We start from the raw sequence: 144,179 nt of genomic DNA, 5'->3' as shown, positions 1-144,179 counted from the left end.
TTCCCTCCTTCTCTCCCTTCTTTTCTCTCTCTCTCTCCTTACCTCCCTCTCTCCCTTCCTTCATTTCTTCCTTTTTTTCTCCCTTCCTCCTCTTTTAGCCTATCTCAGATAACTACACATTTTCTTGCTTTATCTTTCCTCAAACTCATCCCTATTTTTCCTTGGAGGCTTATGAAAAAAATCTGATGAATGTCTAACCCTTGATTGACATGAGCTTCCAGGTACCCCAATTAACACCAAGTTCATGGTACTTCCCTCAAGAAGTAGAGTACCAGTAAAATTTGTTACAACACCAATACTTTCAAAGGAAACAGATTTTTGGCCAGGATTTTTCTTAAACATGAAAAAAGTAATAATAGCAACAAAACTCCTGGTGAGTCCTCTTTCTACAGGAGCCTATGCAGAGCTCACACATGGGCAGGTAATGACTCCAGTTGATTTTTGAATACCATTGCATAATCTTCCATCACAATAGACTCACCATAATCTCAAATGGGTAAACTGTGCATTATAATTTTCTGCTTGAGAGAAAGCTTTAGCTTCTCAAGTGCCAGACATCTTGATCCATTTCCAGTATCACTTCCTGCTCAGGAGGCTGTGCAGGAGAACACAGGGAACTTGCGTGGAAGACTGAGGCCAAGATGAAACAGCTCACTGTGTGAGGCACTCTGCATCTTCATGTCCAGGCTTTTGTCTGCTGTGAGGATTTGTGTCAGAGGGAGCACTAGCTGGAGGAAACTTCACAGCTCTGCAAAGTTTGAAAAATGTTAAAATTATTATCACAGATGAGATTGTTTTGTCTTTGTACAAACTAGTTTTCATAATTCTCTTGTAAACAACCTGCCATTTAAATCCTAAACTGTTGTTCTCTATATATTTAGTAAAGGGGAGTCAGGCTGTTCTTGAACTCAGATACTGTAGACTTCTATTTCCCAGGGCAGAGATCACAGGCTGATTATGGCTAGGAGCCACCTTTCTCTCCATCCTACCACCCCTAATTTATAGACAGAACATTGACTGCCAGTTCCCTGGATACCTCAGAGAACCAGACATGGAATGTCTGCCTGCTTCCTGTGCTTCAGCCTTGGCTTTCTTGCCTTGTCATCTCTATGATGGGCTTTTTAATGTCAGTGAAATTTGGTTGGAAACCCTAACGCTGTTTTGAACAAGTTATTGCCCAGCACTGACTGTGTGACAGGTACGTCTACATAGAGATAGAATTCCCCATACTTTTATAGATGACACCGAAGCTAAGGACACATCTAAAACCACACAGCTAGCTGTAACTAATGAAGCTGAAGTTTGAACAAAGGTATCATGAGTCCAAATAAAATTATTTTTATACAACTATTTATTGTTTAAGAAAAGCCAAATATTTATAAAGGTAACAAAATAAAAAAAATCTGTAGGGTTAATCTTATATTTTATATATTCTCTCTTCTCTCTGCCACAATAAATGTATTTTCACCTTTTGCTATTTTTTTCATTCCTGCATTTTTTAACACAATAAAAACTTCATCTTTAAAATCATTATTGAATTGTGGCATAATGTATAATCTAACTTTTTCTACCACCTTAGCATGTTTGTGCTGTCTTTGTATGCATCTCATCATGAACAATAGATTTTTATTTTTATTTTTTAGTTTATTGGGGGCAGGGCACAAGCATTTGTGTACCACATGTATGCTTGTACCCTTGTAGGCCAGCAGAGAGCATCAGATACCCTGGAGCTGGAGTTTTGAGAATCAAATTTCCATCCTTTGAAACAGCAGGAAGCACACTAAACCACTGAGTCATCTCCCCTATCCCCAGTAAACATACTTTAAGATAAAACCTATGGAGTTAGTCTTTTGTCCAATGAAGGCATCTTTTACTCTGGAATTTTATTTCAGAGCTGTGGATCCTTCTGAACTTCAAATGAAAGATTTCAAGACTACCTGTGCCCAAAACAAAGTCAATCTCTCTCTCTCTCTCTCTCTCTCTCTCTCTCTCTCTCTCTCTCTCTCTCTCTCTCTCTCTCTCTCTCCCCCTCTCTCTCTCTCTCTCTCTCTCTCAAATAAAGACATTGTACACCTTAGGATTATAAAGATTCTAAGCCGTGAACTCATGTCTTAACAAAAATAGAATACCAGATACAGGTACATATTCTATGTTTACCAGAACTTCCTAAATTGTGTCTGTGCCTAGGAAACTTCAGAAAGACTACATCTTATCACACTGTCAAAAGCTGTATATACACATGAATCATGCTCACAGAAATGTGGTTTGCAGAACTATTTATCATCCCAGAGCTATTTTAGAAAATGCTTCCTATCTAGGGATTATTTTAAGGATGATAATTAGCATTCATGTGCCACCCCCAGAACTTCTCTATTAGCAACACTGTCTAACTCCTGCATTTATATATGTCACTCTTTATGAGTTCCAATAAATATGGAGACAAGAGCCAGTGTTGGCTGCCACCTCTACATAGCACCACCAAGTTGTCTGAGGAGAGTTTGCAGGGATTTAAGAGTAAGCTGTAAGTTTTGATTTGTTGACATAATTTACCTTTATATGAGGTCATGTAGGTCCGTTTTTTGGGGTGACTTCCTGTGAGCAGAAGAAAAGACAAGTTGCCAATACTGAGCTTTACTCAGTAGTCACCTCTAAAGTTGTGATATATTCAGAAACTTTTTACTTTTAAACAGAAAAATATCAGAATTATACTTTAAAATGTAAGGAAACATCACTTTGTGCACTCATGCCCAACTTAAAGGCAATTGGAGATTTTTGACTTATCTATAGTTTTGATCTTTGTTTTAAACCTCTGATATGACAATCATTAGAAATATTCTAAATGTCCATTCATTGGATGATACTTACAAAAGTGGTCATAATCTACAAGAGGGAATAACATGAAGCCATTCCTGTGGTTGCCTTTGAAGAATGTGTAAGTATGTATGAAGCTAAGCAGAATCCACAAATACTTTAAAGTGATTGTTAAGCCCTTGGAAAGTAAACCTGAAAGTGTGGGTAGGAAATAAATAAACTTAGTTATTATGTCATCTGAAATTTTTATTATAAGCACCCCCACCCCACCCAGTCCTGGGCACTCCAACACACCCGAAAAGACAGTCCCAGATTTAAAAGCATATCTCATGATGATGGTAGAGGACATCAAGAAGGACTTTAATAACTCACTTAAAGAAATACAGGAGAACACTGCTAAACAGGTAGAAGACCTTAAAGAGGAAGCACAAAAATCCCATAAAGAATTGCAGGAAAACACGACCAAACAGGTGATGGAATTGAATAAAACCATCCAAGACCTAAAAAGGGAAGTAGACACAATAAAAAAAACCCAAAGTGAGGCACCACTGCAGATAGAAACCCTAGGAAAGAAATCTGGAACTATAGATGCAAGCATCAGCAACAGAATACAAGAGGTGGAAGAGAGAATCTCAGGTGCAGAAGATTCCATAGAGAACATCGACACAACAATCAAAGAAAATACAAAATGCAAAAAGATCCTAACTCAAAACATCCAGGAAATCCAGGACACAATGAGAAGACCAAGCATACAGATAATAGGAGTAGATGAGAATGAAGATTTTCAATTTAAAGCTCCAGCAAATATCTTCAACAAGATTATAGAAGAAAACTTCCCAAACCTAAAGAAAGACATGCCCATGAACATACAAGAAGCCTACAGAACTCCAAATAGACTGGAACAGAAAAGAAATTCCTCCCTACACATAATAATCAGAACAACAAATGCACTAAATAAAGATAGAATATTAAAAGCAGTAAAGGAAAAAGGTCAATAAACATATAAAGGCAGGCCTATCAGAATTACACCAGACTTTTCACCAGCAGCTATGAAAGCCAGAAGATCTTGGACAGATGTTATACAGACACTAAGAGAGCACAAATGCCAGCCCAGGCTACTATACCAGGCCAAACTCTCAATTAACAGATGGAGAAACAAAAGTATTTCACTACAAAACCAAATTCACACATTATCTTTCCACGAATCTCGCCCTTCAAAGGATAATAACAGAAAAAAAAAATACAAGGACGGAAACCACGCCCTAGATAAAGCAAGAAAGTAATCCTTCAACAAACCAAAAAGAAGACAGCCACAAGAACAGAATGCCAACTTTAACAACAAAAATAATACGAAGCAACACTTACTTTTCTTTAATATCTCTTAATATCAATGGACTCAATTCCCCAATAAAAAGACATAGACTAACAGACTGGCTACACAAACAGGAACCAACATTTTGCTGCTTACAGGAAACCCATCTCAGAGAAAAAGACAGACACTACCTAGGAATGAAAGGTTGGAAAACAATTTTCCAAACAAATGGTCTGAAGAAACAAGCTAAAGTAGCCATTTAATATCTAATAAAAATCAACTTCCAACCCGAAGTTATCAAAAAAGACAAGGAGGGACACTTCATACTCATCAAAGGTAAAATCCTCCAAGAGGAACTCTCAGTTCTGAATATCTATGCTCCAAATGCAACGGCATCCACATTCATTAAAGACACTTTAGTAAATCTCAAAGCACACATTGCACCTCAAACAATAATAGTGGGAGACTTCAACATACCACTTTCATCAGTGGACAGATCATGGAAACAGAAACTAAACAGGGAAAGGGTGAAACTAAAAGAACTTATGAAACAAATGGTCTTAAAAGATATCTACAGAACATTTTATCCTAAAACAAAAGGATATACCTTCTTCTCAGCATCTCATGGTACCTTCTACAAAACTGACCATATAATTGGTCACAAAACAGGCCTCAACAGATACAAAAATTTTGAAATTGTCCCATGCATCCTATCAGACCACCATGGACTAAGGCTGATCTTCAATAACAACATAAATAAAGGAAAGCCAACATTTATGTGGAAACTGAACAACACTCTTCTCAATGATACCTTGGTCAAGGAAGGAATAAAGAAAGGAATTAAAGACTTTTTAGAGTTTAATGAAAATGAAGCCACAACATACCCAAACTTATGGGACACAATGAAAGCATTTCTAAGAGGGAAACTCATAGCTCTGAGTGCCTCCAAAAAGAAACTAGAGAGAGCACACGCTAGCAGCTTGACAACACACCTAAAATCTCTAGAACAAAAGGAAGCAAATTCACCCAAGAGGAGTAGAAGGCAGGAAATAATCAAACTCAGGGGTGAAATCAACCAAGTGGAAACAAGAAGAACTATTCAAAGAACCAGCTCCAATCAATGAAACGAAGAGCTGGTTCTTTGAGAAAATCAACAAGATAGATAAACCCTTACCCAGACTCCATAGAGGGCCAGTGACAGGATCCTAATTAACAAAATCAGAAATGAAAAGGGAGACATAACAGCAGATCCTGAAGAAATCCAAAACACCATCAGATCCTTCTACAAAAGGCTATACTCAACAAAACTGGAAAACCTGGACGAAATGGACAAATTTCTAGACAGATACCAGGTACCAAAGTTAAATCAAGATCAAGTTAACAATCTAAACAATCCCATATCCCCTAAAGAAGTAGAAGCAGTCATTAATAGTCTCCCAACCAAAAAAGCCCATGACCAGATGGGTTTAATGCAGATTTCTATCAGACCTTCAAAGATCTAATTCCAGTTCTGCACAAACTATTCCACAAAATAAAAGTAGAAGGTACTCTACCCAACACATTCTATGAAGCCACAATAACTCTGATACCTAAACCACAGAAAGATCCAACAAAGATAGAGAACTTCAGACCAATTTCCCTTATGAATGTCGATGCAAAAATAGTCAATAAAATTCTCGCTAACCGAATCCCAAAACACATTAAAACAATCATCCATCCTGACCAAATAGGTTTTATTCCAGGGATGCAGGGATGGTTTAATATACAGGAATCCATTAACATAATCCATTATATAAACAAACTCAAAGCCAAAAACCACATGATCATCTTGTTATATGTGGAGAAAGCATTTGACAAGGTCCAACACCCATTCGTGATAAAAGCCTTAGAAAGATCAGGAATTCAAGGCCCATACCTAAACATGATTAAAGCAATCTACAGCAAACCAGTAGCCAACATCAAAGTAAATGGTGAGAAGCTGGAAGCAATCCCTCTAAAATCAGGGAATAGACAAGGCTGTCTACTCTCTCCCTACCTATTCAAAATTGTAGTTGAAGTCCTAGCCAGAGCAATTCAACAACAAAAGGAAATCAAGAGGATACAAATTGGAGAGGAAGAAGTCAAAATATCGCTTTTTGCAGATGATAATATATATATATTATAATATTATATATATATGTGACCCTAAAAATTCCACCAGAGAACTACTAAACCTGATAAACAGCTTCGGTGAAGTAGCTGGATATAAAATTAACTCAAACAAGTCAATGGCATTTCTCTACACAAAGAATAAACAAGCTGAGAAAGAAATTAGGGAAACAACACCCTTCTCAATAGTCACAAATAATATAAAATACCTTGGCGTGACTCTTAACTAAGGAAGTGAAAGATCTGTATGATAAGAACTTCAAGTCTCTGAAGAAAGAAATTAAAGAAGATCTCAGAAGATGGAAAGATCTCCCATGCTCATGGATTGGCAGGATCAATATTGTAAAAATGGCTATCTTGCCAAAAGCAATCTACAGATTCAATGCATTCCCCATCAAAATTCCAACTCAATTCTTCAACAAATTAGAAAGAGCAATCTGCAAATTCATCTGGAATAACAAAAAACCTAGGATAGCAAAAACTCTTCTCAAGGATAAAAGAACCTCTGGTGGAAATACAATGCCTGACCTAAAGCTGTACTAGAGAGCAATTGTGATAAAACTGCATGATACTGGTATAGGGACAGACAAGTAAACAATGGAATAGAACTGAAGACCCAGAAATGAACCCACACACCTATGGTCACTTGATCTTTGACAAGGGAGCTAAAACCATCCAGTGAAGAAAAGACAGCATTTTCAACAAATGGTGCTGGCACAACTGGTGGTTATCATGTAGAGGAATGCGAATTTATCCATTCCTATCTCCTAGTACTAAGGTCAAATTAAGTGGATTAAGGAACTCCACATAAAACCAGAGACACTGAAACTTATAGAGGAGAAAGTGGGGAAAAGCCTCGAAAATATGGGCACAGGTGAAAAATTCCTGAATAGAACAGCGATGGCTTGTGCTGTAAGATTGAGAATTGACAAATGGAACCTCATAAAACTGCAAAGCTTCTGTAAGGCAAAAGACACCGTCAATAAGACAAAAAGCCACCAACAGATTGGGAAAGGATCTTTACCTATCCTAAATCAGATAGGGGACTAATATCCAATATATATAAAGAACTCAAGAAGGTGGACTCCAGAAAATCAAATAACACCATGAAAAAATGGGGCTCAGAGCTAAACAAAGAATTCTCACCTGAGGAATACCGAATGGCTGAGAAGCACCTGAAAAAATGTTCAGCATCCTTAATCATCAGGGAAATGCAAATCAAAACAACCCTGAGATTCCATCTCGCACCAGTCAGAATGGCTAAGATCAAAAATTCAGGTGACAGCAGATGCTGGCTAGGATGTGGAGAAAGAGGAACACTCCTCCATTGTTGGTGGGATTGCAAGCTTGTACAACCACTCTGGAAATCAGTCTGGCAGTTCCTCAGAAAATTGGACATAGTTCTACTGGAAGATCCCACAATACCTCTCCTGGGCATATATCCAGAAAATGTTCCAGCTGGTAAGAAAGACATATGCTCCACTATGTTCATAGCAGCCTTATTTATAATAGCCAGAAGCTGGAAAGAACCCAGATGCCCCTCAACAGAGGAATGGATACAAAAAAATGTTGTACATTTACACAATGGAATACTACTCAGCTATTTAAAAGAATGAATTTATGAAATTCCTAAGCAAATGGATGGACTTGGAGGGCATCATCCTGAGTGAGGTAACCCAATCACAAAAGAACTAAAATGATATGTTCTCACTGATAAGTGGATATTAGCCCAGAAACTTAGGATACCCAAGATATAAGATACAATTTGCTAAACACATGAAACTCAAGAAGAACGAAGACCAAAGTGTGGACACTTTGCCCCTTCCTAGAATTGGGAACAAAACACCCATGGAAGGAGTTACAGAGACAAAGTTTGGAGCTGTGATGAAAGGATGGGCCATCTAGAGATTGCCATATCCGGGGATCCACCCCATAATCAGCTTCCAAACGCTGACACCATTGCATACACTAGCAAGATTTTGCTGAAAGGACCCAGATAGAGCTCTCTCTTGTGAGACTATGCCGGGGCCTAGCAAACACAGAAGTGGATGCTCACAGTCAGCTATTGGATGGATCAGGGCCCCCAATGGAGGAGCTAGAGAAAGTACCCAAGGAGCTAAAGGGATCTGCAACACTATAGGTGGAACAACAATATGACCTAACCAGTACCACGGAGCTCTTGTCTCTAGCTGTATATGTATCAAAAGATGGCCTAGTTGGCCATCAATGGAAAGAGAGGCCCATTGGTCATGCAAACTTTATATGCCCCAGTTCAGGGGAATACCAGGACCAAAAAGTGGGAGTGGGTGGGTAGGGGAGTGGGGGGGGGGGGTTATGGGGGACTTTCGGGATAGCATTGGAAATGTAAATGAGGAAATACCTAATAAAAATATTTAAAAAGAAAAAAAAAAGAAAAATAGAAGCACAAAAGCCTGAATGGTCAAAACAATCTTGGACAATAAAAATATGGCTGGAGGCATCACCATTCCTGATTTCATGTAAAACTAAGAGTCATAGCAATAAATGCAGCGCGTGGTGGTAGCACAAAAAAAGACACATTATTCAGTGGAATAGAATTGAGAACCATAAGTCTAAATACCTACAGCCAGCTGATTTTTTTCAAAGATGCCAAAAACATACATTGATGAAAAGACAGCATCTTTAACAAGTCAGGAAGCTGGACAACTACTGGATATAGAACAATGAGACTTGGGGCTTCCCTCCTACCCTGCACACAAATCAATTCCAAATATTGGTAAGAGATATCACAGAGACTCCAAAAAATGATACAGACTGTTGCCATTGCTCAAGGTTGCCTACCAGACCTGGATGGTAAGATCCTACACAGGTAGCTGGGGCAAGCTATGAGCCATGTGAACTACAATAATGACAAGCATGGTAAGACATGTAGTAGTGGCACAGATGCTAAGGAGATAACCAATCACTTTCTTCCTGCTCCCTAGAACCTCACAAGACCAAGCTAATCAATAGCCCGACGTGGAATGGGAAGGGGTTCAAGAGCTACCTTCTAACTGAGGAACTATTGACAGTTGATAGCTTCTGTGGTAGGGCATGCCAATTGTCCTTAAAGGTGTGGGCCTTAGTAGGTCTACCATGTTCCAGTAGATGTCACCACACCTTGGAATATATGCTCAGCACAAACTAGACTTGGTGAATTGTTTTCTTTTAAAAGAGTACTAGAATTTCAGATGACATGGTGAATTATAGGTAGCTCTCAAAGCAATCAGGGGAAGGTGATTGCATGTGATAAAAATACACTATGGAATTCTCAAAGAATTAATAAAACATAAATAAATATATATTTTAAGTAATTATATATGACATAAAACTGCAACTAACATCTTTCAAACGTTCATATACTACATACATATCATTTCTGCTCTCCTGAAGAACACAATGCTCTCATTTGGACTCCTTCTGAAGACCTATTAATACACCAAGGAACTTGGAGATGGGAGAGCCTTGTTTAAAATACTACTATGTAGCAAATCGAATCTGGGGTGTTGCTGGCTATTTTAGGCTTATGCTTCTCTAAAACATACATCCTGTATCTGCCAGGCTCCGTTCACTAGTTTCCAGACTACCAGGTACTCTTCTCAGGAAGAGTGATTACTACATTGGTCGTTGCTAGAAGCAGCATCTAGGGCCCTAATTATTCACTGTCACGGTTTCCTTGTAATCAGATCAGTGGAACATTCTGAACCCAGACCAGTCCCCACAGGGTCATTCACACCACTGTCTATGAGCATGTGATCAGGAAAAAAGTCTGTACCAGGTGAGCACATAACACAAGCTTTCCAAATTATTTCAGCTTTCCCTGCCAAAGGGTCATCCTCACACAATGCCCCTTCTCCCCCTGAATCCAGTCATATGGAAGTGTTACGTTAAAGGACCTGGCAGTCATGCTACGCATACATGCTTGCTGGATAACCAAGGAAAATATCCAGGAAGGATAAAGGCATCTGTTGCCTCCCCAACTCCCCTAAAATTCAAATGTAACAAAGAAGATAGTTAAAGAGAGTGAAAAATGGTTAAACACTAGAAGCTATTGTCTACAAATCTGTTCTTCCTTGAATAACCTAAGAGTCCTCTATTTAAATCTCAGATGAAACAAGCAGAAATGTCCCAGACATTGGGATTTAAATATAGCCAAGACTCAGAGGAGCCAAATAAGGACAGCAGCCAGGTGTGGGCTGGATGCCCCATTTGGAATTCTGATGAATCTCCTGCATCTGCCCCTTCAAGCCTGTGCTGCTTGGTCCATACTGTGCCTGTGCATTCCTGACCTTTGTCACATTGTGAAGGTGTCTCACAATTGTAAATTGTCTCATCCAATCTGTCCTCGTGACCTTAGGTTTAGTTCTACTCTAGAAGCCTAACTTGAGGATGTGGTATTTGGGTAAAGACTCAACTTCTAATGGTGAAGGAAGGAAAATTCTCTCTGTACCCAGGCTAAGGCTACAGAAAGCTTCTCAGATAAAAGTATTCACCCTGGCTATGTTTGCAGAGTCTCACACCCTGAACTCATCATGGCCAGTAAATGAACCATCTTCTGCATGTGAGTGCTTCCAAGCAGATCCATCTACCATGTCACTTACTGGCTTCATTGAAAAGTCTGGAGGGTCCTTGTTGTATAATTGCACACCATGTATAAATGTGTGTTCCAGATAGTAATAGCACTGACTTCACCCATCAGATGTGTGTAAACAGGTTCCCAGCTGGCTTAGATTACTAGAAAATGAAAAGCATGAGAATAGTAATTACACTGTAAACACTTTTTTGGCACTTGCCAGGTACTATTCTAAGAATCACATCTGTCCTTTCTCTCTAGGCCTCACTTATACCAAATATAAAATGGGGCATAAAGTCAATTCTGAACCTTTGGGTTATTGTATCCATTCAATTAATTGTGAAAATGTATATACATTACATGACCAATATGTATTGAGAAGCCAAGCTTCATGCTTACATATTCTGATTCTAGAATACTTGTCTCTGGTATTCTCCACAGACTGTGCCTCTGTGTGAACTTGCTCTAACATGTGCATTGTATCCATATGTCAACTCTACCCTATTCTTTTTTGTTTGGTTGGGTTTTTCGGAAACTTGGAAACAATCTTAGTGTTTAAAGGAAAAACCCCAGGGTATACAAGTTGTCAATCTTTCCAGCTTCCCAGAAGAGGGAGAGAGAACGAGGGGAAATAAATAAGGCATGCCTTCTGAATTAGGCATGGAAGACCTACATTAGTCTAAGCAATTCAATATCTTAACCACCTTGTGTTATCTGCCCTTGTCACTCTCCATCCTCAGGAAGAGATCTCCTCCCAGAAGCACAGGCTTCAAAAGCAAACCAGCTAACCCAGAACGCACATCTCCAACCACTTTCCCTAAGACTGTCAGACTTCACTCCGGAACACTACACATCAGCCATTATTTATTTGTTTTTTTGTTTTATGTATCCACACTCTGCTGCATATGCACCTGAACACCAGAAAAGGGCATCAGATCCCTTTATAGATGGTCCTGAGCCACCATGTGGGTGCTGGGAATATGAACTCAGAATCTTTAGAAGAGCAGCCCGTGCTCTTAACCTCTGAGCCATCTCTCCAGACTGACACCAGCCATTATTACCCTCGAGGTCAAACACCATCCAGCACAAAGTTTCTCTCTACGCAATGAGATCAATGAATTTGTTTAAACTAGGTCATGTTCTCTGGCAGAAACTCCTCACCTACCTTGGACTACTAACTGGCATCTTTATGTGCCCCCTATGTCACAGCATGCCCATTCCCCTTCTGAACTGTGAGTGACAGACTACCTTTTCAGTGATAACTATCTCTTGACTTATTGACATTACTATATACCCAAGTTTTACAACAGCATGCATTTTAAAATGCCATTATGTTCAGGAAGCAAGTTCCTCTAATCAATAGTACTCGGTTCAACCTATCTCTTAAGGCTTTCTGCTCCTGACCATTACTGAGTGGACTCGCAAAGGGTAGCCCTGGAACATTTTTCTAAAGGGATCATGTGGTTTCTGTTTCCATCCTGTAATGGTGTTTCCTTCTCACAGGTGGGACACCTGTCCTTAAGCAAAGTGCTGCCAAGAACTTATAGATCATACAACATGCTATAATGCAAAGCATTATAGTGGTTTTCACAAAGAAAATTTTAACCCTTAACAATTATTTCCTGGTTGTATTTTCATTAGGAATTTTGCTTGCTTGATAATCACATGCATGAGTAAAAAAACAAATCTAATAATATTAATAATATAATAATAATAATAGAAAATATCCTTTGTTTACTCTCATGTGATAAAAGAAAGTTATAGATTGGAGTCTGTCAGGCTTAAGGGAGATACTGAGGTCAGAACACCTCCCCATCTTTTGCTGCAGTAGCTAGCTGACAGTTCCCAGAAGGTTGATGGCCTTTGCAAGAGGCTGCCGACAACACACTTCTGCCCTGTGTGTATGCTAATATGCTTGCCAGCTTGAAATCACAGAAGTGACTGAAGCAAGTTTGAATTCAGAGAAAATGTGGGAGGCTGCCTCTGACTCAGCAGATATTATCTGAAGGCAATGTGACAGAGATGTGATAGGAAACAAACGATAACTAAATCCTCTCTCCTGCTCTTTGACTCGAGATGTCTGCAAACAGGCTTCTCCCTATAATCAGAAGAATCAAAGTCAAGCCCAACGAAGGAAGACCTACCTAGGGTTGACACTCAGCCACCCTGCACAGCCTAGTGCAGGATGAGACCCGAGCACAATTCAAAACCATAGATTCTCTTCCAGGCAGTCTGCTGAAGTGAGACATTGCTAGTCTTCCATATTTAACTTAGCTCCTCATTTAAGTAAATGGCGTTTGTGAGAAAGTGGTTTATTTGCATCGATGGCATGCGCTTCGATGCCAGGTTTATCTCAATTCAGATATGCATTTTCAACGTTGCAAACATATGGCTAGAATTTCTGTAGAGCTGTTTGGGAAATTTTTATGGATCAAATCCTTAGTCCTGACATGCCAGCCAGGCTCAGAGATTTTTTTTTAAACTGCTGCAAAGCCCTTTCCTTCCTACAGGCTCATTTCTAGCATAAATTGGCTTGGGAAGTGTTTATAAGTTCTTCAGTGTTGTCTATAATTACTTTCTCAGCTGAAGGGATGGTAAGGAGGCAGATCTAGATGGAGAAGAGAGCTGGAAAAAGCCTGAATAAATAAATAAAGATGTCTTATGAGGGAATCACTTCCATCTCTCCGATCTGGGATTTTCTTCTCCACCCCACCCAACTATGATTGAAAAAGATTAGTGCCGGAGTTCTATCAGCGATATTAAAAAGAATCACCGCCAGGCTTTGTTATGTGGTTCCCAGAGGCTTGAGGTTCAAACAGCTGCTGTGTAAAGAGCAGTGTCCAGAGAGGAGACCAAGAGAAGAGATAACTGACTTTCATCTCTATGGTTATCCAGGCACACTTGAGGAAACCACTTTCATTTTACCTGGGAGAACATGAAAAAATATGCGAATGTTGTATGAGCAAGTACAGTGGAGGGCCCTTGAGAGCGAAATTGCTATTCAGATGCTTTCTGAGCTAATACTCCAAAGTCTGCACTGTGTCTCTTGCTCGTGGCCTCTTGATGGAATTTTGTGTAATCGGACTCCAGGCTATGCACTGCAGAGACGCTATATGTGAGATGTGCGTAAAGAACCAACAGCGTCACTGAGCACAGGCCGCAGAGCAGCGACAATCTTCCTTTCTCTCGGCCTTTCCTCAGATTTCATTTCATGGTGATCCACTCTGTCTGTTATTTGCCTTTTCTTTTGACCATGCCATGCTGTAAGAAACAGAGACCGTGAAGACCACTGACAGCAAATGGCAGACAGCATTGGCCTCTGGTGACCTGCAATACCAAATTGCATCAAAACACAGCTGCACTTAGATAGCAGTGACACAATGCCTTGCCATTCATGCCTCTGTGATGCTTATGAAAACATGATTAATACCCTTAATTAGGCAACTGTGCACTGAGCCAGCCTCTGTATTTGTGAGTTTCATATATATGGGTCAGTCAATGCAATGCAGATTGGATGTATTTGAGGAAAAAATAAATGCATTTGAACTGAACATGTACAGGGCCTTTTTCTCATCACTATTACCCAAACAATGCAATGTAACACCTGTCTAGGTAGCACTCACCATGCAGGATGTTATCAGTAACCTGCAATGAAGATTTAAAGCACCCAGGAGGATTGCAAGGGTTGTAAACACTGTACTGTTTTATGGAAGAGACTAGGACATTCTCAATTTGGACATCTGCAGGACATTGTGGAATCAATCTTTTGAGGATATCAAAGGACAACTCTACATATATGTATAAACTCATGTGTTATACAGAACCATTTTAAATATTAACAGTACTTCTGAACAATACACATACCACCCATCCCTTTGATGTCTATTTTTGACGAGGCATTGGTTATCCATACACACTTCCTTGTGTTCGCACAGGAAAAAGATCTAGAAAATTCATGATTGGAGATGAGAGCAAAACCCACTTCTCAGATGGTACCATTGTGGCTTTCCTTTATCCTAACCATATATATGTTTAAAAAACACAGGTTAACAAAACATAAACCTAAGAAAAACAATTTTTCATTCTACCTAATCTCAGAATAGTGTCATCCCCCAAAAAACATACATAAAACACAAAACACTTAAAGAGAGACTCGTGTTTTGTTCATATTTTTTAAATGTGTAGGAATAGCATCTGTGACTTTCTGTTCCATACTTACTCCAAACTCTCTCCTTTCTCTCCAAACTTAGAACTCCACTCCCACCTGGTTCCTGCCCCCTTTCCTTTTCTCGAGATTATTTATAACATAATAAAGAGCCTAGTTGTGGGTAGAGACTCAGAGTTTAGAGGAGAACAAACTCACTAGACCAGCCCATAAACCTCTGTAACAGAGCAGGGAGGGACAGTTGAGGCATCACTGTGTTGTTAGTTAGCCCTCATCTTCATTTCACAACATCTATTGACCTATCAACATAACTTAAGAATCTAAACTAGAACCAGAAAACCAGGATACAATATACTGCACCTTCCCTTAGAGACCAAAAGAGCCTTGTTTTGACCAATGACTTTAATTGCTGTAAGATGTGGTTGTATGGACAGACAGACAGATGACAGATAATGGTCAGGACCTTGGAACTCTCAGCCCAACCTCACCCTCTTGGAACAGGAGATGAGCTGGAGAATAGGTTAAGAACCCATCATGCCTATGTGATGAAGCCTCCATAAGAATTCCTAATGAGTAGGGTTCAGCAATGTCTTGATGCTTATCATCACCTGGGGCTCTACCATTGAGGTACATTCCCAGGCCCTACTTCTTGCATTGGCTGTCTCATCTTTCTAGACTGAGCTCTGAAGACCCCACAGGGAAGTGTCTTTTCATCTTGATTCCACAGTACCCTGAGGACTCAGCATAAGGTAGAGCCCTCCCTTAGAAGTAGTTGGGATGGCAGGGATGCCTAGTTGACTGTTCTACTCTTTCATCTTCTCCCATGTGTCAAGGGGAGAGCAAGCCTGTCTCCTACTTGCTATTGCTTTAGCATCTACAAAAAAATAAGGAGTGGAGCAAATCCTGAAAACTTTGTCTTTGCTATATTGTACCAATGGCTATCAGCTAGGAGGCCTGAAACCAGTACATTTATAGGCTAGAAAACACATAAGCTAGATGCAGCGACAGCTACCCATACTTCAGTCTCCACTACTCTCACAGGTGCTGAACCAGGACATCACTTGAGTGTGGGTTCAAGGACAACTTGAAAAATGCTCTAAAAGCTCATTCCTAACCACCAACCCCCAGAAAAGACATTTGTCTAACTTTTTTCTTGCAAGCACCTGGTTTTATGAAAATGTTCTGAAAAAATATTTTAAAGCCAGATGAAAGAGTAGGGTTCAAAGTGTTTCTGGGTAAGCCAGCAAGAACACAATCCAAATGTGCAGACGTTGGTGCCCTAATTCCATGGCAAAAGAAAGTCCTGCACTGAGGACTCTCAAGCTTCAACCTATGCGACTTATCACTAGACTGTCTGCTATGTTTATTATCATGCCCTTCATTAAATAATAAGCCAATAAATATGGGTCTCTCCATTCTGTTAACCATTACATCAAGTGGTTAAATGCACGGAAGGGGGTGTGGGACTTCTCATCCTATGGCCAGTCTGGGATGGGGCTTGTCATGTATATGTGGAGGAACTGACTATGGATGAAACCTCACACACATTTTAGCAAACAGAGTGTTAAATATAAGATCACAGTGGAGAAAATGATTTTTTTAATTCTTTTTCCAATATGTACACAGAGAGAGAGAGAGAGAGACAGAGACAGAGACAGAGACAGAGACAGAGACAGAGACAGAGACAGAGACAGAGACACAGAGAGAGTTAGAGTTACTGGTATAAAAAGGGGGGAAGTCTTGCAAAATCAATCTTTACAGATTTGGTAATATTTGCAGATCTGGCAAATATTGCAGATCTGCTTATATTTAGAACACATCACTGTTGGCTTCCCGTTCTCCCATGATGAGGTCCTAAGGTCTTGAGAAATTGGGCTGATACACTAAACATATATATATTCTAATTATCTCTGTCTCTCTCCATAGATAATTTTTATTCATTATTAAGCATATTGATAACTTAATTTCCTATAATGTATACATGCTTGCATGTTTCTGTGTATATGTATGTGTCTGTATGTCTTTGTGTCCATGTATACATGTATATTCAATCACATGTCTTTATATGTATGTGTATTTAGTTATTCAAAGCAAATCTTAACAACACTGTTCAACTTTAGTTCAGATAAGAAGACGCCTCTTATCAAGATGGCATGCCTATGTCTTGTGGCCCTGATTGCCTTATTTAATTAAAAATTTATGCCACAAACATTAAAACTTTATAATTAATGTTATTTTAATCTATGCTTATAATCCAATATTCTGTTTATTGTTTAGTTTCCCTTACAATGAGCTAAAGAGAAAAAAAAACTTGTCCAAAAGACACAAGTATCTACTTTTTTCTTCTGTTCTATTCTTTGCTTCAGATTAATTCATTGACATTCTGATTTTATGCATTGGTCTCTGTAAGGCTAGCTAATGGGAGTATGCCCATGAGAAATTATTTTACACTTAGTGAGGGGAAAAATATAAGACCAAAAAACTTGACTCTGGACTAATAAATTCTCACTTCTGAAACCTTTTGAAGAAAGCTATAAGCTACTTCTAAGTATATCATTTTCAGTAATACATGTTTTAGTCTTTTTAAAAAAATATACAACTTGCAAATGTAATATGTAAATGTAAATATGTAAATATATTCTGATATTAATCTGCTATCCAATAATAACTGTCAAAAATTCTCTCCCATTCTGTGGGCTTCCTCCTAACTGGATTGATTTATTTCTATAACTGTGCATGAACTTTTTGGTTTAATGAAGTCATCTTTGTTGATTCTTGCCCTTAATTCTTGGGCAAACAGAATCCTACTCAAAATGTTCTTATTGCACCTATTCCACATGGGTACTATGGTGGTCTGAATAAAAATAGCTCCCAAAGACCCATAGTAAATGGCACTGTTAGGAGGTATGTCCTTGTTGGGGTAGGTGTGGGTTTTTTGGAGAAAGTATGTCACTAGTAGCTGGGTCTTGATGACTTAAATGCTCAAGCCATACCACCAGTTAGACATTCACTTCCTGTTTGCCTACCCTTCTGGGTGTAGAACTTACAGCTCCTTTTACACTACCATGTCTGTCTCTGCGCTGCCATACTTCTCACCAAGATGATAATGAACTAAACCTCTGAAATTGTAAGACAGAACCAATTAAGTTTTTTCCTTTATAAGAGTTGCTAGGGTCATGATGTCTCTTCACAGCAATGAAACCATAAGACAAGTTTGCCTAGCAACTTCAGTGTTTCACATTTCACATTGAAATCTTTGATCTATTTGGAGTTAGTTATTGTGGAAGGTAACAGATACTGTTTGAATTTCATTCTGCTGTATGTAGACATGCAGTTTTCCCAAAACTACAGATGATATCTTTTTTTTCCAGTGTATAATTTTGGCTATATCAGACCCAAAAGCTTCTTCCCTGAGGACTGGCTTTCATGGTACCAGATAGCACCATGCATGCTTCTGAAGGAGGGGAACAACCAAGAGTCCTACCTACACATCAACAATCATCATGGCAAAATAACCCTAAGGGGCAGTGGTGGCACACATACTTTGGCAGTAACCAACTTTTTGGGAAGTCATGTGTACTTGACCTAAGAAAAGTTGCTCCAGAGGCTAGAATGCCACCTACACATTCAAAACCACCAAATATGCCAGCATAATTCATATAAGAAGGTAACAGTGGTTATGAGTAGGACTAAATGCCCATCTCAAAGCTAGCATCAGGACAGGATCAGCACAAAAATAGATCCTAGAAGGAAGAGCTAGCAATCCTGAGGATTGTGCCAGCAAAGGAAACCAGTCTCAGAGACAGAGAGAGCAAAGAGAACAAAGGGCAGACAAGAGGGGAGAGGCCATGCTCCCCTTAGGAACAGAAGCCCTACCAGATCGATGAGATCCAAAACCAACCTTTCATCTGTTCCTTGGAACTTTCTATTGCCATAGTGAAGCACCCCAGATTTGAACCTGAGAGAATACTCAAGTTCTGTGGTAGTTTTTCCCTATGGAACATCTTTCAGCATTTTTAAATTCTCGTTATTGAGGATGGGAGTTAACACTATTATCTAATCAGGAGAGAGGACGGATACAACTAAGTGTTCTACAGTGCTCCCTCCACAGGAACTATTTGCTACCCCTCACCCCAAAGTATACCTAACTGAGAAAGTATGGTTTAGAATACTCACTTTTTTTATACTTTCTTCTTTTGCACTTGGGCTGAGAAAGTGTTAAAAAAAAAGTACTGGCTCACATTACCCTCTATTACTATGATTTAATATTTATTATATATTTTATTATTCATAGAAATTTCTAGTAACAAGAAAGCCATGCTAATGATGAAGAAATCGGGAAAGTTACTAAATTTATAAAGCAGGTCACAGTGTCTTCATGATTATGATTAGCAAATAGCACAAGGGAATTTGGCAAAAATTTTCACACGGCACTTGATTAAATCCACTCTTCTGTGAAGGTGAACTGGAAAGCCTGGAAATATAGGTATTCCCGCTAGACAGTGAGGCAAATGCTGATAAATTCACCCAGCAACTGTATAAGTATATAGAACCCACTTACTACAACGTTGATAAACTACAGAATCTGCATGTGCTTGTTCAAAATTGGCAAACTGAGATGTGGTTGATAAGGTGGCACTCATGAAGTTGGAGTCAGTGTGTTGGTAATCCAGTTTATAGATATAGATGTGGACGATATATCCTCACCAGTGGAATCCTTAGGGCCAGAATAAGAGGATAATACCAAGAAAATACTCTGAAATTATTCTTTGAACAGGTAGAAGTAAGCTACATAAGTCTTGGCCATGATTGTTCTTTTCAGCTGGCCTTGTGATCAGAGATGCTGTGTCCTTTATTGCTGCCAGCATTGTGGGGTACATAAAGCTTTGTCAGATCTGTGAGGCAGATGGGTTCTCTCCTCATCTCACCATAAAGCCTCCATTCTACAGAACACAATAAGCATGATTAGGGAAGACAGATGGGGTGAGCCTGCCAATGTAAAATGTGCCCCTCTATTTCAAATTCTTCTCCCTGAGGACGGTTCTCATCTCAAAATGTCTTCTTATAAATTCCTGGGAGCATGTAACAAACAGCTCTTACCTAGCCCTCCTGCTAAGCCCTTCTCAGGGTCTCAGATTCCCTCTCTGAGCATACACTGAGTTGAAAATTAATTCATTCTGTCAGTGACCTAGCAAGGAGGAAAAAGAAGACATTTCTGCCCAGCTACTGTAGCTTCTATTCTTACTGCAATGCAAACTGCAAGTCAAGCATTTCCCTGGTATTTCAAACGGCAGCGTTCTGCTTGTCTGCGCTTGCCAACAAATTATCTTCATGACTCTTTTAAGGATTTCTATCTTTGGTCTCCTGCCCCTTGGACCTTCGTACTCTCAGGTCCCATCTTTTCTCCATGCATCCCTTACTTGAACATGATTCCTGTAAGCCTGAGTACACTTACTTCCCTAGAGTTTATAAGTTAAACTGTTGCACATAAACCCAGTTATGCACAAAACAGCCAAGAGAGGAAAAATGAATAACTTGGATGTAGAATGTCACTTTTATATAAAAACAGCAAAGATCAGTGCTGTGACTAGAAAAACATAAACAAAAAAAGAAGTAGGCAAATATGAATAAAGCATTCTCTGGGCCAATCTAGAAAACATGTGCTAAGCACACACCCATCCTTCAAACACTGAATAATTCACTGTGGGTAGATGGTCATCATTCAATGAGAGACGATGCTACCATATAGCCAAAGATTAGCAAGTGTTTTACAGAGAGGGTCCAAGCTATAAATGTCTTAAGATTTGCAGTTGATAAAGCCTATATTTTAGCTATTGAGTTACATGGGAGAAGAAAGAGCTTTAATTTAAAAAAAAAATAGAAATGGGTGAGTATATTAGTTAATTTTCTGTTGTAATAAAATATTAGGAATGAAAGCAAGTTATAGAATAAAGAGTTCATTCTGTCTTCAGGGTCTGGAGGGAGAGTCCATACTTGTGGGAAAGAAGGCAGCCATGGCAGCAGGAGCAGGAAGCTGGCTGATCACGTTTCATCTCCTTCCAGGAAGCAGAAAGAGCAGGAAATGGGTGGGGGAATAAACTCTCAAAGCCCACCCTACCCCATCCTTGTGATGTACCTCCTCCATCAGGGTTTCACCTCCTGAGAATTGCTTAACCTCTTAAAACTACACTTCCAACTGGGGACCAAGTATTCAAAACCATCAGCCACCACTTTAATCATGTTTATTGTGAAACACCACATGGATGGGCTTTAATAAACATTCATATGGATGCTGAAATTCAGATTTTAATTCATTTTTCACATTTCACAAAATATTCTTCTTTTGATTTTTTTTTCAGAAATTGAAACTCATTCCTTATTCTCAGCTCAGGGGTACAAAGGGCCAGAGGATGGACTCATATGCCACAGTTTGCTGGAGTTTAGGCATATTTTGCTTATAAAATGATTCTTAGAATATTTCTCTGAGAATCACAGCTTAGGAATCCCCAGTTTTCCTCATGTTGTTTGTTGAGCCACCACCCCCTGATCAGTCATCTAACAGTCTTTACGCACTGCTTCTTTCTAGTAAGGAAGAAAACAAAAGGATGCATTTGCAGAGCAGAGTTGGCTCTCGTGGTACATTAATTAGTTGATTTTCAGATATAAATGGGTCTTGTGTTTGTCCCTTACCTGTTCCCCCCTCCACCAAGTTCCTATAACCACTCAAATTTCTGCCATCTCAGAGCTAAAGTAACAAAGGTAACAGAGGTGATGGCAATCATTAAATTCCCAGGCCAGACAGAGTCAACCAAAATCATTACTGTAAGTTATAGCACATCACATCATTACCTGCTCAAAAGAAGTCTAAATTAAGACAGGATAGGAGCTGAATTAATCTATCTCTAGGCTCATCAATGGTCATAATAAGACATAAATTGAGACTATAAAACTTTAGAATTTTCCAAACTACACAGACGTACAGGGAAATGAAATGTGCTAAGGATGTAGGTGGGAGAAGGAATATGCCAATAATAGAAAGAGAAGAAATACCTAATAAACACATAGATGATGACAGAAATATGCAAGGGTGAGTCTTTCCAAGATAACTGAAGCTTAACTATTCCCAAAAGAAATACATAATAAATGAAAATGAACTTAGTCTTTGCCAAACTCTGAGAATGTTGGCCAGTCACTCATAGAATAATATGAAGGTCCTAATTTCCCAGACCACAGCAGGTAAATGATAAAGATGGGATTCATTACTTATTTTCTATCATTCTTGTCTTCCCAAAATGTTGGACCATATTTATATGAATCTTGTATTTTTAACATGAGTGAAGCTTTGGTTACTCTCCTTTAAATAAATTGCCAGTGTATCTGACCTCAAAGCACTTTAGATACAGCATTCTGAAACCCGGAATTAGAGTTGGGGAAGAGTGTAAATAAGTAAGTAAGTAAGTAAGTAAGTAAGTAAGTAAGTAAGTAAGTGAGTGAGTGAGTGAGTGAGTGAGTGAGTGAGTAAATAAATAAATAAATAAATAAATAAATAAATAAATAAATAAAATAAAATTCTAAATTTGGTGACAGAGCTGAAAGTAAAACCTAGACCACGGAATTCAATTAGATGTGGAATAAATTGTTTTACTTCCTTTGTCATGAGTCAAGGGAATAGCCAGAGCTTGTTAGCCTGGCAGGGATCAGGTCCCTCTCTAGCCAAAGAAACTTCTTTTAGAATGGGATTTAACACAGAATGCCAAAATGTGAAGGTGAAGGTAACTAACTACATCAGGAGCCCTTATCACACTGTCTCCCTGGGGCACCTCTAGGACACCCTGGGGCACCCTAACAGGGCTCTGTCCCAGAACTGTGAGACTCTGTCACAGAGAGCTGTGAAGCACTCTGCTCTTATAAATAAGGGAGTTGTAGTAAAAATGAATAAAGCCAAGCAAACAATGAACATAAATAATGACTATACACAGTACTCAAAGAAGACCACATGGCTGCACAGCTTGAAACAACACAAAGATAAAGTCTCAACGCAAGGGACTGAACTGGTATTTCTCTTCCAATTGCAGCTCCTTATGCATCAGCATTTTAGCAAAATTCATCAAGATAGATACCCAGGCACCAAACTTTTCTGCCCCTTGATATCATACAAGAAGTGGTTTCTGCTCTCCAAGCCCTGACAATCAACCAGAATAAACTTACCTAAAACCTCAAAGAGACCACTCCCTTAGCCTTTCCCAAGTGTGTTCTTAGTGGCCATTGCCTCCATCATTACATTATTAGCAGTCTCCGTGTTGTCCAAGAAAACCAGAGAAGCCCTCCAAAATAGGCTGAGAGAGACAGTAGCAAGTTCATACCATAAATTTACACAACATGAATAAATGGATGCTAATCCCAATGTCTATCTGACAAAATGCTACCACTCCTGGATGTTCAGCAGGGGCTATGTAGTGGGCATAAAATATCTTTAGTTGAAAACCCAGGGCTCATATCTGCCAGTGCCTCCCAGCTCTGTCTGGGTGCTCCCCACAACTTACATCATTTGGTACATCATCCAGTATATAGACAGAATTCCTTTGGGAATGTATAAGCAAAGAGAACAGCCAAGGAATCAGTCTTAGTTGAACTTAAGCACCAAACACACCTGATTGGCCACATGATACAGTCACAGAGGCTGCCATGATGGTTCTAGAGCAGAAAACCTAATTTCCCTTGATCCTTACATATAGAAAGAATTTAGCTTTCAATAAACAAGCAAAACAAACAAACAAAAGCAAGATCTTGCTATATTTTCAAGGCTGTCCTCAAACTCACTGTGTAGATCAGTCTGGCCTTGAACTTTATACCCACCTACCTCAACCTTCCAAATACTAGAATGACAAGCATATGCTACCATACCCAGCTCACAATTCGCAGGACCAAACCTTGAGTTTCATCAAGTGGAATCTTCCCTAAAGTGCACGGAAGAGCTCAGTCCAAGCTCGGGTTCCATGTGCAGTGTCCATAGATACAGATGGCAGGTTTGTCTCAACCTAGCTTTTACCACAACAAACTTGTGGATGCGCGGACACTGAAATTTGCTCTAACTCATTCCTATCTTCACAAGTTGAATCCTAATAAACATTGGAGGTGTGGGAGTGGAACTGATAGCAGTGATCACATTGGAAAAAGTCCTAGAAGTGAGAAGTGTTTCAAACTCCACCTAAGTCCACACCTCTCCAAACAGCTAACATATCTCTGAGGACTAAACCTCCTAAATGAGGCAACCTATCCAGATCCTATTCAGGTATGGTAGATCATGTGGTCCAGCCCCTCTGCCACCTCCCTTCTTCCCAGGACTACCATTTGTTCTGAGCCTCTGCTCCCCTTGCCCAGCTAGCTAGCACTACTACCAGGTCTCTCTGCAAGTACTCTGAAGGCTTCCTTATAGCATAGCCCACCAAGGAAGCAAAAGCTCTCTTATGCATTCATTGAACTGTGCATGCTAGTTTCTTAGGTCATCTCTAAGGGCAAAAATAACTCAAAGACAGCTGCATCACCAAAGTCCATGTCACCATGGGTGAAAGATCAGATAATCAAGAAATCTAGAACACACTGCACAGCCTGTAGCAACTTCACAGGTTAGAGGGTGTCCTTTCTAGGTAGCTCAGTTGGCTTATGTTTCTTACATTATCTGACCAGGCTGTTTTTCTTGACAGTGGGGTATGTGTCATCTTCATCTTTGATCTCCAGGGGCATAAGAAGGAATCTTTTAAAGATTCAGTGGGATGCAATGAACTGCCAAGCAATACTCATATGCTATTGCCCCAACCCTCAGGCTTGCTGCACTTGTACATGGCTGCTTCTCATAGCATCATCTCCTTCAGGACCCCAGCTCCATGGTCCAGATTGCTGACATGAAGTTTCCTCCAAAAGAGTATATTAACTCTCCTCTCCAAACAGCTTATCTGTTACCTCCAGAAGACCTTCCCAACTCCATCCTACCTTGGGCCAAGTCAGAGGCCCAGCGCTCCTCCCTCTTTCTTCTCTTCTCTTCTCTTCTCTTCTCTTCTCTTCTCTTCTCCTCTCCTCTCCTCTGCTCTCCTCTCCTCTCCCCTCCTCCTCCTCCTCCTCCTCCTCCTCTTCATCTTCTTCTTCTTCTTCTTCTTCTTCTTCTTCTTCTTCTTCTCCCTCTCTCTCTTTCTCTCTCTCTCTCATTCTATGCAAAGATGCTGCACTCTATGAAGCTAGTGGTGTATGATGGACTTTTCCTGTGGAGACAACACACACACACACACACACACACACACACACACACACACACCTACTTACTTACCTTAAATAGGGAGCCTACAACCAACCAAAGTACAAATAGCACCAAAGTCCAGCTTGGTAAACCAATGAGTTTTATTGGTGTTACTTATAAGAATATAGGTGAGGGATCAGTTAAAAGAACAAAAATGGGCACAAGTCCCTTCCGCTCGACTCGACCCCCGGGCTACCTTGCCAGCAGAGTCTTGCCCAACACCCGCAAGGGCCCACGCGGGACTCCCCACGGGACCCTAAGACCTCTGGTGAGTGGAACACAGCGCCTGCCCCAATCCAATCGCGCGGAACCTGAGACTGCAGTACATAGGGAAGCAGGCTACCCGGGCCTGATCTGGGGCACAAGTCCCTTCCGCTCGACTCGAGACTCGAGCCCCGGGCTACCTTGCCAGCAGAGTCTTGCCCAACACCCGCAAGGGCCCACACGGGACTCCCCACGGGACCCTAAGACCTCTGGTGAGTGGAACAAGCGCCTGCCCCAATCCAATCGCGCGGAACTTGAGACTGCAGTACATAGGGAAGCAGGCTACCCGGGCCTGATCTGGGGCACAAGTCCCTTCCGCTCGACTCGAGACTCGAGCCCCGGGCTACCTTGCCAGCTGAGTCACCTGACACCCGCAAGGGCCCACACAGGATTCCACACGTGATCCTAAGACCTCTAGTGAGTGGAACACAACTTCTGCCAGGAGTCTGGTTGGAACACCAGATATCTGGGTACCTGCCTTGCAAGAAGAGAGCTTGCCTGCAGAGAATACTCTGCCCACTGAAACTAAGGAGAGTGCTACCCTCCAGGTCTGCTCATAGAGGCTAACAGAGTCACCTGAAGAATAAGCTCTTAACAGTGACAACTAAAACAGCTAGCTTCAGAGATTACCAGATGGCGAAAGGCAAACGTAAGAATCCTACTAACAGAAATCAAGACCACTCACCATCATCAGAACGCAGCACTCCCACCCCACCTAGTCCTGGGCACCCCAACACAACTGAAAATCTAGACCCAGATTTAAAAACATTTCTCATGATGATGATAGAGGACATCAAGAAGGACTTTCATAAGTCACTTAAAGAATTACAGGAGAGCACTGCTAAAGAGTTACAGGCCCTTAAAGAAAAACAGGAAAACACAGCCAAACAGGTAGAAATCATTAAAGAAAAACAGGAAAACACATCCAAACAGGTGATGGAAATGAACAAAACCATACCAGAACTAAAAGGGGAAGTAGACACAATAAAGAAAACCCAAAGCGAGGCAACGCTGGAAATAGAAACCCTAGGAAAGAGATCTGGAACCATAGATGCGAGCATCAGCAACAGAATACAAGAAATGGAAGAGAGAATCTCAGGTGCAGAAGATTCCATAGAGAACATTGACACAACAGTCAAAGAAAATACAAAATGCAAAAGGATCCTAACTCAAAATATCCAGGTAATCCAGGACACAATGAGAAGACCAAACCTACGGATAATAGGAATTGATGAGAATGAAGATTTTCAACTTAAAGGGCCAGCTAATATCTTCAACAAAATAATAGAAGAAAACTTCCCAAACATAAAAAAAGAGATGCCCATGATCATACAAGAAGCCTACAGAACTCCAAATAGACTGGACCAGAAAAGAAATTCCTCCCGACACATAATAATCAGAACAACAAATGCACTAAATAAAGATAGAATATTAAAAGCAGTAAGGGAGAAAGGTCAAGTAACATATAAAGGAAGGCCTATCAGAATTACACCAGACTTTTCACCAGAGACTATGAAAGCCAGAAGAGCCTGGACAGATGTTATACAGACACTAAGAGAACACAAATGCCAGCCCAGGCTACTATACCCGGCCAAACTCTCAATTACCATAGATGGAGAAACCAAAGTATTCCACGACAAATCCAAATTCACACAATATCTTTCCACGAATCCAGCCCTTCAAAGGATAATAACAGAAAAGAAGCAATACAAGGACGGAAATCACGCCCTAGAACAACCAAGAAAGTAATCATTCAACAAACCAAAAAGAAGACAGCCACAAGAACAGAATGCCAACTCTAACAACAAAAATAAAAGGAAGCAACAATTACTTTTCCTTAATATCTCTTAATATCAATGGACTCAATTCCCCAATAAAAAGACATAGACTAACAGACTGGCTACACAAACAGGACCCAACATTCTGCTGCTTACAGGAAACCCATCTCAGGGAAAAAGACAGACACTACCTCAGAGTGAAAGGCTGGAAAACAATTTTCCAAGCAAATGGACTGAAGAAACAAGCTGGAGTAGCCATTTTAATATCGGATAAAATCGACTTCCAACCCAAAGTTATCAAAAAAGACAAGGAGAGACACTTCATACTCATCAAAGGTAAAATCCTCCAAGAGGAACTCTCAATTCTGAATATCTACGCACCAAATGCAAGGGCAGCCACATTCATTAGAGACACTTTAGTAAAGCTCAAAGCATACATTGCACCTCACACAATAATAGTGGGAGACTTCAACACACCACTTTCACCAATGGACAGATCGTGGAAACAGAAACTAAACAGGGACACAGTGAAACTAACAGAAGTTATGAAACAAATGGACCTGACAGATATCTACAGAACATTTTATCCTAAAACAAAAGGATATACCTTCTTCTCAGCACCTCACGGGACCTTCTCCAAAATTGACCATATAATTGGTCACAAAACAGGCCTCAATAGATACAAAAATATTGAAATTGTCCCATGTATCCTATCAGACCACCATGGCCTAAGATTGATCTTCAATAACAACATAAATAATGGAAAGCCAACATTCACGTGGAAACTGAATAACACTCTTCTCAATGATACCTTGGTCAAGGAAGGAATAAAGAAAGAAATTAAAGACTTTTTAGAGTTTAATGAAAATGAAGCCACAACGTACCCAAACCTATGGGACACAATGAAAGCATTTCTAAGAGGGAAACTCATAGCTCTGAGTGCCTCCAAGAAGAAACGGGAGGCAGCACATACTAGCAGCTTGACAACACATCTAAAAGCCCTAGAAAAAAAGGAAGCAAATTCACCCAAGAGGAGTAGACGGCAGGAAATAATCAAACTCAGGGGTGAAATCAACCAAGTGGAAACAAGAAGAACTATTCAAAGAATTAACCAAACGAGGAGTTGGTTCTTTGAGAAAATCAACAAGATAGATAAACCCTTAGCTAGACTCACTAAAGGGCACAGGGACAAAATCCTAATTAACAAAATCAGAAATGAAAAGGGAGACATAACAACAGATCCTGAAGAAATCCAAAACACCATCAGATCCTTCTACAAAAGGCTATACTCAACAAAACTGGAAAACCTGGACGAAATGGACAAATTTCTGGACAGATACCAGGTACCAAAGTTGAATCAGGATCAAGTTGACCATCTAAACAGTCCCATATCACCTAAAGAAATAGAAGCAGTTATTAATAGTCTCCCAACCAAAAAAAGCCCAGGACCAGATGGGTTTAGTGCAGAGTTCTACCAGACCTTCAAAGAAGATCTAATTCCAATTCTGCACAAACTATTTCACAAAATAGAAGTAGAAGGTACTCTACCCAACTCATTTTATGAAGCCACTATTACTCTGATACCTAAACCACAGAAAGATCCAACAAAGATAGAGAACTTCAGACCAATTTCTCTTATGAATATCGATGCAAAAATCCTCAATAAAATTCTCGCCAACCGAATCCAAGAACACATTAAAGCAATCATCCATCCTGACCAAGTAGGTTTTATTCCAGGGATGCAGGGATGGTTTAATATACGAAAATCCATCAATGTAATCCATTATATAAACAAACTCAAAGACAAAAACCACATGATCATCTCGTTAGATGCAGAAAAAGCATTTGACAAGATCCAACACCCATTCATGATAAAAGTTTTGGAAAGATCAGGAATTCAAGGCCCATACCTAAACACGATAAAAGCAATCTACAGCAAACCAGTATCCAACATCAAAGTAAATGGAGAGAAGCTGGAAGCAATCCCACTAAAATCAGGGACTAGACAAGGCTGCCCACTTTCTCCCTACCTTTTCAACATAGTACTTGAAGTATTAGCCAGAGCAATTCGACAACAAAAGGAGATCAAGGGGATACAAATTGGAAAAGAGGAAGTCAAAATATCACTTTTTGCAGATGATATGATAGTATATATAAGTGACCCTAAAAATTCTACCAGAGAACTCCTAAACCTGATAAACAGCTTCGGTGAAGTACCTGGATATAAAATAAACTCAAACAAGTCAATGGCCTTTCTCTATACAAAGAATAAACAGGCTGAGAAAGAAATTAGGGAAACAACACCCTTCTCAATAGTCACAAATAATATAAAATATCTTGGCGTGACTCTAACTAAGGAAGTGAAAGATCTGTATGATAAAAACTTCAAATCTCTGAAGAAAGAAATTAAGGAAGATCTCAGAAGATGGAAAGATCTCCCATGCTCATGGATTGGCAGGATCAACATTGTAAAAATGGCTATCTTGCCAAAAGCAATCTACAGATTCAATGCAATCTCCATCAAAATTCCAACTCAATTCTTCAACGAATTGGAAGGAGCAATTTGCAAATTTGTCTGGAATAACAAAAAACCTAGGATAGCAAAAACTCTTCTCAAGGATAAAAGAACTTCCGGTGGAATCACCATGCCTGACCTAAAGCTTTACTACAGAGCAATTGTGATAAAAACTGCATGGTACTGGTATAGAGACAGACAAGTAGACCAATGGAATAGAATTGAAGACCCAGAAATGAACCCACACACCTATGGTCACTTGATCTTCGACAAGGGAGCTAAAACCATCCAGTGGAAGAAAGACAGCATTTTCAACAATTGGTGCTGGCACAACTGGTTGTTATCGTGTAGAAGAATGCGAATCAATCCATACTTATCTCCTTGTACTAAGGTCAAATCTAAGTGGATCAAGGAACTTCACATAAAACCAGAGACACTGAAACTTATAGAGGAGAAAGTGGGGAAAAGCCTTGAAGATATGGGCACAGGGGAAAAATTCCTGAACAGAACAGCAATGGCTTGTGCTGAAAGATCGAGAATTGACAAATGGGACCTAATGAAACTCCAAAGTTTCTGCAAGGCAAAAGACACCGTCAATAAGACAAAAAGACCACCAACAGATTGGGAAAGGATCTTTACCTATCCTAAATCAGATAGGGGACTAATATCCAACATATATAAAGAACTCAAGAAGTTGGACTTCAGAAAATCAAATAACCCCATTAAAAAATGGGGCTCAGAACTGAACAAAGAATTCTCACCTGAGGAATACCGAATGGCAGAGAAGCACTTGAAAAAATGTTCAACATCCTTAATCATCAGGGAAATGCAAATCAAAACAACCCTGAGATTCCACCTCACACCAGTCAGAATGGCTAAGATCAAAAATTCAGGTGACAGCAGATGCTGGCGTGGATGTGGAGAAAGAGGAACACTCCTTCATTGTTGGTGGGAGTGCAGGCTTGTACAACCACTCTGGAAATCAGTCTGGCGGTTCCTCAGAAAACTGGACATAGTACTACCGGAGGATCCAGCAATACCTCTCCTGGGCATATATCCAGAAGATGCCCCAACAGGTAAGAAGGACACATGCTCCACTATGTTCATAGCAGCCTTATTTATAATAGCCAGAAGCTGGAAAGAACCTAGATGCCCCTCAACAGAGGAATGGATACAGAAAATGTGGTACATCTACACAATGGAGTACTACTCAGCTATTAAAAAGAATGAATTTATGAAATTCCTAGCCAAATGGATGGACCTGGAGGGCATCATCCTGAGTGAGGTAACACATTCACAAAGAAACTCACACAATATGTATTCACTGATAAGTGGATATTAGCCCCAAACCTAGGATACCCAAGATATAAGATATAATTTGCTAAACACATGAAACTCAAGAAGAATGAAGACTGAAGTGTGGACACTATGCCCCTCCTTAGATTTGGGAACAAAACACCCAGGGAAGGAGTTACAGAGACAAAGTTTGGAGCTGAGATGAAAGGATGGACCATGTAGAGACTGCCATATCCAGGGATCCACCCCATAATCAGCATCCAAACGCTGACACCATTGCATACACTAGCAAGATTTTATTGAAAGGACCCAGATGTAGCTGTCTCTTGTGAGACTATGCCGGGGCCTAGCAAACACAGAAGTGGATGCTCACAGTCAGCTAATGGATGGATCATAGGGCTCCCAATGGAGGAGCTAGAGAAAGTAGCCAAGGAGCTAAAGGGATCTGCAACCCTATAGGTGGAACAACATTATGAACTAACCAGTACCCCGGAGCTCTTGACTCTAGCTGCATATATATCAAAAGATGGCCTAGTCGGCCATCACTGGAAAGAGAGGCCCATTGGACTTGCAAACTTTATATGCCCCAGTACAGGGGAACACCAGGGCCAAAAAGGGGGAGTGGGTGGGCAGGGGAGTGGGGGTGGGTGGATATGGGGTACTTTTGGTATAGCATTGGAAATGTAAATGAGTTAAATACCTAATAAAAAATGGAAAAAAAAAAAAGAACAGAAATGACTCAAAGATAGATACATCACCAAAGCCCACGCCAAAGACAGATGACCAAGCTGGAAACCTGGGGCACACTGCACAGCCTACAGAAAGCTAAACAAGTTGGAGAGTATACTTTCCAGGTAGCTCATTTCACCTAAGCCTCTTTCAAACTACTTGGCTGTTCTCTGCTTCATCCAGGTCTCCCAGTCTTCTTTTGCAGCTAGTTTTGTCTGAGAGTGACTCTCAGAAGTCTTTACTGCCTACTCTTAGGAAGAAGGGATGTAGTAAATCTATTCAATTTCAGAGACTTCCTGAAACTATTTTGAGTCGTTCTTTTTGTCTTAAGGAGCTTCCCTACAGATGTTTCAATCTCAAAATGGGAGATTATCACTTCAAGGGCTCGAATTGGAAATCATTTGGGCGCCTAAAACCAAACCACAGTGATTCTCATTTCATTGCTCTAGGAACTAGCACCTGGAAGCTAAACAGAAGAATGATGAGAGAGATCAAACCTACGTAGGAAATTTGAGACTGTTCTGATCTACATGATGAACCCAATCTCAAAGAAATTAATAAATAAATAACAAATAATACAAATAAAGACATTTTTGTTTTTATTATTTTAGTTGTATCCAATTTTACTCCACTATTATACTGTAATTGTATTGCATTTACTCCACAGATTTTCTTAATAGTCAAAATATGAAAAATTTTGAGTGTGGGCATCTTCAATCAGTTAGAGGTTGCTTACTGGACCATTTTATTAAGAAAGGCTTGATGATAACTCTAAGCTTAGTGGAAATGCTGGCAATGGATTATTTCTCGAGGGTATTTGTTATACCTCACTTTACTCCAACAATGGCAGGATAGTGAACGGTTTCACCTGAGTCACTCACTATAGACTAACAGAGGAAATGGACAGCAGTGGCAGATTGTAGATAGAGACATTTCACAAGTACTCAAAGCTATGTTTTCCACAAGTGGTGTATGTCTCTGCTAATCACCCCTATTCGTCCTCTCTCTAGCCTGCTCTCTAACTAGAGGCTAACGTGTATGTTATTAGGAGTGTGGCTTGTGTGTTCTCTGTGGTGAGCTTTGACCATTGAACACCCTCCAGAAAATGTGATTGAGGAAACAACGACAGTATTTCCCTGGACATCTGCCTGCAGGGTTGCCTCAGGCTGACTCTATTCCTTGAGTAAACATTATCCCTGGCTGTCCTCTATGAGCACCACTGACAGAAGCTCTGAAGTGCACTATAACTCACTGGTTCTCTTCACTCACTCTTGAACTAATAATTCCTTTAAAAAATAAACCACATCAAGCTATATTATTTGATAATTATAAACCATATTTACATCCACAGGCCTACATATGTTGGACAGATATCTTTGTACACAGAGGAGGGTTCATGCACATCAGGGAGGGATGCAGTGGTCTAGAGAGTGCATGGATAGGTATCATACCCATTTCATCATCTACCTTGGCTACTGAGCTACAATCCAGACCTGTCCTTTGTAAAGGAGTATGACTGGCTGAGTAGCTCTAGACATTAAACACCAGTTTGACCTGTAGGACTTTCCTGTTTTGATGGCTGGGAAATCCAGACTCAAATTTTGTTATCTGAATGTCAGTGAGACTGAACAGTAAAATATGAAGAGACCACAAAGAATATAAAGGACAGTGCAACCTCCCCTTCTTACCTGGAGCTGGCTGTATCATTATTCCAGGTCCCCACACCTGGTAAAATTTTGACATCTCTGGTACTTATTTTTTTTAACAAATCAAAGACACCTCTATTCAGTAGTATAAGAACCTCCCCCAAGTGTCAGGCAGTGGTGGCATACGCCTTTAATCCCAGCACTTGGAAGGCAGAGGCAGGTAGATTTCTGAGTTCAAGGCCAGCCTGGTCTACAGAGTGAGATCCAGGATAGCCAGGGCTATACAGAGAAACCCTGTCTCGAAAAACCAGAAGGAAAAAAAAAAGAGCCTCCCCCAAGACATGATTAGCAGCAAAGATAAAAATCAAGAGATTTGTGAAACCACAAATGTGCCCCCCTCCCCAAAAAAACACTTTAAGTTAGGGTGTCCGTTGCTGTGAAGAGACACCAAGACCAAGGCAATTCTTATAAAGGATAACATGTACTTGGGACTGACTTACAGCTTCAGAGGTTCATCCCTTTATCATCATGATGGGAGGTGTGGCATCATGGAGGCAGACATGGTGCTAGAAGAACCAAGAATTTCACATCTTGATCTAAAGGCAGCCAAGAGGAGACTGTGTCACACTGGCCAGACTTGAATATATATAAGACCTCAAAGCCCCACTTTGATAGTGACACACTTCCTCTAACAAGGCCACACCTCCTTCAATAAGGCCATATTTCCTAATAGTGCCACTTCCCATGGGCCAAGCACATTCAAACCACCACACACACCTTTAATCTACTGGGTCCTTGTCCCTGAGTGTTTCTTTCAGTGACCTTGTGATCATGCACTAAGCAGTTGGACATTAAAAACTTCACTGGAATAAGGCATTTCTTGAGGGAATGGAGGCTGCTCAGAACCAGTAAGCTTTTTCCCAGCATTCAGTAATAAGGCCTCCAGAGCCAGCATGGGCAGCGCAGAGCGCTACAAGCTGACCCTTTCCTGCACAAAGGAAGCCTGTAAAACATCCAAAGAGAAAAGGCAGAACGAGAGATACCTCTGAGAAGACAGGTTGTGAGGGAGCAATCAGAAACTATTTAGGGGAAGAAAAGAAAGAGGAATTAGGGCCGCAGGCCTCTAGCCTTTAAGCAGGAAGAACACTAAAGCACACCCCAATTCCATTTCAGTCAGACCCCTTTTAAGCTTCCCCAACTCTGCAATTCACTGTCTTCAATAGCCTTTTCATCTCTTAAGGTCCAACTCAAATGCCTTCCCCTCTGTGGAGGCTTTCTACTCCCAGAAAGAATTAACCATTCTTTTCTCTGCACACTTAAAGCATGTCAGCTCTCGCTGGTTACTTGTACTTTGTAAAATATATATGCCTTTGCCTCCCCCAAATGGTTTGTGAGCTCACTAGTGGCAGGGATCTGCCTTGGGAATCTCTGAATAAAAGCAGGTCCTGGATCAGAGTAGCTGATTGTATAAATATTCTCTGAGCTTATTAATTATAGACTTTTGGTATCAACAGGACATTAAGCATCCTTTCTCACCTGCTCACCCTAGCTCTTTTTCCCATTGGTGGGAAAATAAAGGAATCTGTAGTACACATAGAGCTGATTGATTTCTAGCCCATCTTGCATGGATACCCCCAAAAGTGGAACCAGAGACAAGGGCTTATGGGAGTACGTATGATGATGGATAACAAAGAGTAAAATTAAAAAGCAGAAATAAGCTGTGTCATCAAGCCAATTCCTTCTTGAGTTACTGGATTTCCCTCTCATTGGGCTCACTCTGAAGAAATTCTCTATAGTCATTACTTAAAATATTCCATGTGGCAGATGATGGAAGAATTAATCCATAGATGTACTAATTGCCCACTGGTCAAAGGTTGTGGACTTTTTCTCTTTACATTTTACATTAGGTATGTAGCTGATTGAGCAAGAGTGTTTCTTTAGGTGCCCCATGAGAAGCTGGTAGAGATGCCACAGAACAAAAAGCAAGTAGGGAAAGCATAGTTGAAATAGGGTAGGGCAAGTGACAGCTGAGCACAGCTGGTTGCCACAGCAACTACATGAAAAAGTCGGGTCAACAGAACAGGAGGCAGGACTCAAGAAGGGCCTGGTATAATCACTCACCTTAGGATAATTTTTTATCAGCCCTGATTTTTATACACCCTGTTAGAGAATAAGCCAAACTAATCCTAGGATTATAACTGTTGTTAGTAAAACATCAGATTATATAACTAGAATTTTCAAAATCCTTGCCATCTGAGGGCAGTTATAATAAACACTTGGGTTTTTTTCTATCGCATTGACCCTTAAGAGTGTCACATTCTTTGTTCCTAACATTACCAAGCCAAAGCCTCCAGATGCCTAAATGGCACTTTTCTTTCCCTGTCCCTATACTAGAGCCCCACTATGGATCAAAGAGAAATGCAAAGTTGTTTTTCCCCAAGGTCACATTTTAAGCAGAGAACATGTGTGCTGTCTACTTCAGTCTACAGCGCAACCATAAAGATCATTTCCTCACCTTCAGCCCTAGTCCAGCCAACTTGCTTCTTTATCCAGTGCCATTCTTCAAATCTCTACAAGCAGTACAAACAACATGCTTTCATGCAAATGAACTCCAAAAAACCAGGGTCTCAAAGTCCATCTTAACAATGTAGCAGACATGCTCAGGCAAGTCTGAACTCCAGCGTGCCCACAGCAAACCCAGGCTATCGCCTAACTACCAAAGTCACTATTTGACTGTTTCTACAGGCCAGGGATTCTATGCATTGTGCCTAAGAATCTTGAGGGTCCTAATGTTTAAAACCTAAGACCCCAAGACTTTTTGGTTGTGTTTTCCCTCCTGATTTAAAATCATCTGATTCAATGTCCTGAGCTGCTTTCCAAATAGCATTCTGACGCTTTACTTTAAAGAGGAATGTTTTGATTTTCCTCTGTCGCCATTGTTCACCGAGAGGTGTACCTATCCTGTAAGCCCCATGTGCCAAGACCAACTCAAAAGTACAGTCTCATCAAGTATATTTTTAATATGTTTCAGCATGCTACCATTTTGTTGTTCTATTTGAAGAACAACGACGGGGAAAAGCCAAAAAAAAAAAAAATAGGGAAAGACAACAGTAATAAGATAAGGTGGTATATTGACAGCTGAGATCTTGTGTGACATCTGTGGGTGGGTCTGTAACTCCGAGATTAGACCGTTCCCATTTCAAAAGCACCATCCATGAACTCTGTCAATCATCCACTCACTAGTTCATACTTAATGTATTTCCCTCCCCACCACTCCCTCAAAAAATAATTTTAAAGATGGTGCTGAGGAAACAAGGCATAGCTCACGCACGCTCATGTGAAAGGCAGCATTCTCCCCCTGACTAACTTGCAAACTGAGCTTGGATTTTTATCGGCATTTGCTGTGCCTCACTTCTACAAAAGAATTCAATTTATTATTCTCCTTGGACTTCAAATAAAAAAAAAATAACATCAAAGTCTAGCAGAAAATAAAAGCTCTGCTTTAGACATTATTTTGTTTCCCTCATCTAAGTAAATATTTGCACTTGCTGGAGGAGCTTATGCTGATGTGTCTGCAAATTGGATGCATTTTTTTTTCTCCCCGAGACAGTAAGTTGCTGGGAACAAAAGAGCACAAAGCAAAATTCCCCTGTGTTCTCTTCCAAGTGACCTCCAGCCCACTGTGCAGATGACATGTGTAGAAGGAAGATGATTTGGTCTCCATGGAAGCTCAGTTTGTGGACTCTGTCTTGGCAGATTGACAGCTGTGCTAAATGATGTTGAAATTACATGTAATAGATTTTAGATTATGACTATTGTCCTCTAGGGACTAGAGAGCCCCACGCAGTGAGAGAGGACTCTAGTTATCTTCTTAAACCTCATTCCAGAGTAAAAGGCTTGGACTTTTCTTGTTACAACTTGACCTACCTGTTTATTGGGGGAAGTGGTGAGCACCAAAGGAACTCAGCTAATTTGAAATCACAGATCCAGCATGACACTGTCACCACTTAATGGAATGAAACGGACTTGACCGTGTTTAATACAGGCCTCAATGCTATCTTTTCTCCAATTCAAAGCTAGTAATTGCTAAAATGCTCTGATTTCCAATACTATAATAGTAAAATTAACATAGAATTAACTCAAATTGGCATTTAAATTCCGCCCTTTGCACAACTGGTACACTGATTTATTGGCAAGCCCAGCTCACGTTCTCTTCTGTTTGTATAAAGGAGACTGGGACTTGTATGCTGGTGACCAACTGGGACAAAAGAAGAAGACAATGATGCAGATGTCCACTGCAAGGAACTGGAACAAACAAGCAATAACTGTCCTGAACCTGAGAACACCTGAGATGGACACCCAAAAATGACTGGGAAAGCTCTGAGGAAGAATGGGGTTCCTGAGTGAAGACATAGAAGTGTAATGTCTGGGGGAAAGTAGGGTCATAATATTGCCATAGTTGGACCCAAAGACCCAGAGGTTGGGGTCACAGCTTAGACTAACTGCCTAAGTCATAAAGTAAGGGTTTGGTTTTTTTTTTTTTCTGTTTTTTGTTTTTTGATGGTTTTTTTTGTTTTGTTTTTTTTTGTTTTTGTCACAGTACAATATAAAATAGGTCACATCGTGTTTTGTTCAGGTTTTTGTTTTTGTTTTCCATTTAGGATAGTGTTGGTCTGTTTGTTCTATATCTAAACCCTCTGCTCAAATGACTTGACTATCTAGTCAATAAACAGGCATTTTACAAACCAACTGGACAGAGGAGTAGGGAGGAATCTGAAGGAGAAAATAATTGAGGAAGATTTTTATTTTTCATCAGAATATGACATAGCATTTCATGTTCATTTGCTCCAGTAAATCTGACCACCACCCAAAATAAAGTGTCAGTCCCAGGGAAAAGACAGGAGTCCTCTCTTAGGAAAACACAGCAAGCGCGAACATTGTTTCCAGAAAGACACTTCAGGAACCCTGATACAAACAAGCATGACTGCCCACGATGTCATCCAGCCTTACCCAGGACTGGCAACAGCATCCTGCTATGTCTGTGGTTACAATTACCCAGGTGACTTATGTACACTATAATTCACACTGAGCTGAGATGGCTGTACCTTACCTGTAAACATATTGGTAGAGGTACACATGTACAACTTAGAGCAAAGAATTCTGTACTGGAGGTAGCAATGCCCCCTTCATTTTTTGCTTTTCCTTTAAGAGACTTCCAAAAGTATAGGAGCATATTTTGCATAAGAAGTAAGGAAAAAAACAAAGAGCATACATGCATCTGCTTAGCATTTACAAAAATAACAGCAGGACAGATCAATCAGAAGACAGTGGACCAGGCTATTTACAAAGTATGAGATCAAAGAAGGTCTGGAAAGGATTCAGGGGTAGACCACTTCCCCCAAGTACAGGCTAGTGAAGTTTTGACATAGCACTTTAATGTTAACATGTTAAAAATTTTAAAAGGAAATCAACAATGACACAAAGAGGGAAGAAAAACCCTGAAACCGAAAGCAACAAAGCAAATGAACCAATTATATCTTAACTAAATACCATAAACAGGTGACAGAGAAAATAGAATAGAGCATTGATCCAGGTGCTTTATTGGCTTGGCATTTGACTACCCCTGGTCATAGACAGACATAGAATAAGAAGAATAACTAATAAATCTGAATCCCCAACCTCTCTCTCTCTCTCTCTCTCTCTCTCTCTCTCTCTCTCTCTGTCTCTCTCTGTCTCTCTCTCTCTCTGTCTCTCTGTCTCTCACTCTCTCTCTCCCTCTCTCCCCCTCTCCCTCTCTCCCCCTCTCCCTTCCCTCCCCTCTCCTCCCCTCTCCCTCTCCCCCTCTCCCTCTCTCCCTCCATCCCTCTCTTCTCTCTCCCTCTCTCTCCCCCTCCCCCCTCCCTCCCTCTCCCACCCTCTGTGATTGTGTGGCTGTGTGTGTGTGTCTGTGTGTGTATGTGTGTAAGCTCACACAAGTAACAAATGCAAAATAAAGTTCACCTACACCCAGAAATGAAGAAGGACCATAAAGCTGAATATGTAATCTGATGAAATCAGAGTAAGGTTTATCAGCTAGTGAGAGGAAGAAACTTAGCCCACAATACCCAAGGAAGAGAGTAGAAACTAGGACCATAAAACCAGAATTCCTGAAGGGATGTCCATCAGCAAAGAGCCTAACTCTCATTTTATAGGCAAGGAACTAACAAAAAAAGCTCATCTTTTTTTTAATATTTTTATTACATATTTTCCTCAATTACATTTCCAATGCTATCCCAAAAGTTCCCCATACCCTCCCCCCCCGAATCCCCTACCCACCCATTCCCACTTTTTGGCCCTGGCGTTCCCCTGTACTGGGGCATATAAAGTTTGAATGTCCAATGGGCCTCTCTTTCCAGTGATGGCCGACTAGGCCATCTTTTGATACATATGCAGCTAGAGTCAAGAGCTCAGGGGTACTGGTAAGTTCATAGTGTTGTTGCACCTACAGGGTTGCAGATCTCTTTAGCTCCTTGGATACATTCTTTAGCTCTTCCATTGGGGGCCCTGTGATGAATCCAATAGCTGACTGTGAGCATCCACTTCTGTGTTTGCTAGGCCCTGGCCTAGTCTCACAAGAGACAGCTATATCTGGGTCCTTTCAGCAAACGCTTGCTAGTGTACGCAATGGTGTCATCGTTTGAAGGCTAATTATGGGATGGGTCCCTGGGTATGGCAGTCTCTAGATGGTCCATCCTTTTGTCTCAGCTCCAAACTTTGTCTCTGAAACTCCTTCCATGGGTGATTGTTTCCAATTCTGAGAAGGGGCAAAGTGTCCACACTTCGGTCTTCGTTCTTCTTGAGTTTCATGTGTTTTGCAAATTGTATCTTATATCTCGGGTATACTAAGTTTCTGGGCTAATATCCACTTATCAGTGAGTACATATCATTTGAGTTCTTTTGTGATTGTGTTGCCTCACTCAGGATGATGCCCTCCAGGTTCAACCATTTGCCTAGGAATTTCAGAAATTCATTCCTTTTAATAGCTGAGTAGTACTCCATTGTGTAAATGTACCACATTTTTTGTATCCATTCCTCTGTTGAGGGGCATCTGGGTTCTTTCCAGCTTCTGGCTATTATAAATAAGGCTGCTATGAACATAGTGGAGCATGTGTCCTTCTTACCGGTTGGGACATCTTCTGGATATATGCCCAGGAGAGGAATTGCTGGATCCTCCGATAGTACTATGTCCAATTTTCTGAGGAACCGCCAGACTGATTTCCAGAGTGGTTGTACAAGCTTGCAATCCCACCAACAATGGAGGAGTGTTCCCCTTTCTCCACATCCTCGCCAGCATCTGCTGTCACCTGAATTTTTTATCTTAGCCATTCTGACTGGTGTGAGATGGAATCTCAGGGTTGTTTTGATTTGCATTTCCCTGATGATTAAGGATGTTGAACATTTTTTCAGGTGCTTCTCGGCCATTCGGTATTCCTCAGGTGAGAATTCTTTGTTTAGCTCTGAGCCCCATTTTTTCATGGTGTTATTTGATTTTCTGGAGTCCACCCTCTTGAGTTCTTTATATATATTGGATATTAGTCCCCTATCTGATTTAAGATAGGTAAAGATCCTTTCCCAATCTGTTGGTGGCCTTTTTGTCTTATTGATGGTGTCTTTTGCCTTACAGAAGCTTTGCAGTTTCATGAGGTCCCATTTGTCAATTCTCGATCTTACAGCACAAGCCATTGCTGTTCTATTCAGGAATTTTTCCCCTGTGCCCATATCTTCGAGGCTTTTCCCCACTTTCTCCTCTATAAGTTTCAGTGTCTCTGGTTTTATGTGGAGTTCTTTGATCCACTTAGATTTGACCTTAGTACAAGGAGATAGGAATGGATGGATTCGAATTCCTCTACATGATAACCACCAGTTGTGCCAGCACCATTTGTTGAAAAAGACTTCATACTAGAAGCACAAGGCCTTGGCCAGTTCCACATACATATATAAAGCCTGAATTTCTACTCCCTATATGCTCTGAGCAATTTTACAGCAATGATAGATTGCTGTAAAAATGAGTACCAAAATAAGTGATACCCCTGAGTCTTCCAGAAAAAAAAATACAAAACTGTTCAATACAAGCTTTCCAAGACACAAAGAAAGAGTCCTTTCTAAAGCAAACACACACACCACCACGACCACCACCACCACCACCACAGAAAGCAGTTACTGTGAGAAGGGATCTACAGTTATACAACAGAATAGACCTTAAATAATACCACTAATGACAAAATAAGAAAACTTTGAAACACAAGGAAGAGGGTCCTATGAGAGTGGAGGAGAGATTGATAACTTTGAACCTGACCAATGAAAACTTCTGATTGAAATGAGAAATTTAATAAACAGATTAAAGAATAGATTAGTGATGGCTGTTGGGAACACTGATATGAAGAACCTGCACAAAATAAAGCAATGAGACATAAAAAGAAAATAGGAGAAACTTAAAAATACATCTCACTGGAATTTCAAGAGTAGAGAAATTAGACAATAAGGAGAAACAATAATCAACATATAATGGCTGGGAATTTGGGAGGGCTGATTAAAAAAAATCATGAGAACATTTGTTCAAGTTCAGAGCCAAAAAACAAAAACAAACAAAACCTAGACAGCCTATGTAAACCAGCTCAGTAAAGTGATGGTTTTATTTTATTTTTATTATCTTTGAGAATTTCATACAAGGTATTTTGATCATACTCTCCTCCCTCACTCTTCCCAGATCCAGCACTTTCCCTACCCAGCCAAGTCTGTAGTTCTGTCCTTTTAATCCCTTAAGCTAAAGCAAGCATGTCCACACACTCATATTGTGTGCCTTTACGCTGGAGTGGGGTTGACCTACCAGGGGTCTTATCATGAAAGAAAACAAATTGCTCTCCAAGCAGCTATCAATTGCTATCTGCTCCTCACTGAGGAGTCAGATATTGCCTGCTTCCCCTCTCCATGATGGGATTTTGTCTGGCTTGAGTTTGCGCAGGTCTTAAGCATGCCATCATAAATGCTGTGAGTTCATAAGTACTGCTGCCCTGCTGCATCTAGAAAACACAGTTTCCTTGTGGTCATCCACTCTTCTAGCTTACAGTCGCTCTAGCCCTTTGTCCTCAATGAGTCTTCAGCCTTGGGTGAGAAGTTAGAATATAGATGTCTCATTAGTGCCTTGATGACTTGTAATCACGACTGTGCTAATCCTGAGATATGGAGGGAAAAAAATTTTGTGGTGAAAGCTGAACAATGTCCTAACCTGTGGGTAAGCAATAAGTTACAGAAAAGAGCAATTACTATTTGAAAAGGCAAAAAGCGAGGAAAACGGAAAGTCAAGAGATGGAGAAACTGGTAAGGTGAAGGGATCACAGGGGCATGAGGAGAAGAGGTCACTCAAATCCAAAGAGCTGGGTGGATAAGGGTGTCAGAACAGCAGCAGGACCTTCTGTGTATGACAGCCAACCCCAGTGTTCAGCTGAGTGCAAAAGCCTGGGAGCAGCACCTACGTCAGCTTCCATGCCCTTAGAGCTTCTGCCAACAGCCTGACATTGAGGAGACTCAATCAGAGGCCAAAGAACAAGACACCTGCAATCCATCCATCAGCCTTCAGGAGAATATCAGTCACAGTGGCCTCCTATACCCCAACATCCTAACTATTTTTTTCTTAGCCATGTCCCACCTTTGTGAATAGTCCTAGGTCATGTAAATAGTCAGTGTGCCATCAGCCTCCTGCCACACCAGGACAGAGGTGTGTGTGTGTGTGTGTGTGTGTGTGTGTGTGTGTGTGTGTTAAGAGGATAAGAAAATAGAACATAAAAAAGCAAGTAGAAAAATTAGGAAACTTCAAAGTTACCATTTGAATTTAGTTTACTTATTTCCTTTTACCTACCACATAGTCTAATAAATACAGGGTATAAATGACACACACAAAAAATAATCTTTTAATAATATTCAGCCTGACACAGAACATAGATTCCTAATTTATTTATTAATTTGCTACTAGATCGACATTATCCCTAGCCCAGAATCCCTGCCTGGTGTCAGAAAAATAGGGGATGTATCTGGGGTAAAAATTAGAGTCATCCAAACCCAGTACTAGATAATAGCTCGTAGGTAGTGAATTATTCTGAAAGTGTATGTATATCCTTCCTTAGGCTCAGTAAAGTATAATCACCTTAAAAACTGATGTCTAACTTTGTGGGACTGACATTTGTGTCTGTAAAAGGCAAGGAGAAAACCCTATAAGACATAAGCTGTAGCTTAAGGGAATAAATTTTGAATTTTAAAAGGTTATACTAAAATTGCCCCCCTCTGACTATCTAGAATGCTTGAAGAAATAGTTAGGCCTTCACTTGGCCAATGCAAAAATTGAACTGTCCTGCAGAAATCTTTGCCAGATATTTTAAATCTATATTCATAGCTAATCATTATTTGAAACACATCCATAAGCTAGGACATGGGTGAAATCAGGCTTTTGATGGATTAGAAGTCAGTCTTCCCTTTATCTCTTGCTTTTGGATGTTGCTACCCGAAGTGGAACACCTTCCTTCTGAAGGCACACAGTAGATAGTCATAGGCGGCCAGCAGGAAAGAGCGCCATCTACTGAAAGTGGATGCTACCTTGTGCTTCTGTCCACTACATTATTCAGCTCAGACTAGTTTGTGAGAATTAACAAGATTTCAGCCAAGAATTGGAAGAACAGGAACCTATGGCCACAGGCCAAAATTTAACTAATTTAAAATTCCCAAGCCGTTAGTGAGAACTATTTGTTATTAACAATGTAATGGGATATGCAGGGATAATGATGGATGGAAATCATTTCACTAGGCAGTCAGATACAAGTGTCTATCTCTTGGCATTTATATGAGAAACGACATCATCCCAATTCTCTAGTGAGGAGTGCAGGAAGATATAAAGTCAGAAGAGTCAGCTATGAGCCTTCTGGTACTGCTGGTATCAGGGTCTGCTGCTTTCTCATACTCCTCCCACATGCCTAGAACGAGTAACCAAATCTGATCTTCATCCTTTATCTTATGTCAAAACCAATGTTGGGATGAAGAAGAGGAGAGGAGACATTGCAGCTACATATATGGTGATTTTCCATGCTGCACACACTATACTTCTGTACATGTTAAGGAGGGCAGAATAAAAGGCTCACATTTGGTAAGTCACCGCCATGAGCTCCACGGTTAGAGCAGGTTGACAAAAGATCCCTCTGATTATGGACAGAAAGCCTCTGGAGGGATTAGCAGTCAATCTCAAGGAGATAAACTACAAATGAAGCTTTTTCTTGGCACACACTCAGAATGGCATGCTAATGTGCATATATTCCACCCAGCCCTAAAATTCTATGTCAATTTACACAGTGTACATTAAACTTTGATAAAATACAGAGCAGCATCAAAACCAGGGGACCCCAGCTTCTTAATACCTCCTTACCCAATAGACAACTGTCTCTTACTTAGGTCTATGCCCTTCCTATGTAACTCCTCTCAGTGGGTCCCTCTGAAAACTATTTATAGAAAAAGAACTCAGTGCCAACAGCAAGGTACAGAATCCGTGAAATAAGTCTAGATACCACTGTCCAAATCCTTTCCTCCTGCCCAGTTGAAGTTGCTATACCTTACACAAATTTGGTGGTTTTCCAAGCCATCTGAAGTGAATTTCACCATCCACTGTCAGGAAGCAGCTGGGCATTATGGGTGTCTAACACAAGACAAAGCCCTCCCTGTTTTAATATTCTGATTCATTATGATGTTTTCCTTGATTTTTTAAAATAAAAATTATTTTTATAATATTTTGATCAAATTTCCCCTCCCCCAAATTCCTCCCAGATCCTCCCCACTTTCCTACCCACCCAACTCTATTTTCTCTCTCGCACAAAATATCAAAACAAACAGAAGACCATAAGACAAAAAATGGCAAAGCAAAGCAAAAAGCCTCTCCTAAAAATCATGGCATCTACTTCATGTTGGCCAACTATGCCTTGGCATGGGGCCTGTCCTGGAGTGTAGTTGATATACTCAGTGATACACACCATTGGAGAAAGCTGATTTTCCCTTTTCCAGTAGCTATCAACTGCAGGCAGCTTCTTTGTTAGGGATAGAAGCCCACATTGATTTCCCCATCTCAGAGCTGGAACCTGTCTGACTTGAAACTGTGTTAGTCCTATGCTTGTTGTCACATCAAGTGTATGTGAGTTAACATGTGCATCGGTGTGATTGTACCTGAAAGACATCACTTCCTTGGAATTATCCATCACCTCTGGCTCTTACCATTTTTGTGCCTCCTCTTCCATGTAGAACCCTGAGGAGGGTTTTGATGGATGCATCTCATTTAGGACTGAGTGTTCCAAGGTCTCTCACTGTGGTGGTTTGAATAGGAATGCCTTTCATAGACTCCTGTGTTAGAATGCTTGCTGCAAAGGGAGTGGCACTACTAGGGGGTGTGGCCTTGTTGGATTAGGTGTGGCCTTGCTGTAGGAATTGTGGCCTTGCTGTGGGGCAGCCTTTAAGATCCCAGCTCAAGCTCTTTGTGCTGCCTGCCCATTCAGATGTAGAACTCTCAGCTCCTGCTACAGCACCATATCTACCTGCATGCCTCCATGTTTCTCACCATGATGGTAATAGACTAGACCTCTAAAACTGTAGGCCATCCCAATTAAATATTTTCCTTTCTAAGAGTTGCTATGGTCATGGTGCCTCTTCACTGCAATGGTTAAGATACCCACTTTCTGCACACCACCCAATAGTGGGTCTCTGTTAATTCCTATCTGTGGGGAATTGGGCTATGCACAGACAGGCTGGTCTACAGTTGAGCTGAGGTCTGAACCCCAAAGGATGATAATCCACCTTCATGATATGGTAGGCATTCCCTTATGCTCCTGGAACTCTGGCTCCTGTCTAAGTTACTGCCCCCCACAGCCCCCACAAAGAAGCTTGGCTAAAAGTCACATAGGCAATGGCCCAAGCTTCTGACCTTCAGGCTAAACTCCTCCCCAGTTACCTGGCAACAATAAGATAAGACAGCATACTTTAAAAGATGCTGGTAGGCCCCCACCTTGCTCTCCTACTTGTCTCTCTCTTACCCCTCACTCTTACCCCCTCTCTCCACTCTCTTGGTCTCCTCTCCTCTCTCCTCTCTCTTTGTCTTTTTCCTCTCCTCTCTCTTGTCTTCTCCTCTCCTCTCCTCTCCTCTCCTTTCTCCCTCTTACTCTCTTTCTCTCTAGTCTCTCTCTCTCTCTCTCTCTCTCTCTCTCTCTCTCTCTCTCTCTCTCTCCCTCCCTTCTCTCTTTCTCCCTGCCTTTTTACAATAAATCTCTAAAAGTACAGAATGTCTCTGCTCATCAAGGCCCACTGCCCTTGGAGGATGGGACAGACTTTCTCCTAATGAGCCTTTTCTAATCTCCCGTTAGAAGGCCTTCCTGTGCTCCAGTCAAGATCTGCTGCACTCACGCTCGCTCCAGTGTTGGGAACCTCTCTTCCCTCATCCCTCTCTCCCATAATCCCGGTGGCTTTAGCAAAGTATCTCTGAGAATACCAGGTAGGGCTGCCCCTTGCCACCCCCCCCCCCAAAGAGTGGGTCAGAGACTTAGATGCCCACCCGGGGATGTGTAGAAGGTAGATAGCAGCCCTCCCATGCCTGACAGACCAGAGAATAGGTGAAACTCTGGTGGGGTGTGGGTCTTCCCCTTCCCCCTCTTCCCCCTCGGCCCCCCCTTTTTAGTTCCCAACACCTATCTAGTGCAGAAAGCTTCTCTGTTAAGAGTTGGGTTGATCTATGCGAATGGCAATATGCTCCTTTAGCAGAACAATAACATTAAGTTTTTCTCTAGAGTTGAGACCTATCTAGTCTCATGTTCTTGATAGCAGAATCAAGCATTCATTCCATCTCATGGAATGGCTCTTACGTCTGATCAAAAAGTCTTGGTTACTCCCGTAACGTTTGTTCCACTATTCTTTTTTTCTAGAATTAGACTTTGAAGAAAGTATGTATCACAAACCCAGATCAGCAGAGACCAGTGCTACTGAGCACCTCCTTATCTACAACAGAACCATGAGCCAATCACAAACACACACACACACACACACACACACACACACACACACTTCTTATTGGTACTGGAGGAAAAACTAATCAAAGGTCCTCAGCTTTCTATGGTGACTTTAATCCCTTCTCTGTGTCCTCCTTTCAGTCCTTACATCAGCAATTGCTGCACCTTATCTGCCTTTCTAGGCCTCTTGTCTCTCCATCTCCATTCCTTCTGCTCAGAGGAGAGAATGAGAATAAAGACTCAAAGCCCCCACATGGGGGTGTATGCTGACCTTTACTGTATCTCTCTCCCCACTAATGTCCATGCTTTAATCTGTATTAAAACCTTCTTTTACTGAACTCCAATCCTGCTTTATAAAAACAATACATACGTAAACTCCTTTTTTTCTCCTCCCCTGACTCTGCCACCTAGTTGCTTTACTCCTTCACCCTGTTTTCTTACACACAAGACTACCAGCCTAGGCCTGCCACTGCCCACAGTGGGCTGGGCCCTCCCATATCATATAAAAGTTAACAAGGATTGTAGTCATATTATATTATGGACAATAAGCAATGAAAGAAACAGAGAAACAAAATGACTACTGATTTTAATACATATGACAGCACAAACAGATAGCATGGGTTGTTTCAGAAATAAATAAATGAATAGGAACCAGCAATGAAAATAACAGGCATAAGAACAAAAGGAATTGAACTCTTATATTTCTGGTTGTGAGCCTAGCCTTGAATGACTGAGCCATCTAATCCCTTACCCCTAACTAGGCTGCCTTGTCTAGACTCAATAAGAAAAGGTCTGCCTAGTCTTACTACAACTTAATAGGCTAAGGGGATTGATATCCATGGGAGGCCTCCTCTTCTTTAAGGAGAAAGAAATGGGTTGGGGGAGAGGAGGTGAGAGGAGGTGACTAGGGAGGTGAGAGGAGGTGACTAGGAGAAGGGGGAGAGGAAGCTTTGATCCAGTATGAAGTAAATAAATGAATTAAAATATCAATACAGTTTCACAAGAACTATACGGCAAGACCCTACCTCAAAAATGATAACAATATGAAGGGTTTAAATATGCTTTCGATTTATACATATATAAATTAAAATACAGGTGCCCCTTTCTTAAACACTATTACATAAACCAGAATAAAAAGAAGAGAATCATGTAACTGTGCCACTTAAGGAAATCATTCTTTAAATAAGGGGAGTAAAGGAGAGCTGTGACCAGAGAAAAACAAAGGAAAATAGCAGAAATTTTGCAAACTTAAGGGCTAATCCATCTCCATGCACTTCTCTCGGGATGGTTTTCAAAACGAAATTGCAAAGTAATTAGTGTTTATTAAATATATAAACTTAGGGAACATTAAGCTGATGTGAAAGCTAATAGCCTTCTTAAGAAGGTCATATCTTTTACCACACAGAGAATAAGCAACACTTCAGCCAACAGAAGTAATGACACAATTGTGAGAAGAACCAGAACCAAGACTGGGACATACTAATAGAACATAGGTTTGTTTTTGGTTTTGTTTTCTTTTCTGAGAAGTCAATCAATTATCATTTGTTCCACTGGCCATGGATAAAGACAGGTTGCTGGGAAGCCTTCAGACTTGAAGCTAAAATGTATGTATAGAATACTTTGAATTAAACTCTTTTCAAGTAATAATACATAAGTAATTAGGCTGTATTGAGAAGTCTGTATGAGGAGACTCAACTCCACCTCAGAGCTAGGAATTCTGCATACCAGCCCAATTCCATGTGCATGTAAGTGGGGGTAGCTAGTCCATGTATCTAAAATGGTCATATTTTGTGCTTATACACACATGTGTCTAAGCTGGCCAAACTGACATGAATGCATCCATTTTATCCAGTTGGTCCCTCTAAGACAGCAAGTCTATCTGAATATCTAAGACATTGACTGTTGGGGATACGTTTGAAGCAGGAAAGTGCAGAGTGATTATGAAATCTAAGTGAAAACAGATGCAATATTGTTGTTTTTAAAGAGATAAATAAAGGAAGGGGAGAAGGGGAGGCATGTTGTACCCTTAGGAAGCACATCAGCTCCATGGGATTCCTTTCTCCTACACCTGATCTGAAGAAGAGGCCAGATGTCTAAGGCCTGAGAGAGTGCTGCTCAACACCAAATCTAACTCATTCTGTTATAAGGCATCCTTTTTTTTTCGTTTTTTTTTATTACGTATTTTCCTCAATTACATTTCCAATGCTATCCCAAAAGTCCCCCACACCCTCCCCCCCACACTCCCCGACCCATCCATTCCCATTTTTTGGCCCTGGCATTCCCCTGTACTGGGGCATATACAGTTTGCCTGACCAATGGGCCTCTCTTTCCAGTGATGGCCGACTAGGCCATCTTTTGATACATATGCAGCTAGAGTCAAGAGCTCTGGGGTACTGGTTAGTTCATAATGTTGTTCCACCGATAGGGTTGCAGATCTCTTTAGCTCCTTGGATACTTTCTCTAGCTCCTCCGTTGGGGGCCCTGTGATCCATCCAATAGTTGACTGTGAGCATCCACTTCTGTGTTTGCTAGGCCCCGGCCTAGTCTCACAAGAGACAGCTATATCACAGTCCTTGCAACAAAGGCTTGCTAGTGTATGCCATGGTGTCATCGTTTGGAGGCTAATTATGGGATGGATCCCTGGATATGGCAGTCTCTAGATGGTCCATCCTTTTGTCTCATCTCCAAACTTTGTCTCTGTAACTCCTTCCACGGGTGATTGTTTCCAATTCTAAGAAGGAGCAAAGTGTCCACACTTTGGTCTTCGTTCTTCTTCAGTTTCATGTGTTTTGCACCTTGTACCTTATATCTCGCTATACTAAGTTTCTGGGCTAATATCCACTTATCAGTGAGTACATTTCATTTGAGTTCTTTTGTGATTGGGTTACCTCACTCAGGATGATGCCCTCCAGGTCCATCCATTTGCCTAGGAATTTCATAAATTCATTCTTTTTAATAGCTGAGTAGTACTCCAATGTACCACATTTTTTTATCCATTCCTCTGTTGAGGGACATCTGGGTTCTTTCCAGACTGATGGGCTTCTCTTCTCTGCTGCCACTTCCAAAACCTAAGTCAACAGCCTCTCTTTTCATACTGAGAGCCGTTGTGACCTTCCAGCAAATGTTTTCTCTGGTTAGACTAGCAGAAGTTATTTCCCATGGTTTATACCGAGAATCATGATCAGTGAGAGGGTCTTTGTTCTTTGTTGCACACTGAAAGAAAAAGACTTTAAATGTGAAGTAAAAGACTAGGTTCCAGGGGGCAGAAAGGCATCTTACCTCAGAATTGTAAAGGAGGACTGACCTGTGTGCTGCAGGAGGGGAGGAGGTCTGGGTGGAGACTGGAGAGGAGTGGTCCCAGCAAGCATCTGTGGAAGATCGCGGTGGGGGGGGGGGGAGTACAAGAGCAGCAAAAGGTAAAATTTAAAAAATAAAGTGAAATGGCACAGAAGTAAGAATACAGATTTCTCCAAAACCAGGGTATCATACACATAAGTAAATGTTCTACCACTGAGCCACAAACCTTGGCCTCCAGTGTTTACACAAAGAACGTTGCTGTTCAGATCTCACACACCCTGACTGGCCTCTCTTCAGTCCATACTTCCTTTGTTCCTAAGACAGTTTTTCCTCAAGATTTGCCCCAAGTAGGATGTCCTTTTTTAGCCCCAAATCAAACAAAAAGCAGAGCCCGTGTAAATCTGACTTGACTTTTTTTAATGAAGTGGGATATAAGCAAGTGCTCCCTTTTCTCTGGCACTCCCCACAAGCTTGTCCTTTGCTTAAGTAATTAATGTATTTTATCACTTGCTGGCCACTTGTCAGAAATGGATTTATCGAAATTTCAGACTTCAGAACAATGTTTAAAATGCTATATTTATGACATGTATGAAGTTCGTAGGGACGGGGATTCCACAGCCCCGACTGAAGCAGTGCTGCATTAGTCTCAGGCTCACCTTCCTCCTGGAGTTCACTGTGTCCTTCCTAGTCTCTCCTCATGTGTCTTTTTCTTCCACCTGTGTGTGTCTGTATCCATCTCTTCTTTGGCAATCTCTGCCTTATGTTCAAATAGATTTGTCACATATATAAAAATAAGATGATTTAAAGTCAGTGTGGGTGAGAGAAAAAAGAAAAAAAATGGAAGACACCAAGAAAGATCAGGAGCAAGACTAACACACACATGCACACACATACACACTCACACACACTCACACACTCACCTGCACACACATCCCATGCTCAAGCTCCAAGTGCCATAAATTATGCTCTACACTCTAGCACTCATTGCAAAGTTGGAAATATAATTCAGTGTTCAAAAGAGAGAATTATACCAATTGCTTAAGCTTCCTAAATCTGCATAGTGACATAATTTATGAAAATAATGCATCACAATGACATGATTTTTCAGAAAATTCTTCTACCTCACAAATGGCCTGCCATGCTTAATGAGCAGAAGTAAGAGGCAGGAAGTTCAGTCAACTTCCCTGCTGGAAGAGCTGGCTTCCCAGTACACCTGGTGGGAACATTATTTCACACGGCAGGTAATAAATTTGTGGAATTCATTACCCACAGGAAATCGAAATAGGTTCAAAAGAGGGTTGGTCAAATTTATAAATGGCAAAGCCATAAATAGCTTTATTCCCTTTGTAGTCAATAATATTTTACACTGTGGTCAGCCCTGCCTCTCAACTGCTGCCTTTACATACATCTGTACACTCCTAACCTCTCTGGTAGAATTTGATGAAATGAGCAGCATTTCATGTGGAAATATTAGTTTTACTTTTTGTTATTCTATTTTGGTTACATTTTATCTATTTAGGAGAGAGTGTGTGTGTGTGTGTGTGTGTACACATATGTGTGCTCCTGTGTGCAGAGGTCAGATGACAAGCTTGGCTATCATTTTTCAGGCACTTTCTGCTTGTTTTCTTTCTTTTGAAAAAGAGTTTCCCACTGGCCTAAAACTTCCACATAGCCAGGCTGGCAAGTGAGACCTAGGGATAGGCATGCTGCTTTTTCTTACAGTGTTCTGGGCATTCGTTTTATGTCCTCATGCTTACAAGGCACACTTTACCAACCAAGCTATCTTCCCAACACCTAAATAAAATCTTTTGAGCTTTTACATTTCCATTTTGTTTCATAACACTATCCAACACATCACTCATTTAATAATTCCAAAACCCAATGATACACTATTTTAGCACAAATTAATCCTGTTGGGAAAACAGATGAAATAAACAACTTAGAAATATTCTCGTTGCTCCAGGCACTTGCAGAAATGAGGGAGGTGAGGGTTGGAATCAGAGCAGTTAGACATCCGCATGGATGTATTGAGACTCCGTTTTCTGTAACAACTGGTGCCTCTGTCCTAGCATCCTGCCTGCCTTGGAATGAGAGGTGAACACAGGAGCGAGAAAAATGGAAAGGCGGAGTTGGCTGTGAAAGGTGTCCGATGCTCCTAAGAACTTATTTTTCTTCTGGTGGCAGGAATATAACACTCATCTCACCAGAACATTTCTGTAAGATGTGAAAGTGTGTCTAGGGATACTAACACTTCACTAAGCAAGAGTCATTTGAAGGTGGACAGGAACCAGCCCAGACAGTGCGGTAAAAGCAAACAGGTCCAACCCTTTCTTTTCTCTTCAAAATGAAGGTAAAACTAATACCAACTTCATGGTATGGATCTTTCAAACCAACAAAAACCTATTTAGCTCCCACATTATAAACACTAAGGTGATGGCTATCATAGGTATCCACAGAATAAAGAGCTAAAATTCAAAGATGTGAAGAATATTTCACAAGGTCACATGATTAGGAAGTGGTAGATCTGGGTTTTGGACATGCAAATAACTGGGAGCAAAAGGAGATGGAGGACACCAGGAGAACAAGGCCTTTTGAACCAACTTAGCAAGGCTCGTATGAGACTGAAGCAGCAAGCCGAGGGCACACACAGATCTGCACAGGTCTGCACCAGGTCCTCTGCATTTATACTATAGATTTCAGCTTAGTATTTTTATGGGACTGCTGGGTGTATGGGTCTCTGACTCTTGTCCTTGCTCTTGGGACTCTTCCGTTGAGGTGCCTTGTCTCACCTCAGTGTGATAGTTTTTATTTTACTTTATCGTATTTTACTTTGAGGTGTTTGGTTGTTATCTCCTAGAAGCCTGTTCTTTTCTAATGAGAGACAGAAAAGGAGTGGATCTGGGGTGGAGGGGAGGGATGAGGAGAGGAGAAGATGGGAAGACTGGAAGAGTAGAGAGAGGGGAAATTATAATCAAGATATATTGTATGAGAAAATAATCTACTTTTAATAAATAAAATAAAATGTGACTCTACCACTTATAAGTAAGTGGTGGCCGCAATAGCCCAACAAATTTTCCTAGGGCTTAGTTTCCTCATATATGAGAGTCTACATGGAGAGACCCTGCATTTACTACTTTTTCTCCTTGTTGTGACGAAGTTCTTGACAAAAACAAGTTAAAGAAGGAAGAAAGGAAGGAAGGAAGGAAGGAAGGAAGGAAGGAAGGAAGGAAGGAAGGAAGGAAGGAAGGGAGGGAGGGAGGGATGCTATACTACTGCAGGCCACCTCCCTGGTGGCCTGCAGTAGTATAGCAAGTTTAAGCAATACCAAGGAAAATTGAAAGGCACATCAAAAGGGAAGCAAGTTCTCAGCCTGCAGGCTACAGCCTCTCACAGCTGCTGCTGAGACCAGGTAGAGTAATGGTTCCCAACCTGTGAGTCTCGACTCCTTTAGGGTTGAATTACCCTTTCACATGGGGTCACCTAAGACCATCAGAAACCATAGGAATTTCTTTGATGACTCCTAACAGTAGCAAAACTATAATTATGAAGTAACAGTGAAAATTGTATTGTTGTGGGTCACCACAACATGAGGAACTATATTAAAGGGTCACAACATTAGGAAGATTGAGAACCACTGAGGTAGAGTGACAAGTAGGGGTAAGGTATCAACAGTGTAGGCTTATGCCTTCCTTCCTTAGGACTGCTGTGCCTGAGGTTCTTATTACTCCCTAAGCTGAAGAAGGACTATGGCCCCAAGACTTCCCTAACCAATTGATGGTGAATGTGAAACTCCCTTCATCCAAAGGTGACATCTATAGTGGAAGAGAAGTGCAGTCTAGAACCATTAACCAAGAGTGACTGCAGTAATCAACAGATGCACTGTGTACAGTAACCAAAGCAAGCACTTCCAGGAGGCAAGGAAGACACATTTCACATGCAAATCATGCAGGGCACAGAGCCTGACCACACACTCTCTGTGGTCTGTTGAGAAAATGGGTAATGCTGGCAACAAATAAGGCAGCTCTCATTCATTCCGTTCCGCTTGTACATTTAATTGTCAACATTGCCATTGCTTTTAGCTGCAAATAAGCATGGTCTCGTTGCCCATCAATTGTTTGATGAGAGTAGAACAGACACTTTAGACATGATTTTTATTTGAGAAACACCATTATTATCTTTTTATATGATGTTCTATTTTCATCCGTCACTTCCCATCCACTCCTCAGTAATTATATGTCCCCACAAACTCAACATCAAAATACAAGTGAACATATTCTAGCATTCCTTTCAGTCCTGGGGCCTTTCTATGCTAACTCCAGATGACTGTACTAGCTGGGGTTTTGTTTTAATCTTTCTCAAAGCAGTTATATTTTTCTTAATCTATCTATTCATTGAACCAACCAGAACTTAGAAACACTATTTGCAGATGAGGAAACTGAGGCACAGAATAGTGATTGGAACTGACTGGCAGTGTTTTCAGCTGATGCCTGCTGACCAGTGCTGGAGATCACAATTGGTTTTATTCCTGTGGCTGAAGAATTTGGGAAAATACTAACAGAGGAAGTTTCCCATATTCCTTTCCCCTTTACTCAAATAAGTTAAAAGCTCTTGCTCTGTTCATTGCCCCAGGGAAGGCACTGGATTAACAACAAAAATATTTAAATTAATTCTGTATGGGTTAAATAATAAAATTAATTCTATATTTTAAAGTGGTAAAGAGAACATAACAAATATTTAATGGCAAGAAAATGATAAATATTTAATGTGATTGATGTGTTAATTGTCCCAACTTGATTATTACAGAACATACACACGTATCAAGAAATAACATTATAGAGCAAAAAGTTTTACTACTATTATGTGATAATTAAAAATACAAATAATAAAATTAAATTATCTTTGGAGAAGTCTAACAGGCTTCTGGAAGAAATGGGAAAATGGGAGAACAGAAGAATACTAAGGACACATAAGAATGTGGAGAAGCAGGAAGGCAGTCATCAGACTGGAAAGGACTTCCTAACACGTCATAGAAGAAAGATGGACCTGTGATCAAAATCAGTAGGAATCCAGATTCTAGTTTCTGTCATTATAGTCAAGCAAGGACCCAAAAGAAAATGCTGTGGGGCACATAGCATCTTAGGGAGAGACTTCAGACACCACAAATGATAAAGGCCCAGAATGTTCAAAAAGTAACAGAACACTCAAGCCTCAAAGGAAAAAAAAAATACCAGAGGACAAAGATGAAGGGAGTCTCGTTATAGATGGGATCATTGGGCCCAAGGCCACCATGTCCCAAATTTGGCCCACAGTAATAACACTTGGAACCTTAACCCACATCCATTAAGCAGATGTCAGGTTGTAGTGTTAGGAGGGGGAATCCTCAGAATGGCTGAGTATCAGTTGTCCGCCAAAGGAAATATAGTTCTGGACCACAGAAAATTTTAAAAAGTGCATGAGATTTTATGCAGTGGAGCATCTCGCTATGAAAACTATCACCAGGGTGCATAGTGAGCTCTGTGCAATAAAGGGTTTTCTGGAATCCTACCAGGAATGCTGCTTCCACAATTGAGTTCTTCCTCTGGAGTCGGGTGGGTTTAGGGTTTTGTCTTCCAATGCCCTTGCTCAGGACTCACCTTCCTCTGACACCATTAAAATGCTGACCTGCAAATCTACCCAATTTCCTATTAAGCATCTCGTCTTCTACTAGACAAATCCCCAGAGCTAGAAAACACAAATCATCTTGAAAGTAAGAAATCATCCAGGACACATTCTTGAGTAAGGACACAGGAATTAGAATAAAAAGTTGAGGAAAGGCCTGAAGTATGAGACTTACATTAGCAAAGAAAGACATGGATTTCAGCATCACTACCTCCATATAAAAAGGAACATTTTCAGAATCTGGATATGGCTACTGGAGTGCTGTCACCACAGAAGCCTCTCAGGACAAAAGGTTCATAACAGAGGCAACTGATGGAGAGATAGAACTCAGATGGCAGCTTACCATTTACATCCGGATTGGTGAAAACAGGCTATTACAATAGCCATCACTGTCTCACTGGCTAACCAGCATCACTCATCACATGAGTCAGCTCCACTATCCCTGTCCTAATGCTTCCTGGAATTTTATCATGGGATGGGAATTGCCCAAAGCACCCTCAACTTGCAGGTAAACGTTGGGGTTTTATCCCTTAGATTGATCTAAGAAAACTAAGGCTCAGCTTTCCTTGTGAGACCGTGATTTGAAGAGGAAACCAGAATATGGATGGGAGCTCTGAGCCAGCCTGACATGCCAGGGCAAAGGGGAATTGTTAGGAGAGTCTTACATATGATAATTGAAGACTATGTAACATATGATAAATGGTCGTGCAAAGGAATAGAATCAAAGGAGAGGTAGATTTCATTCTAAATCTCAGTGGTTTGACCAGGATCCTTGGCTGCGAATGCACAATATATAACTGGTAAATAATCAGAAAATAAGATCAGAAAAAGAATTAGCCTCAAGGATGTTGAGGAACTGCTTCACAGAACCATAGAAAACCTGATAAACGAGAGAGGTGGGCAGTGTTGGGTGAGGCTGAGTGAAGACCTTAACATGTCAGTTAAAGACTATAGACCCACCTCCAGCACTGTAGCTGTAGCTATCCATGCTGTCTCTGCAGAGTTTGCCATACTCGGGCACATGCTACTAAGCTGCTGCTCTCACTCAGTTACAAACTGACTGACAACTAACTGACCTACTGGCATCTTCCTTTCTTTCAAGTTTTAAGGAATCAGTCAGAAATTCAGAAATAATTGGTTGACCACATGTGGGTCAGAGACTCACTCCATAGCTTTTTCTGACTGCAGGTTAACTTGTGTGAAAGGCTACTTGAGACCACTATGGGGATCAGGTCAGTTCCACAAATCCCTCGTTCTTTTTGGACAAGGGTCTGGATAAGAATGTTTTTCTCAAGTAGAGTGTCATCAATACAAGAGCATAAGCCAACAAGCTATGTCACCTCATGAAGCTAGATTGCATTTCCATGTGTATTTCATGAGCCAAAGCAGACTAAGGATGTTTCTCACTTTAATAGGTGGGCTGCAAAGTCATGTGACACTTGGCACAGCTGTTCATAGTTACAGTAAGGAACAGTATAGAGTGGTGATCCACTCTATCTCATGGATCAAAAAATAAGGAAGACTTTTTGGGGGCTTTTTTTCACATATGGTGTTCAACTTCTGGTGAGCCAAATGGAGTATCTACTACTTATTTTAAGGAAGAAGCCCCCTAAAAGGAAGACGAGCAATCCAAAGAGCTTCAAGTCAATATGGTTCTATCTCTTCTCCTCATTCTACATAATGGGTTATAAAGCACACAAAAGGTCCAGCTTAGGGTCATCACTATAAAGTTTTGAAGATATTTGGTTTCAGCCTGGGATACCCTTCAATTGTGTTATTTCCCCAGATGATGGGGGTTTTTTTTCAATTTTTATTAGAAATGACAGTTCTTTTATTAAAAATCAGAAAAGATTATATTGAAGAAAAATAGCAGTAACTGTAATCAGGTGCTAAAGGATATGAAAGCCGCATCTTGTAACAGAGAAGGACAAGCTATGTCTTTAAAGGATTTAAACTTCGAGTGATTTATTAAATCTGACATGAGGCCTGCAATTACTACCAATTATTTGGTCATCGCGTCAGTTCCATTTAAAGTGAGAAAGTTAGTGGTGGCAACAGCTTATTTTTAATAACTGATTTCAGAGAAAACCACTCTCTGTTCACTTGCTTCTTTATGATTTCCTGACCTCCAAATAAAAGTCATGTACCTGTGGGGTTACCCTATGAACTCACCCCAAGAGAGCAGCTGCTAGATGCTATTAACCCCTGACAGTGAGTTATATATCCAGCCAACCATTCTTGTGTGGGCACAGTAGACACGCCCACCAGGTGTTAGCCCCTGCTGTCAAGCCTTTAACATGCTCCATCCAATCTAGGAACTCCAACACATGCTGATAGAGTCACAGAGGCTGGGCTTCATTTATACACAAAGCACCCTCCCACTCCACAGACCAACCCCCTCCACTCATTTAATAAAGAGCTGAAAGAATGGCTGATTTTGTTATCGATGAAGTGAACAATGGCTCTCAAGGGCTAGAAATACCTGCAGGACAGTGTCTTACCCCTCACAGATTAAGCCACAGGGAACTAACCCCAGTTATAAAGTTGTCCAACATAGACAAGACCACTTTTTCTCTTTTAAGACACAATCTCCTACAAATCACATCTAAGATAGATAATTTGGGCATGGTTTTATGCCTTAATATCCTTCCTTTCTAATTCTTCTAAGTACTGGCTTAAATGAATATTCCCCTCCACTTTAAAAGCATAACCCCCTCCACCTTGAGGTTTTTTACTTGGCTTGCCTTCTTTTGCTCTCTTCTCTCAGTTTACTGCTCTGCTTTTTAAAATACAAACAATGACTACAGAAAGCATGCACCTAGGACATTTTAACCATATAATTTGACAAGGTATCTAGATTCAGCTTTGGTGTGAAGAGTGACAAAGACTGGCAAGACAATAGTCTGGGGTTATCATTTCCAACTTCTGTCAGTTTTTGTGGGATGGGAGAGCAGCCAGAGATGAAGAAGAAAGAGCATGTGGAAAACTGTGCACTCTCTTATTTGAACAGACAAACCAATGAAGTCTGAGACAACTTTTACACCTTTGGGTAAAGACGTCTAACTTGAGGTGTCCCATCTTCACATTCAGAGTCTCACTGCAGCAAGCACAGCTGCTTGAGGGATGGAGACTAAAATAGAAAACCAGTCACAGTGATGAAATGTGACAACCTGCCTCTGAAAGGACATGTTTGATGTGTTTTCCAACAGGATGTTTCTAAAATTTATGGCAGTTTCAGACAAGATTTCCAGAGAAATCCCTTCTCCTCTCCATCCAAGCTTCCCCATCTATAACATCCTTATCACTGCTGCCAAGAGGCACCAAGGGCAAGCTGTACCCACCAAGCTTCACAAATCACAGCTCACAATTCAGAAGATACACCTTCTCTCAGCAGGCTTAAGCATCTCCCTCAGACCCTTCCCCCTCACCTCTTCCAGCAGCAACACCCCCTTACTGTGGTAAATTGTCCACCCCACCCCCAAGCCTTCTTTGCTCATCTGTGCAATAAAGAGGCTCAGTTATACAATCTTTAATGTTTCTTCAATATGTAATATTCAAGGACTTGTATTTTTACTTTGAGCTGAGTGTGCCCAATGACACATGGCACCCTTGAGAGTGGAGGGTTGGGTGGGCCGCAGGGATGGTTTTATGACTGGGATTGATCTCCTACTAATGGTTAAGTAAATACTAAGCCATCTTCAGATATATACTAAAAAACGTGGACATAAAAGTCATCTTAACTGAGGCACGAGAGTGTGAATAGGAGATTCCAGTGCAGGGTCCATGAGGCATTCTAGGTAGTGGGAGTAGGTACTGCTTCTTCTAGCCTGAAGACAGAGTCAGTAAACACACAGCACAGCACAAACCTGTTCTGACCTGGGGGACCATGGTACTTGTTCCAAGGTTACTACAGTCACTGAAGAAATGGGATGTTTGAAAATTATTATAAAGGGGATTCCAAATTCTGTCAACCCACATCATGAGTTGCATGAGCAGTTGGAAAGAACCAGAAGCTGAGACTTGTGAAGTGGAGAAGTTTGGAAGCAATGCTACTTTGCCTGTAGCACCCCTCTCTGATGGGTGGGTGTAAGCACTGGCACTTACTTACCAATCCAGGATCTCTTGACATTGTTGGTGAGAATTAAAATCGGGCCAAGATGGAGGGCTCTCTGCAAGGCTGAGTCGAGACAGGTTTATTTCAAACTACCAGAATTTTTATGCCCTTCTCAGTAATCCTGCTGACCTTCAGTATCAGACTAGGACTGCCAAGGAACCCAGCCTCCTGGGCTAAGCAACTACTGGGTTCTCAGCTTCTCCAACACACGGGCATCTGTTCATAGACTCCCTCAGTCCATATTATGTAGGCCAATCTGATGAATCCCCTTTCATACTACGTATTTATCCTATCAGTTCTTCCCCTAGGAGCCCTGACTAGTAACAGTAATCTAGCAGCATAGTTCACTGTAACTTGTTTTGTTCATTGATGATAGAAGACTGTATCACATATCACTGCCCTGAGAAAACATCATAATCAAAGCATCATTTCCTCTGAATGTGTAACAGCCATGCACCACTAGAAAGCAGACAAATTGAGGCCATCTATATTTGTATTATGAACACCTGGATATCAATCTATGAGTTTTTTCTCGATAGAAAACCAACATATTATTTAAAAGGAAGGAAGAACTATGGTGCTAATATCCAACCAAGTTAATTATGTATTAAAAAATTTTAAATGACTCATCAAAAGAAATCATTGGAACCCAAAGTCTCTAATGGCATTCATTACTCCTTGTGCATAATCAAAAGAATTCAAAATATAGTAAGTCAGGCTAATAGGATTTCTAACAACACTGTCAGAGAGTCAGTGGAGAGGAAGCCCATGATATTTATCCCACTGCCTCTCCTCCTAGGAGGCCTGCTTGTGTCAGATCATCCAGCCATATCTTAAATTTTCTCTAAATTTGTGTTTAATGAGCTTTTCATTCTAGATGACCACAAGAGATGATTTTCACCACTACATGCCCTGAGCTACAAAAGAGCATTTCTTTGATATACAGGGCTGCTTTTTTATCACCCCTTGCTCCATCTAACAAGCCTGGATTCCCCGTTTTCCCTGAGGCTCTGTTGCTTGGATTCTTTTCCCAGTCTCAATAACATACAAGTAAAGTTTCATGACTGCAAACCATGGAAATGAATTCTGACTGACTAAACAGAAAAGACATACAAGAAAGAGAAAAGTATTTCATAAAAATGACAGGGTGAGGGCAGCTTCTTCCCTTCAGCCATGCCAAACCCATTTTGTTCATCTTCATTGAGAAATAATCTTATCTGAGTGTAAATAATTCTATCTGTTTAAGGAATACACTACTTACTATTTTAATATACACATGCATCATGAAATAATGACCACAAATAAGTTAATTAACATATATATCACAGTCACTTTTTTCATATGTGTAGATGTGTTTAATGGAGAGGGAGTGTTGAAAACATAAAATCTACAAGTTATATAAAGTAAGTAACAATGTGATTATAATTACATTAATGCAACATAACAGTGCTTTATTATATACTTCAAATTTGCAAGAGGCTAAATACTAAGAGATCTACTTTAAACATAAAGATACAGGTAAGTTTTAAAGTGGATGGGTAAATTACCATGGAAACATTAAACTTAAGAACAGTGTCCATATAAAGATCTGACAATGTAGACTATGAAGCAAGCATTACAGAGAAATAAAGATGAGCATTTCATAATGGTTGAAGTGTCACTTAAAAAGAAGTGATGGGGCCTGGAAATGACTCCTTTAGTAAAGTGTCTGCCACACAAGCACAAGGACTTGAATTCAGAACCTCAGCACCCAAGTAAAAGCCATATACATTGGTACACATCTGTAACCCAAGTTCTGATGGTTGGCAGAGACATACAGCTCTCTGGAGCTCTTAATCAGCCATTAAAGAGAGATCTGTGAACTCTAGGTTCAGTGAGATATCCTGCCTCAAAACATAAAAATGTGTGTGCATACACTGCACATGCACCTTCATACATATGTGTGAGCACTCTGCAAACATACACATATACCATATACACACAGATGTGGAAGGAGGGAAGGAAGGAGTGGGGAGGAGGAAGAGGGGGAGGAGGAAGAGAAGGAAGCTGCTATAGAACTAGTCTTGGAGTGGAGAGACAAACTATGGAGAACCTGAGTGGAGGCAAGGTCATGGCCAGCCAGAACAACTTGGGCCACCTGCATACAATACTCACCAAATCAGTAGACTCTGATCCTATCACAACCATTCATACCATACCTGCCAATATCCACCCCATTCCACCATGTGCAATCGCTAAGTGTCACCTAATCTTCAGATCTATATGCCTCTCAGATTTTAGTTCACGATACGAGCATTCCACAGCTCCTACATTCAAGTTTTTAAGGCCAAAGAGAAGAAATGAGAAGTGTTTCACAGTGAGAGGCATTGAAATGTGTGTTTATGTCTTTTTCTTTTCTTTTTGACATAGTAATTTTGTTCTGCAAAGCTATAGGTAAGGCAGGTAAGGCAGTTCAGTGGTACAGCACTCTCCAAGCATGTGCTAGGTTCAGTCCCTGACAGTAGAGAACAATTAGCTCCTTTTTATGGTTTTCTGAGATAGGGTCTATCTTATTATGTAGGTTGTCCTTTAATATTTGTAATGATATAATTTCAAGAAATTAGATTTGTGTTGTAGATCAGTCAACCTCACAACAGGAAAGATTACACAATAAAAAAAAAGGATGTTGACATGACTATTTAAAAGGTGTATAGAGACACCACAACAGAGAATATAGTGATATTTCCCAAATTTCATTAGTTTAAAAGGATGTTGGAAGAGCTATTTCTCAAAAGGTAAAAGCCCTGTAGAACTAGCCTTTGGTGGAAGGACATAGTCAACCTCAAAATAAAATATAAGGCCCCCATCTCTTGCCCGTGTCTTTCCTCAACTCTTCCCAGAGCTCTACATTGGCCTAATCCAAAGGCAATGAACCCTTGAACATGGTAATGGAGCCAGGTGAGAACAAAGAGGAAGGCACAGAAGGTTGGATAATGAATAAGGATGGGGAAGTGGAAGACAGGAAGAAAATATTCTGTATGATGAAACCTTCAGGCCAACTAAATAATATTTAGAAGATTATTTAAAGGTAAAAGAGAATATTCCAAATACAATGTCAACTAAAAACAGGATCCAAATTATCTGAAAATTATGGTTCCAAATAAAAAATAAACAAGTATACTCAAGATCCGGTTGCTAAGTAACATCATTCCCCCACAGATACACCAATTGGACCAACTCTTTGTGCATTATTCTACCTTCACAAGGGAGCCAGAAAACACAGTACCTGGTTTTAGGATAATGGGAAATAAGACATATGGAAGGAGACAGAAAGAGTTGCCTATAACTCCACTTCCCAATTCCAGCTAGCAGGAAGAAAAGCGCTCCCCATTCTGAGAGAGACAGACGAGAGAGAGAGAGAGAGAGAGAGAGAGAGAGAGAGAGAGAGAGAGAGAGAGAGAGAGAGAGAGAGGGAGAGAGAAAATCAAGTCAGCATGGCCTGTCTTAGGGCTTCTTTTGCTGTGATAAACACTACGATTAGCCAGCTTGAGGAAGAAAGGGTTTCAGGTTATTGTCCATCATCAAGGAAAGCCAGAGCAGAAAGGAGCTAGAGGCAGAAAGCTGGCATTGGTATCCAAAGCAGCTACCATGGAGGAATGCCGCTCACTAGCTTGCTCTCCGGGACTTGTTCAACATGCTTTCTCATATAACCCATGAACACCTTCCCAGGGGTGCTGATACCCTCCTTGAGCTGGGCTTGCCTACATCAATCATTAATTAAGAAAATGTACCACAGACATGCCCACAGGCTATTGGGTGGAAGCAGTTTCTCAATTGAGATTCCCTCGTGCCTAGTAACACTAGTTGTGTCAAGTTGGCAAGAACCAAACAACACCTATAATAGATCCCTCCATCTGTGAGAGTCAAGTGTTATCCAGTTTAGAGTCTGCCTTGGCAGGAAGGCCTGTGAACATCAATCCCTAACCTTGGGCTGCACAGCTAGTCCAAAGCCAGGTACTGAAGTTAGATTCTCTTATCTCTTCCAGTACCAGGCAAAGGTCTGTGCCCAGATGCAGTTGGCCCAGCTGCAGCACTACCATCTATGAAAGGCACATCCTAGATACACTCAAAGATCTCTCTGATCCTTGAAATTTTAAGTCTCAGGTAATGCCTTCATAAGCATTACTCAAACTCTGAGCAACACAGAAGGGACCAAGGTCCTTTTTATTCTCTCTGCAGAACCCTAGTACTAAAGAGAGTCATTGGTAGATTCTATCAGATTTCGTTTCCATCCAACATCTCAGAGTCTTTAGCCATGAGTCTTCCTCAGCTGTTGGCAGAGCATAGTCATATGAGTGTGGTTCTATGATGGAGGTGTTTTGGTCTTGACGAGCTTTGAGCTCAAGATACCACAGAGAATTGCAGCATTGTTAACTACAGGAAGGACATTAAGTCCAGGGTTATCCCCTCTCAGACCCTGGTAGAATCCTACAATACATGCAACAAGGCAATAACTGTGAGTAAAGTATCGGACCCTATCTTGGACAACTAGGAGAGGCTCATGGAAGCAGACAGCCCTTTCTAAGTCTTCTCTTGGTATATTCAGAGCAATGCACCAGCTGTGGATTCAAGATAAGCCTGGGCCTGCATTGCCCTCTAGTGTTTAGTGAGAACACACTGATAATAAACCAATGGCAAAATGGACTTGGAGCCTCATCTAGTACTACAATATTCTGAAAAGACATAACAAAAACAAAGCCAGACCATAAAGTCTGACTTAAATACCTAATCATTTCTCACATGCATTCCATCTTTTTTAAACTTCAAGAGCATTAAAAAAAAACATGACCCACATGATGATAAAAACAAAATGCTAGAGAACTTCCAGACAGTAGACAAAAGAGGAGAAAAGTCTGTTGGGGAATTTAAAGCAACAATTTTTGTGGGAAGTCCAAAAGCTTCAAAAAACAAAACAACAACAACAACAACAAAGAAACAAGTCAATAATAGGAGAAATCTGAACAAAATGGAAGTAATTTTAGTTATCAGAACTTAACACATATAAGCAGTACTAAATGAATTCAGCATGGGGTGTGTGTGTGTGTGTGTGTGTGTGTGTGTGTGTGTGTGTGTGTGTGTGTGTAAAACAATAATAATTAAAGGAAAAGAAGTCTCAAATTTGAAAGGGAGTAGGGGAACACAGGAGGAGTTGGAACGAGAAGAGAATGGGGTAGAAATTATATACATATTATATTCATGTATGAAATTCTAAAATCAAATGAAATAAAATAAATATTAAAACCATAAAGCATTAGCTAAAAATAAACAGTATATGGTAACATGTGAAAATCGTTTTATTAGCTATTTAAATTTTTCTGTTTTTCAAAATAACCATAATGTGTGTGTATCCTTAACAGAAAAAAAATAACTGATAAAGTATTTCAATTAATCTGCAAATAATTTTAAGTGCCAAGATTCTCATGAAAAGATAAAAATCAATATTATGTTTTTATGGATTTGTCATATTTGCTTCAACAAACAATTATCAATGACTTGCTGGCTGCCCAGCACATTCTGGGGAACTTAATGACAGATAAACTTTAGCCTTAGGGATCTTTTCCTTCCCAGATTTTGGAGTGCAGAGTGCAGCTGTAGGAGCACTATGGCTAGGGACATGCCTGTCTACAGCCACACTTGCTTTATGTCTCAGTGGCTTTTTATGAGCACATACCTCACAGAGGCACACAGAGGCAGCCCAGTGCCTGGGACAGCAGGCTGGAGACTCTGACTCATGTCACAGAAAAACACAAGGATTGAAATGTCTTTAACGTTACTACTATTCTAAGACCTAAGCCCAAAATGTTACATCTGGCCACAGTTTCATCACCAGGAGATACATCTCCAGCAAATTCTCAAGGACTAAGGATTTGACACCTGAAAGAAAAGGTGGGAAGGAGACAAGATGAAATTTCTGTATTTGTTATTTAATCAGTCAATATGTTTGATATTGATTAAAAACAGCGAAGAAACTCACCTGTTACATTTATTATTTTAAAAAATTGGCACTAAATACAAATCCAATCTCAGAACTGAAATGTTGTATAAATGTGATTAGTTACCAGAAACTTTTTAACAGCAGAAATTAGATACATGATTTTAAAGAAAGTTGTAGGCTTCAGAATGTTTTATTGCAAAAGCTTTAAAGAAAAAATAATTAAGATAAGTCATAGGATATCTGAAAATGGATCTGGCCATGTGTGAGGGCTGTGATTACAGGGCATAGGCAAGCCCCACTAGCATGAGGGCTCTGCGCTAAGTCCTAATCATGGTCTCAGGTGCCTCAGCAAGATGCAGAGGAGCTTGTATTGGAAGGGGAGTGTCATTATATTAAAGAGCTGGTACAGAGACACCAGCAGCACTAGGGAAGGGTTGGCAACTGATGAAAAGCTCAGCACCTCTGCTGAGTGTTCCACACCACATGCTTTCCAAGTGGAGAAGCCAGTGATCAAAGGATGCTCCTTCAACCAAACAGATATTTACAAAGATGCCAATCAGTTGCAGCACTGAATCTTCGTAGGTACTGTATCCATACTTTGTGACACTTGCTTTCCCCCAAAAGGTTGTACTATTAAAAAAAAAAATCCCACAATGGATATTTTTTTAAAACTATAGAGTAGATAAACATTTCTTACTAGACTTCAAAGTACTAACAAAGTATTTTAAAGCATTGGGTAATTTTTAGATATAGCATAGAGCACTTACCTCCATGATACAAGAACAGAGAAAAAAATATAGATCAAGGGTAAGATTTAGCAAAGTGGCTCAACTCCCAAAAAGATTAAGAGACCAACAAAATCAGGTGTGTTTTGCCAAGGTCAAGACTCTGTGGTAAAACCTAGGACTTGATACACAATGGAGACTTCTAGATACATTGCTCTAAAGAGTTTGAGTTCCTAGACATCTCTAAAATTCTGGGCCAGTAGATATAACCTAATGCTCCTTCTTTTGTCCCACCAAATCTCGGGCTGCAGTCATCCTAGATTGGGATGTTCCAAACTGTTGTTAAATGGAATCCATTGGGATTCTGAGAAAACAGGCAGCAAATATTTTAGAGTGATTGGTCCAAGGTGTGTATTAGAGAAGGTGGCTCAGACATTGTTACACTTATCTTCTCTAAATACAGTAAGATAACAGGGATGCTCTTCTGAACACGGCCACAGCAAAGGGTGTGTGTGAAGATGAAACAAGGCTCTAAGGAACCTTGGCTCAAGGCCTAGAGCAGTATCTTTCTGGGAAACAAGTGTAACTAACATCTTTATCAGTGTCTGAGAATATTCAAGGGCTTGGCTTAGGCTCAAACCTGCTGGGAAAACCTACTGCTAGCTAGGCCATAGGATACTCAAAACAGTGTGATTCTTACCCAGACATAAAAAGAACAGAGAGGAAAGCTGAGGTCCAAGACTTCAGTGCTACTGCCCTGGTCCTGCTCCTCACAGAAGGCAATACAACTGTGTCTCAGCCGTACCACCTCCACCAACTGCCCCGACCTCTAGCCCTGTATCTGAGGTTAAATCATAGCGTAACTCGACTAGAATGTGTTGAGACTACTAAGAAGGTCAAAGGGGCACCTGCCAGAAGAGCTGTTGATTTACCCAGCATAGTCTTTTAGACTCCAGAATGTACAAGGGAAGCGCCTGTGAGACTATATTTTGATGGTGCTAAATTAAGTGACTGGAACATAAACCTAAAATATAGAAGAGTTCACCAACCTCAGAGACTAAGGGAGTCTCTCAGGATGTAGAATTGAACACTTTGGCAAGGTCCCCAAGAGGTGGTACAAGCCTACTATGAAAATATCTCCTAAATCAAAAATTCAGTACTCCCTGGTCAAAGCAGAAAGCTAGTGTTGTCATGGTAAATGAATAAGAAAGGATTTAAAGACTCGAGGGTATGGCTGGTTATACAGATATACAATTTAGGACCACAAATTATGATCAGATGTTATGTTCCGCTAAAAGGCCCAAAGAAGATCCCATTTACCAAAGCTATAGTAATTACACTCAAGAGAAGGTAACTAGCACCCAGATGTCCAATTTTGATCTTCCCATGTAGGTCAGAGGTAATAGTAGATGATGTCACAGAACTTGGCTCTCTAATAGTCCTGGGGAATGATCAAATGATAATGGACAAATGTTAAATGTAAACAACTTAAAGTCAGAGGTTTGGAACACTTGTGAAAATAACAGAATTGGCATGTCAGCAAAGGACCTAACTGTGAATACAGGGACACTCATCACCCACATGCACACAAATGCTTACATCATGTTTCTTTACACAATTGCAAGACCTGATACCAAGTAAGTCTCTTGCATGCGCCGGACTGGCCAGCAGTAATGACACTGCAACAGGATCCTCTGCACACGTTTATTGGGAGAGCTTGATTGCAGAGGCCAAGAGACCCGAGCCCAGAACTGGTGCTGCTTATATAGGCCTAGGAGAGGCGTGTCTCACACCCGGATTGGTTATGCACTACGCCTCATTTGCATGTTCCTCATCTGATTGGCTACTCTCTCTCTGTACCTCACAGAGCCTCATTATCATACCTCATTTGCATGTCTCACATCTGATTGGTTATATTCTCAAAGCCTCATTATCATGCCCGGGCCAGGCAGTGTCTTTGCAAAAAACTTTACTGCATATGTACACATTGGTTGTTTGTCCAAACTTATGCGTGGTGGCCAGCAGTAGTCAGTGCCACTCTGCAACAGCACATGTGGCTTCCCACATCTCCCCCTTTTTGTTTTAATAAAATGAGGCTGGACTAGGCCTGTGCAATTATGTTCATCCGCCGTGGCTCCCGTTTTAGGTCGTTCCTCTAATGTCACAGCCTTACCCGTCATATGGTAACCCTATCGCCACCAGGCCCCGTGTCTTAGGTAGGACTGTGCACGAGGAGAGTTGCCCGTCTCTGGATACCGCAGTGCTGTGTGACAGTAACTGCTAAATGACCTAGGGCAAACTCTGTAAAAGAGGCCAGCCAAAAAATGAGTTAGTGGGGAAATCATGATCACCCTATCGCTTGCAATGAGGAAACCTCAGTGATGTGCAAGGGCTGATCAATGATCGTTGAGTCTCTCTCTCATCTCAGCTCTACCTAAGGGTTGGAGAATTATAGTAGTAGATATTAAGGATTGTTTCTTGCCACAGACACTCTGGGTCCCTGGTCTGTGAAGAACGGGATTTCTTAGGCAGATGGACAAAGATTCCGGATGAAAATGACAGACAGACTACACGAAAGATGTGTTGAATCTGAATGTAATGTTCTGGTTGAGCTTCAGACTTATATAACAACGAATTATCAGAGGATACAAATCACAAAAAGACAAGATACACTGAAATTCACCAGTTACAGCAGAAAGGAATTTACAGGGACTAATTAAATGTTTACATTAGGGATAACAAGCCCTGCCTACGATCAGCCTAATGCCAGGCAAGAATTTCACACTTTAAGGTTAAAAGCATCAGGGGGTTGTTAACTCTTGACAGGCCTTAAGAGTAATGCGCTATCACAGAGCTCTAAATTCTTAGGTCTAGTAAAACTTATCTTGTCTGGAGAGTTTCCCCTTATCAGGGTAGTATATCAACTTATACTTGACATGGAAGTAGCCTGTAGTAAAAGATTTCTATCTCAGTGAGACTTTTAGTCTCTATCTGTAAACAGCTGAGTAAAATGGCAAGTGCTTAATTGTTTACTGAATGGGTTAAGCTCCTTGCTGGTATCTGGAATCTAAGAACACTGGAAAAAGGCTTTAGCTATGTTAGAATACAATCTTAAAAGGCATTTACTATAAGGTAATACTATATAGAGTGCACGTGGATCTATACACTAGACTAATGTGGGTTTGGAAAATTAATTTTATGGGTTAGGGAAATAGCCAAAGATCCAGGAGTAAGTTTCCTTGAAACTTTTTCCTCATGAGAAAGCTTTCAGACTTTCATCTGTCAAGCTGACTCCACCGGAGTCCCTGGCAGTTTCTTTTCCATTCCATTAAATAAGAAAGATAAACCTAGATTTGCATTTACCTTGCCTTCTATTAATCATATGGAGCCTGATAAAAGGTACCAATGGCGGGTATTACCCCAAGGAATGGCAAATAGCCCTACAATATGTCAGTTATATGTAGGAAAAGCTTTGCAACCGGTTAGGGATGGTTTCCCCTCCTTAAAAATTTGTCATTATATGGACGATATAGTGATTTGTGGACCTGAAGAAGAAAGTATACAGCAAGCTTATGGCTTGCTTAATGAAACTTTAAAAAATAATGGCTTGATTATTGCACCAGAAAAAGTACAGCATTCTAATGTTAGTCAATTTTTAGGAGCCACTATTACTTTCCTGCATATGTACACATTGGTTGTTTGTCCAAACTTATCCGTGGTGGCCAGCAGTAGTGGCTTCCCACATAAGTCTACACTGCCATGATTCTCTGATCGTTCTGCAAAAGCATCTATTGCCATTTGCTTGTACAAATGTACTTTGTTGAAATTTTAATAGGCTGGACTATGGAGCATACCCAGGGTGTAAGCTTTTGAGATAACACTTGACAATGCAAATTGTTACCATAGACCCCTGTTAAAGTAGGGACATAAAAGTGACAGCAATAGATGAAAATATAACCAAAGCCTAGTTATTCACTGAGTAACCTCATGGGCCCTGTCCTCATGCTGAGTAAATAGCCAACAGCTGCATACACCAACTCAGAAGGGAAGCTAAGCAAGGAGATGGAGATTAATGTGGCTACTAGAGAGCTAAAGGATCAACAGTAACTGTCCCTCTGGCTGCTGCAAGATAGATAAAGTCAGGATCTTCCAGCTTGGTTACAAAGCACTAGTTAATAAATATTTTATATTTTTGTGGACCACATAGTCTCTGCCACAGACAAAATTCAACTCTCTCATTGCGTGAAAGTAGTCACAGATAACCTGTGAATATGCAGCCCTGACTGTGTGTTCCAATAAAAAATGAATTTCCAAAACTAGGCAGCACTCTGGATTTGGCCAGTGGGCTTTACTAGTCAGTCAACCAATATGGACTATCACAAGCTTGACCAAACGTATTCCATTGGTGACACCTGCTAGGACAAATGCATATAGCATCAGAGAGATGGTCTGTGGCTATGGATTTGGTCATTCAATTAGAAAAGAGAATGATAAACAGTTTGTGTGCGGAGAGCATTACTTATTGCAATTTTCTTCTGGCACTATGCTTAACCTGTCTTCTTATCTTACTACAACACAAACATATACAACATATCACGCTGCTCTATCACATTGGCAGTGTGATGATCTACTGATTGCACAATGGATAGCTATCACTTGGACCCAGAGCATGAGAAACAAACTGTGAGCTACCATGTCAGGAACAGTTTTAGAGTGCTGGGTTTGAGACATTGAGGGACACCTTATGCAAAGTTGAACTGAGTCACTGCCTTGTGTTTCTACTGAATAGAGGAAGATGTCTTTGCTCGGTGTGAAAAAGAGGCTCAACAGGCAGCATGTTTTATAGCTACAACTGGCATCATTCAGGAGAGTGGCTACCTAAGGCTGTGTAACCTTTAGGTTATATAAAATCAAATTGGATCAAATTAAAACTGCAGGTTCTCAGCATCACTAACCACATTTCTATTTTTCAATAACATGTGTTGACAGTGACTACTATAGTAGAACAAATACAGAATATTTCTACTATGGTAACAACAACAACAACAACAAAACACCTTCTCTCATCAAGTGCTGTGTACCCAGGAACACAGAATATTGCTCTAACCTGCATCTCTGATGATCAAAGAGTAGCCAGCTTTAAGTAAAGGATAGAGAAAAGCAATAAATAAATAAATATCTTCAGCAAAGAACTCAAGCTGCAGTGAATGCATGCCTGTCAAGTAAGTCATGTGTCCTATCAGACTCCATAGTGGTAGAGGTATTGATGTTATGCAAATGTTCTACAGAGTTCATAGAAATTTTCCATAGGAGAATAACAATGATTCTTAAGATTCAAGAGCAAAAGTATGCCAATCTGTATTAGACATTACAGTTAGGATACAAAGAGAGGAAAGTACCTGAGAACAAGGCTATAGTATCTGTCTCAAGAGAGTTAGATGTGGTTTGAAAACAACTCCTGACAGGCTACCAGGTTCCCAGAGAGCCAGGATGTCTTCTGATCTTCATGTGTTCATTCTAAAGTATACCACTTCCAAGTTATGATACCAAATTCACTTTGTAGTCTATATTAATTTTTGATAGAAGATAATTCATGTTGGGCAGAGCCAGGTGTATGGTCACAAGTTCCACTGAATATACTATAGAAAATATATTTCCCTCTGTCCTCTCAAACTGTATCCTTTGAAGTGATTCCTAAGATAGCACGCATGAGTCCAGAAAACTCTTCTCCACAACCAATGACTAACTCAGGGTGTAGGAGTATAAGTCACACCCATGTCATCCCAGAGATGCTGGTAGTGGTCAAGTAACGTGGACCAACCCATGTGTAAAGAGTAAAGAGCAAGAAGTAAAGCAAGCCAAGAAGGTGGGGCCACTCACCTGACTTTCTCCATGGCAGGGCAATGACTCAGACTGACTCATGGGGTTAAATGTATCTATGATTTTCTTTTATAAAGCACTTGAGTTAAGATGCTAAGACAAAAGATTGTCAGGGCTAGACAGGTAATGAGACAGATAAAAGGTAGATGTTGTGGTGGTGTTTTGGGGCCCAAACAAATCTAGCTAGAATATTTACAGTGTAATGCTAACTGATGGTAGAAGACACATAGGCAGATTATAGAATAGCATACTTAGCAAAGATTCACTACTATTGGCTATGCGTCAATGTGTTCATAGGGAGAAAGATTGGATGGACCAAATGTTATTAACTGTTATTATGTCAGGATGAGAGATTACAGGTAGCTTACTTACTGTGTTTGCTTTATTTGTAGTGTCTCCGTTTTCTGTAATGATGTTGTGTTTTAGAAACAAGCAGGAAAGTTATTGCTTGAAATTCACCGAAGCAGAAACTCTGTTTTCCCTCAACAGCTTTCTTGTAAGAGTGGTGTGCATTTTACCTAAGAAATATGCACCTTTCCCTCACTTTCATTTAAGATAATTAGAATGGAGCTGCAGAGGCTATTTCAGATGTCAGTAGACAAACTGGCACAGAAAGGCTGGCATGAAGGTGCGAAGCATTGTAATTGCTCTCCTCGCCTGGATTACAGAAAGAGGACATTTCCTTTGAGATTTGGACTTCTGAAGAAAAGATGGTGTGGCCAAGGGCTCAGATGCTTCTCCTATAAGTGTGGTGCAAAAAGGATAACACAGAGAACTCTAGGTTAATAAACATGGTGTCATGTTCCCGTTACGTGTTCTTCCAAACCAACAACCAACCCCTTTCCACAAGATCTCTAAAAGCTGGCCTTGTAACATCAATTCAAACATCTGTTACAGAGAAGTAAGCCCCACTGAGTAGCCACACTTAGGTGTGGTGTGTGTGTGTGTGTGTGTGTGTTTATATAATAAATATGTCTGTGTGAGTTATATCTACCTTAAACATCAAGGGTCTGACCCTTCTCCCCAGACATGGTCATTTTTGTCTTCTACCCTAAGCTGTAGCCTAACGACCCTGCCTCCACATCACCAGCTCCTAGGACAGTGCAGATCATGCAGTAGCTGCTCATTAAATTCCCACAAAGTAACTACTACAGGAATAACAGGTGCCCTGTGAGTTTCTTTAAAACTTTAGGTCCCTGGAAAGCATGTGCTTTGATCAGCCTATCTATTCAAGGTCCCATCCCTCCCTTCAACTGTGACCCTGTGCTGTCTTAGACAATTGGTTTCTACCAATTCCCTTATGCTAATTATCTCAGAGACCACATTTAAGGTCGTCTATTTCAAGTACCCCGTTTGGGTGCCAACATTCTATGTGCAGTCAGAGCCTTCTGTTAACCCCTTAAATCAGATTTCACAGAAAAGGGCATTTTTAGATTTAAAAGTCAAAGAGTAGCTCAATGCAATAAAAGCCTAGTATTGTGAACTCCGTGAAGAGAGGTCACTCTGACAGTGAAAGTACAGATTATGAAAAATTTTCTCAAATTTTGTTCTATTATTCTCGAGTATTGGAATATTATGACCAAAACCAAAAGTGTGCCTTTTTAAAAAATGATGATAAATGTGGTCAGGAAGAGTAGATAAGAGTCAACTGCAGGTGGAAAGGCAGCTAGGTCCGGCCTGTGACAGGGACCTAAAGCTGAGCGTAGTGAAGGGTGGGGACTGAGGGCCTGAGATGAGAACCAGTTAGACATCTAATGCCAGCCCACTCTGTAGCACAGGGGCATCGGGGATCTGAGCACATCTACTACAGGTGTCAGGCACGGGGCCTGGGCTGCTCCTCTTGCCCACATCCCTGAGAATGAACAGCAATCAGTTGTTAAGAAGTGTCAGCCCTTAACAATATGGAAGACATAGCGCCCCGACCCAAAGTGGGATGAGTCTAGACTGAGAATGGAAGCAGAATCAATGGAGAATACAGTCCAAGTACAGCCCAGCCATGGGAATGAGTGTGGATTATGCTGTGTTAAAAACCCGAAGAGACAGAGTGTAGAAGGCTTGCGGTTAGAGGCTGACCCACTCAGATAGGCAGAACCACCAGGTTCTGTCACAGCACCAGAATACAGCAGCGAACAACACAGACAGGCCTCCACCCCGGAAGCAGAGCTCTTAGGGAAAAATTCCTCCTGAAATGAAAAACACACAAACTGAATCGTAAACGGAAATGTACACATAAACAAACCAACAGAAAGGGGAGGGGCCAGAGGGATGAGCCAAGGCACGGAAGCAGGACTACACACTAACAAAAATGACCAGTTTAGCTTGGGCAGTTTCCATACAAGTATGAGTAAATTGGCAAGATGGGCCAATCAAAAATAAAGGGGGGGGCGCAGTGAGGCTGAAGAAGTTTACCCCAAAATCATCACAATCCAGTGAAAGACATTGCCAGCCAAATCAGGGTAAACGCTCTTCTGAACTTTTTTTTTTTTTTTGATATATGCTGAATTGTGCCTCAGATTATAGCTCTATTTACCCATGAAATTATTAATATGTCAAACACTGGCAAATCAATCTAATTTCAAGGAAGAATTTCAAATTGAATATTTTCTTATCTCTGTAGAAAAGCCCTTCATAGGACCATCTAAGTTGGGAATAATACATCTTCAAACATTTTGATTTCTATCTTTCTCTGCTCTTCTTACAAAGCAGTTAATGACAGCCATTTCAATTTTGGGCTGCAAATATTATTTTAGAGCTCTGCCACCAGTGTAAACATCTTCATTCAGTTCCCCTTAAATTGAACCATTTTAGTGAATAAATTATTAAATGTCAGAGACCTAGACAAGGGAACTGTATCACTCTGAAACAAGTTGAAATATTGTTATTTGAGACTGGCAAGTTGTCGTGGCAAATTGGGTATGACCCGCCACCCCTCCTCTGCTCCCGCAGCACTTAACCATTTTCCTTAAGCTTGTCTGACTGACTCGTAAGTCGAGAAAACTCAATTTGGTGACTGTAAGACGACAGATCTTAATTGAAAAGTTCATTTCTAATGAAATCCGAAGTGGTAAAAGGTTGGGTTGGCACGGTGGATCATTTGAGTCTTTATTAATAACACCAATTCATTTTAATTCAGTGAAGCACATAATTAGCATCAAGCCTTTCAAGTTCACCACACAATCGTGTGCTTGGAATCACTAATATTTTTAAGTTTTTCTTATTTGGTAATAGGTGTTTTAATAATTTGCATTTAAACATGAGGTTACTTGTAGTTGGCTTATACTAATTATAAGTGTGTTGCGTTTTATTAAGCCAGTACCCTTCGGCCAGTGACAAATCTCTCTTAGTCTTAACTTGAATTCCCTGTAATTATTCTGCAGTCAGCTAAGACTCCAGCAAAGAGATGAATGGGGCCCCTTGAGATTCCTGCACCTTGAATAATAAGCGGTGGTCACAGGGGTCAATTGCTGTTTCAGACTGTTCCTTAGCTACTGCATGTAAATCCATTTACTGGGGGCTTAGAGGAAGCATTGATGCATTTGTTTCCTTGCCTTTATCTCTGAAACTGCCACCATCCTCTGCTGCAAGACCCGGAGGGACTATCTCCATGGGAAGGAGAGGATCTGGAAAAGATGATGCAGCTGAGAGCCAGACAAAAGAAAATTCCCCCTCTCAGAATGGGAGAGAAGCAGGTTAGTAAATGAGAGTCCAGACTTGTGAGCTTTCTAATCCTCTCTTACTGAGAGCACCTCAAAATGATTTTCTCCTGGATTCTTGTACTGTTGTGCAATTTTATACAATCTGGGCCAGTCAAGGAAAGGTGTTAACAGGGAACTCCTTTCATGAAAGTATAAACAAGTGAACATACCCCATAAATCTAGTCACCGCGGAATCTGACATGTGGATACCTTCTTAGGGGATGAATACACATGTATAATATGTGTAGTTTAGTGATGGATTTTTAATACCTATCGGATGTTGTTGAGGTTACAAGGATAATAATACATACTGCCTTCAGATTCCCAAGCTCACAAAAGAAAAATGTACACAAAGACCATCATTAGTTCACAAATGAAGTAGATAAACATTGTTCATACAAATAGGTTTCTATAAACTTGCAGACTTTGGATAGTAAATTCCAAATGAAAGCTTCCTTGTCCTAGCGGGCTATTCATTCAGTGCAAGGTTGCTTTTTGTTTGTTTTCTTTTCTTTTCTTTTCTTTTCTTTCTTTCTTTTTTTTGTTTGTTTGTTTTTTGTTTTTTGAGACAAGGTTTCTCTGTTTAGCCCTGGCTATCATGGAACTCACTTTGTAGACCAGGCTGGCCTCGAACTCAGAAATCCGCCTGCCTCTGGCTCCTGAGTGCTGGGATTAAAGGCGTGCGCCACCACGCCCGGCTTTTGTTTGTTTTCTTGCTTGCTTGATTGCTTGCTTTTTTGTTTAATATAGGTTCCTGGGTTCTGACCCAAACCTCAGGGAACAGACTCCTGGCAATTGTATAACTCTTTCTTCTATATCAGCATTCAGTTACTCCCACACCAGAAAAGTTCCACATTTTAAAACCGATATAGCCATCAGCCAAAGCTTTCCTAGCTCCATCTGAGAAAGTCACTTCATTAATCCTCCAAGCAATGAAATGGGAAATCTCCCTTAGTCAATCTGAACCCAAACTAACTTTATTTTTCTTTGACACAGTTGGTGATAGGAAGAATAGAGAGATGTTTCACTGCTGATTTTAATGTCTGGTATGTGCATAAGGGAATGGGCTCAGTGTGGGGCATTGTGAGAGCCATTAAAGCTGGGCAGTGGTAGCTCCCACCTTTATCCAAAGAAGCAGAGGCAGATGGATCTCTGAGTTCAAGGGCAACATGGTCTACATAATGAGTTAACAGGCCAGTAAGTGCTACAATGTGAGATCCTGTCTCAAAAAAAGAGTCAGGGGCTGGAGCCAACTGATTTATCTAAGGACAGTTGATGTCATTTGGGAAGTAAAGAAAGTAAATGAGTCTTTTGTCTTGATTTGTTTCATCTTATCTTGAATTCCTTGATAGGCTTATATGTTTAAACACTTGCCCCCAGCTGGTAATGCTCTTTGGAAAGGTTGTAGGACCTGTAGGATCTGTAGAACCTTACTGGAGGAAGTAAGGTAGGTGTGATAGCTACTCTCAATTGTCAACTTGACTATATTTGAAATGAACTACAGACCAGAAATGGGGGAACACCTGTGACCCAGATCTTGAGACAGGAAGACAGCATGCCTTTGATCTGGATCTTGAGTCTGGAAGGCACAAGCTTTTGATCCAGATGGACAAACACCTTTAATCCAGATATTGAGGTATACCTTCTGCAAGAGGCATACATAAGGACAAGGTTTATCCTTCCAGTCCACATCTGCACCCAGAAGCTGAGGCTGTTCCACAGCCCTCTGTAAACAGGGCCCTCCAGGAGAGAGCTGGTCTCCCAGGAGTGTTCTCACTCCCAAGCTCAGAGGTGAGTTCTCCACTTTCTCTCCAATAACTGTCCAAGGTGGGACTGGCCAGGAGTGCACAGGGCACAGGAACAGTGGAACTGGGACAGGATCCTTCCAGTCTCCATCTGCATCCAGAAGCTGGGGCTATTCCATAGCCCTCTGTACACAGGTCTCACCAGAAGAGAACAGTTCTTCCAGGAGTGTTGACACAGGCTTTCAGGCCCACAGGAGGAACAAGCTCAGACCAGAGACAGCAAAATAACCAGAGATAACCAGATGGCAAAAGGCAAGTACAAGAACCTTACCAACAAAAGCTTGGCATCATCAGAACCCAGTTCTCCCACCACAGCAAGTTCTAAATACCCCAACACACCAGAAAACCAACATTTGAATTTAAAATCACATGCCATGATGCTGATAGAGAACTTTAAGAAGGACATAAATAAATCCCTTAAATAAATACAGGAAAACACAAGTAAACAGGTAGAAGCCCTTAAAGAGGAAACACAGAAATCCCTTAAAGAATTATAGGAAAAAAACAACCATTCAGGTGAAGGAATTGAACAAAACCATTCAGGACCTAACAATGGAAGTAGAAGCAATAAAGAAATCACAAAGGGAGACATCTCTGGAGATAGAAATCCTAGGAAAGAGATCAGGAGTCATAGATAAAAGCATCACCAACAGAATGCAAGAGATAGAAGAGAGAATCTCAGGTGCAGAAGATACCGGGTTTCTAACCCAAAACATCCAGGAAATCCAGGACATAATGAGAAGTTGAAACTTAAGGATAATAGGTATAGAAGAGAGAGAAGATTCCCAAATTAAAGGACCAGTAAATATCTTCAACAAAATTATAGAAGAAAACTTCCCCGACCTAAAGAAAGATATGCCCATGAACATTCAAGAAGCCTACAGAACTCCAAATAGGCTGGACCAGAAAAGAAATTCCTCCTGTCACATAGTACTCAAAACACTAAATGCACAAAACAAAGAAAGAATATTGAAAGCAGTAAGGGAAAATGGTCAAGTAACATATGAAGGCAGACCTATGAGAATTACACCAGACTTCTCAACAGAGACTTGGGCAGGTGTCATCTAGACCATAAGAGAACAAAAATGCCAGCCCAAGATACTATACCAGGCAAAACTTTAAATTACCATATATGGAAAACCGAGATATTCCATGACAAAAAAAATGTACACAATATCTTTTCACAAATCCAGTCCTTCAAATGATAGTAAATGAAAAACTCCAACACAAGGAGGAAAACTACACCCTAGAAAAGGCAAGAAAATAATCTTCTCTTAATAAACCTAAAAGAAGATAGCCACATAAGCATAATTCCACCTCTATCAACAACAACAACAAAAACCAGGAAGCAACAATCACTATTCCTTAGTATCTCCTAACATCAATGGACTCAATTCCTCCAAATAAAAAGACATAGACTAATAGGCTGGATCTGTAAACAGGACCCAGCATTTTGCTGCAAGCAGGAAAGGCACCTCAATGTCAAAGACAGACACTACCTCAGAGTAAAGGGCTGGGAAAAAAAATTCCAAGCAAACGGTCCCAAGCAACAAGCTGGAGTACCCATTCTAACATCAAATAAAAGCAAGTTTCAACAAAAAGTTATTTAAAAGGATAATGAAGGACACTTCATACTCATCAGATGAAATATCTATCAAGAAAAACTCTCAATTCTGACCATCCATGCAAGCACAGAATGCACCTCACACAATAATAGTGGGAGACTTCAACACCAAATCCTCATCAATGGACAGATCATGGAAACAAAATCTAAATAGAGACACAGTGAAAATAGTAGAAGTTATGAACCAAATGGATTTAAGAGATATCTATAGAACATTTTATCCTAAAACAAAAGAATATGCCTTCTTTTCAGCACCTCAGGGTACCTTCTCCAAAACTGACTATATAATCAGTCACAAAACATGCCTCAACAGATACAAAAATATTGAAATAATCCCATGCACCCCATCAGATGACCACAGACTAAGGCTGATCTTCAATAACAATATAAATAATAGAAAGCTCACATACACGTGGAAGCTGAGCAACAAAAAATCTACTCAATGATAACTTGGTCAAGGAAAAAATAAAGAAAGAAATTAAATACCTTTTAGAGTATAATGAAAATTAAACCACAACATACCCAAATTTGTGGGACACAATGTAAGCAGTCCTAAGAGGAAAACACATAGCTCTGAGTGCCTCCAAAAAGAAACCAGAGAGAGCATACACTAGCAGCTTGAGAGCACATCTGAAAGGTCTAGAAGAAAAAGAAGCAAATACACCCAAGAGGAGTATACAGGAGGAAATAATCAAACTCAGGGCTGAAACCAACCAAGTAGAAACAAAAAGAACTATACAAAGAATGAAACATACCAGGAGCTAGTTCTTTGAGAAAAATCAACAAGATAGATAAACCCTTAGCCAGACTAACCAAAGTGACAGTATCCAAATCAACAAAATCAGAAATGAAAAGGAAGACATAACAGAAACTGAGGAAATACAAAAAAATCATCATATCCTACTACAAAAGCCTATACTCAAAAAAAAACAAAAACAAAAACAAAAAACTGGGAAATCTGGAGGAAAAGGACAATTTTCTAGATAGATACCAGGTACCAAAGTTAGATCAGAATCAGATAAATGATCTAAACTGTCCTATAACCCCTAGATAAATAGAAACAGTCATTAATAGTCTCCAAACCAAAAAAGCCCAGGACCAGATGAGTTTAATGCAGAGTTCAATCAGACCTTCAAAGAACTAATACAAAAACACTTCAAACTATTCCACAAAATAGAAACAGAAGGAACACTACCCAATTTGTTCTATGAAGACACAATTACTCTGATACCTAAACCACACAAAGACCCAAAACAGAAAGAAAACTTCAGACCAATTTCGCCCATGAATATCAATGCAAAAATACTCAATACAATTCTCGAAAACTGAATCCAAGAACACATCAAAACGATCATCCATCATGATCAAGTAGGCTTCATCCCAGGGATGCAGGGATGGTTCAATATACAGAAATCCATAAATGTAATCCACTATATAAACAAACTCAAAGACAAAAACCACATGATCATTTCATTAGATGATGAGAAAGCATTTCACAAAATCCAACACCCCTTCATGATAAAAGTCTTGGAAAGATCAGGAATTCAAGGCCCATACTTAAACAGAAAAAGCAATCTACAGCAAACCAGTAGCCAACATCAAACTAAGTGGAGAGAAACTTGAAGCAATCCCACTAAAATCATGGGCTAGACAAGGCTGCCCACTCTCTCCCTACCTATTCAATATAGTACTCGAAGTCCTAGCCAGAGCAATTAGACAACAAAAGGAGGTCAAAGGGATACAAATTGGAAAAGAAGAAGTCAAAATATCACTATTTGCAGATGATATGATAGTATAGTTAAGTGACCCCAAAAAATTCCACCAGAGAACTCCTAAACCTGATAAACAACTTCAGCAAAGTGGCAGGATATAAAATTAACTCAAACAAATCAGTGGCCTTCCTCTACTCAAAGGATAAACATTCTGAGAAAGAAATTAGGGAAATGACATCCTTCACAATAGTCACAAATAATATTACATACCTTGGTGTGACTCTAACTAAAGAAGTGAATGTTCTGTATGACAAGAACTTCAAGTCTCTGAAGAAAGAAGTCAAGGAAGATCTCAGAAGATAGCAGGATCTCCCATGCTCATGGATTGGCAGGATCAATATAGTAAAAATGGCCATCTTGCCAAAAGCAATCTACATATTCAATGCAATCCCCATCAAAATTCCAAATCAATCCTTCATAGAGTAAGAAAGAGTAATTTGCAAATTCATCTGGAATAACAAAAAACCCAGGATAGCAAAAACTATTCTCAACACAAAGAACTTCTGGGAGAATCACCATCCCTGACCTCAAGCTGTACTACAGAGCAATAATGATAAAAACTGCATGGTATTGGTAAAGTGACAGGCAGGTAGATCAATGGAATAGAATTGAAGACCCAGAAATGAACCCACACACATTTTTAACAAATGGTGTCAGTTCAACTGGCAGTCAGCATGTAGAAAAATGCAAATGGATCCATTCTTATCTCCTTGTACAAAGCTCAAGTCCAAGTGGATCAAGGACCTCTACATAAAAGCAGATACACTGAAACTAACAGAAGAGAAAGTGGGGAAGAGCCTCAAGCACATGAGCACAGGGGAAATTTTCCTGAACAGAACACCAATAACTTATGCTCTAAGATCAAGAATTAACAAATGGAACATCATAAAATTGCAAAGCTTCTGTAAGGCAAAGGACACTGTCAATAGGACAAAATGGCAACTAACAGATTGGAAAAAGATCTTTACCACCCCTACATCTGATAGAGGGCTAATATCTAATATATACAAAGAACTCAAGAAATTAGACTCTAGAGAACCAAATAACCCTATTAAAAATGGGGTACAGAGCTAAACAAAGAATTCTCAAATGAGGAATACCAAATGGCTGAGAAGCACCTAAAGAAATGTTCAACATCATTAGTCATCAGGGAAATGCAAATGAAAATGGCCCAGAGATTCCACCTCACACCAATCAGAATAGCTAAGATCAAAACCTCCAGTGACAGCAGATGCTGGCAAGGATGTAGAGAATGGGAAGGAGTATCCTGAAGTTAAATCACACAACCTATAATATCCACAGGGACCCTCCCACAGCCTATAATGTTCTCAGGGACTCTTCCACAGCCTATAATGTCCACAGGGACCCTCCCACAGCCTATAATGTTCTCAGGGACTCTTCCATAGCCTATAACATCCACAGGGACCTTCCCAGTTCACTTCTTACCACTATCAACCCTTGCTCAAATTATCATCTCACCTTACTCTGTCCTTGTTTCTACTAACTCTATATCCCACCATAAGAACTGTGTCCAGAACACATATACACATGGTACCTTTTCAATCACAGATTGAAGATTAGCACCCTTCCTCAGACCACATCCTCCATGTGGGGCCCTCCACTTACAGCTCCTTCTTCCTCACTTTCCCTTATTAGATATAGTTTATGTTTGAACAACTAACTGATGCCCAAAACCAAGACTTCCAAACACTGTTTCTCTCCTTTTGTTATACCTTTCAACCAAAATTGTGTCCACATTTCTCAGTTAAAACTCTGAGAGCCTCTCAATCTTTCTTCCTACCCTGAACCCTACTGATAGCTTGTGGATCATATCTTCTTTCCCTGTCATTCATTAGTTATGCTTGCCATTCTTTGAAGACATCATGCAGTTTGCTTCTATGATTATGTCGTATGACCCACCCACTCTCCTAAGTCCTACATCTTCTGAGATCAGCAGTTATATTTCACTCACCTTTAGCTCCCACTACTCCTCTTTTCTGAACCCTGGCCCCTTGGCATTCAAGTAACTACGCAATAAATGTTTGTTTAATTTAATTTTTTTCCAGAAAACATCCATGGTAGTCTTATTATGTGTTAATCTGGGCCAATGAAGAAACAGCTCCAGATTGGTATTTATCTTCTCCCCTAGATATTGGATCTACAATGATAACCTTTATGTCCTTCAAAGCTACTCTGTCATGGGTTGCTTAATATCAATCCTCCTGACTCCAACAGCACCCAAAGAGCAAGTATCCTAATATATCTTAATTTACTTCTGTATTCTGTGTCCTACCTCAGGACTCAGCATGTACTCTCAAAAGCATTTGATGAGAACTGATTCTAATTGACCTGAAGCATATCAAATCTAGTCTGCCTGTATGAAAGCTGCCTGACTGGGAACAAATCTTTCTCTTTTATGGACAAGTGACATCTATCAGAAGAGGTGTCCAAGGTTAAATAAGGAAGCATGGTCTTCACAAGGAAGAGCCATTTGGTGCACATGCTCCAGAAGTTGGAAAGCTTCTCAGAATCACATTTGGGGCAGGGGAACCAACAATAATCTTTAAAGCAGGTTTAGGGCATCATAGTTTGTTGAACAGTTTATGCTCTGCTCTTTGAGTCTTCCTACCTTTGCGCAGTTTTAAATGAAGGACTACAGTCTAATTTTATAAGTCCACAATAATTAAGAAAGTGCTAATTTTTGGAGGAAACTGAGTTAACATTTGATATGACTATAAAGTCATTAAGTAGGCCTCTGTAGAAGCTCAAAAATCTGACACCGACTAATTACTTTCATTTTCTACACACTAGTGGGTGAATTTGAGCTGTACATACCCTTTCTTGGACCATGGATCCTGAACTACCCAGCCTTACTTCACACGTTATAGATGAAGACAGCAACCTCCTTGTGACCCTGTATACTACTGCCATTCTGTCTTCACAGAATCTCTTTGCTTCTGGGGGCATTTTGTTTAAATTGACCATTTTAAAATGCAAATACCTCTGGAAAGGGCGGTGATATAATTATCTGGGTTTTGTTTCTGCATAATTTTCTAATGTGAGGTGAAAAGGAAAGAGTGTAGAGCTGGAATAGTTTGGAATAGTTTACAGATTCACACACACACAAAATAATATTTGGTGGGAGGATAGAAGAAAAAGTCATCCATGACAAGAAGAAATTTGAGAATATGAGTGGGCAGTGGTTGATGCTGTAGATGGCACCAGAATGTCTGGGGAAAGTCCTTAGCCAGCTCTGCTTTCTATAAGGATGTCAGCTTCTAGAAATTTATCACTTTGCTAGAAGACAGCAGAATAAATAGCTCTTCCTCTGTATGACAAAAGCCTTTAAAAAATTAATAGCCACACCTTCAGAGAACCAGATTTTTAGCAGAGCCATGAGACAGCAGATTTGACTACTGCAGCAGGAATGGGGAAAATAGTGGAGGCTTTGGACACGTACTCTAAGGATCCGTGACTCACCAAAGAATGATACCCCAGACTCAAACAGAACAAAGGCAAAGAGTATTTATTCAACAAAATTTCCTGCATGCAGGGTCTCCCCATTTGGGAATGTAGATACCCAGTGGACTCACAGACTGAGCTTCTATTGTCAGTTAGAAGAATTCCAGGGAGGGTTATGTGTCCTGTTACCTTGATTGGTTAGCTCTATCTCTAAGGGTCTGACTGATTCTCTAATTGATTAAGGCTCTAGGGACTTTCCAGGGTGGTTGCTTATTCATTATAGCTGCCTATGTTTGCTTCAGACCAGATGACAAGATGTCCTAGGATTGTTTGCCTGAAGCTGTGGTTGACTGACTACAGATTTCTTGATCCTGATTCTCATTTCGGGGAAATAGCAACTACTCTCCTGAATTATCAGTTTTCAGCCTATCATGGAATCAGATTGGCTTTGTCTAACTCAGTCCTCTCATTCCCTGTTCTGATTTGTAACTGAATCAAATCATTGATTTGTCAGTTCTTTCCAAGGTCCAAGTTATTGGCCAAGGGATAAATTAGGAGCTAAGGACCATAAATTTATTGCTGAAATGCTGGCCTTTCTGACTGCATCTCAGCCTATGAAGTGGGACAAAAGAAGTTGTACTTTTCTTCTGTAACTACTTCCTGCTGACATTAGAGCATTGTTATTTGAAGGCCCAGGAAGGCTGAAATGCTAACCAAAGGCTAGGCAATAGGGCATTTATCAGAAGCATCTGATTAGGTGATCAAGCTAAAAGACAGGGAACCGTCATATTGATCAATTGTTAATCATAAGCGGTCAGCAGGTCAGAAAGAGTGTTCCTCTTTCTCCACATCCTCGCCAGCATCTACTGTCACCTGAGTTTTTGATCTTAGCCATTCTGACTGGAGTGAGATGGAATCTCAGGGTTGTTTTGATTTGCATTTCTCTGATGATTAAGGATGCTGAACATTTCTTCAGACGCTTCTCAGCCATTCGATATTCCTCAGGTGAGAATTGTTTAGCTCTGAGCCCCATTTTTTAATGGTGTTATTTGATTTTCTGGAGTCCACCTTCTTGAGTTCTTGATATATATTGAATGTTAGTCTCCTATCTGATTTAGGATAGGTAAAGATCCTTTCCCAATATGTTGGTGGTCTTTTTGTCTTATTGACGGTGTCTTTTGCCTTGCAGAAGCTTTGCAGTTTCATGAGGTTCCATTTGTCAATTCTAGATCTTAGAGCAAAAGCCATTGGTGTTCTATTCAGGAATTATTCCCCTGTGCCCATATCTTCGAGGCTTTGCCCCACTTTCTCCTCTATAAGTTTCAGTGTCTCTGGTTTTATGTGGAGTTCCTTGATCCACTTAGATTTGTCCTTAGTACAAGGAGATAGGAATGGATCGATTCATATTCTTCTACATGATAACCACCAGTTGTGCCAGCACCATTTGTTGAAAATGCTGTCTTTCTTCCACTGGATGGTTTTAGCTCCCTTGTCAAAGATCAAGTGACCATAGGTGTGTGGGTTCATTTCTGGGTCTTCAATTCTATTCCATTGGTCTACTTGTCTGTCACTATACCAGTACCATGCAGTTTTTATCACAATTGCTCTGTAGTAAAGCTTTAGGTCAGGCATGGTGATTCCACCGGAGGTTCTTTTATCCTTGAGAAGAGTTTTTGCTATCCTAGGTTTTTTGTTATTCCAGATGAATTTGCAGATTGCTCTTTCTAATTCGTTGAAGAATTGAGTTGGAATTTTGATGGGGATTGCATTGAATCTGTAGATTGCTTTTGGCAAGATAGCCATTTTTACAATGTTGATCCTGCCAATCCATGAGCATGGGAGATCTTTCCATCTTCTGAGATCTTCTTTAATTTTTTTCTTCAGAGACTTGAAGTTTTTATCACACAGATCTTTCACTTCCTTAGTTAGAGTCACAACAAGATATTTTATATTATTTGTGGCTATTGAAAAGGGTGTTGTTTCCCTAATTTCTTTCTCAGCCTGTTTATTCTTTGTGTAGAGAAACATTGACTTGTTTGACTTAATTTTATATCCAGCTACTCCACAAAGCTGTTTATCAGGTTTAGGAGTTCTCTGGTGGAAATTTTAGGGTCATTTAAATATACTATCATATCATCTGCAAAAAGTGATATTTTGACTTCCTCTTTTCCAATTTGTATCCCCTTGATCTCCTTTTGTTCTCAAAATGCTCTGGCTAATACTTCAAGTACTATGTTGAATAGGTAGGGAGAAAGTGCGCAGCCTTGTCTAGTCCCTGATTTTAGTGAGATTGCTTCCAGCTTCTCACCATTTACTTTAACGTTGGCTACTTGTTTGCTGTATATTGCTTTTATCATGTTTAGGTATGGGCCTTGAATTCCTGATCTTTCCAAGACTTTAATCATGAATGGGTGTTGGATCTTGTCAAATGCTTTCTCCGCATATAACAAGATGATCATATGGTTTTTGTCTTTGAGTTTGTTTATATAATGGATTACGGATGATGGATTTCAGTATATTAAACCATCCCTGAATCCCTGGAAAAAAACCTACTTGGTCAGGATGGATGATTGCTTTAATGTGTTCATGGATTCAGTTAGCGAGAATTTTATTGAGTATTTTTGCATTGATATTCATAAGGGAAAATGGTCTGAAGTTCTCTATCTTTGTTGGATCTATCTGTGGTTTTCTACTTCTATTTTGTGGAACAGTTTGTGCAGAACTGGAATTAGATCTTCTTTGAAGGTCTTATAGAACTCTGAACTAAACCCATCTGGTCCTGGGCTTTTTTTAGCTGGGAAACTATTAATGACTGCTTCTATTTCTTTAGGGAATATGGGACTCTTTAGATTGTTAACTTGATCCTGATTTAACTTTGGTACCTGGTATCTGTCTAGAAATTTGTCCATTTCGTCCATATTTTCCACTTTTGTTGAGTATAGCCTTTTGTAGAAGGATCTGATGGTGTTTTGGATTTCTTCAGGATCTGTTGCTATGTCTCCCTTTTCATTTCTGATTTTGTTAAGTAGGATGTTGTCCCTGTGCCCTCTAGTGAGGCTAGCTAAGGGTTTATCTATCTTGTTGATTTTCTCAAAGAACCAACTCCTCCTTTGGTTAATTCTTTGAATAGTTCTTCTTGTTTCCACTTGGTTGATTTCACCCCTGAGTTTGATTATTTCCTGCCGTCTACTCCTCTTGGGTGAATTTGCTTCCCTTTTTTCTAGAGCATTTAGATGTGTTGTCAAGCTGCTAGTGTGTGCTCTCTCCAGTTTCTTCTTGGAGGCACTCAGAGCTATGAGTTTCCCTCTTAGAAATGCTTTCATTGTGTCCCATAGGTTTGGGTATGTTGTGGCTTCATTTTCATTAAACTCTAAAAAGTCTTTAATTTCTTTCTTTATTCCTTCCTTGACCAAGGTATCATTGAGAAGAGTGTTGTTCAGTTTCCACGTGAATGTTGGCTTTCCATTATTTATGTTGTTATTGAAGATCAGCCTTAGTCCATGGTGGTCTGATAGGATGCATGGGACAATTTCAATATTTTTGTATCTGTTGAGGCCTGTTTTGTGACCAATTATATGGTCAATTTTGGAGAAGGTCCAGTGAGGTGCTGAGAATAAGGTATATCCTTTAGTGTTAGGATAAAATGTTCTGTAGATATCTATTAAGTCCATTTGTTTCATAATTTCTGTTAATTTCACTGTGTCCCTGTTTAGTTTCTGTTTCCACAATCTGTCCATTGATGAAAGTGCTGTGTTGAAGTCTCCCACTATTATTGTGTGAGGTGCAATGTGTGCTTTGAGCTTTACTAAGGTGTCTTTAATGAATGTGGGTGCCCTTGCATTTGGGGCATAAATATTCAGAATTGAGAGTTCCTCTTGGAGGGTTTTACCTTTGATGAGTATGAAGTGTCCCTTCTTGTCTTTTTTGATAACTTTGGGTTGGAAGTCGATTTTGTTAGATATTAGAATAGCTACTCCAGCTTGTTTCTTCAGACCATGTGCTTGGAAAATTGTTTTCCAGCCTTTCACTCTGAGATAGTGTCTGTCTTTTTCCCTGAGATGGGTTTCCTGAAAGCAGCAGAATGTTGGGTCCTGTTTGTGTAGCGAGTCTGTTAGTCTATGTCTTTTTATTGGGGAATTGAGTCCATTGATATTAAGAGATATTAAGGAAAAGTAATTGTTGCTTCCTTTTATTTTTGTTGTTCGAGTTGGCATTCTGTTCTTGTGGCTGTCTTCCTTTTGGTTTGTTGAGGGATTACTTTCTTGCTTTTTCTAGGGCGTGATTTCTGTCCTTGTATTGGTTTTTTTCTGTAATTATCCTTTGAAGGGCTGGATTCGTGGAAAGATAATGTGTGAATTTGGTTTTGTCATGGAATACTTTTTTTTCTCCATCTATGGTAATTGAGAGTTTGGCCGGGTATCGTAGCCTGGGCTGGCATTTGTGTTCTCTTAGTGTCTGTATAAAATCTGTCCAGGCTCTTCTGGCTTTCATAGTCTCTGGTGAAAAGTCTGGTGTAATTCTGATAGGCCTGCCTTTATATGTTACTTGACCTTTCTCCCTTACTGCTTTTAATATTCTCTCTTTATTTAGTGCATTTGTGTTCTGATTATTATGTGTCGGGAGGAATTTTTTTTCTGGTCGTGTCTATTTGGAGTTCTGTAGGCTTCTTGTATGTTCATGGGCATGTCATTCTTTAGGTTTGGGAATTTTTCTTCTATAATTTTGTTGAAGATATTTGCTGGCCCTTTCAGTTGAAAATCTTCATTCTCATCAACTCCTATTATCTGTAGGTTTGGTCTTCTCATTGTGTCCTGGATTTCCTGGATGTTTTGAGTTAGGATCTTATTGCATTTTGTATTTTCTTTGATTGTTGTGCCGATGTTCTCTATGGAATCTTCTGCACTTGAGATTCTCTCTTCCATCTCTTGTATTCTGTTGCTGATGGTCACATCTATTTTTCCAGATTTCTTTCCTAGGGTTTCTATCTCCAGCGTTGCCTCACTTTGGGTTTTCTTTATTGTGTCTACTTCCCTTTTTAGGTCTTGGATGGTTTTATTCAATTCCATCACCTGTTTGGTCGTTTTTCCCGGCAATTCTTTAAGGAATTTTTGTGTTTCCTCTTTAAGGTCTTCTACCTGTTTAGCTGTGTTCTCCCATATTTCTTTAATTGAGTTATTAAAGTCCTTCTTGATGTCCTCTACCATCATCATGAGATATGCTTTTAAATCCGGGTCTAGCTTTTCAGGTGTGTTGGGGTGCCCAGGACTAGGTGGGGTGGGAGTGCTGCGTTCTGATGATGTTGAGTGGTCTTGATTTTTGTTAGTAGGATTCTTACGTTTGCCTTTCGCCATGTGGTAATCTCTGGAGCTAGTTGTTATAGTTGTCTCTGGTTAGAGCTTGTTCCTCAGGTGATTATGTTAGCCTCTATCAGCAGACCTTGGAGACTAGCTCTCTCCTTAGTTTCAGTGGTCAGAATACTCTCTGCAGGCAATCTCTCCTTTTGCAGGGAAGGTGCCCAGATATATGGTGTTCGAACCTGCCTCCTGGCAGAAGTTGTGTTCCACTCACCAGAGGTCTTAAGATCCTGTGGAGGGTCCTGTGAGGACTTTGGTGGTGTCCAGAAACTTGTGCTGGAGTGGACCAGAAGTGACTTGTGCCCCTGATCAGGCCAGGTTATCTGCTTCCCCAGTTAATGCAGTCTCAGGTCCCGAGAGATTGGATTGGAGCAGATGCTGTGTTCCACTCACCAGAGGTCTTAAGATCCCGTGGGGGATCCTGTGTGGGTCCTTGCGGGTGTCTTGAGACTCAACGGGCAAGCTACCCCGGTGCTGGAGTGGACCAGTAGGGCTCTTTAATCATTTTTTACAATCCAGTCATTATCTTCCTCTTGGTCTACCCTCCAGCTGTTCCTCATTCCATTCCTCACCCCTGCTCACCCCAAGAGGATGTTCCCATACCCCACCTCCAACCTACCAGACCTCACCTTCCTGGGGTCTTAAGTCTCTCAAGGGTTAGGTGCATCTTCTCTCACTGAGGCCAGAACAGCAGTCCTCTGCTGTATATGTGTCGGGGGCATGGGGATATCACATATCACCTAGTGTATGCTACCTGGCTGATGGCTCAGTGTCTGAGAGATCTCAGGGTTGCAGGTTAATTGAGACTGCTGGTCTTCTTATGAGGTTGTCCTCCTTCTCAGCTTCTTCCAGCCTTTGCCTACTTTAACCACAGGGGTCCCTGGCTTCTTTCCATTAGTTGGGTGTAAATATCTGCATCTAGCTCTTTCCACTGCTTTTTGGGCCTCTTTGAGGGCTGCCATGCTAGGTTCCTCTCTGTAAGCACACCATATCATCAGTAATAGTCAGGCCTTGGATCCTCCCCTTGAGCTGGATCCCGATTTTGGCTGGTCATTGGATCTCTTTTCTCTGTCTCTTCTCCATTTTTTGTCCCTGCAGTTCTTTTAGACAGGGACAATTCTGGGTCAGAGTTTTTGAATGTGGGATGGCAACCCCATTCCTCCATTGATGCCCTGTTTTTCTACTGTAGGTAGATTCTACCAGTTCCCTCTCCCCACTGTTGGGCATTTCATCTAAGGTCCCTCCTGCTGAGTCCAAGTGTTTTTCATCTTCCAGGTCTCTGGTACACTCAGGAGGGTTCCCCCACCTTCAGGGCCAGCAGAAAGAAAGAAAACAGGCAACCCATTTATATTTTAATTTGAAGTCTGTTAACATGGCAAACTTGTCTGCCTTTTTAAACAAGAGACTAGTAGTTTTAACTGATAAATTAACCAATGATCTAACACAGTGGTGGATTACCTTGACATAAGGAGCTAGTTGCTTGATGTCTAGCTGTTAAGATACAAGTAATTTAGCCATCAATGTGATCAGAGAACTTGGAGAAGGGTAAATTGTAATAAACTGACTATATATCATAAGTTGATGGCTTTTTTGGGACACAGGTCTCAAGGTAGGATCAATCTTCAGCTGCTAGGCCTGGCAAGTCTGAGAGGCCTTTCTGAGGAGGAGGAACTTGGGAGAGATGACATCACCTTGTCAATCAAATCTCCAAGTGTCTTCTGTTTTTTACAGTTCAAACTAGACCCTGGCAGCAGGTGAAGTATTGGGGCAGTTATGACCAGTGGTTAGTATATCACAATCCCAGTGGTGACCTTTATCATTGCGCCCTATTCTCCTTGGAGACCTTGAAGGGGGTTATTGTGAGGATTTGGGGTTCTCTGTTGTCATGGTAAGTTTAACTATATTAAATGCGATATTCAGAAGATCTCTGACTGGTTTGAAGGCTAGTATTCTCCTAGTATGCCTGAGTTAAACAATCTTTGTCTGTTTTTAGTTATCTGTTCCAAATTGTACCTTATAAACATAAAGTAAGAGACTAAATAAAACTTAATTAATTGTGTCAGTTCTTATCCTGAATTTAAATATATTTTAACATGTTAAAGAATTTGATCAGTTTTAAGGTTACTATCGATTTCTGTTAAGTTTGAGCCATAAAAATCACAGTTTTGAATTGAAGCTCTTCAAGTATTAAAATAAACTTTTAGACCCATGAGCATTTTTTACAGAGACCAGGTTTTGACCTTGGCTGAGAGAGCTCTTAGCAGCACTTTGGGCTACTGAAGCCTTGCCTGAGTTCAGGCAAACTGAAAGGAAGGGGGTTGGAGTTCAAGAGCCTGCGATTTTTTAACCTTGTTAACATTTTAACCCTTTAATGTAGTTTTAAATTATAATTTAATTTTTATTTCTAATATCATTATTATAATTTACAGAGCAATGTATACACCTTATTGTTAGAAAAGGACATAGCTACAACAGATATAAACCTCAGGAATATATAACTAGTTGATATCATATTGCATTAATCAATAGGTGTGGAGTTTTTTGTTTGTTTGTTTTTGTTTTTTGCAAACTGTGGCTACGACAATCCTGAACAAGAAGGGTTTTCTGTGTAAGCTGCAGTAACTTTTCTGACTATGGATCATTGTTTTTTTCCATAGTGGCAGATTTTTTTTACAGTTTTTCTAATGCATTTTGAACGACTTTCTCAAAGTAACCTGCAATTTTCACAACAAATCCTCATTTTTTCTCCTGCCAAGAACTGTAAACCATTTCCATTTTATTTTAAAAACCTTTTGTTATGATAGCCACTATTTTCATCATCAAGATTTATAGCCATCATCATTGGGACTGCTTGAGCTTTTTCCATCAAAATTGTCTCCCCACCACAGGTTCATAATCTGATTGTTGTCCAATAAAGCCATTTTTATTGTAACCATCTCACCAACAAAGACATTTTAATTATTTAATAAATTTCAAAATGTCCCATAGTTTATGTGCATTTAATTATAATCTCTAAAAGACAGTGTCTATAAAATTAAGTACCACATGTGTTACCTTTATGTCATAAATTTTGGCTGCAAGCAAGGAAAGCTCCCACATATGAACACATGAAGGTGCAACTTCAATGATTTATTAAAGAAAATCTGATTTCTAGGACAGAATTGCATAAAAATATGACCCCAATTTAAGAGTATCTTTAGAGATCTTGATTAGCTCATGCCATGTGTTATTGCCCAGGATAGCTCTAACCCTGAGTTGTTTTAAATCAATTCTCAGTTACCAATATTCTAAATTAACCATATATCAAAAATTCTAAATCATATTCCATAACCAAGATATGAAAGCATGTTAACTTATATATTTAAGACCAGTCTTAAATAATAAATAAATAAACATTTATATATTTAAAACAAACTAATTTTTATTTCTTTTAGCTATAATTTCAAGAGAGGAGCACCTTGCTAACTGTTAAATCCAATTTTCATAGCTATCAGTTTTCTTACCAGAGAGGCTGAGAAGATGCTGGACCCTTTAAGAGCAGTTTGCATAAACCAATCTGGCTTTCTGCCAGTTTAATCCAGGCAAGAGGTAGGATTCAAAGGGCAGCAAGAGGTAGGATTCAAAGGGCAGCAAGAGGTAGGATTCAAAGGGCAGCACTAGTTTATCTGTTTTTGTTTTTTCAGTTCAGCTGCTTCTTTATAAAAATCCTTGAAATGAGTTTAAACTAAGTCAAGGAGCAAACAATCAGCAAATGAAGTTTTAAACATTTTTTTCCCTGGACCCAAATGTCTTGCCAAAGGGACCCAGACATTCCACAGTGCAAGAGTTAAAGATAAAAAACAAAAGTTGGTAGACCTGCTGGCCATTTGTTTCTGCAAAAAACAGTTAGTTTTCTTGACTGTACAGTTAAGCATAGATTCTCTGCCAGGCAACTGAAGTCCTTGAAGTGTAACTGGGTTAGGTCCAGTAGAGTGGAGCTGGCTGTCTGCCCATGGTGTTTCTCAAGGTAAGAGAGGAAAACAAATAATCCACAGCACATAAAATACACAGAAATATAGAAAGATGTTCCTGGGATAGCAAGACCAAAAATAAAAGGCTGTCTCAGTCTTCCTTTCTGTACATAGAAGGCCCACAGACCCATAGCCAATTCAGAAATCAGATGATAACTAGAAAGTTCTACCAGATGGTGTTCAGGAGGGTTGTCTGTAGTCCCAGGCCAGGTAATAGAATATACACCCTCTCTGTCCCTCTTGGCCTCCAGATTGAACCTGAACAAGAAAACATAGTCACTGACACCCAGACTTACCAATCAGAAGAGAAAAAAAATGCTCAGCTACTTGGGTTAGGATCTTCAGCAAATCCCAGACAAGCCCCCAAATGTAAGGGTCCATGATTCACCAAAGAATGATACCCCAGACTCAAATAGTATACAAAGGTAAAGAGCATTTATCCAGAAAAATTTATTGCATTCAGGGGTCCACTATTTGGAAATGGAGACACCCAGAAGACTCAGGCCCAGCTTCTATTGTCAGTTAGGGGAATTCCAGGGAAAGGTATGTGCCTTTTACCTTGGTTAGTTAGCTCTATCTCTAGTAGTCTGCCTGATTCTCTAATTGGTTAGGGCTCTAGGAAGTTTCCAGGGTGGTTGCTTACTCGTTCTAGCTACCTATTTTTGCTTCAGGCCAGATGTCCTTGAATGGCTTCCCATAACTGTGGTTGGCTGACCACAGTTTCCTGGATCCAGGTTCTCATTTGGGGTAAACAGCAACTTAGGCCTACTCTCCTGAACTGTCAATTTGCAGTCGGTCATGGAGTCAGCCTGGCTCTGGATAACTCGGTTCTCTCAGTGCTATCTAAGTAAAGTAAAGCCACCTTTTGTGAGAAATGCAAGCAGACTACCCTCAAATACTCACCCCTCATGGCCATCTTAGTACAGTTGCTGATGTTTAATGTAAAGGTCCCACACTACTAAGGTGGAACCACTCCCTGAAAGATGTTTACTCTGTCTAGCAGCCTGGGGTTGAGATAGACATATTTCTGAACTGCACTGGGACAACCAGCAGAAGGTCAAGGAGACTTCAGAGACTGAAAGTGTGGCAAGCAAAGACCAGGCAGAACTGGCCATGAGGTAGAGAAGATACTGGCTGCCTTTGTAATAGAGTATGCCCAGACCAAAGACAGTAGAAAATGGTCTGATGAGCCTATTCGGGGAGAAGTTACATCCAGAGAAGACATAACCTGGCATAATTTACTACTGATAACACCAAATATGCTTTGTCAAGAACCAACAGAAGCTGACCTTCAAGATAGGCAGTGCAAAGGCTTCTGCCTCCTCAGTGTGGAGAATAAAGGACCCTGAAGAAGCAGCTTTCAGGGGCCAAGATCAAAGGAAAGAAAAAAATGTGAGGAGGTACATACATGTGAGGTGGCCAATTAGCCAGGAAAAAAAAAAACCAAACACCAAAAAACAGATATATATATATAGTTATTACTGTAGATCTTTATTTGTTCAACTGGGAAAATGCCATTGTTATTTCCAGTTTTATTGAAGCACAATGACAACTGAATTTTAAGATGTACTATCACCAGGCTGTCTCTGATCTGCCAGCACCCAAATAATTACACAGAGACTTACATTTATTTATGAAAGGTTAGGCCTTAGATTAGGCTATTTCTCAACTAACACTTATAACTTAATTAATGCATTTATTCTAATGCATATTTGCCTCAGTCCACAATATAGCTCTCATTCTGTCTGGGTACATCCAACTTCCTCCACAATTTACTGGACAATCCACAAGAACAGAATGCCAACTCAAACAACAAAAATAAAAGGAAGCAACAATTACTTTTCCTTAATATCTCTTAATATCAATGGATTCAATTCCCCAATAAAAAGACATAGACTAAAAAATGGCTACACAAACAGGATCCAACATTCTGCTGCTTTCAGGAAACCCATCTCAGGGAAAAAGACAGACACTACCTCAGAGTGAAAGGCTGGAAAACAATTTTCCAAGCACATGGTCTGAAGAAACAAGCTGGAGTAGCCATTTTGATATCGAATAAAATCGACTTCCAACGAAAAGTTATCAAAAAAGACAAGGAGGGACACTTCATACTCATCAAAGGTAAAATCCTCCAAGAGGAACTCTCAATTCTGAATATCTATGCCCCAAATGCAAGGGCAGCCACATTCATTAAAGACACCTTAGTAAAGCTCAAAGCACACATTGCACCTCACACAATAATTGTGGGAGACTTTAACACACCACTTTCATCAATAGACAGATCGTGGAAACAGAAACTAAACAGGGACACAGTGAAATTAACAGAAGTTATAAAACAAATGGACTTAATAGATATCTACAGAACATTTTATCCTAAAACAAAAAGATATATCTTACTCTCAGCACCTCATGGGACCTTCTCCAAAATTGACCATATAATTGGTCACAAAACAGGCCTCAACAGATACAAAAATATTGAAATTGTCCCATGCATCCTATCAGACCACCATGGACTAAGGCTGATCTTCAATAACAACATAAATAATGGAAAGCCAACTTTCACATGAAAACTGAATAACACTCTTCTCAATGATAACTTGGTCATGGATGGAATAAAGAAAGAAATTAAAGACTTTTTAGAGTTTAATGAAAATGAAGCCACAACATACCCAAACCTATGGGACACAATGAAAGCATTTCTAAGAGGGAAACTCATAGCTCTGAGTGCCTCCAAGAAGAAACTGGAGAGAGCACACACTAGAAGCTTGACAATTCATCTAAAAGCTCTAGAAAAAAAGAAAGAAAATTCAACAAGAGGAGTAAAGGGCAGGAAATAATCAAACTCAGGGGCGAAATCAACCAAGTGGAAACAAGAAGAACTATTCAAAGAATTAACCAAAGGAGAAGTTGGTTCTTTGAGAAAATCAACAAGATAGATAAACCCTTAGCTAGACTCACTAGAGGGCACAGGAACAAAATCCTAATTAACAAAATCAGAAATGAAAAGGGAGACATAACAACAGATCCTGAACAAATCCAAAACACCTTCAGATCCTTCTAAAAAAGGCTATACTCAACAAAAAGGAAAACCTGGACGAAATGGACAAATTTCTGGAAAGATACCAGGTACCAAAGTTAAATCAGGATCAAATTAACCATCTAAACAGTCCCATATCCCCTAAGGAAATAGAAGCAGTCATTAATAGTCTCCCAGCCAAAAAAAACCCCAGGACCAGACGGGTTTAGTGCAGAGTTCTATCAGACCTTCAAAGAAGATCTAATTCCAGTTCTGCAAAAACTATTTCACAAAATAGAAGTAGAAGGTACTCTACCCAACTCATTTTATGAAGCCACAATTACTCTGATACCTAAACCACAGAAAGATCCAACAAAGATAGAGAACTTCAGACCAAATTCTCTTATGAATATCGATGCAAAAATCCTCAATAAAATTCTCGCTAACTGAATCCAAGAACACATTAAAGCAATCATCCATCCTGACCAAGTAGGTTTTATTCCAGGGATGCAGGGATCGTTTAATATACGAAAATCCATCAATGTAATTCATTATATAAACAAACTCAAAGACAAAAACCACAGGATCATCTCATTAGATGCAGAAAAAGCATTTGACAAGATCCAACACCCATTCATGATAAAAGTTCTGGAAAGATCGGGAATTCAAGGCCCATACCTAAACATGATAAAGGCAATATACAGCAAACCAGTAGCCAACATCAAAGTAAATGGAGTGAAGCTGGAAGCAATCCCACTAAAATCAGGGACTAGACAAGGCTGCCCACTTTCTCCCTACCTTTTCAACTTAGTACTTGAAGTATTAGCCAGAGCAATTCGACAACAAAAGGAGATCAAGGGGATACAAATTGGAAAAGAGGAAGTCAAAATATCACTTTTTGCAGATGATATGATAGTATATATAAGTGACCCCAAAAATTCCACCAGAGAACTCCTAAACCTGATAAACAGCTTCCGTGAAGTAGCTGGATATAAAATAAACTCAAACAAGTCAATGGCCTTTCTCTATACAAAGAATAAACAGGCTGAGAAAGAAATTAGGGAAACAACACCCTTCTCAATAGTCACAAATAATATAAAATATCTCGGCGTGACTCTAAGGAAGTGAAAGATCTGTATGATAAAAACTTCAAGTCTCTGAAGAAAGAAATTAAAGAAGATCTCAGAAGATGGAAGGATCTCCCATGCTCATGGATTGGCAGGATCAACATTGTAAAAATGGCTACCTTGCCAAAAGCAATCTACAGATTCAATGCAATCCCCATCAAAATTCCAACTCAATTCTTCAACGAATTAGGAGACATTTGCAAATTCATCTGGAATAACAGAAAACCTAGGATAGCAAAAACTCTTCTCAAGGATAAAAGAACCTCCGGTGGAATCACCATGCCTGACCTAAAGCTTTACTACAGAGCAATTGTGATAAAAACTGCATGGTACTGGTATAGAGACGGACAAGTAGACCAATGGAATAGAATTGAAGACCCAGAAATGAACCCACACACCTATGGTCACTTGATCTTCGACAAGGGAGCTAAAACTATCCAGTGGAAGAAAGACAGCATTTTCAACAATTGGTGCTGGCACAACTGGTTGATATCATGTAGAAGAATGCGAATCGATCCATACTTATCTCCTTGTACTAAGGTCAAATCTAAGTGGATCAAGGAACTTCACTTAAAACCAGAGATACTGAAACTTATAGAGGAGAAAGTGGGGAAAAGCCTTGATGATATGGGCACAGGGGAAAAATTCCTGAACAGAACAGCAATGGCTTGTGCTGTAAGATTGAGAATTGACAAATGGGACCTAATGAAACTCCAAAGTTTCTGCAAGGCAAAAGACACCGTCAATAAGACAAAAAGACCACCAACAGATTGGGAAAGGATCTTTACCTATCCTAAATCAGATAGGGGACTAATATCCAACATATATAAAGAACTCAAGAAGGTGGACTTCAGAAAATCAAATAACCCCATTAAAAAATGGGGCTCAGAACTGAAAAAAGAATTCTCACCTGAGGAATACCGAATGGCAGAGAAGCACCTGTAAAAATGTTCAACATCCTTAATCATCAGGGAAATGCAAATCAAAACAACCCTGAGATTCCTCCTCACACCAGTCAGAATGGCTAAGATCAAAAATTCAGGTGACAGCAGATGCTGGCATGGATGTGGAGAAAGAGGAACACTCCTCCATTGTTGGTGGGATTGCAGGCTTGTACAACCACTCTGGAAATCAGTCTGGCGGTTCCTCAGAAAATTGGACATAGTACTACCGTAGGATCCAGCAATACCTCTCCTGGGCATATATTCAGAAGATGTCCCAACTGGTAAGAAGGACACTTGCTCCACTATGTTCATAGCAGCCTTATTTATAATAGCCAGAAGCTGGAAAGAACCCAGATGCCCCTCAACAGAGGAATGGATACAGAAAATGTGGTACATTTACACAATGGAGTACTACTCAGCTATTAAAAAGAATGAATTTATGAAATTCCTAGCCAAATGGATGGACCTGGAGGGCATCATCCTGAGTGAGGTAACACATTCACGAAGGAACTCACACAATATGTACTCACTGATAAGTGGATATTAGCCCAAAACCTAGGATACCCAAGATATAAGATACAATTTCCTAAACACATGAAACTCAAGAAAAATGAAGACTGAAGTGTGGACACTATGCCCCTCCTTAGAAGTGGGAACAAAACACCCTTGGAAGGAGTTACAGAGACAAAGTTTGGAGCTGAGATGAAAGGATGGACCATGTAGAGACTGCCATATCCAGGGATCCACCCCATAATCAGCATCCAAACGCTGACACCATTGCATACACTAGCAAGATTTTATCGAAAGGACCCAGATGTAGCTGTCTCTTGTGAGACTATGCCGGGGCCTAGCAAACACAGAAGTGGATGCTCACAGTCAGCTAATGGATGGATCACAGGGCTCCCAATGGAGGAGCTAGAGAAAGTACCCAAGGAGCTAAAGGGATCTGCAACCCTATAGGTGGAACAACATTATGAACTAACCAGTACCCCGGAGCTCTTGACTCTAGCTTCAAATGTATCAAAAGATGGCCTAGTCGGCCATCACTGGAAAGAGAGGCCCATTGGACATGCAAAATTTATATGCCCCAGTACAGGGGAACGCCAGGGCCAAAAAGGCGGAGTGGGTGGGTAGGGGAGTGGGGGTGGGTGGGTATGGGGGACTTTTGGTATAGCATTGGAAATGTAAATGAGCTAAATACCTAATAAAAAATTTAAAAAAAAATCCCAGCACTTGGGAGGCAGAGGCAGGTGGATTTCTGAGTTCGAGGCCAGCCTGGTCTACAGAGTGAGTTCCAGGACAGCCAGGGCTACACAGAGAAACCCTGTCTCGAAAAACCAAAAAAAAAAAAAAAAAAACCCAACAAACAAACAAACAAAACCAAAAAAAATTTGCAAAGCTTCTGTAAGCAAGGGACACTATCAGTAGGACAAAATGGCAACTAACAGATTGGGAAAAGGTGTTTACCAACCCTACATCTGATAGCTGGCTAATATCCAAAATGTACAAAGAACTCAAGAAGGCAGACTCCAGACAATCAAATAACCCTATTAAAAAGTGGAATATAGAGCTGAATAGAGAAGTCTCAATCAAATCTGGGCTCTTACATCACAGCAAACTACCCACTCACCCATTTCCAGAACCTTTGCCTCATTTTTAATGGCACAAATCTCTTTAATAATCACACACTTCTTGCTCACAACTCTTCACACACACACACCCTTTTTGGCTAAACCTTGTTTCAACTTTTCACCTTTTCCTTTTTTCTGATTCCACTTCTCATTATAAATCTAACAGAAAGCAGCCACCAGTAACTATGCCACAGCCAGAGTATATGCTGCCTAGAAGTTTTCCTCCCCTAACTTAGTCTTTCCCCTTAAAAGTCAGCCCCCCCCACAGTTTCAGGACACAGAAAATACTGCAACAAATTATTTGTCAGAACATAATATGAATGGGCCCTATTCCAATTCTGTAAATAGAGTCTTCGTTCCCCTACAAATCCTCAAGAGACCTGACTCTACTGTCTACATTTTTTAATCACCATTCTGATCTTCTGAGCTTCTATCAGAATCATCCATTAATCTATGCTTACAGTATTCTTGAATTTCTGTAGCATACCTCCCCACGCTTTGCCACATCATTCTTGTAAACCAATTCTGAAGACATAACAATCATATTATCAGGATTTCTCACAGTAACAACCTTATTTTCTGATAGCCATTGTCTGTATTTTTTTAATTATTATTATCATAGTTGGAAAATAACTCACCAAAGCTACTTTCTTTCTTGCAATGGAAGAAGGACCCCCCACTTTTGATAATTTCCATGGTCAGTTGATCCTGTTCACTTGAGAGCATCATGGCAGCAAAAGCAGGGGCTGGAGGCTGTTTTTCATATCCTAATAGGAACCAGAGTGGAAGGGGTACTAAAGAAAGGGAATAGGCAAGATGTGGTCTCAAGGATGTGCTGCAAGGAACCTGCTTCCTCCAACTATGCCTCCACATCTATAGGTCATACTTTTCAGTGTTACTCCTTCTCCGTAATGCGTGTCATACTATGAATGTATCAAGTGAATAATTTCTCAGGTGAAAGCCCACAAGATGAAAGTCTTCAAGATTTGTTTCTGGAAATACCATCATAGGCACACCTAGAAATGTGCTTCACCAATCTCCTTGATGTTTTGTTCTAAAGATTTGTTTATTTATGCATAAAAAAAAGAAAATCCATCAATGTAATCCATTATATAAACAATCTCAAAGACAAAAACCACATGATCATCTCGTTAGATGCAGAAAAAGCATTCAACAAGATCCAACACCCATTCATGATAAAAGTCTTGGAAAGATCAGGAATTCAAGGCCCATACCTAAACATGATAAAAGCAATCTACAGCAAACCAGTAGCCAACATCAAAGCAAAAGGAGAGAAGCTGGAAGCAATCCCACTAAAATCAGGGACTAGACAAGGCTGCCCACTTTCTCCCTACCTTTTCAACATAGTACTAGACGTATTAGCCAGAGCAATTCGAGAACAAAAGGAGATCAAGGGGATACAAATTGGAAAAGAGGAAGTCAAAATATCACTTTTTGCAGATGATATGATAGTATATATAAGTGACCCTAAAAATTCCACCAGAGAACTCCTAAACCTGATAAACAGCTTTGTGGAGTAGCTGGATATAAAATAAACTCAAACAAGTCAATGGCCTTTCTCTACACAAAGAATAAACAGGCTGAGAAAGAAATTAGGGAAACAACACCCTTCTCAATAGTCACAAATAATATAAAATATCTTGTTGTGACTCTAACTAAGGAAGTGAAAGATCTGTATGATAAAAACTTCAAGTCTCTGAAGAAAAAAATTAAAGAAGATCTCAGAAGATGGAAAGATCTCCCATGCTCATGGATTGGCAGGATCAACATTGTAAAAATGACTATCTTGCCAAAAGCAATCTACAGATTCAATGCAATCCCCATCAAAATTCCAACTCAATTCTTCAACGAATTAGAAAGAGCAATCTGCAAATTCATCTGGAATAACAAAAAACCTAGGATAGCAAAAACTCTTCTCAAGGATAAAAGAACCTCCGGTGGAATCACCATGCCTGACCTAAAGCTTTACTACAGAGCAATTGTGATAAAAACTGAATGGTACTGGTATAGTGACAGACAAGTAGACCAATGGAATAGAATTGAAGACCCAGAAATGAACCCACACACCTATGGTCACTTGATCTTTGACAAGGGAGCTAAAACCATCCAGTGGAAGAAAGACAGCATTTTCAACAAATGGTGCTGGCACAACTGGTGGTTATCATGTAGAAGAATATGAATCGATCCATTCCTATCTCCTTGTACTAAGGACAAATCTAAGTGGATCAAGGAACTCCACATAAAACCAGAGACACTGAAACTTATAGAGGAGAAAGTGGGGCAAAGCCTCGAAGATATGGGCACAGGGGAAAAATTCCTGAACAGAACACCAATGGCTTGTGCTGTAAGATCGAGAATTGACAAATTCTCATGAAACTGCAAAGCTTCTGCAAGGCAAAAGACACCGTCAATAAGACAAAAAGACCACCAACAGATTGGGAAAGGATCTTTACCTATCCTAAATCAGATAGGGGACTAATATCCAACATATATAAAGAACTCAAGAAGGTGGACTTCAGAAAATCAAATAACCCCATTAAAAAATGGGGCTCAGAACTGAAAAAAGAACTCTCACCTGAGGAATACCGAATGGCAGAGAAGCACCTGAAAAAATGTTCAACATCCTTAATCATCAGGGAAATGCAAATCAAAACAACCCTGAGATTCCACCTCACACCAGTCAGAATAGCTAAGATGAAAAATTCAGGTGACAGCAGATGCTGGCGTAGATGTGGAGAAAGAGGAACACTCCTCCATTGTTGGTGGGCTGCAGGCTTGTACAACCACTCTGGAAATCAGTCTGGCGGTTCCTCAGAAAATTGGGCATAGTACTACTTGAGGATCCAGCAATTCCTCTCCTGGGCATATATTCAGAAGATGTCCCAACTGGTAAGAAGGACACATGCTCCACTATGTTCATAGCAGCCTTATTTATAATAGCCAGAAGCTGGAAAGAACCCAGATGCCCCTCAGCAGAGGAATAGATACAGAAAATATGGTACATTTACACAATGGAGTACTACTCAGCTATTAAAAAGAATGAATTTATGAAATTCCTAGCCAAATGGATGGACCTGGAGGGTATCATCCTGAGTGAGGTAACACATTCACAAAGAAACTCGAAGAATGAAAACTGAAGTGTGGACACTATGCCCCTCCTTAGAATTGGGAACAAAACTCCCATGGAAGGAGTTACAGAGACAAAGTTTGGAGCTGAGACGAAAGGATGGACCATGTAGAGACTGCCATATGCAGGGATCCACCCCATAATCAGCTTCCAAACGCTGACACCATTGCATACACTAGCAAGATTTTATCGAAAGGACCCAGATGTAGCTGTCTCTTGTGAGACTATGCCGGGGCCTAGCAAACACATAAGTGGATGCTCACAGTCAGCTATTGGATGGATCACAGGGCTCCCAATGGAGGAGCTAGAGAAAGTACCCAAGGAGCTAAAGGGATCTGCAACCCTATAGGTGGAACAACATTATGAACTAACCAGTACCCCGGAGCTCTTGACTCTAGCTGCATATGTATCAAAAGATGGCCTAGTCAGCCATCACTGGAAAGAGAGGCCCATTGGACAGGCAAACTGTATATGCCCCAGTACAGGGGAATGCCAGGGCCAAAAAAAAATGGGAATGAGTGGGTAGGGAAGTGGGGGGGAGGGTATGGGGGACTTTTGATATAGCATTGGAAATGTAATTGAGGAAAATATGTAATAAAAAATAGCTTTGATAGATTCATGTGTTTGAATGTTTGGTGTTGTAGGATATTTGATCATGCTGTGAACCCCAAGATTGTGTTATTTTCTGAGAAAAAAACTTATTTATAGTTGTAGCTTGGTTCAGCTTTTACCACAACCCTTTAATGCCTCTGGCTGGAATACAAACATGTACATAGTACACACCTTTAATCCCAAATAACAAAAGTAAGGTTATCCTGTAGAAGGAAGCACCCATGTTTCAAAGTGATGTAAATTGAAAAAAAAATTATTGTCAGGCTAGAGAGATGGCTCAGAGGTTAAGAGCACTGACTGCTCTTCCAGATGTCCTGAGTTCAATTCCCATCAACCACATGGTGGCTCACAGCCATTTGTAGTGGGACCCGATGTACTCTCCTAGTGTGTGTTTGAAGATAGCTGCAGTGTACTCCTATAAATAAAAAATAAATCTTTTTTTTAATGAAAAAAAAGTGATGTCTAATTAAGTGGCAGATAAAGTGATGAGTCACAGAAATATTTGACAGAATAGAATATACCCAATGCTCTCAAGAACAGATACGAAAGGGAAGCTACTTAAAAAAAAAAAAAAAAAAAAAACAGTAAAGAGAGAAAGGAAAGAAAGAAGCAGGCGGTTTTCCCAGGGGAGTTTTACAGAAGCCGGTTGAAGAGAGAACAAGTTAGACACAGGTGAAGACAGAATGAGCCAAAGAAGAAGAAGGCTCTGGAAGATTAAAACAGACTGCCAGAGTTAATTTGAAGTCAAGCAGAGAAAAATGGCAGAGTCCAAGAGAAAAACTAGATTGAATTCATCAGATTGGAGAGGAGTTTGAGCCAGAACAGCTGTGTTGAATCAACCAACCAAAGTTCAGAAAGAACAAGAAAGGATGAGCATATTCAGCAATAAGTTTCAGAGTCTGAAAACATTCTAGGCCTAGATTAGATTGTACAGAGGCTAGAAGCTTCCAGTACTAGGCCTAGGTTAGCAGAGTGGGGCAGTAAGCCTCGAAGATAACAATTATTACAGAAGAATAAAAGTTACATTTACAGCTTAGCCCATACAGGGTGGCACTATTAAGATGTGTGGTCTTGATGTAGTAAATGTGGCCTTGTTCGAGGAAGTGTGTCACTCTAGGAGTTGGAGGTCTCAGATGCTCATGTTAGGCCTAGTGTCACTTTCAGTTCTGTTGTCTGTGGCTCCAGATAGAGAACTCTTGGCTACCTCTCTAGCACATCTGCCTGTATGTCTCCATATTTCCCACCATGACAATGCCACCATGTTTTCCTCCATGAAGATAATAGACTGAACCTCTGAAACTATAAGCCAGTTCCAATTAAATGTTTTCCTTTATAAGAATTACATGGTTCTTGTGTCTTTTCCCAGAAATAGAAACCTAACTTAAGACTATCACCTCATCCAGGTACTATTTGTTCTGTTTTATTATTTCATTTGGGTGTGCATATATGCATGTATACCTATCTCTCTGTCTCTGTCTCTGTTTCTCTCTCCCTCTCTCTCTCCCTCTCTCTCTCCCTCTCTCTCTCTCTCTCTCTCTCTCTCTCTCTCTCTCTCTCTCTCTCTCTCTCTCTGTGTGTGTGTGTGTGTGCATGTCTGAGGAGTATCTGTGTGTGTCTCTGTGTCTGTGTATGTGTATAGATGTGTTTATCTCTCTATGTGTCTGTATCTTTTTCTCTTTAACTGTGTGTAAATGTGTTTATATATGTTTGTCTCTCTGAATGTGTCTGTGTGTTGAGAACACTGGTTTACTTTCAGTAAATTTCACATATATAATGTACCACTATTAACAATAATCATCATGCTGTATTAGCATATAATTAGCAATAATCCCTGGGAATTGTCAATCCTAAGAATAGCTCTACTTTTACACAAGCTCTATTTCCATAATTTTCAAAACCATTGTTCTTCTTCCTATTTCTATGAATTCAACTTATTCAGATCCCATATGCAAATGAAATCAGAGTATTTGATTTGTCTGGTTTGTTTCATTCAGTATAATACATCAATCACTATTCATGTCACAAATGGCAGGACTTTCTTCTGTTATGGTGGAATAATTTTCCAGTCTGTTTTTATGCAATTATTTAGAAGACATGGGAGGGGGGGTTAATCCTAATCTGTTTTTGGCAATGTTTCTTGGGATGGGGAAAGAGGTGCATAAGACAACAAAATATAAGCAACAAAAGAAGAAACAAGAGAGTGAGTTTACATAAAATAAGGCTTATGCTTAGCAAATGAATCAATGCACAAAGTAAAAAGGAACTGTGCAATGGAAGAAAATATTCTCAAACTCTATATCTGAAAGGGATTAATATCAAAAATAACTCAATAACAAAGTGTAAGCAGTTTTTAAAATGAGCAACAAATGAAAACGGGTATTGTTTTCTAAAAAATTAAGATATGAAAATGGGCAGCAGGTTCATGAAAAGATGTTCCACACCACCAGTCATCAGGAAAGTAAAAATCTAAGTCAATGAGATTCACACTTGGTGGAATAGCTGTTACTAAAAGACAACAAACAGCATGTGGGTGTGGCTGTGAAGAAAGTATACCTGAGCCCTGCTGGTGGAAATGCAAGTTAGTACAAAACTATGTAAAACAGTAGTGTTGCCTCAACATGTTACAACAGAACTATTGTCTTCCCAGAAATGATGCTTGGGCATATATACAAAGGAAACAAAATCAGTAGTCTGAAGAGCAGCTCTCACACCCCTGGTCATTTCAGCGCCCTTCATAACACTGAAGCCATAGAAACAGCTCCAATGTCTATCAGCAGGTAAATGGATAAAGAAATGGTTGTTATGACATATAAGAGGAGGAAAATGATGCATAGGTAAATTATCTAATCCTAATTTTGGAAATATATGCATATATTTTCACAAAATAATGTTTGGTTACTATCTCTATGTAATAGAATTTGTATATTTGCTTTTCTAATTTCAATAAGCACATGGAAGTTATGAATAATAGTTGACATCTATAGAATACTGGAAAACATCTATTGAATATGACAAACATTGAGAAAGATATAGGATGGCTTTGTTATATACATAATCATTATAAAAATTCATATAAATTTTTAATATAAAATAATATAAAATTTTTATATAAATTGTGATATAATTACCTGTATGTCACAACAAAGAAAACCAAGAAGTTTTCTTATCAAGAACGTATATCCAAGAACAGAGTCAGTGAAGTCATGATTTAGCCAGGGTCAGTCCAGATCCCCTGAAAATACTCCTTTGATCATATGGTACAGTGAGAGGTAATAAATATTTTATAGCCAGGTTTTAGCCCAAATTTGTTGATTGTTTTAAAGCAAGAAATTTTATGAGTTCACAAAGTAGCACACACAAAGACCAGCTAATGCAAGTTTAACCTGTTGGTAATTTTAGTTTTACTATATTAGGGAATTATGATCACCAGGTCTGAGGGCTTTGTGTGTATTATTTCATCTACACTTCATTATCTTTCACTGGGATGGCCCCAGTTACTCAATGCTTCTTGCATCCACATTTTAACATCTAACTATGTGTTTGTTGACCTTGCTTTCTAACTTAAGGTTCAGGAATATAAATGGACTTAAAGACAAATAGGACTGGGGAAACATCACTCAACTTAATAAAGGCTATACATGGCAAATTCAGAGTCAACATTTTCTTAGATGGAGAAAAGTGCTCATTAGAATCGGGACTGAGGCAGGATTGCCCACTATCCTGGCTACTTCTTAATACAGTGCTCAGAGCAGTAACTGGAACAATAAGGCAAGAGAAAAAAATTAACCAGGTACAAATAGGAAAAGAAGTCAAAGTAAGCCTATTTGTAGATGATATTATATCATACATAAAAGATGTCCAAAAAATCCATCAGAAACTTCTAGAAACAATCAACCGTTTCTGAAAAGTGGCAAGAAATAAAATCGACCTAGAAAAATCAGTAACCTTTTGATACACCACCAACAAATCCACAGAGAAAGAGATCAGAAACACGTTCCATTTACTGTAGCATCAAAGGCAATAAAACATCTTGAAATAAAGCTAACGACAGAGGTTAAAGATCTCTACAATCAAAGCTTCAAATTTCTGCAGAAAAAGATGGATAAAGACACCAGAAAATTGGAAGACATCCTATGTTTATTAATCAGTAGAGTTAATATTGTGAAAATGAATTCCTACCAAAAGAAATTTACAAATACAATTAAATCCTTATAAAATACCCACAATTTTTTTCATAGAAATAGGAATTATGCCCCAAAATTCTTATGGGACCAGAAAAGACCTCACTTAGCCAAAGCAACCCTGAGTAGTAGTAGTAGTAGTGGTAGTAGTAGTAAGAGTAGTAGTAGTAGTAGTAGTAGTAGTAGTAGTAGTAGTAGTAGTAGTAGTAGTGCTGACAACAGCAATAATAATAATTAATAGTGGGGGAATTGCTATTCCAGACTTCAGGATATATAATAGAGTTTAGTAATACAAACAATATGATGCTGGCACAAAAGGAGACATGCAGACCACTGGAACAAAATAGAAGATCCAAAAAGGAGTGCATATATCTATAGGTATCAGATATTTGGCAAAGAGGTGTGAACCATACACTGGAAAAAAAGACAGCATCTTCAACAAATGGTGCTAAGAAAACTGATTGTCTACATTGTGGAAGAATTAAATTAGACCCATATATATCACACATCAGGGGGAACAAAACCTCAATATGAACCCAGAAACTGCTAAAAGAAAATCTAAGTAGTAACTCACAAGATATAGGTATAGGAAAGAATTACTGAATAGGAATTCATTTTCCCGGTAATTAAGTCCAACATTTCACAAGTAGGACCTTATTAAGCTAAAATGCTTCTACCCAGCTAAGGGAAGAATTAGTTGTTTGAAGAAGAAAGGCACAGAATGGGAAAGAATATTTTCAGTTTATTTATCTAATAGAAGATTAATATCCAAAATATACAAAGAACTCAAAAAACAAGAGTCAAGGAAACAATTGATCCAATTAAAACCTGGGCTAGGCATTCTGCTGACAGTCTTAGTTGTGGAAAGGGGGAAGGGGTTGGCTGGCATGAGAAGTGTTTGGAGTTTTTTCTTTAGTTAAGTGCAGTAGGTTTGAAACTGTTTTATTGTTTTGTTTTGTTATTTTCCATTTTATTTATTTAAATTTTTATTAGGTATTTTCCTCATATATATTTCCAATGCTATCCCAAAATTCCCCCATACCCTGCCCCCCACTCCCCTACCCACCCACTCCCACTTTTTGGCCCTGATGTTCCCCTGTACTGGGGCATATAAAGTTTGCGTGTCCAATGGGCCTCTCTTTTCAGTGATGGCCAACTTTTGATACATATGCAGCTAGAGACAAGAGCTCCAGGGTACTGGTTAGTTCATATTGTTGTTCCACCTATAGGGTTGCAGATCCCTTTAGCTCCTTGGGTACATTTTCTAGCTCCTCCATTGGGAGCCCTGTGATCCATCCAATAGCTGGCTGTGAGCATCAACTTATGTGTTGGCTAGGCCCCTGCATAGTCTCACAAGAGACAGCTATATCAGGGTCCTTTCAGCAAAATCTTGCTAGTGTATGCAATGGTGTCAGGGTTTGGAGGCTGATTATGGGATGGATCCCCAGATATGGCAGTCTCTAGATGGTCCATCCTTTCGTCTCAACTCCAAACTTTGTCTCTGTAACTCCTTCCATGGGTGTTTTGTTCCCAATTCTAAGAAGGGGCAAATTTTCCACACTTTGGTCTTTGTTCTTCTTGAGTTTCATGTGTTTCACAAATTGTATCTTATATCTTGGGTATTCTAAGTTTCTGGGCTAATATCCACTTATCAGTGAGTACATACCATGCGAGTTCTTTTGTGATTGGGTTACCTCACTCAGGATGATGCCCTCCAGGTCCATCCATTTGCCTAGGAATTTCATAAATTCATTCTTTTTAATAGCTGAGAAGTACTCCATTGTGTAAATGTACCACATTTTCTGTATCCATTCCTCTGTTGAGGGGCATCTGGGTTCTTTCCAGCTTCTGGCTATTATAAATAAGGCTGATATGAAAGAGAGGCCCATTGGTTGTGCAAACTTTATATGCCTCAGTACAGGGGAGCACCAGGGCCAAGAAGTGGGAGTGAGTGGGTGGGGGAGTGGGTGGGGGAGGGTGTGGGGGACTTTTGGGATAGCATTGGAAATGTAAATTAAATGAATACCTAATAAAAAATAATTATGAGTCATAAAAAATTAAATAAATAAATAAAAATAAAAACTGGGCTAGGGAGATCTAAACAGTTAGTTCTCAATAAAAGAAATAAAAATTCCTAAGAAGATGTCATCTTACCCATCAGAATTACCCCAGTCAGGTTAAATTCAATAAGACAACTGACAACAAATTCTGACAAAGTTGTGGGGAAAGAGAAATCCTCATTCACTGTTAGTAGAAATGCAAAATGGTGCAGCCACTCTGGAAATCAGTATGGAGAATTCTCAAAAATAGATAGATAGATAGATAGATAGATAGATAAATAGATAGATAGATAGATAGATAGATAGATAGATAGATAGATAGATAGATAGATAGATCTACCACATGGCACAGCCACACCACTCATTTGCATATGCCAAAAAGACTCAACATCTGCTCCACAGATCTTTGCTCAGCCATGTCCACTCTGCCACTGTTCTATGCACAATCACTAGGAAATGGAAACAAATCAAATGTCCTTCAAAGGATGAATGGATAATGAAAATGTGATACATATACAAAATGGAATAATATTAGCTGTAAAAAAAGTCATCATGAACTTTGCAGGTAAATGGATGGAACTACAAACTCTGTGTGTGTTCTCTCTTATCTGAGGTTCCTTATCTCTTATCTCTATTCTCAAATGTGAGTATACAGCATGAAGTAGCCACAAAAAAACAAGAGAGGACCACATGTGTTAGGAGGTTTGGAGGAGAAGAGAAGCATACAGGTGATATGTAGGAGGAAATGGAAAAATGGGGAGGGAGTTCCAACTAAGAAGGGGAAAGGGAGATCAATACAGAAGGAAAAAGAAGGCTGTTAGAGAAAGCCTCAAGAATATTTTATATTTACATAAAATATATTATAATTATACATATATAAGATACATAATATATATGTAGATATAGATATAGATTAAAATGTCACTTAGGCTGACAATACTCCCAACAAGAGTCGTGCACTAGCAAAACCCCAATACCAGGCAGAAGAAACATCCTTTAGAGTGATTGGCCAGGATAGTTAGGACTTCCCCAGCAGTGTGGGCTATTGCTGTTGCCTTTGGAGGCTTCTTAAGAGTTAAAGGTAAAGTCTATATTGCTGCACATATAACACACTTAGGACACAGGATGATTCGAGTTATATCTAACTTGAAAGATTTCTTCCTGTGGTCTAACTTCCATAGTACCTAGAAGATTTGAACAAGCTGCCAAGGGAGGGAAGCAATCAATAGTGGACTCAGCGGTGACACCCATGAGTCACAACAATGACAAAATATCAGTAAAGGTGCAGTAAGTAGCACCTTATTATGATAACCATCAAATGTCTAATTGGACTTTAAGCCCACTCACCAAGAGAGGAAACATGCCTGGTACAGAAACCTAGCCAACTGCCTAGTGTTAGTGAGATCCTGGATCTTACAAGAAAACCTACTATACCACTTTACTAGACCAGTATAATTCCTAACTATATTCTAAATCTTACCCTTTACCTACAGATAAGGGTTGCTACCATCCACCATCAATGAAGCTTCCCTGTACCACAAATAGAGACCATCACAGAAAGCCAAAACTGTACACAATGCAGAGATCAAAAGATAATGGGGACTGTAGATCCCATGGATACATCTGCAGCACAGCTCCTGCATCTATGGCTCAGGGAACATCTTTCAAGGCAGTGGGGAAATTGTAGGAGCCAGAATACAAAGAAGTCTGCCATGAAATTTTCTCTCCTAGAAGTGGCTGCACAAACAAAATCTGAACAATGACAAAACCAATAGGCACACGAACACGGAAAGGGGAAAAGCTCACCTAGGTAAGACAACTAATGATGCCAAGAGAGAGGAAGAGTGAACCTTTCCCAGCAATAAGTCTACTAACTGGTTATCCAGTACAGACTAAAGATTTAAAATTTGGGAATAGTATTTGTGACTTGAATATCTGAGCTGCATTTGACCCTTTTAGAAAGCCAACTAACTATAGTCCTTGAGTTTAAACAAACAATTTTATGCATAGGGATTCTGGTATTTTTCCTCCCACATACCTACCCTTTTCCTTGTCTGTTCTTCAGGTATTTAATTTTACAGAGATCCCTTCAGTACTGACAGGTGTCCCAATATTAATTTGTGTGCTTCAAAGATTTATGCTAAAAATGCTGATGATACCAATAGACGATGTAAAATTTGACCTTCACTCACACAATGATTGGCATTGACTATAATTCCTTATGAGATTTCACATAATCAGCATGCTGGCGTGTGTGGCTAGAGTACATAATCAGTTGTTCTCCATCAAAAATCACCTTTCTGCTGGTCCAAGGAAACAAATTCTCATATTTAATGATCAGGAGAATCAATTGCTAGATATATAGCTGTCAGCTTTCCACAGTCCACATGAAGATGTTCAGAGATAATAATGGATAAATGATGTCTACCCAGGTGTTTCTCAACAAAAATCCTTGTGATTGAGGGATTAAACAGCAGAGGTCTGGGGTGGTTGGATTGTGCAGCCTCAGAAGATGTTGCACACAGGCAAGTAGTGTAAGGACAATCTGAAGACATGATCTATGTCCCACTCCACCTCAGACCCATGGATGTGGCAACTACTTTCATTTAACCATAGGTCACCTTCCACCTTTGCCTACCCTACACAGTACCAGATAAATATTGCATGGGCTTCCTCACATCTGGTTTCAGTTGTTTTTAAATGAACATGGAGCCTTGGAAGCAAGGCAGAGGGGCAGAGAAAAAAGCAGAGGGGCTTACTCACCAGGTTTCCCCCGGTGGTGTCTGAAGGGATGTCTACATCCCTTTACCAAAAGTCTGGGCTGTTTCCAAGAGTTCCCACCACGCAACCATTCTTAATGCAGGTTCTGATCATTGAATCTTATATACCAGAAGCAGGAGATGCTCGCCTGCTTATAGCTCAGCTAGGACTCTGTGCCTTCTCATGATTTCCCCCACATCATATGCCAACTGTCATTATTAACTATCCTGAGCCATCTGACTTGAGTGTCATCAGTCTGAAGCATGCATGCCTTTAGAAAAACCCTCTCATGGATCCCAGGAGCCAATGTTGATGACTTTAGCCAAAATACCCAACAAAGGGGAGATATAAACTTTAGAGACCACTTCCAGTAGAGAGGCATGGCCCCCAGTTGAGAGATGGGGCCACCCACCCATCTCAAAATGTTTAACCCAGAAATGTTCTGGTGGGGACAAAAAAAAATGGAGCACAGACTGAAGGAAAAATCATCCAGTGATCACCCCACCTAGGGATTCATCCCATCTCCAGACACCAAATCCCCACACTATGGCTGATGCCAAGAAGCACTTGCTGACAGGAGCCTGGTATGGCTGTACTCTGAGAGGTTCTGTCAGCACCTGACCAATACAATTGCAGATGCTCTCAGCCAACCATCAGACTGAGCCAGGGGACCCCAGTGGAAGAGCTAGGGGAAGGACTAAAGGAGCTGAAGAGGATTTCAACCCCGTAAGAACAGTATCAACTAACTTGACCACCCAGAGCTCCCAGGGCCTAAACCACCAACCAAAATGTAACATGGAGGGAGTCATAATTCCAGCTACATATGTAGTAGAGGATGGCCTTATGTGACATCAAGGGGAGGGGAGGGAGGCTTGGTGCCCCAGCATAGGGGGATGCTAGAGGGGTGAGGCAGGAGTGGGTGAATGGGTGGAGGAGCACCCTCATAGAGGCAAAAGGGAGGGGAGAGAAATGAATAGGATGGGAGGGTTGTGGAGGGTTAACCAGGAAGGGAGACATCATTTAAAATGTAAAGAAATAAAATGATTAATTTTAAAAAAAGAAAAGAAAAGTTCTCTCATGACACATCATTTCCTTATAGTAAAGGCAGTAATGGAACAGGAAAGTTTAAATGGGGTGTGGTGAGAGGGAAGGATACATGCAAGAGTATAGGGAGAAAAGGGTAACGCTAAAGACTTTTAAGAATGCCATATGAAAACCTACTGTTGAAGCTTCCCAAAATGCATACACACACACACACACACACACACACACACACACACGCACACACACACACCAAAGGAAACCGAGGAATAATATCTTCTCTAGATAGTATGAGCTATCAAGTAAAAACTGTGATGCCAGGTATGGATGATCTTTTTAAGTTGTCAACCAGTGGTGTCACATAAACACACCATAGGCTATGGTTCTGATGCTATTATTCTGTTAAATGGACATAGTAGTAAATCACACTCTAAGTTCTTATGCTCAAAGTGCATCTCTCACCACCCCCAGAAAGGCTCCTTTTACAGTAGATGATGATAACACCGAGGCTCGTGGACAGTCAAGGTGACGGTGATAGAAGACTACAGAGTGCCCGGTTCTGAAACCTCCATTGTAGAGGATAGGAAGCATCTCTTTTCCTCTGTCGTCCTCAACTCCAAACTCAAAACCCAACACCCTTGAAAAGATTGCAGAATATAAGCCTATTATGTGAACTAAGCTTATACGTTAAGCCCTCTTTTTGCTGAGAATAAGAACTGGGATGGATCGTATAGGCTTGGTCCAGGGAGTGGCACTATTAGAAGGTATGGCCTTGTTGGAGGAAGTGTGTCACTGTGGGTGTGGGCTTAAGACCCTCATCCTAGCTGCCTGGAAGTCAGTCTTCTCCTAGCAGTCTTCAGATGAAGATGTAGAACTCTCAGCTCCTCCTGCACCATGCCTGCCTGGAGGCTGCCATGTACCCACCTTGACGATGATGGACTGAACTCTGAACCTGTAAGCCAGCCCCAATTAAATGTTGTCCTTATAAGAGTCACCTTGGTCTGTTCACAGCAGTAAACCCTAAGACAGGAACCGAATGCTAGACTTATAAGGAGGAATAGACATTTTGTGAGGCATTTGACCCTGGGATTTGTTTGTTTTGTTTTTTAAATGGGGGGATAAAAAGGAAGGAGCCAAAATTGGGCCTTCTCTGAACGAATAGTGTTCATATGGCTGGCCCAAATGTTCATACTCTTAGATAAGTCTATCCATCTTCATGTTCTCTGGTACTTCTTAATCACATCTCCATTGGGAAAAGGCTTTGCTTTGTTTGAAAACTGTGGTGTATTAATCTTGCTGACACAAAGACAAATGAATATACTTGATGCCAAAAAAATCTAGAAAAGTAAAAAACACTCAGCTCCACCTGTTGACATGGTAACCTGCTACTGCTCCCAGCATTCCCTTGATCTAGGGGTTCTTGTCTATGTCTCTAAAATTTGGCTCAGTGGTCCTGATGTTTACTGGTGATAAGTAGCTGATTTTAATAATGCTTGCTGCTCATCTTGTGTATTATCTAACTCTTATATAGCATATCTAACTCTCCTAAGTAGTGGTGAATAAGGACAGTTTTCTCTTCTCATTGAGATTACATTCTAGTGCCATGGCACCTGGTAAGTGTCTATTTTTAAAAAGAAAATCTTACCTAACTGAAAACACACACAAATGCTGGCCTTCCATGTCACTTATGAACACGGATACATAAGAGATTTCTCAGTATGCAAATACAGAATTTCAGTCATTCCTGGACCTTGAAGCCTCTGCCTATCCTACTCTCTACACACAGAAGTTAAGGATGAGGTAACAGGTGTGAACCTTGAACAAATCTCACAACCTCCCCATTCCTCAGCAAATGGCAGAGCTAGGGATAGGGTCCAGACTCCAGGACACTCACCATGCTAACTCTCTGTGAGTCAGTTTCTTCCCCTATTTCCTTCTCATTATTATTACCCTTGTAGCTGCTGGGACATTATCATAGAAGGCTTTCTCTCCTTGGACCTGCTGTTCTCTTAGACAAGCCACACTTCCAGGGAGCTCACCAAGGAGCCTGGAAGGCATCTCTCAAAACTCCCAAGCCAGGCTATGCTCCTCTCACCAATACTGCACGAACATCCTCTCTGCCAGTCTCGTGCATCACACGCCTCCATCTGTATCCATCACCTGCACTTCTGCCTTCTCTTTCCCTACCAGATCAGATCCTTTGCCCAGATCATGGCAAGCATTCAGAAAGTTCTGTACACAGATGAAGCCCTTATTTATTCTATGACAGAATCACTGAGAATACTGGGAAGTATAGACAGAATTCTACATGATGAAAAATCCCAAGAACACAAAAGTTCTACACGTTTTGTTTTATTTTGTTTTGTTTTGTTTTGCTTAAGTGTAATAAAATACTGCTTCTGCCTTTTTGAATCAAAAGAAAAAAAGCTCTCCTCCCCAGCCTCCCTCACCAGGAACTGGATTCCCTCCTGCTACTTTGTTCCTATTCTCATATTTTGGTCATGCCTGACATCACAAAACAGTCCTTTCCCTCCCCTTCATACACATACAATGCAGGACATATCACCCAGCTTGAGAAAGCAAAATGTCCTCCTGGAGTCTAATGGGGAGGAGAATAATAGGTCCCTGGGAAGAAGGCTTGCTCCACCACACACCTGGGGACTGCACAGATGGCATGCTGATGGCATGCTGGCAGTTGGGCAAATTAATGTCACTGTATCCTAGTAAAGTTTCAACTGAGATTCTCACACAATTCATGCAAATTCAAAAATAATTGAGGTTCGTGTTTCTGGGATAAAGTCATGGCATTTTGCTTTTTACCTGAACTAGCCCAAAAGGGGGTCATTTTTATTATTCCATATTCAATTATTCATAAGCACACACTCACAGATCTTAGAATCATAAAAGGTCAGCCCTCTTTGATTCGGCAATTGTTTTCTTCTGAAGTCGGAAAGCCGCCATGAATATGCGCAGGCACACAGGGCTGACTCTTCCCTCCCTCTTCATTAACACTGTGTTCACTGTATATTTCAAAGTCAAACAAATAATACCTGTCATGAACATGAATTTTTAATATCTCCTATATTTCATTTTAAATGAAATGTCAAAATGATGGAAAATATTTCAGTGGAAGTTTGGAAAGGGCAGCATTCGCCAAGGCTGCTCTGCAAAGCCGCCGGCTGGGGCGCCAACAGCGCTGCAGCGCTGGGGATCAGCCTGGACTCTGGTATTTTACTGCCTTTGTCGGTCTTGTGGTAGCTGCGAAATGTCAATGTGCAATCTGTTTGCCAAGTCAATATGCTGTTCGGGCTGATGGGACCCACTGTCCTCCTTTCATCTCGAAGTGGATGCTGCTTATTTACAGCCCGTTTCAACTCCCAGCTTGGGGGCTTGAACTGCATTTTATTTGCATGTGATGATCCCCTTAGCATATGTGCCGCCTTCTCTTCAGGTTTTAAACCTTACATCCTAGCTTTAATGGTAGAGGAATCAAATCGCTTTGGATTCAACACTCAATCAGAATTTCTTCCTTTTGTGTTACTGTTTATTCTCCTAGGAAGAACCAGTCTCTTTTGATAGAAATTGTTTCTGGAGCATAAGAGAATGATTTGGTCAGGTGACTGTGGCCTGATGCTATGCATCTCTGCTCTTTGATAGTACAACATATTTGACTGTTACTGTTAATGTATTTGTAGAGGTGGGAAGCCTGGGACCAGTGATGGCAGGGCTGATTTCCGAGAAGGCCTTCCTCCTGGGCTGACTTACCACTGTCAGGTCACAGGCTCTCTATACCAGCATCCCTGGTGCATCTTTTGTGGTTCAAATCTCCTCTTCTTATAAGGATACTGTTGGACTGAATTGGATTACAATCCACTTAATGCCCTCGTTTTAATTTAACTAGCTCTTTAAAGGTCCCTTCTCTAAACTCAACCATAGTTTGAGGTACTAAGAGTTGGGGGTTTATATGTCTCAAACATGCAATTAATCTTATGGAATAAGTGTGTGTGTGTGTGTGTGTGTGTGTGTGTGTGTGTGTGTGTGTGTGTGTGTGTGTGTGCATATATACATATAGGATGAACCTGAAAAAGTCATTTCTGAACTGAGTATGTTGGCACACAAGTCTATAATCACAGTCCTTAAAAGTCTGAGGCAAGAGGACTGCCATGAGTTCAAGGCTAGTCTAGGCTATGTAACAAGATTCTGACAATACTACTGCTAACAGTAATAATAATAATAACAACAACAGCAACAATAATAATTTTATCCTACCTCGGCATGAGATCTGATTAGGCCAAGAGGGGTTTCCTTTACAGATGTTAATTACAACTTGATGAGAATCAAAATGAGAGCATACAAGATTAGATACAAGACTATTCTAATAAGATACTAGACAGACAGACAGAGAAGGTGCTATGGAATAGAGACCTATCCATCTATAAAACCACAGACCTCCCAGTATTGCCAGCAGCCTCCTGATGCCAGGAGAGTGTTTCAGGACCATGTCTCATTCGGTCTCCAAGAAGAAAAAATCCTACAATGGCTTCTGACTCTGAAGCTCCTTTAAAACACCTATTGTCTTGTACACCCAGTTTATGATCATTTGTACAGCAGCACTAAGAAACCAATGTCATTGCTTTGTACTTAAGGAGTAGGGTGTTCCTTTTCCCTCCAGCTGTGTAGGCTTGGGGCATCAGGAAACAGACCTCTACAGCCTCATAATGTGAACTGGTGGTAGCCACTAGCAAATCACAAACCCTCTGCTAAGAGTCACACATGGGGAAAGAAGGCTTGATCTTTCAGGCACAAGAGGATTGCAATTAAATGTCCATACAAGTAGTCAGAGGACAATGAAAGTTGCAGTGTGAACCTGAATTTAAAGGAAGTGTTTCCCCTTCTACTTCCTAACTTCTAAATTTCTACCTACAATAAGCCTCTCCCCTCAGTTGTATCAGATCAAGGGGGCAGATGAAAAGCCCAGAGCTTTGATGAAAAGCCCAGCCCTTCACTCCTGATCACATTGGAAGCAATATTCAGGGATGTTTTATACAGGTATACCAGGGTATATGTACATGTTACCCTAGTGGAACATCCATATAGAGAAAGACTAGGTACCTACAAGATTTTCTGTCCCCCATAACAGAATTTCACATGGAAAACAAAGAATGAAGTCAGAGGGGAAGGTGGGAAGCAATGCAAGTTTACTTAGCAACCAGTCTTTGCAGGGAAATTTGAACACAAGTCAACATTGCCTGAAATAGACTGGGAACTTTATCACAAAGGACCCATTGTAAAAAGAGAAATATTGATTGATCATGGTTGAAGAAGTGGCTTGAGAGGCAGAGGGTCATAAATAGGAAACACTGAATTGAACAAAGAGGGGAAGAAGCACAGTACTCATGGTGAGATGACCAACAAAGGTGTCAAATGATGGAAAGAAAAGCCAGAGGCCCACAGAGGCCCGTCTCAGCAACACTGTAGGACTGGTCCAAGTTTATCTACTGAGTGGAAGAGTTAACAGTTCATCAACAGAGAAGATCAAAATCACTAGTCTTTTGAAAACAGTCTCCTTAAATAACAGCTCTGTGGGAAAGACCTTACCTGTCTTTTATCTATGCGTCCCAAACACAGATGCCACTTAGTTGTTAGAGTGGAACACCGGAAATGACTGCCCCCATGATTTCAAAGAATGAGAGACAAAATCATGTTCATGTTGTGATGGTTTATATATGCTCAGCCCACGGAGTGGCACTATTAAGAGGTGTAGCCTTGTTGAAGTAGGTGTGTCACTGTGGGGATGAGTTTAAATACCTTCAACCTAGCAGCCTGGAATCGAGTATTCTGCTAGCAACCTACAGATGAAGATGTAGAGCACTCAGTTCCTCCTGCACCATGCCTGCCTGAATGCTGCCATGTTCTAGCCTTGATGATAATGGACTGAACCTGTAAACAAGCCCCAATTAAATGTTGTCCTTTATAAGACTTGCCTTGGTCATGGTGTCTGTTCACAGCAGTAAAACCCTAAGACACTGCTTCTTCATTGGGATTTCTTCTGTAAAATTCTCTACCCAGAGGAGCACTATGGAAGTATTTTTAGCTGCTAAACTACATTTATTTGGCCACCAACTACTGTCATGCCCTACTTTTCTATTAATCATTGATTCAGACTAGAAGTACACACCGAATCTGATTACTGTTGACAGTCTCTCTTGTCATTGTCCATAGTGGGAAAGGAATGGAGGTGTGGGTTCATTCTGGTCCCAGACTCCATCAGAACTTCAGAGATTCAGAAATTTGTTCGTGGAGTTCCAGGAACATTTATATTCACTAGACACTGCTGAGTGACTTTGGCTACTTCTAGAACCTAGCAAAACTATAGAGTGTTCCCTCCATGCCCTGGTCTCTACGGATCTTCTCTTCCTGTGATCTTCCTACCAATCCTTCTTTAGATAGCTAGATTTGTAGATATTCTTATAACATTTTATACATATATATTTACATATAACAGCTAATGCTACAGAATAATTATGATACTCAAATTCTTGGCACGTCAATTTGTTTTATCTACTATATTCATTTTTTTCAGTTGTAATGATTCTAAATAGTGTCTTACTCTTAAGGTTCAAGGATTGACACATTTAGCTTTTCTCAGATTGGCCCAAGGTCTGTACCACCATTCCAGTGATTTGAGGTCTCCTGGTATTTATACCATACAGAAGGTCTACAGGTATTTATAACATACAGAAGGAAATCACTTTGAGCTTATTTTCTGAGAAGGCTGCATCCCTGGTACCTGATGGACTGTGTTCCCTCCTGTTTTTTTTTTTTCTTCCTTTACCTCACAGCAGTACTGTTGAGCCTTTTGTGGGCTGCTGGTCCTGGAAACTTCACCTGTGTATATTCAAGTACCCCCACTATGATAAGCATCCTAGGCTCTAAACGCCATTGTAAATAGTTACTGATCAAGTCAGAGCCCTATGTGATCATCCTCTAAGACCCTACTGCCCCAGAAGCACAATGCCACTGTTACTCAAAGCCTCTGACTTCCCATCTATCCATCTGGATGCTATGAACACCAAACTACTCCTGGTTTCCCAAGGCTGTCCTTTTACTAAAACCAAAGTACCTCACCATCACATTAGTGAGAATGTGGAATCCTGAGGATCTGTTTACTCTTATGAAGTTCTGGAGTATCAAACAAAAAAGAGGATGTTGGTGGGATATCTCATTAGGAAAAGGTACTTGCTGCTAAGGCTTATAACCTAGGGTGACTTAATGAACCTAAGACCCACATGGGAGAAACAGAGAACAGACTGCCAAAGTGTCCTCTGATGTCCACATATGTGCAGCGGTACCCACATCCCCTCAAACACATATACATACATGTCATTTTTAAAGGAAAATGTTGATAAGCAGAAGAGAACTCTTTTCCTCTTCCTGCAGAGCCCCTACAGGAAGGAGGGCTTTGAACTTTCATTCTGTTGCCCCACACACAGTATAGACATACTACAGCCTTAACCTCATAAAAATTCATGTGAAGTTATTAATATCTTTTCTAGCCATAAAATATGCATTTGTTATAGGAATTTAGTACATAGGGAAATTTTTCAGTAGGCTTTTGTACCTCTATACACTTAATCAGATAAGGAAGTGTGCTCCTATAAGGAGGGGCCACATGGGAACTTCCACTGAAGTCCTGTTGAGAGGATCACCTTCAGACAGCAGTCAGCTATGACTTGTCAGTGACTTTTGATCCTTCAGCCACAAATCATACAAAGATCTCTAAAAATCAGATTCTTTCCTGTAACCTGCTTGGCATTGAAACTTGAGCTGGGCTAGCATGAGGCTGCTTCTGGCTTTTCTTTATCTCACTTAGGATGAACAGTCATATTTTCCTACAGAGTTTTCGATGCATTCATTCTGAGATATAGCACTAGTCTCTTCTGAGGTATTCAATAACATGCATGTTACAATTCCAGAATTCCAATAATTTTAAGCTCTGATACCTACTCTAACTTTGGAGGAAAAGATCATGCCCATGCTTTGAAGGACAACCTCTTCTAAGAGAAAGGCAGGTAAAAGAATGTGTGTGTGTGTGTGTGTGTGTGTGTGTGTGTGTACTCATTTTTCAAGACTTTAGGCAAGATGTTTTCTTTTAAGATTGAGAAAACATAAAGACTTTAAACCATTAAGATGCAAGAATTTTAATCACCCAGACACATATATTATATAGACAGCCTCATCCCCACAGTTCCCTTTTCTCTGAAGAACTTCAGAGAGATGGTGAGACTCAGGATAGGTTGAATATGGGAGACCAAGTGAAGGTTAAGGGTATGAACTTAACTTTTTAAGAATTCAACGATTATTTTATATAGACGTGGAACAGATCTGGATATAGCCATAGCAACCAAATGGTTGTATCAAAATGTCATGAGCCCCAGGAGAAAAGGACAAAAATCTTTATAGTTACTAAAGAAATAAAAGGAATTGTAGCTACTCCTGGGAGGTCTGAGACCCCTGAGAGACAAATGGCACCCAGAAGTTTTGGCCAATGAAACATCAGAAGCCCATAGGTTGTAAGTGGAAATCCACAGGCTTGCTTTGTTTGGTTGGCACAGCACCAAACCCCACTGGCTCTGTCCTTTTTTCCCCCCAAGGTGACTACTGTGCCACTATTAAAACTCTGATGTTTTCACTTACACATCCAACTTCTCTTGAAAAATGCAGAAGTCTGGTTACATTAGGTTCACATTCACACATGATCACATGTCTAATGCAGAGGACACACAACTGTGCCCATTTTTACAGAAACAACCTCTTTCTTTAACCACGGGGTCCCTGAAGGCATTTGCTCATCCTTGTCTCTCTGAGATGTATGTATGGATTCTGAGATGTTTATGTTCCACCAATGTTATACATGACTGCAGTCTAGCTGGGAACCAGGCCTTGCTCTGTAGACCAACAGCCTCATCCCAAGGCACACACTGGAGAAGCAGTGACTAGAGAGATGGCCCCTGTCAGAACAGAGACGCCAATGAAGAGCTTTGCTGAAGGAAAAATAGGCTCTAGAAGATGTTGGTGCACGGATTTGCAGCTGAAAGGAACAAACTTCTTTGATATTATGGGCTGAGTGCAAGTGTTGTATGTATGTTGCCTAATTTGGTCTTTATAACATCCCTGGAAAACACATACAACTATGTCCATTCTAGAAATACAGAACCCAAGCCTTGGGGACTTTAATCATCTACCCAACCTTTTAACTGCTATAGAACTTTAAAATTATGATTTAAATTGTGGCTTTTATGACATCCCTTTCCACCACTACCCCCTCTCCCCCCCCCGCCCCCCGTCCCACACAAGGGTTCACTTTTTAGTGTGCCTCTAGGGAAAAAAAAAGGTTTACCTTGGGCCCACCCAGAAAGCAGTCCATAGCTAGTTATGCTTTGAGTGCAATTTAAGTTATTACTATGGAGACTTAAAGAGACCTGAAGGATTCTGCATTCAAAGGGAAATGTGAACTTTTCTGGTGAAGAAGGGTTCCTGGGGTCACCAATGGGATAAGCAATGGCCGTCTTTATCCGTACTGTGTAAAACTTACCATTTTGACCTAAGAAACCTGCTCAGGAGGCTTTTCCTATTAAACCCTAATTATTGACACCATAGACAAAGAAATGTTTTACAGAAGGATAGTGTTTTTTGAGACATAGTAAAAGTCTCTGGCAGCCAAGCACCTAGCATGCAATCTAGGAAAACTCAATTATTAGTATGAGTATATGAACATCATTTTGTTGTGATTAGATTTCACTTTAATTTAAATTTTGTCAAAGCCACAAGGGAGCAAAGAAGCAGTCTCATGAAATAAGCGAGCCCGTCTCAGTTTTATTTTTCATGTTTGCAAGGCAGGATTATCAGCAAATCTTATCAGTCAGCCGGTAAATTACCAAGAACTGCATTAAAAATGTGTATAGTCATTTTCATTTTTGAAAGATTCGAGACTATAAATAATTAAATGCATTAGACATCTGTTATTTATGAGCTGAAATGACGGTTTTAATTTAGTTCTTCATTTAGATCAGCCTGACGTATTGAGACTCTGAAGGAAAACACAGGAAATATCTAAAAATGACATCTTTGGGAACCTGTGGTGACCAGAGGTGCAAATCAAAGCCTGGTTATTCTCACTTCCCTTCAAGGCCTGTCAAGACACAATCTCCATTTGTGACCTTGTGTTGACCGAACTCGGGAATTCTAATTGGATGACAGATCAGACCCTACGCCGGCTTCCTTCACAGTCTAACTCCGGAAGCTTAGTAGGAGCTGCGAACATACTGCAGATCAGGCAGAGCTCAGTCCCGAGCTCGCAGCTCCAGAGCACTTCAGGAGAAATGGCCAGGAACTCAAACCACCCTGTTTAGTTTCCCAAAGATTCGCAAAGCCTCATGGGTTACAGAAAGGAAGAGGCGAGAAACAGACGCCTGAGTAGTGACTGCAAAGTCAAGGAAAATATGTAAATAGCTAAGATACACGGTTGTCAAAAATCGAGAGAATCCTTTTTTTGGAAAAGGTGACTCTGCCTCATAGGACAGTCTCACAAATGCACAGGCCTCAGCCCTGTGCTTCTGGTTGAGGGAAAGTTCAGTTATCTGTCGTCTGGGGCATACTTGAACCGCGGTGAATTTTGAGTTGTCTTTTTCCTTGGGTTGTAGGAGATCCGATCATCATGGCTTCAGCCAGAGCTTCTGGAAGTGTCAAAAGTCACACCACCTGCCCTTGTCCTACCAGGTTTCCCCTTGGCCTTGGGCTCTGGTTTAGAAATCACTGCAATAGTTGGTGTCTGCTACCTGCTTTTAGTATAGAACTGCTTACTTGTACTTGGGTGATTTTTAACAGTTTTTGTCTTGTGATTTTTTTTTGTACTGGAACTCCTACGGGGATTGGGGGAGACCAGTGCAATGTGAATTCTGAGCCCCTAGAATTGCTTGACATGATAGACATTCCAGGGTCATTTCTACTAGAGAAAAGGAGAGTTGGTGTGGTTTTCCTGCGTGCAAAATAGACTTGTAAGAGGATATGGATGTATTCAAGTAGAATTGATGGCCGTAGGGTTGGGAAATGGCTCAGTCAGAAGCATGAGAGCCTGAATTTAGTTCCCAGAACCCATGTAAAAAGGCTGGTCACAGTGAGATAAGCTTCTAATTCTAGCTCTTGGGAGGCAGAGGCCAGCAGCCTAAGCCTACTTGATAAGCTCTAGGCTGGTGACAGACTCTGTCTCAGAAAGAACAAAAGAAAATAGGTGGACAGAGACGGAGGAACAATTTCCAAGTTTGTTCTGTGACCTCCACATGCAATGAACACAAGCACACAGAGAGAGAGAGAGAGAGAGAGAGAGAGAGAGAGAGAGAGAGAGAGAGAGAGAGAGAGAGAGAGAGAGATACACACACAAATCTGTTACACAGAAAGTGGCTCCCACCTCTGCATTTTTCAAACCCACAGCTGGGAGCCTTTGGTCTATCATCAGCTCTGTAACTAATGGACTGCCAGAGAAATCAAAGGACCATCTGTCGAACCTGGAGATGCCCCTCACCCAGATCTGTGAACCCCAGATCTGTGTCCAAGCCACCGTCTTGCCTTGCTTTGTTAAAACAAAAGCTTTCACTGTCTGCTGGTGTCCTTGTCATCCTCAGCTCCCAATCCCTTGCCTTTGTGTCTGCTAGTTCTTCAGGGATCCAGAATCCATGTCACCTGACCAGTTATGCTGATCCCTCAGGAATAGGTCCTATCCGTCAAACTTACTGCCAATACTGAGGTCAGCAGCTGAGGTGCACCAGCCTGGATAGTTCCAAGGCTCTCCTGGTGTCACCTTCAGCCCACCAGCCATGGTGGTTGCGTCTGATCCCCACTGGACCACCCCAGAGTCACTGTCTGCCTTGCCCTCTTTGCTGTACTCTGCTCCCTCCTAAATGCCCTTATCACTGAGTCCCCAGCAACCAGAGCTGGCATTCCAGTTCTGATAAATAAGTATTTGCCTTTTCCCTCTGCAACATCCAATGAGCCTGATTGACAGCTTTCCAGGGATTTCTGACTTCCCCGGCTTCTAATCCTGCTTCTCATCCGGCTCTCTATTCCCCTGCTCAAATTAGTCTAGGCAGGAAGTGATTCAGCTTGTAATATGAGGTTAATTACAGAAGCGATAACACTTCTAAATAAAAACAAGCCTCTCGGTTTTAAAAACCTAAATTAAAATAAAACCAGAATGAAATTATTCCTGGTGACAAATCAACACTGCCGTTCCCAACCCATCGTTTTGACAGAACCAGCATCACAGATGCACAACCAAGGTAGTCACACAGAGCTGCCCTCAGAAGGCCTTGGATTTGTCATTTCTGCACAGATGTTCTTTATTCTGTCTTTGAACTTGTTGCTTTGTAAGCAAAGTCCAGCGGAAAATGTACCTTGCCTATGGCAGAGGCAATACGTTCGATGTGCATGCCTCCATTGTTCTTACCCTCCCAGTAGAGCATTCTCAACACCTGATATGGGACTCCAGTGGACAGAGGAAAGTCAGCAAGACTCTAAACGATAACAAGATGAGCCTGGTATTTCTACCATTGAATGCACAATAGCCTGACATCCCCAAGAGGTGGCACTTGGTCTTCAAACCAGAACTTTCTCCCCACAGAAAGAAAGCAGTGGTGTTCTAAAAAGCCAAATGACAGAGCAAGTCCCATCAATCATGCCTCTTGGCAATGGCTTGTGTTACTGTAAGTTGTTCCAGCCACTTTGACTGAACAGCATGGTGTGAAAAATAGAAGCAAGAGAAAAAGAGACAGGGTCATCTATGCCTCCTTGACTGCCTGTCCTTCCTTACCATCAGCAAAGTTAAGGCACAACTGGGAATACAAGAAATGAGCTCATTTTGTGCAGGATTTTCATGTTCTAGCAAGAATATAATGCACATGCATACATGTTCTATGAAATACGAGTTGTGTAATTTTTGTGATTCTGTGTATGAACTTACTGTGATTATATTTGCATTCAAAGTTGTCATGGCCCAGTATAAAATTGAACAATGAGTTTGTGTTATTTATAATTTCAGTTTTTCTTTACTTAGAAACAATAGTAAGTAGCAAATCGAAATTACCATTAGGGATTGTGGGAGAAGACATAACATAGAAGAAAAGATTATTTGTTTGGTTTTGGGGGGGGTTGAGAGTTTTTTGGGTTTTTTGGGGTTGTTTGTTTGTTTGTTTTGAGTGAATGTCTGCTATCCTCATTTTACACAAGGTTCCACAAGTTCTATGTTTGTGACAGGTCAGTTGAGCAAAGAGGGAGTTTGAGCAGTCCAGAGACAGTCTACTTCCCACACAACAGTGTGTCTGTATTTCCCTTCTAGAACCCCAGGTCTATGCCTTCATGTCATCTGACATATTATATTTCCAAGTATATTCTTTTGTATCACCACAGTTATGATCAAATGAAAATTTGCTGAAATATAATGTTGCAGTTTTGTTACCAATATCCTCTCAATATTAAAAATTCAGCAATTATCTCAATAATGTTCCTTATAGCTACTGTTTTCCCTGGTCTAGGATTTATATGGGATCATGCATTAAATTCAATTTCTGTGTCTCTTTTCTTTTAACTAAGAAGCAATTTATCATACTTTGTTCCTTATGGTTTTGAGGACTAAGACCAGGCATTGAGACTCTCCCTCATTTTGGCTTTATGGGATATTCCAGGCAGGAATTTTTGGTTAAACTATAATAAAAGTATATCACGTGAACAGGTGCTTGCTGTTACATTGTTTCCTTATTGGCTGTGGTATTAATTTTGGTCACTTACTGTGATAGCTGTTGTCTTTTCCTGCTAGGCTTTGCCTTTGCAATGAACACATCTTAGGGAGCTACTTCTCTGCCATTTCCTGAGCACTCTAAGTTACAGGCTGTATTAGTTCCCTTCTGTGCTTTACTTCACTGAATCTTCGCAACACACTGTGAGCTTGACTGCAGTCTCCCTTCCTCTGCCTCTCTTCCTGCACGTGAGAACAGTGAAGGCTAAGGCCACACTTTCGCTTTGTCTTTAAGTTGGTTTAAGGTTGTCTGTGACTCCGGAATCCATTCTTGTGTTCTCATACAGAATATCCAGGAAAGGTAAAATACTCTAGAGTTCTAGTTCTCAGAGGCCAGGAGGAAGCAGCTTCTGGGGAGCACGAGTGTGAACCTTAAGCACGTGTTCCTGAGTGAGTGAGTGAGTGAATGAACCCATCCGTACAGGGTACCCAGGGATGAGTGGTACAGCACAGGGGACACTCATGGCAGGGACAACACATTGGCTGACTCTCTGATGGTGGGTACACATCATTAGACATAGGACATTCAACCCTGGTGAAGATCCACAATATATCCTATCAGCATCTGAAGATTATAATGCATCAACACAAGTTCATCAGTTGTAACAAATGTCCAGCTCTTAGTGCAGGATTCTCTGTATATGCTGGGCCAGGCTTTCCTGGGAGTTTTCTGTCTGCACTTACCAATCAATTGTGGTAGAACTTTAAAGCTTTTCTTTTTAAAAAACTAAGTCAATTTACAAAGGGATATATACCAACAGTTGTATTTTTGCTTTCTACACTGACCATAAATTCATTGTTTTAAGGTGGTGTATCATTTCCTTTCAGAGTGTAGAGCATGATAGCTCAGTTCTGTTAGAATCAGTGGCCATTCTAAAATAATGGGAAGGAAAGGGAATTTTAATTTTTAAGTTGAAATTTTAAATTTTAGGTCTAACAAAGGAAATTAAGTTTTACAGAGAAATACCAGGGATGAGAGGTAGAGAGTTATTTGGAGACAAAAATAGCAGTGAAAGAGTAAATGCCCTTTGTGTGGCCTTTCCTGCTGGCAATACTTTGTAATTCTATTGTTGTGGGCAGAGAGGGAATGAGATGCCCTTTGATTCTAGCCTTAAGGGTGGTCTGGGATGACTGCTGATGCACTGCCTCTGAGAGCAAAGAGCTTCCTCTGACCCCATAAACTGCCCAGCTAGGCCAAGGCCTGTCCTGAGGCCAGTCCTTACCCTTATCTTCAATCTCCAGGCTGATTGACTAACTGCCTAGAGATTTTAGATGTTATCAGAAATCAGGCCATCTCCAAAGAGTGATGGCTGCAAACTAGGAGGGGTAACCTGGACCCTCAGCTGGGTGTAGGGGTTGTATTGTAGGATGAGACATACAGCCATAGGCAGACACCCTGTGAGGCTTTGAGAAGCGCTGCCTACCTTATAAAGGCACCAGAATCAGTGAAAACGAACTGAAGAAGAAACAGAAAGACTTCCTGTACACAACAATTACAATATTGTATGCAGACTAGAAACCAATCACCTTCAAGAAAGAAAGAGAAGCCAAAATAACAGATGCTGCACAGAAGTGTTGTGTAGTGCAGTTGACAGTGCCCCAGAACGAGCTGGAGATGTGTCTGAGTGACAGTTGTTTCTTGAAATAGCTAGCTCAGCAATTCCAGAGGCTTGACAGCAAAATCAGAAAAAAAAAAAAAACCTGGCTAGAGTTATGGTTTGAATACTAAATGTCCTCCCCACGCTCCTGTATCTGAAACTTTAGTGTCCAGTTGGAAATACTGTTTCAGAAGGTTATGGAACATTTAGGAGGTGGTCTTTTTGAAGCAAGTATGTCCCTGGGGGCCGGTTGAAAGGAATTATACTCCTCCCTCCACCCCACCCCCACCCCTCCCAACCACCCCCCACCCTACCCCACCCCTCTTCCTATGTTTGAATGAAAATGTAATTAGTCAGATTCTTGCTTCCAACACCATACCATGTTTTTCCCACCCTGACGGACTATATCCCTCTGAACCATGAACTAAAAGGAACCCTTCCTTCCTTAAAATGCTTTTGTCTGAAATTTCATCACAACCTCACAAAAACCCCTAATGCAATTTGAATCCTTAAGAAGCTTTCTCACTGTGTAAATCACTCAGAGACGTTGAAAGCTGAAGCAAGAACAGGGAAAGAAGAATGGAAACAGGAAAATGTTTGGGGAAGAGAACAAAGAAGGCATGCATGCTCACAATCAGGCCATGACCAGGGTAATGTAAATTAAAAGTGCCACACTGACAAAGGAAGGTCAACATGTATTATATGCATGTAATTAATATGTGCTAATAAAAAGACCGATTGGACCGACTGCTCAGTAGAAACGGTTTCTCTGTGATAGAAACATCTCTTTGTAAAAAACAAATACCAAAAATGAAAAATAGGAACCACCAAGATTGCTAGAAATAAATTGAGTGTTTTGATAAAATACATATTTGTCAAAGTATATGTCATGGAAAGAAACTTTGATTCAGAACTTCATGCAGGATTCAGCAAGATGGAAGTCTAGAAACCTGGTCAGAGACAGTCTAAAGGGGAATACAGGCAGGTTCCAAGCCATGAGCCTGAGAAGGACTGCCCAGGGGTATGACCAGCATTCACAATCAGATTCCTAAAGGATGGCCTGCAGTTATGTGTTGTAGAAATGTTTAATCCCTACCTGGGGTTTCTACCCTGCCTTTGGCATTTAGTTCCCCAATAAAAGACAACACCCTTTATATTTACAATAAACCTTAAACAGCACAAGAGCTGGGCAGTTCCTACACTCTTAGACTCTATTTTTCTATCAATAACCCCCAGTTGTTACTTACTATGTTTCGTCTGGACTGCTCTTAACTCCAATTGACCAGCCCTCAGGGCAACATTTTCATGAACCACCTACTCCACTGTGGCTTCTCCTTCCTTCTCCACCTTCTTCTCCCCTTGTGGTTCTCCTCTGAGCCCTAAGCCTGGGAACCCTAAACCCTGCTATGTTTCTTTTGTTGATAGGCTGTCAGAATCTTTATTTACTAATCAGAAATAATTTGGGGGCAAGGTCACATAGCAGCTAGGTGTGGACTCTTCAACTCTGGGGCAACCAGTCTTGAGGAAGCTATATTAGCATTAGAATGCAAGCAGCATCAGGTCAAACCAATACAGTTGTGACTATCATCTGGCACTCAACCTCATGAAGGACTTCTCAGGAATTTGCCAACATCTGGGGATTCCAGAAGAAAGAATAAGATCAAGCCAAATCTCATCTGTGTTCTCTCTCTCTCTCTCTCTCTCTCTCTCTCTCTCTCTCTCTCTCTCTCTCTCTCACACACACACACACACACACACACACTTTCTCTCTCTCTCTCTCTCTCTCTCTCTCTCTCTCTCTCTCTCTCTCTCTCTCTCTCTCTCTGTGTGTGTGTGTGTGTGTGTCTGTGTCTGTGTCTGTGTGTGTGTCTGTTTGTCTGTGTGTGTGTGTGTGTGTGTGTGTGTGTGTGTGTTTATATTTCTATCATCTATCCATCTCTATCTCTCTCTCCTCTTTTTTTCTTCTTTTTAAAATGTCATATAATCAAATGCGGTATCTTCAGCAATAGGATCTTACATTCTAGTTTGGGTGGGTGGGCAAAAGCAGGGTTAATAACCTGTATTGTTTAGAATCCTCAGGACTCACCTGGAGTCACTTTCCTTCTGACAGGTTGTTCCAACAGGCATAGGCCAGGTTAGATTTTGAATTCCACATATTCCAGCCTTCTGGCATGTAGGACTCTGTATGGTGTCTGATTGTCTTTCTTTTCCCCTCTTTTTCATTCTACCTTTATTCAAAGTTGCCCCATTTCACCCCTTCTCCTTACTTTTCACCCCTTCTATTTTCTCTCCCCTCCTCAACTTCTCTATCAACCCAACAGTAATCACTAGTCTTCTTCCTCTGCACTCATAACAACTATAGCTAATACCTTAATGCACACTGTATTACTGATATTCCTTTACTCCCTAAAGGGATAGGCATTTAAGGGGTGATTTGCTATTGTTTGACTATACTGTGAATTCAGAGGAAACCTATCCTCTTCTAGTGATTGTTGTTACAGTCAGTATTATACTTTTAGCAGAATGTTCAGGGCTGAACCTGGCTCCCTGAACATCAGTTTAGCAGATAAAAATTATTTCTCAACTTTCCTAAAACCTATACCCTCTTGAACATTGCAAACAAATTCACCAAAAAAAAAAAAATAGGGTTGGTTTTTATTTAACCAAGAAATAAACTTTATTCACACAACACAAGAAACAAAAAACTAAGGCAACTTAGTCCTATGCTGACAGACTCTAATGAGAACTAACCAGATAAAATCTTGAAAATTGGACATAGTACTACCAGAGGATCCCGCAATACCTCTCCTGGGCATATATCCAGAAGATGGTCCAACCAGTAAGAAGGACACATGCTCCACTCTGTTCATAGCAGCCTTATTTATAATAGCCAGAAGCTAGAAAGAACCCAGATGTCCCTCAACAGAGGAATGGATACAGAAAATGTTGTACATTTACACAATGGAGTACTACTCAGCTATTAAAAAGAATGAATTTATGAAATTCCTAGGCAAATGGATGGACCTGGAGGGCATCATCCTGAGTGAGGTAACCCAATCACAAAAGAACTCGAATGGTATGTACTCACTGATAAGTGGATATTAGCCCAGAAACTTAGAATACCCAAGATATAAGATACAATTTATGAAACACATGAAACTCAAGAAGAATGGAGACCAAAGTGTGGACACTGCCTCTTCTTAGAATTGGGAACAAAACTCACATGGAAGGAGTTTCAGAGACAAAGTTTGGAGCTGAGACGAAAGGATGGACCATCTAGAGACTGCCATACCCAGGGATCCATCCCATAATCAGCTTCCAAACACTGATACCATTGCATACACTAGCAAGATTTAGCTGAAAGGACCCTGATATAGCTGTCTCTTGTGAGATATGCCGGGACCTAGCAAACACAGAAGTGGATGCTCACAGTCAGCTATTGGATGAATCACAGGGCCCCCAATGGAGAAGCTAGAGAAAGTACCCAAGGAGCTAAAGGGCTCTGCAACCCTATAGGTGGAACAACAATATGAACTAACCAGTACCCCCCAGAGCTCCTGTCTCTAGCTGCATATGAGTCAGAAGATGGCCTAGTTGGCCATCAGTGGAAAGAGAGGCCCATTAGTCGTGCAAACTTTATATGCCTCAGTACAGGGGGATGCCAGGGCCAAAAAGTGGGAGTGGGTGGGTAGGGGAGTGGGGGGAGGGTATGGGGAACTTTTGGGATAGCATTGGAAATGTAATTGAGGAAAATACCTAATTAAAAAAAATCATCCCAGACAAAGAATTCAAGGGAATGATTATAACTATATTTAAAGAACACAAAGAGGAAACAAATAAACTCCTGCATAATTCCCAAAATAAAAAAAGAGATCACTGAAGTAAGGAAGTCAATATAGGACATGAAAGTAAAAATTGGCAAATAGACAGAAACACTGGGGGGGGGGGAGTACCAGAAATAAAAGACTCAATAAGCCAATCACAGAGCTCTGTCATAAACCTTACCGGTACATTAAGGGTGGGCAGGATATTGGAGCCTGATGAAAGGTAGAGGTATTAGAATAGTCACACAAAGATAAGTTAATAAGAAATGTCATTGTTATCATCAGCTGTCAGCTTGGCAGAAACCAGAGTCACCTGGGAAGAGGACAAAAAAATCTAAAGAACTTTCTTGATCATAGAACTATCCTGGGATCATGCCTATGAGGCATTTTCTTAATTAGCAACTGATGGAAAAGGGTCGTCCTACTACCCCAAGGCAGGTAGGCCTGGACTATAAAGACAGTTAGATAAGCCATCCATGAGGAGCAAGCCTGTTAGTAGCATTCCTCCATATTTTCTGCTATAGTTCATGCTTTGACAACCTTTATGAAGGACTTTTACTTGTAAGATAAAATAAACCTTTTCCTCCTCAAGTTGGTTTGGTCATAATGTTCTATCATAGTAACAGAAAAACAAACCAGGACAAGAAGCTGCAAACAAAATGTTCAACAGTTATGATAAACTATGAAAAGAAATCTATGAATAATAGATATGGAAAGAGGAGAAATTTTTCATGGTAAATGCACACAAAAAAGTTTCAAGTAATAGCAGGAAATTATTGACATCAAGGAAAATAGATGCATGCCCTACCACAGGAGACATTTAAAACAACAAACAAGAAAAGAACTTTCCCATGTTGTGTTATAGTCAAAACACCTAGAGTACAGGAGGGAAAAAGAAATATACTGAAACAAGTAAGCCACATATAAAGACAAGGCCATAAAATAATAGCAATTATCTTAATGGAAATACTAACACCCAACTGGGGTTTGGAAAAATGTATGTGAAACTATGACACACAACTGGAAGACCAGACTACTGTATACAGTACGTACTTGGGCTATATACAATTAATTCATTTGTTGTAATTGAAGGAGAAAGAAAAACTTTCCATGATAAAAAGCCTCAAGGAATTGACAGCTGCTAGGTGCCCTCTTCAAAAGAGTTTCTACAGAAGGTGTTTAAAGGGATCCTGAGGATTGTAGGGAGAGATGGGCACATCTATACTGTACAGGAAAGAGCCAACCTCCACATTACAAGAGTACTTAAGCACATGAGGAAACAGAAAACAACTGTTTCAAAACTCTCAAAAGACAGGAATTGTTACACTATTTTAATAATAACTCTGAATATTAATGTTCCAAAGTCTATAAACAAAGACACAAACTAGAAGATTGGATCTAAAAATATGATCTATCTATTTGTTTCCTCCAAGAAATGCACTTAATTATCAAAGACAGATGCTGCTTAGACTGAAAGAATAGAAAATGACATCCGAACCAAACAAAACTAGAAAACAAGCAAGCATGCCTGTACCACTATGTGACAAAGCAGACTTCACACCATAATTAGGCAGAAAAGGTAAAGAAACCTTCATACTTATTAATGGAGTAACACATCAAGAGGGTGTTATCATTTTAAATATAAACTCACTGAATCTAAATGAACCCAATTTCATAAAACAATGCTACCAAATGTAATGACACTGATTAATCCCAGTACAATAATAATGATGCCTCCAATTGCCCATTTTCCAACAATAGACAGACCTCAACAATGAATGAATGAATGAATGAATGAATGAATGAATGAATGAATGAATGAATGAAGCATGTCCCAGTTATATCAGGGCTGAAGAGATAGTTCAATGTAGAAGATAATTGGTTGCTCTTGCAGAGGACCCAGGTTCAGCTCCCAGCACATATCTCAATCACCTGTAACCTCACTTCCAAGAGTTGAAGCAGCCTCTTCTGGCCTCTGAAGGAACCAGGCATGCACGTAGTACACACACATAAATGCAAGCAAAACACACATCTACAGAAAAATAAAAATACTCTTTAAAAGGTGCCAAAGACCATGCACTAGAGTGAACACCATCCTGAGAGGGAAGTGTACAGTTACAAGTGCCATAGTTGAAGATATCAGAGAGATCTCAAGTAAACAATTTGCCTTAAGGCCTTGGGGAAAAGAACTAGGAAACTCAAAACCAGTAGATGGAAAGGAATACTTCAGAATTTATGAAAGGAAAATGAAACACAATACAAAAAAATTTTTTAAACCCAAACATTTGGGGTTTTTTGAAATTTTTGATAAGTCCTGATCCAACTAATCAAAAGAATGAGTAGGCCTAAATTGTTAAAATTAAAGATGAAAGACATTATAAAATACCAATAAACTCAGAAAATCATTAGGACATACCTTTAAATTTTATATTCCACTAAAATAAAAAGCATAAAATCTAAATGGAAATCTAGATGCAAATGATCCACCAAAATTAAACAAAGTATTATAATCTCTTTAAACAGTATACAATGATGTTGAAGCAGTATTTTTTTAATACTAGTAGGAATTAACAAGATGATTTAGTGGGTAACAGTACTTGGCCCAAAGCCTGACTACCTAAATTTGAGCTCCCACACCTATACAGAAAAAAAAAAAAGTCTGATTGCCACAAATTATCCTCTGACCTCTCTATACACCACAATATATGTGCATACACATACACACATACAAATAAATAAATATTTTAATTCCACTAAAAAAGTTCTAGTATACCAAATCTACCAGGTTATTTAAGAGCTACTAGATCTTAAAAGAAGAGCTAACACTGTGTCTCAAATTATTCTGTAAGATAGAAAAGAAAAAATGTTATCTGAATCTTTTTATTAATCCAAAATCAACCTGATACCAAAACCAGATAAAGATACAACAACCAAAAGGGAAAATAAGCACACCAATCTCCTTGATAAACCTAGATGCAAATGTTGGCAATAAAATTACATGAACTAAATTTGGCAAACTAAATTTGAAAACACAGAGAAAATATAATTTACCATGATCAATTTGGCTTCATTCCAAATACTTATAGTTCAACATACAGAAATCAAATATATATATGGATGGAACTGTGGTCTGAAAACATGTAATTATCTCCATAGGTACATAAAAGGATTTTGATGAACTCCAAAAGGGTTCATGATAAAAAGCCTTGAAGAATCTATGTACAGAAAAGTCATGCCTCAAAATAATAAAGATTATATGACAGTGCCAGAGCCAGTAACACAGTAAATAGGAAAAACACACTATTTCCATGAAAGTCAGGAGTGAGTGGCATTTACTGTTCACATTCTTGTTCAATATAGTGCCTAAAGTCTAACTAGAGCAAAAAGAAAAGAGAAACAAAGTCAGACAAATAAGATAGACGTTGAGATGCCCTTAATTATAGATGACATAATTCTATACATAAGAAACTCTAATGACACCACCAGAAAACTCTGAGTTGATAAACACTTTCAGCAAAACAACAGGATACAAATTAACATTCAAAAATCAGTAGTCATCCTGTATAAAAATAATAAACATTCTGGAAAGCAAATTGTAGAAACAATCTCATTCATAATTGCCTCAAACAAATAACTTAGAGTAAGCTCAACCAAGGAAGTGAAACTTCAACAATGAAAACTTTGAAACACTAAAAACAAAATTGAAGAAGACACAAGAAAATGGAAAGGCCTTTCATGATAATGGACTAAGGAAGAATCAATATTGTGAAGAGCTGTGCTGCCTAAAGCAATCTAAGGATTAAATTCAGTCTTCACCAAAATTGCAGTCCACTCTTTACATACATACATACATACATACATACATACATACATACATACATACATACATACATAAATTCAGATACATGAAAGCACAAAAGATGAGCAATCCTGTCCAAAAAAAAAAAAAGAATAATACTGAAAGTGTTCATACCTTATTTCAAGTTACACTGTAGAGTCATAATGACAAAAATAGCATGGTAATGACAAAGGCAGACACAGATCAATGAAATAAAATAGATGACTTAGTTATAAATCCACACAACTAAAATCATTTGTTCTTTTCACAAAGATGTCAAAACATACACTGAAAAAAAAAAAACAACTTCTCCAATAAATGGTGCTGGAGAAACTGGATGTCTGAAATTAGATCTCTATCTACCAATGTACCCAATTCCAAATATATCAAAGACCTCAATGTAAGATCTGAAACTCTGAAAATGAAAGAGAAAAGAGCAGGGAAACACTTCAAACTTTGGCATAGCCAAGGATCTTCTGAATAGGACTCCAGTCACTTAGGCACTAATGACAACTGCTCATTAATAGGTCCTTGGAGGATTAAAAGTAAATAAATAAAATTTCCATAAAAAAGATGGAAATAATTGAATGAAAAAGACAGCCTACAAAGTGGAAGAGAATTTTTTACTAACCACCACATGGCTGATATAAGATTAATACTTAGATTATACAAATAACTTAAAAATTAAACAAGAAATCAAACAATATAACCAATAACTTGAGTTATTGAATGAACAGTTTTCAAGAGATAAGCTACAAATAATTGATGAACTTTTGAAAAACTGCTTAACTCAATTCCGTCATAGAAATGAGAATTAAATCTACATTGATATTCCATCTCTTTCCACGTCAGAATGTCAGTCATCAAGAAAACAAATAACAGCAAGTGTTGGTTAGGATGCAACTCCTGGGAATGGGCACTGTCCCAGGAACTGTGGAAGTCTGTAGGGCAGTTCATCAAAACCCAAAAATGGGACTGAGTAGAAGCTCACTGATTCAATGGGTAAAAGCATTTGCCCAAGTGTAAGAATCTGAGTTTGGATCCCTAGAATCCATTTATGACCAATCACATGGCACACATCTGTAATTCCAACACTCTCATAGTGAGATTGGAGTTGGAGATAGAAAAATCCCTTACCCCAAAACAACTAAATGAAAAATAGGTCTACCATATGGTCCAGCAACTTCACCCTTTGATATTTACCCTAAAGACTCCCAAGTCACCATATCTCAGAGACATTTGCAGAGTAATGCTTAACACTGCACTCTTCACAATAGCTAACTGATAGAATCAACCTAAATGTCCAGTAGTAGTGCAACTGATAAATAAAATGTGGTGTGAACCACTGGGAATGGTTCATCAGGTAGGGATGCTTGCAACATAGACCTGACAACCCAAGTTCAGTCCTCATAGCTCAAGCGGAGGTAAAGGGAGAGAACCAACTCCATATGGTTGTCATCTTACCTCGACATGCATGCCATGCATGCACACAGACAGCAATAAAATAACTTAATGATTTCTTTAAGAAAATAAAATAGAAAACACAATATATATTTACAATAAATTTTTTCAGCCATAGAAAACAGGGATATGGATACAATTGGAGGTGTGAATAAAATGTTTCAAAAACATGTTACCATGTTTTCTTTTATGTGTAGGTCATAAAGTTTATACAAATACATAAAATCAAAATGATGCAAAATGATATGAAAAGTTGAGGCAGAACAAAGAGGATAAAGAAAGGTGAAATGCAAAGGGGGAGTTTATGGTGGAAATACACTCAAAATACAGTATATGGAATACACTCTACATGCAGTATATGGAATACACTTAACATATTTGTATGAAAATAAACTTATATAATGCAAATAAGTATGTGCAATGAAATAACTTAACCATTTTACACTACTCAGAGGGAGAATACAGCAGACACAAAGACACTAGGAGATATTAACTTCTAGCCAGAAGCTATAAAAACCTAGGAGAAAGTGGAATGCCTTCTAAGTGCTAAAACTTGTCAACCCAAAATTTTATATTCAGACCCAAAACAGGTGAAAATAACGTTTTCAAGAAAAAGCTGAGCGAATTCATCACATCAGCAGATCTGCATGAAAGAAAATGTTAAATAATGTCAAATGTAAATCCAAATCTACACAAAATAAGAGAATCCATAATAAGTATATATGTGGATGCTTCTGTCTTTTGATTATTCAGTCAATCCTAACAAAGCTTTGTGATACTTTCAACATAGAAGTAAAGGGGAATGAAAAATTCACAAAACACCAGAGACAGAAGTGGAACATACAGTTTTATGTTAATTACTCTGTAAGTGAAGCAATACATTATTTGGAAGGCTGACTATGATAAACCAAAAATCTGTATGTCGGTTCTAGACTTTAAGAAGCTTCTGTCCTTAGGAAATTCATGTGAGTATTCATCAGTAAGGGAATGTTGTGAGTGTCTTTCTACCAAACAACTCAGAAAAGCAATTCTTTGGTTTATTTGCTATAAAATAAAATATATGATAAAAAAAAACCTAACATATTGAAGTTAGAGAGTCCAAGAGAAGACATAAGAAACAGAGACCCACTGTTTTGCACAGAAATCCCATAAAAGCACTAAACTGAAAGCCATGATTATACACAAAGAACCTGGTGCAGACCTGTGCAGGCCCTGTGCGTGCGGCCCCAGTCTCTGAGTTCATATGAGCTTTGGTCAGTTGATTCATAGCCCTTTGATTTCCTGCTGTCCTTCATCCACTCTGGCTCTTGGATTCTTACTGCCCCCTCTTCTGCAAGCTTCCCTGAGCCCTATGAAGATAGATTTGATGGGGACATTTTATTTAGTGTAGAGTGTTCAGAGCTCTTTCAGTCCCTGTGTTTTTATATGGCTGTGGGTCTCCATATACGTTCCCATCTGCTGCAGGTGTAAGCTTCTCTGATTATTTCTACAATTTGCTTTCCAGTATGTGTATTATTTTTATACAGGATGGCTACCGATTTTTGTATATTAATTTGTACCCTACTGTTTTGCTAAAAGGGTTTATCAACTCAGTTTTCTGGTGGTATCATTAAAGTTTCTTATGTATAAAATTATGTCATTATAAGTAAGGGCATCTCAACTTCTGTCCTATTTGTCTACCATTGTAAATATGCTCAGATCCCCACAAAAGGATGGACCATCTAGAGACTGCCATATCCAGAGATCCATCCCATAATTAGCCTCCAAACGATGACACCATTGCATACACTAGCAAGATTTTGCAGAAAGGACCCTGATATAGCTGTCTCTTGTGAGACTAGGCCGGGGCCTAGCAAACACAGAAGTGGATGCTCACAGTCAGCTATTGGATGGAGCACAGGGCCCTCAATGGAGGAGCTAGAGAAAGTATCCAAGGAGCTAAAGAGATCTGCAACCCTGTAGGTGCAACAACATTATGAACTAACCAGTACCCCAGAGCTCTTGACTCTAGCTGCATATGTATCAAAAGATGGCCTAGTTGGCCATCACTGGAAAGAGAGGCCCATTGGACACGCAAACTTTATATGCCCCAGTACAGAGGAATGCCAGGGCCAAAAAATGGGAATTGGGGGGTAGGGAAGTGGGGGGGAGGGTATGGGGTAGGGAAGTAGGGGGGAGGGTATGGGGGACTTTTGGGATAGCATTCTAAATGTAATTGAGGAAAATATGTAATAATAAAAAATATTTTAAAAAATATGCTCAGATCCCATGCTAGCAAATGACGACACCAAAATTTTAGTGCTGATGTACACAGCAAGGCATCTCTTTCCTTTTTCCCCATCCCATAACATCGTATGTTTGCATATCCCATTGACTCAAAGACATTAAACCATTGACATCTATTTTTACACAATCCCACTCTTGTAGGTGATTGTCAAGTTCTGGTTGCAGCTTGTCCATGTTCTGAGAATCAATTTCAGAAACAGTTCTTCTACCTGGATACCATGATAATGCTGACACTGGGGCTGAATGCCCCAGCATATCATTCTGAGTCTGCTCTTCACATGACTGAACAAAGCAGCATCTGGGATGGCTTGCTTCTGGGCGCCTAAGTGGATAGATATCAAATCAAATGGGATTATGAATGTCCTAGTGTGCCCAGGACCATGTGCAAATTAATGAGACACCATATCCAACTTAAATGTGCTCAAAGTCCTGTGAGTTGCAAAATAAGCAAGTTATGTTGACAGTAAAGGTGATCTATTAATGCCAGTAGCTTTGGATAAAATTCATTATTCCTAGTGTGCCTCGTATGCTTCTTTGTAAACATTGTTTCACCTCAGAACGCAAGGGACACAACACCATGAATGTTGTTGGCTATCAGAATCATATGAGGGCCAAATATTAAACAGTAAAATGATCCAAAAATGAATTCACACCCATATAAAAAATGTTACATTAGGCAGTAGCTTATAGTTCTAAAAACACTAACTTGAGGAGGAAGGCCAGGGCCCACAATTCTATTGAAGCTTTCCAACAAGAAAGATGAGAAAATAAGACTCTGTATTAGTAACCTAGTGCCATTCAACAAATTGATCAAAATTTTAGCAGTATGAAAAACTCACACATTTATTATTTCAGTATCGGTGAGTCAAGAATCCAAGAACAGGCTATCTGACTTTTCTTGCCTAGGATCTCTTAAATGGCAACCATCATCTTGGCTGAAGGAGGATCCACTCCCAAGCTCACACCCATGTCTCTTGGATCTTGTTCCTTGAGGGTTCCTGGACTAAGGTCCTCAGTGCCTCTCTGTTTTAGTTACTTTTTCTGTGGCTGTGATTAAATCCCTAACAAAAAGCAAGATAAGAAAAAATGATTTATTTTGGCTTATGACTTTAAGAGACGTAGAATCTGTAATGGTGGGGAAGGCATGAAAACAGGAAGCAGAAAGATCACATTTTATCTACACAGGAAACAGAAAGAAAACAAGTGGGGCCAAAATGTATATTTCAAAAACCCATCCCTAACTACTTTTTCCAGCAAGGCTCTACCTGCGAAGAATACCTTGATCTTTTGGTAGGACAGATGTTTTGACAATATTAATCCTACCTATCCATGAGTATAAGAGGTATTTCCATCTTCTTGTGTCTTCTTCAACTTCTTTCTTTAGTGTTTAAAGTTTTCATTATACAAGTCTTTCCTATGCTTAGTTACAGTTATCCCAAGAGATTTTTCAGAGGCTATTGTGAAGGGTACTGCTTTTATGGCTTTCTTCCCTCAGTGCGTTCGTCATCCATAGGAAAGCTACTGATTTTTGTGTGTTAATATTATATCCTCCTACTTTATTGAATGTGTTTAGCAGCTGTAGAAGTTTCCTGGTGGAATTTTTAGGGTTATTTATGTATACCATCATATCATCTGCAAATAAAAATACTTAGACTTCCTCTTTGCTCATATGTACCCCCTTAATCTCCTTCAATTGTCTTATCACTTCAGCTAAGACTTCTAGTGCTACATCAAATATGTATGGATAGAGCAGACATCCTTGTCTTATTCCTGATTTTAGTAGAAACTCTTTGAGTTTCTCTCCATTTAGAATGATGCTGTCTGTGAGTT

The 144,179-nt window shown here is 40.1% G+C and overlaps 1 long non-coding RNA gene across 1 annotated transcript; it reads right to left on the bottom strand.

Moving 5' to 3' along the window:
• Positions 1–50,925: 50,925 nt before the first annotated feature.
• Positions 50,926–51,895, bottom strand: Gm34430. Its single transcript, XR_374938.2, has 3 exons — positions 51,824–51,895; positions 51,560–51,660; positions 50,926–50,974 (listed from the first exon to the last, which is right to left on the bottom strand). It is a non-coding gene; the product is annotated as a predicted gene, 34430 (long non-coding RNA).
• Between the last annotated feature and the right edge of the window lie 92,284 nt (positions 51,896–144,179).

Source organism: Mus musculus, chromosome 2, assembly GCF_000001635.26.
Source record: "Mus musculus strain C57BL/6J chromosome 2, GRCm38.p6 C57BL/6J".
NCBI lineage: Eukaryota > Metazoa > Chordata > Mammalia > Rodentia > Muridae > Mus > Mus musculus.
This window is presented reverse-complemented; position numbering and strand designations above follow the sequence as displayed.